Below are 108,880 nucleotides of genomic sequence, written 5' to 3' on the forward strand. Positions count from 1 at the left end.
CCAGCGCCCACACTAGCTCCTCTAAGTCAGCTGAAAGTTTATTCAAAATTTAAAAAAATAATCATCTCTTTTTTTTTTGCCTCAGGTTTAAAACCTGTCTATCAAATAAGCTGATCATGGCGTAAAGGGAGCCAACTGTCTGGAGCACAGATTAGTCCCTCGATTTCCAGGGGCCAACTGGGTGGGTGAAAATGTTCTCTTGACTGTGCTGGTCCTCACATGGGTGTATACATCAAGCCACCCACTAAAAATGGGAGCACTTTATTGTTTGCTAATTAAAACTCAGTTTGATTTTTGAAAAATTCTAAGTATACATACAAATCCACTAATGTTTAAAGAGAATCTAAAAAAATGAAAAACAATTCTGTGTTTGGGGTTTGTTTTCTGTAGTTACCTGAGTTAATTTTTTTCAAGTTCAGTAGAATTCTTTTACCAGGATCTGTTTTTAAGTTACCTATGTACGTCTATAACAGAGGCAGTGGTTTTCATATGTTAGCATTTATCACAGTCAACTGGAGGCTTTGTTAAAACACAGATTGGTAGGCTCACCCCAGAATTTCTGATTCAATAGGTCTGATAGGACCAAGAATTTGCATTTCTAACTTGTTCCCAGGTGATGCTGATGCTCTAGTCCAGACACAGTCTTTAGAATCACTGATTATAGAGATCCTTAAAAGATCCCACTTCCTCCAGACTCCATTCTTTTCTCCTTTTTACCCACCCCAAAGAGTCAATTCTTAATACTGAACATCTAAATTGAATTATCCCCAAAGAAGGATATATCCTAGGAATGCCTGACACGTGAAAATTAAGATTATCTGCCCTGATGATAAGGAATAGAGAAGAGATGGGTTGTAAACTGGTGGCCTGAGATGTTTTATTTAGCCTGTGTGGTTTTTAAGCTAGATACCAACATTTAAAACAGGAGAATTAGCCCAGATGATGTGGCTCAGTGGTTCAGCATAGACCCATACACCAAGAGGTTGCTGGTTGAGTTCCCAGTCAGGACGTAGTTTGGGCTCAATCTCCCATGAGGGGCATGCAGGAGGCAGCCGATGGATGATGTTTCTCTCTCTCCCTCTCCATCTCCCTCTCTCTCCTTAAAAAAAAAAAAAAAAAAAAATCAATAAAAAATATATTTCTTTTAAAAAACAAGATAATTCACTTAAAAATCCAGTTTTTCAGTTTATTTTTAAATATCAAAATACCTTTAAAAAACTTTAAAAAAAAAACTATGTAACAAATACACATGTATAAAATTCAAAAGGTACAAAAAGATGATAGTGAAAACTACGTCTCTTTTCTACCCCTGAGCCCAGCATCTAGAGGCTGCCTGTCTCAGACGGAACAAGTGCTTTCCAGATGCCAGCACTGAATGTGCACCCAAGGCCATCTCACAGCTCCTCTTCTGCATTCCCATAGCACTTGGCATATGACTCGCACTTTCACACTGAATTCTTTATAGGTGTCCCTTCTAGGGGGGAGCATTCCGGATCCATGACGTTAGGGTTTGTCTTTTTTTTGGTGTCTACATCCTATGGCCTAGGGTCCTGTCAGATAGAGAGCAGATGTACAGGTTTGCTGAGTGAATTAATAAATGAACAAACTGTGTATTATTGTCAGGGCCCTGGCCTGAGGTGTGACTCAAATTGCAACTTAATCAGGTGAAATCAAGAATTTAAATCCTATGAGGACCTCATCAGAGCACCCAGTCCACCTTGTAATAGTCCTCCCCAGAACAGAATTAGAAAACATGGAAAGAAAATAATGAATCTTCTGTTCTTTTATTTTTATTTTTATTATTTCAAAGAGAGAGGAAGGGAAAGGGGGTTGGAGAGAGAAACATCAATGATGAGTCATTGATTGGCTGCCTCCTGCATGCCCCCTGCTGGGGATCGAGCCCAAAGCCTGGGCATGTTCCCTGACCAGGAATTGAACTGGGATCTCCTGGATAATAGGTTGATGCTCAACCTCTGAGCCACGCTGGCTGGGCGAATCTTCTATTCTTAAAGAACAGAACACTCCTAGGGCTGCTATCCAGAAGTGTGAAAATCTCCCATGCCCTTTTATTCCTTACTATAGGCCCTGCGGACTCCAACTTCTTGCCTTTTCTCCTAAACTCTGACACCCACTAAAGGCCTGCAATTCTACCACCTCACTTCCCAGGACTGGCTGTGCCCTTTCTTTCTCACCACTTGAAATTATGTCATGTTATGAATTTGTCAATTGTTACAGAAATACAGACAGCTGAACATAGATGGAACATGAGGAAGTTACGAAGTATTGAGAAATCTTAGAAAACATTTATGGTTCTTCTTTCCTACTGCTGTCCTGGGAAGAAGTCCTGCTGTCTGCTCACTGTTTTGAAATATGTTAATGTTTTGATTATGACATTCCTTCAGGTATATAGTGGGTCATGCATGGTCCTTAAGTATAGGGTGTACCAAAAAAATGTATACACACTTTAACAGCTGATTACTCACTTAATTTTGAAAATGAAATTTATGTTGATAAACACTGACTTTATAATCATTCAAAGTGTGTATAACATTTTTGGGGACACCTTGTACAAGACTTACATGTTTTTAATCTAATCACATTTCTTCCGCCTCTTGGAGGACAAGGAGACTGTTCCAAGACGAGATGGCTGCATGACCTACCTATTGGCCCGGGACCAGGAAAGGGAGATTGCTTCCCACTAACCCAACCTGGAGACTGTCTGATCATAACTGACATTCCTTCTGACATAAACCAGTCCTCCTCCCCTGCCTCCCACTACATGCTGGTTCCTGGAACAGGCCATTGTCCTGACCTGGCCAGGCCTGTACAGCATTGCCCCAAACCTAGAACTAGCCACGTACCGGTTCTGGTGACTGTTCTGCCTGGTTGTATGTGATCTTTTGGCACCTTCTAAGCAGCACAGGCCATTTTGTCTTGCAGCTGCTCAAGACACACCTAGTATATGAGTTTCCCTTCATAAACTCTACTAATTACCAGCCTGGGGTGGCCAGTCTCTTTCTTTGGTCTTTCCCTGTCCTCACTTATGATAAGAGGTAGATTTTTCAGTCCAGGGACCTTTCTGAGTCTGTATGTATTAAGCCTTCAAATAGTACCATCACCTTTACTTTGTATATAGTTATTCTCAAGGGCAAGAGTCACAACAATATAGAAACAGTGCACATATTGCCACATATAGGTGGAAAATGCAGTGCTTAAACCATGACCCAAATAAATGAAGAGGAAATTTATCACAGTTCCCATCTAACCTCCAGCTCCACACTTCACTACCTTTCTTGATGAACAGGACAGCTAATGTGTTATTATTCAGGCTCTCAACTAACAGCTAACATTAGCTACATTATTTTCATTTGCTTCACCACAACTTCCTAGGATTCCATAAATATTATTATTTTTGAATAGTTTATTTGTTTATATGGCTCAAAAACTTAAACTATATAAAAATATTATAAAATAGTTCTCACTCTCAACCCTGTGTTCATCCACTCTTCTACACCCCACCCCAGGCAACCACTTTTATTATTCCCTGTGTATTCTCCCAGTGTTTTGTGTGTTTTTTTAAATATATCTTTATTGATTTCAGAGAGAGGAAGGGAGAGGGAGAGAGAGATATAGAAACATCAATGATGAGAGAGTCATTGATTGGCTGCCTCCTGCAAGCCCCCGACTGGGAATCGAGCCTGCAGCCTGGGCATGTGCCCTGACCAGGAATCGAACCTCAATCTCATGGATTCTAGGTTGATGCTCAACCACTGAGCCACGCCCGACCAGTGTTTCATTTTTAAGACAGATTTATTGAGCTATACTTCACATACCATACAATTTACCAATTTAAAGTATAGTTCAGTGTTTTTTAGCATTTCACAAAATTAAAAAACCATTATCACAATCAATTTTATTTTTATTTATTTATTTTTGTTAATCCTCACCTAAGGATATTTTTTCCATTGATTTTTAGAGAGCATGGAAGGGAGGGAGGGGAGAGAGAGAGAAAGAGAAACATCAGTGTGAGGCCACATTGATTGGTTGCCTCCTGCATGTGCAGGATCAAACTGGTAACCTAGGTACGTGCTGTTGACTGGAAATAGAACCCTCCACCCTTCGGTGCACTGGCCCAGGCTCTAAACACTGAACTGCACTGGCCAGGGCTGAACAGTAGTATATTCTGAAGGATGTACTTCAGGTGAAGGAAAACAATCTTAAACAGATCTGAGATGTAAGAAGAGATGAAGAGCCACAAAAGTGGTAAATGATTAAATCTTAATAAACAGTGACTAATTAAAACAAGTACAGTGGTACCTTGGTTTTTTAATGTAATCCGCTCTGGAAGGCCGCTCAAGTTCTGAAACGTTGGAAAACCGAGGGATCCACAGCCGACAGCTGGGCCTCAGGATCTTGCCCTCAGCGGAAGCCATGTGGCATGTTCGACTTCCGAGGCGGGTTCAAAAACCAAAGCATTTACTTCTGGGTTTACAGCGTTCATAACCAGAAATGTTCGTCAATGGAGATGTTTGAAAACTGAGGTAACCCTGTATTAATTTCTTGTGAAACAGAAAAAAAAAGAAATATACAACAATAAAAATATAAAAGTCAGGAGGGAGGTGAATGAGGTTAAACGTATTATCTAGGGCAGGGTAAAGGTACACACTCACTTTGGATTTGATGTTATGTATGAGTATTGGACAAACTCCCAATGCCTCCTCAGAGTCCCTGGGCCATTACTTCTTTCCAAGGTGTTGCCGGCCTCCTACTCCACACTGCTGCTGCCTTGGCCCAGCTTCCTGAGCTGGCTGGCTTCCAAACTGAAGTACACTAAGCCTATCTGATCTGAGTTGCCCCTCGGCCTTCTAGCATTGGCTGCAATTACACACCACTGAGCATGAGACCTGGCTTCCTGAGCAGTTACCTAAGGACTAGATGACACAGCCATGTGTCACCTTAGCCAATGGGAAATGTAAGATGGAAGAAGTTAGGAAACTATGATGCCCCTCCCGCCCTTCAGTGGACTGCTCAGAGGGGCAGTTTCTTCTTATAAACCTTCCGGAGAAGTCCCACACTCTATGTGAACACACTTGCTGGGACATTCCTATGAGTCTTCACCCCCTGTCACCAATCCTGGCAACTGTGGTAACACATTGCATCAGTTTCTTCCTTACCTCATTCCTTTCCCTTCTCTACCCTACCCTCACTTTCAGGCACCTCTCAAATAAAGGAACAATAATTACATCTTTGCCTCAGATTCTACTTTCTAGAGGACCCAAGTTTAGAAATTATGCAGAACAAGACGGCAGCGTAGGTAACAGCTGTACCCACCACCTCCCACAACCACATCAAAATTACAACCACAGTACAGAACCACTATCACTCAGAGCCTCCTGAAATCTGGCTGCACAGAAGCCCCACAACCAGGGAGCTGAAGAAGCATCGAGGTGGTAGGAGGGGCGGAGACGCAGGCGGGGCGGGGCTGAATCCCAGAGATTCACCACCGGCCCACACCTGGTGCTGCATTTTAAACCCAGGAGGGAATCTCAGCGGTGGAGGTTTCCCGGAGGAGCGAGGGGTCCCAGCCCCACAGCAGGCCCCCAGCCCAGGGCTCCGGGGCCAGCAAAAGATGTCCCCACAACTCCGGGCTGTGAAACCAGCTGGAACTATCCCTGAGGGTCGCATCCGGAAAGGACCTGGGACACTTGGGGAGCAACTAACCTGCCTGGAATCCAGGCGAGAGGTGGAGGGGCGGCTTCCTCCCAGGCAGAAGGGCTGGCGGAGGCCATGGCTCCTGTGGCGAGTCCTCCCCGCACACAGCCCGCAGGCAGGCGCCATGTTTGAATCGCCAGCACATGACTCACGCCTTTGGCCCCGCCCCGTGATTCCCGGAGGCCCCGCCCCTCCCCACCTGCAGCTCATCCGGGCCATTTCCAGGGGCTTTTCTATGCAAGTAGCCTCTCAAGCCTTATGCTTAGGACTTTCCTAAAATCTCTCACACAAGCAGCAGCGGGCCCCATATGGCTTGATAAGCGGCCCCAGACGTGGCACTAGTGGCAGCCTGCATTGGCTCATGGCTTGGCCTCTCCTGGACACCTCCAAGCCCAGCACAAGTAGCAGCCAACTGCGGTTTGCTGAGTCGCTCATGCTGGGTGGCCCTGGGCAAGGCACTGACACAGGCTGATCTTGCACCTCCCAGGAGGCCCCAGAGACAGTGCACCTGGTGGTCAGACTCCACCACGCTGGATTACAACCCTTCCACAGCCACGAGTGACACTCAAGGGGCACACTTGGAACACCAAAGCTCCACTGAAGTAAGCCCTGCTCCATAGGGGTGTCTCCAGCACAGCAGCTCTCTGGCTGTAGTTGCAGCTGGTCCTCACAGCCGATTGGCCTGGGGGTCAATTCCTCCCAGGGATGCCAACAGCAACCAAGGCTCAACTACAACAGGACAGAGCACACAGCCCACACAGGGAAGCACCTGGAAGGCCCAGCTTAGTTGACTGGGGAGGCTGAGCCACTGGACCCTACAGGACACCTACTACACAAAGCCACTCTACAAATTCCAGAAGACATAGCAGCTCTACCTAATACATAGAAACAAACACCTGGAAGAAGCCAAAAATGTGGAGGCAAAGAAACATGTCACAAAGGAAAGAATAGAAGAAATCTCCAGAAAAGGAACTAAGTGGAATAGAGCCAAGCAAGCTAATAGATACAGAGTTCAGAATTATGGTTATAAGGATGCTCAAGGACCTTAGTAAGACTATTAAGGAAACTAGTGAGATCATCGATGACATAATAAAGTACCAATCAGAAATGAAGGCTACAAGAACTGAAATGAAGACTAATTTACAGGGAATCAACAGTAGAGGACGCTGAGAGTCAAATCAGCAATTTGGAACATGAGGAAACAAAAAACACCCAACCAGAAGAGCAAAAAGAAAAAAGAATCCAGAAATATGAAAATAGTATAAGGAGCCTCTGGGACAACTTCAAGAGGCCCAACATTTGTATTATTGGGGTGCCAGAAGAGACAGAAAGAGACCAAGAAATTGAAAACCTATTTGAAAAAATAATGACACAAAACTTCCCTACCTGGGGAAAGAAATAGACTTAAAGTCCAGGAAGTACAGAGGGTCCCAAACAAGAGGAATCCAAAGACACATCATGATACAGCATGACACATCATAATTAAAATGCCAAAGGTTAAAGACAAAGAGAGAATCTTAAAAGCAGCAAGAGAAAAGCAGTTAGTTACCTACAAGGGAGCCCCGATACGACTGTCAGCTGATTTCTCAGCAGAAACTTTGCAGGCCAGAAGAGAGTGGCAAGGAATATTCAAAGTGATGAAAAGCAAGAACCTACAATCAAGATGACTCTACCCAGCAAAGCTATCATTTAGAACTGAAGGTCAGATAAAAAGCTTCACAGATAAGAAAAAGCTAAAGGAGTTCATCACCATCCAACCAGTACTACAGGAAATGTTGAAGGGTCTTCTTTAAGAAGAAGCTAATGAACAAAAGAACCTGACAAACAAAATAGATCCAGAGACATTGACACATGCAACAGATGATCATATTTCAGAGGGAAGAGGGAAGGGGGTGGAAGATGGGAAGAGATTAACCAAAGAAATTATATGCATATATGCATAACTCATGGACACAGACAATAATGGGGTGAAAGCCTGGGGAGGGGGTGGGAGCAAGGTGGAGGGGGTCAATGGGGGGGGGGAATGGGACAACTGTAATATTTTCAACAATAAAGATAAATTTAAAAAATAAATAAAACAGAATCTGTATTTTTTTTTTTAAAAAGATTGTAATTTCTAGGGTAACCACTAAAAGAACAAAAATAGAGTATGTAATTTCCAAGTTAGTTGAAGAAAAACCTGGAATAGTCTAAAAGAATAAACCCAAAAGAGGCAAGAAAGAAGAGGGAAAAAAAGATGAAATAGTTAAAATAACAAAATAAGACAACAGATTTAAACCTAAATATATCAGTGGGCATTAATTTCATAACTATGTATTAATTTTTATCCTACACTAAATTAACACAATTTTATTTTTATACTAAAAATGAATAAAACAAAATCACTGAAATTCTATATGTACTTTAATTATAAAACAATGAAATTATCACATCAATTTAAAAATTTTAAGTAGCCCGGCATGGCTCAGTGGTTGAGCGTCAACCTAGGATCCAGGCAATCAGGGTTCGATTCCCAGTCAGGGGCATGGAGGAGGCAGCCAATCAATGACTCTCTCATCATTGATGTTTCTATCTCTCTCTCTCCCTCTCCTTTCCTCTCTATGAAATCAATAAAGATATATTTTAAAAATAATAAAAATAAAAATTTTAAGTAACTTAAATACAATAATGTACAATGACTTGGAAAACATTATAACTCAAAATAATAGAAAAACAAAATTAACTAAACGAAGTGCTGTTTGAATTCCAGGGATTCCTGTGCCAGAACACAAATTTTAAAATTTTATATATTAATTTTCAGGGTTAGCATTAAGGTTAGGGTTAGGGTTTAAGGAAAATTAAAATAATAATAATAAATTACATTTACTTAGCAAAAAATTACTTAAATCATATTAACCTTTTGACCAGCTTGTCATGCCATGTTTTAATTGCAGCTTCTTCTAAAGAATCATTTTACTTACACTTGCAAGTGTTTCTTTAACGTGTACTATTGGAATCAAATTCCTGAAGGAGCTGGAATACTAAGAACACACCCAGGGTTAGGGTTGAGGTTAGGGTGAGGGTTAAGGATGGGGTTAGAGCTACAGTTAGGGTTAGGTCTAAGGTTAGGGTTAGGGATAGGGCTTGCATTAGGATTAGTTTTAGGCCTAGGGTTAGGTTTAGGGTTAGAGTTAGGTTTAGGGGAAAGGTTAGGATTAGGGTTAGTGCTAGGGTTAGGGTTGTTAGGACTACGGTTAGGGTTAGGGCTAGGGTTACAGTTAGAGCTAGGGTTAGGGCTACTGTTATGGTTAACAATAATGCTAGGGTTAGGACTGGGTTTAGGTTTAGGGCTGATGTTAGGGTTAGGACTAGTGTTAGGGTTAGAGTTAGGTTGAGGGTTAGGGCTAGGGTTAGGGTTAGAGCTAGGGTTAGGGCTAAGTTTAGGGTTAGAATTAGGGTTAGGGCTAGAACTAAAGTTAGGTTTAGGAATAGGGTTAAGGTTAGTGTTAGAGCTAAGTTTAGGGTTAGGGTTAGGGCTAGAGCTAGGGTTAAAGGCCAGGGTTGGGTTAGGGTTAGAGCTAAGGTTAGGGTTAGATTTAGGGCTAGAGTATTAGGGTTAGGTCTAAGGTTAGGGCTAGGGTTAGGGCCAGGGCTGGGGTTAGGACTAGGGTGAAGCCTAGGGTTAGGGTTAGAGCTAAGGTTAGAGTTAGGGCTACTGCTAGAGCTAAGGTTAGGGGTAGGGGTAGGTTTAGGGTTAGGATTAGGGCTCGGGTTAGGGTTAGGACTAAGCTTAGGGTTAGAGTTAAGGCTGGGGTTAGAGCTACAGTTAGGGTTAGGCCTAAGGTTAGGGTTAGGGTTAGGGTTAGAATTAGGTTTAGGGCAAAGTTTAGGATTAGGGATAGGGTTAGGGTTATTGTTAGGACTCAAGTTAAGGCTAGGGTTAGGGCAAACGTTAGGGTTAGGTTTGGGCTTGGGTTAGGGTTAGAGTTAGCTGTAGGGTTAGAGCTAAAGTTAGGGCTATGGTTATGGCAAGGGTTAGGACAACATTTAAGGTTAGAGTTAGGTTTAGGTCTAGAGTTAGGGTTGGGGTTGGGGTAAGGTTCATTTTTGTGTTATGGTTAGGGCTAGGTCTACGATTTGGACTAGGGCTAGTGTTAGGGTTAGGGTTATGACTAGTGGTAGGGCAAGGTTAGGTTTAGGGCGAGGGTTAGGTTTTGGATTAGGCATAGGACTTTCGTTAGGGTTAGGGTTAGGAGTAATGGTAGGGCAGGGTTAGGGTTAGGGCTAGGATTTGGGCTAGGGTCATAGTTAAAAAAAAAGAATAAATAAATAAAACATGTTTTCTTAGCAAAATGTTTCTTTAATGATATTTTCCTTTTGAACAGCTTGTCATGTTTTAATTGGAGCTTCCTGTAAAGAATCATTTTATTTCCACTTGCAAGTTTTTTTAACATGTTCTATTGGAATCAAATTCCTGAAGGAGTTGGGATATTATGAATACAGCCAGGACAACAGTGGAGATAGTCATGAACAAAAACGTCACAGTCCACACAGAAAACATTTTGGCACACAGTGCAAACACAGACCTGCAGTGAAGAGAAAAGAAAATTTAAAAAGCAGTTTTCAAACGTTAAACAGATTATACGTAGAAGACACTAAAATTGCTTTGCTCATTTATATTTCTTATCAATTTTTCCCCACCTACATTATTATTTCCAATGTACTATGTGTTCTCTAAGGTGATTATTTTTTCCAAAAAAAATTCCTTAGAAGTGAAGGAATAACTTTGCGTCCTTAAAGTCTCTTCTATCATTGGACACTCTCAATATTTCATTTTAAGTAACTATTTGGGGAAGACACATAAGCTTGTATTTAGGGATAGTTTTGAATGCTTAGAGAGGTCATCTGACTGATTCAATTAAAAAGAGAAGCACTGTGGGGGTGGGAGGGTGGAGGTGGAAGAGGGTACAGGAGCAATAAATTGTGATCAAAAAATAAAATAAAGAATTAATTAAATTTTTTAAAAGGAGAAGCACAACAATTAACAGATTGTTATTCCTAGCAAATAACCTCACAATTGCAAAAGTTATATTACCCTTTTAATTAAGCCCCTAAAGAATATGGCAAAGGTCACATGTAAGACAAATAATTACTAATTATTCTATTAGTAATAATTAGCACAGAGAGACTTGTGCTTGGGGTAAAACTTCCAGAGCAGCATCATACACAGATTCAAAAATTATTAAATCTTAAGCAGCATAGAAGTAAAGATGATATGTTCTTAAAAACTGTCAAATAATTCAAAAAGTGATTCCAGTGAGGATGAAGCTCCTGGCATCAAAGAGGCATGGAAAAATTAATGGAAGTGTTTTATGAAACATGAGAGTAAACAAGAAATCCTTCCCACTAACATGTTATATAGTTTATAATGTAAAGTTTTAAATATTGACATGTAACTAAATTAAGAAAAAATTAAAACTAGACAGTTACCTTACTTGTGTCTATATAAGTTTATACATTCAAATTGAACCCTTTCAAAAAATTTTAAAATATTTTCTCATAGGCAAACCTTTGGTTTGTGGCCACCTTAAGTGGTAACTTCACTTCAGAATGGGTTATGAAAGAACTTAAAGCACAATATGGAGAAACAATGTTTACCACTTCCAAACTAAATGAGGTTTAGCTTGCAAACTAAAGACTGTTTAAAGTACTAAAATATCTTTGTAGCAAAATTAGAATGCAGAATTACAAAACAACTGTTTAAACTACTGTGCTCCCATTTTATCTCTATCTACTGTTATTAAACTGAGAAATAACCTGATAGAAGTCTGGTAATCAATAATCTACTGAAAACTTTTAATATTTCTTGCACAATATTTATTATTTAGAGAGCCATGAACTTACATGTTGGTCTTTCAATTCCCCCTGACATCCATAACAAAATCTGAAAAAGTTTAAGAATCATTTTGTTTAGGATTAACTCATTAAAATAGCTCAGCAAAAGCTCAATAACAAAATCCTTTAATTAATAAGTAATCTTACAATTAATTTACACATGACTTTTAGGCGAAAGAGCTAAGAATACCAGTAATTTAAGAAAATTCCACAGTAAGTCCAAAGTCACCTACCAGCTCCAAATTTTACTTTAAAAAAAAAATTTATTTTCTTCAAGGAGGAAGTTGATCCTAGTGATTTTAGCACATGCATTAAACAGGAAACAATAGTGATGTGTAGAATTCACTGTTTTCTAAATGGAATTTTAAAACTACTGCAACATGTTATCTACAAAACTCGCTTACGTCATGTGAACAGAATCACAAGTTTGGTTTTGGTACTTTTATTCCTCTTTGTCTTCAGTTGTACAGTCCTTCTAAATTCAAAATGAGGAGAAAATCTGTTCTATACCAAATTATCTAAGTAATAAATGTTATATTTTGAAAATGTCGAATAAAATATTAATTTTATTTTCGTCAAGGTTAAACATGAGCATGCTTCTCAGTTGGGATTATACAGGGAATTAAACCCTACAGAAAATAATGAGTAACTATTTTTCACCTCTCCCAGAGATAATGGACAGGTATAATTCTAGAGGAACAGGAGAGAACTTAATTTATTGCATAGAATAAATGCTTACAGGCTTAATTTTCAAGGAATCATTCTCAAAACTTATTACAAAAAAATAACAGTTCCCTGCCTATTCACCCCCACACTTCCAGTTCCCCAGAGCAAACACTTTCAAAACTTTTGTCTGATAGTTAATTATGCTTATAGTGCTCTCGTTTTTTCATAGGCACTGGCTATGAACTGCTAAGATTCTTTTCCAACCCTCTTGAACCAATAACATGTACATGCATAACTAATGGCATTCTCAATTCTATGTCGTTAAATCATTTTAGATAAAAGAATAGTAAAGATTTAGGCAGTGCCCTCGGCGGTCCCAGATCTGTCTCTTGCTTCAACAGTGTTTGGACGGAACAGACCCAGGGACGCACTTTCTTCCAGCCTCTGACCACCCTCCAACATCTTTTCCAGTTACCACCTCCGAGATCAGTCAACACTGTTTTTCAACTTTAACTCCTTATTGCTGGGCAACTATGAGCTCCCAAATTTGTCAGAACTACGTCACTGAGGTGGAGGCTGCTGTCAACCACCTGACCAACTTGCATCTGCGGGCCTCCTCCACCTACCTCTCTCTGGGTTTCTATTTCGACCACGACGATGTGGCTCTGAAGGGCATGGGCCACTTCTTCCGCGAGTTGGCGGAGAAGAAGCGTGAGGGTGCTGAGCATCTCTTAAAGATGCAAAACCAACGCAGTGGCCGCATTATCTTCCAGGACATGATGAAGCCTTCCCAGGATGAGTGGGGCAAAACCCAGATGCCACGGAAGCCACCATGGCCTTGGAGAGGAACCTGAACCAGGCACTTTTGGATCTGCATGTCCTGGGTTCTACCTGTGCAGACACTCATCTGTGGGACTCCAGGAGAACCGCTTCCTGGGGGAGGAGGTGAAACTCATCAAAAAATGGGTGACCACCTGACTCACCTCCGCAGGCTGGCGGCCCCCAGGCTGGGTTGGGCGAGTATCTCTTTGAAAGGCTCACCCTCAAGCACGACTAGGAGCACTGGAGCCCAGAGGCCTTTGAGGGGTCCCCTCTGCATTCTCCTGGTGTCTGGCTTTTACCTGAGCCTCTCCCCAAAACCCTTGGCCATTCTTTTAACCACCCTGGAGCCTCTCCCATGCACTGGACCAAATGGAAACAATACAGTTTTTGCAGCAAAAAAAAATAAATAAATAAATTTTAGTTTATTATGACTTTATAAACATATTCATCTGAGACATGTAATATAACTTTTCCTCTCTTTAAAACATTTTCCTTGCCCTGGCTGGTGAGGCTCAGTTGGCTGACCATCGTCCATGCACCGAGAGGTCACTGGTTTGATTCCAGTCAGGGTACATGCTGGGGCTGTGGGCTTGATCCCCAGTAGGAAGTGAGCACGAGGCAGCCAATCAGTGTTTCTCTCTCACTGATGTTTCTATCTCTCCCTCTCCCTCTAAAATCAATAAAAACATATATTAAAAAATCATTTTAAAACATTTTTTCCTAGAGGTGATTATTGTAGTTATTCATAAGCTTAGTTTTCTATGGAATTACCATTACCTCAGCCCCAACCTTTCCCTAAGAATTCTAGACATCCTCCCATTATGTTAAACTACATCAGGGATTACACAGTTGTCATCGTTTGGGGGATATCTCTCCTGGAGCATTCTCATCTTCTCCAAACTGGACTGATCGTTCTCTGTGCCTGACACACAAACGTCATACTGGGGTATCCCCTTACCGTCACTGTAGGCCTTTGTTTAGCTACTTTTGAATTTAGATAGATACTCCTATTCTCTTTCAGTCACTCTTTCTCAGTTCCTTTGAAGCATCTCTTCCACAACATCCTCTGAAAGTCTCTTTTTGAGATCTTACAAGTCTGAAAATGCCTTTACTCTGTGGCAGGATAGTAAGAACCTAGGAAAATCCTGGGCAAGTGGATGGGGAAACTGAGACCAAAAAATTTAAACAAGGTCAAACAGTTTGGGCAGCTTGCAGCCAGCTTTTGAATTGTAAGACCTTATCTTCCCTGGCCAAGGCCACTTGAGAGCAAATGGTTTATACCCTCCTCCCTAACCAGAGAATACATAGCTTAAATCACCCTGGCCTGGGAAACAGAGAACAAAGACTCAATTAATGCCATTTGTGCAGCTAAACCCAAGGACAGATGAAGTTGGGGAATAAATAACAAAAACCCCATTAAAGACAGACCTAAGATAAAAGTAAAACAGTAAAACAGACCAAAGAATAATCCAAACTCCCCTATACACTCATTTTAATGCATCAGCATATTAAAAATGCTCCTGGAAAGCGGATGAATATTCTACTGAAAGCCTCCCCTAAGTCTCACCTGCAGGGGGAAACAATAAAAGGACCCCAGGACAAAGGCAGGGTGGGCTCCCTCTAGAGCACGCCTGTGCCCCTTCCCGGGCATGAACTCTTTATTTGTAAGGGTCCCCACAAGACTTGCAGCCAGGGGAGTGGTGGGCAGCAGCAGCTCAGCCAGGTTCATGCCCCATCCTGTCTCCAAGATCCCCTTTTCCTCTGACTTCCCAGTGAGCTCACAGCAGCCCCGCCCAGGCTCACTTCTTTCCTCTAACATTTCTAGGGAGCCAAAGCAGAGCACCGCCTAGGCTCTCCTCTGTTGTTTCTTCTACCCTAATTTCTTCCTTTGTTTCAGTGTCCCCGGCATTAACAAACATACTCTCAAACCCATCTGGACTTGACTGTGAAATTTTTCCTATACGAAGTCAAGAACCCACACACTACAGGCTGGCCTGAGACAGACCTGCTCTGTGCCAGACCCTGTCTTGGCTCTAGGTATGTAGCTTAGATTGCTAACAGTTTTTCACTCCAAATTTTGGAAGAAATTGCTCCTTGCCAGCATCCAGTGTTACTGATGAGAAACCAAACAATATTAATTCCAGATTATGTGACCTAATTTTCCCTCTCCAGAAATGTTTATAGTATTTTGCTGCATAGTCAGAAATTTCATAATGGTATCTTTAGTGTGGGTCTGTTTACCTTCAATATGTTAGAGGCCTGACAATCCCTTTTAATCCAGAAAGTTTTGCCCTTTAATAGAAAAATGCCCTTCAATTTTTCTACTTTTCATTTGATCTTTCCTTTATTTTCATATTATTCTGATATTAGACCTTCTGGATAAATCCTCCAGGTTTATATCATGGAAATTAACAAGTGCTAAGAATCAGGGCCTTCTTTTTCTTTTTGGAGAGCTGGTTCACTATACCACCACTCTTACTATATACACAGGTGGGTTGAGGGAAACTAATAGGTTTCTGGAGATCCAGATCTATTTAGTGAGTTCTTTCAGTCATAACCAAGGCATTACACATCTCATTTTCTTTGTTAGAAGTAATTTTGCCCAAGTTAATGCAACTTTTTAAATGTAGTGACAATGTATTCTAACTTTACCACTTTTAACATATAAATGAATCAAAACCCATATACCTTTCTCCATTATGTTCTTCTAGAAGAATTTCTTGAAAAGCATCCAAAGGAAATAAATGATGGTAAGACCGTGCCAAATGGGGAGCAGACACCAAAGTAAGACCTGACACATAAAGCAGAGAGACATATTTAACAGCCCAAACCTCATAAAGACAGTGGCTGAAATGTCAAGTGATATAACTTAGGCTAAATATTTTCAAGTTTTTTGTTTTTTTTAATTGTAGCTATTCATTTCTTCAGTTTACCTGTGGCCATAAAAGGAGGTTCTAGGATAGATGTGACCTCTCTTTGCCTATTTGGTCACTTATAAATAAAATTCTACAATTCTATTAATTTAATTCCCTATTCTTCTTATATATATTTACTTTATGAAGTTAAGAGCTGCAAAGTGTCTACCAGATCTGCTGCATCTCCTTTAAAGAACATGCTTTATTCAGAAAGAGAATCAAGATACTCTTCTGGAATGCCATGTTTATTCTTGGAAACAGAGTACAGGGCACTCAATAAAAAAAGTAGTCTAGCCCAGCTGGGTGGCTCAGTTAGTTGAGTGTCATCTTATACACCAAAATGATTGTGGGCTCAATCCCCCAGTCAGGGCAAATACCTAGGTTGTGGGTTCCCTCCCTGGTTGGGGCATACAAGAGGCAACTGATCAATGTTTCTCTCTCACATCAGTATTTCTTTCTCTCTCTCTCTCTCCCTTCCTCTCTCTCTAAAATCACTTTAAAAAAAAAATCTTTGGGCAAGGATTAAAAAAAAAAAGTAATCTATATTTTTTCTCACATTAAATCCAGAAACACAAGCAGAGCTCAATATTTACATTTATTTTAAGAGCAATATAGGTGAGAAGTTATTCAAGATTAGTTTACTGAATAATAAACAGTTGGTTTCTTACCACAGATTTTACATTCAACAGGAAGCTCACAATACTTTGCCCGACACTGTGGACAGAAATAGCCTCCTAATGTAAGTCCTGGCTCAGTATTGCTATCCAAATGCCTGAGGGGAAAAACATTACTTTAGAAACATGATATACAAAAATGTAAACAGTTAGAGCAAAAGGAAGTATGCTACCTTGATTTTTAAATCTTAAAGTTGTTTCATAGCTCACTTATATTCATTTTGGGGTTTTTTCCTGTCTGTACTTTTGAATAGTTTCCATTAATGTCTTTGAATTCACTAATCTTTTCTTCAGTGACTAATTTGTTGTTAAATTTTTCCTCTCACACGCTGTATTCTTCATCTCTAGAAATCTGATTTGGGTCTTTTTTCTAACTTCCATATCTCTTATCATGTTCATGTTCTCCTATACTTTCCTGAACATATGGGGGGGGGGGGTGGGGTGTGTGTGTGTGTGTGTGTGTGTGTATGTGTGTGTAAAATAGCTGTTTTAACATTGTCTACTAATTCTATTAATTGTGTTATTTCTGGATATGTTTCCATTCTCTGATTTTTGACTCCTTATTATGGGTATTTTCTGACTTCTGTGCATGCCTGGTAATTTTTGATTAGCTGCCAGATATTGTGAATTTTGCTTTGGGGTGGTGGATTTTTTTGTATCCCCTTAAATATGTTGAGGCTTTTTCTGGAATACAGTTAAGTAACTTGGAAATAGTGTGATCCGTTCAAGACTTGCTTTTAAGTTTGTTAGGCTGCCCAGAGCAGCTGTTAGACTGGGGTTAATTTAGTTCCATTATTGTGGACTCTGTTCAATCCTGTTGTGTTAACAGATGTCTCCAAACTGACTGGTGGGGACATAATCTATTCTTTGCCCCTTGTGAGCTCTAGGGATTGTTCTGCCTGCTCCTCTCCACTGGCTCTTTCCCTGGCCCCGGTAGTTCACTCACAGAAATGTGCTGATCAATACTCAGGTAATGACTCATGGGAAAGTCTCTGCAGATCTCAAGAGCTCTTTACTCTCTACTACTCTGACCTACAAAATAATAGCCATTTCAGCCTCCCCTAACTGGGCTTTGTCTCTTCAACTGAGCAAGACCTCCAGGCTCTGTATAGGTTTTCCTTCCCTGTACTGCAGCCTGCAAATTCTCTTTGGACAGTAAACTGCATAGGGCCCACCTCACTTGTTTCCCTTCTTTCAGGGATTATTATCTGTATTGCTTTTTTCCAATGTCTGAAAATGGTTGTTTTATATACTTTGTCTGGTTTTCTAGCAGGAGGCAAGAGTGTAAATCCAGTCCCTATTATACCTTTATAGCTAGAGACAACAGTCTTATTTCCAATTTTTAAGAATTACTTTCTTTAATTTTGTTTTATAATTACATAAAATGTAAAGTTCCAAAGTTAAAACAAGGTATATTCAGAAAAGTCTATGGTCTAATCTCATTGCCTTTCTCCATACATCACCTAGGTAAACTTTTTTTTTTTAGTTTTCACTTTTGATTTCTAATACTATTTTTCTTATTTATATAAGCAAGTATGTATATCTAGTCAAATTTCCACCCTCTTAGATAACTGGTAGCATACTACACATTGTTCTCTATCTTGTTTTACTTAGTAATATATCCTAAAGATTACTGTATAGGAGTTTATAGAAATAGTCCTCATTTTTACAGCCATTGTATTTCTTTTACAAAAGCCATTATATTTCAAGTCCATCTTTTTAATTTATAACTTATAGAAGAGAATTAAAGATATGAGAACATCATCGCTGACGTTTCCAGGTTTTTACTTACGCCATGCTGAAAGAGGGTTTTGCATCTTGATCAGACAGAGAAGCAACAGTATGCTGAGGAAATCCTTCATAGAAGACAATGTATTACTTTCTTTTTCCAAGCAAATAACAAAATTCTAGGGCTAGGAACCTAAAAATGTTCCTACTACAAAGCCCACAAAGTTGTACAAAGGTTCTCTCCCCTGCACTTCAGATATGTCTATTAGCATGGTCAAACTGACTGTAATTCCGGGTTACAAGAAAAGTCAAAAGTGGAGGAAATGGGAGAAAGGTCTGTCCATACATATAGCCTCAGCTTCTCAAGTTCATATCTGTATTTTCTAATTCAATAACAAGTAACATATACTGCTTATTAAAAAGAAAATGTCATTTTTAAATAGTTTCTGACATAATGGAGGAGTCTATTGCATAATCTACTTTCAGTTTATATAAAAAATACATGTCTGTGTTTAAATTTTTGGAATGCACAAACCTAGGTAGTTTGTTTTTCATATATATTTTAATTTGAAGACAAATCCAAGAAATCATAAACAAAAAGAGATTTTATTACATAAAAATGTTAAACATATCTACATATCAAAACAAAAAAAAGTAAAGGACCAACTGAAAAAATATTTACATCAGGTGACAGAAAATGGGTTGATATTCCTAAATGACTCTAACAAATCAATTTGAAGAATAAATTATTATAAGATAAAAGAAGAGCTTTAAAATGGGCTAAGGAAATGTATCAATAAATCAAAAAAGATTAGCCAACATCGTATCTAAAATGTATTGAGTATTTATGTCAAGCATTATTCTGAACGTTTCATCTGCATTAACTCAATCCTGACAACACACAAGATAGATACAAATCTCATTTATAGATGAGGAAACAGGAAAGAGCAGCTGACCAGTACTATAAATGGCCCAAAACAAGACAGAAAAGCATTCCACTTCACTGACAGTTAAAAAATGTATATTAAGCAAGAAGATTCTTATGTTTAAATAGTTATGTCTTTTTCAATTATAAATGTAATGTTCATTATAAAATTTTTAGAAAATAAAGGAAAAAAAATTTTTTAAATGATGCAAAACCCAGCATTCCCCATCTTCCAAAAACAAAATCACATTGAGCAATCTGATGTACCTTCCTGCAACCTTCTGTCTTGCAGTTTGTATTACAGATTTGATCAAACAGTACCAAGGATTTTGCAGCTTATTTGTTAAATTTCCTAATACAAGGACTTTTCTATAAATGCAGTGTCTTTATGCCTTTCACACCTTAACAATAAAAAAAGCCAGTAGTGTCCTCTGAGTAATAATAGGACTACAAATGGTTTTAATTTTCTTTTTACATCTCTGTATTTTCCAAAATTGCTTCAATAGCATAATTTTCTCTAATTATAAAACATTTAAGTTAAAAAAAATCTTAAATGTTAAAATAACTTGTGCAAATGAAAACAGAAAATCTAGTTTGAGCCAACATGTATTTTTTAAATGTCTATGTTAAAATAACACAAAATAAACACTTACCCATACGAATCAGTGAGCATTCAGAACTTGAGCTGGCAGGAGGAGGGCTAACATGATGTGTCAGCAATTCTTTGTAATGACTTTCATCTAAAATAACATGGTATGTGCCTAACAAGATGAGAAGCAAAAGAAAAGAAAATCAGCTTTCTAGACATAATAATGAATTACATCATTTCCATGTATTTCTGTAAATGTTTCACTATCTAAACTATACAATTTCAAAATAAATACTTAAGTTAAATTATCATTTTTCAAAAACCTTATTTAAATAACATCTTTATATTGACTTTTCAAGGAATAACTATAATTACAATTAAAGCCAAATTATAAGATCTTTTTTTTTTTTTTTTTTAATGTATCTTTATTGATTTTAGAGGAAAGGAGAGGGAGAGATAGAAACATCAATGATGAGAGTCATTCATCAGCTGCCTCCTGCACGCCCTGTGCTGGGAATCAAACCCACAACCCGGGCACATGCCCTCACCAGGAATCGAGCCATGACCTCCGGGACCCTAGGTTGATACTCAACTGCTAAGCAACGCCCAGACAGGCAAGTTATGAGATCTTTACAAAGTATTACACTTAATGAAATTTCAAGCTTTTCAAGAGTTATACTGCTTCCTCTGAATACTGACATAACTTCTGAAAATTTCTTGCATTTTGAGATATCAACAAAATCAATAATATATTTAAGATGACTACCCATATTTTGGATTTCAGGACATGAATTGATTTAAGTTTAGTAGCTTAAAAACAGGTTAATGAAAGAGATTCTGTAGAACTTGTCAAATCTTTGAAACTTGGAATATATTGCTTTCATAATATGAAAAAAATCCTGATGTAATTCATTGTTACTTCTTACATAGTAAATATGAATAAATATTAAAGAGTCTAGATATATACCACCAGTTTCACGAGCAAGTACAGTGCAAACCCGAACTTCTGCAGACAATCCAATAACAGACACTCTAATTTTAGTTGCCTTTAGGGTCTTCATAAAATCCAAGTAAATGGACAGTTTTGGGGGAAGAAAAAAAAAGCATTGAACAATTAATGTGTTTGAAAAATAAACAGAATGCTCTGAAAACTAGTAATAAATTCACTACACAATTTTCTTTAGAGTTGTAACTTTGGTTTTGATTATAAAAGTATTGGATCTACCTTGATAAGATCATAGATATTAGACGGATCACACGTTGTGAGGCTGCTAAAGATGATTAGGACTTCTCTACTTGTATGTCCAGGCATGTGTCTAAAGAAAGATAAAATACATTCCAATTAGGTATAACAAATTACACTAATGAAAAATTTACCCAAAGACAGTATACATGTTTTATACATTTAGACTATAGAATTTCTCATTTGTTTCAACACTGCAAAGGAATGAATTGAAAACTCTTTTAAGTTCTGGGGATAGATAAACAAGACTGACAAAGGTTCCTGACATCATGAAGCTTACATTCTAGTAGATTTGCTTCATACAGATCTAAAGGGTACATTGCAAAGTATAACAATACCAATTGCATCAATTTTAAGGTGTATGTATACATGTGGCTTGACAACAGTAATGTACTTCTTTTTTTTAAGTCTATAATTTAACCTCATGGTGATTCAGTCATAATAATCATAAACATTAATTTTTATGTACCATTTAATTAAATGATGGCCTATGGAATTTTAAGATGTGATAAGCAGTTATCCTCTATACTAACTAGAGATTTCTACCCCTTTAGCATCAATTTTATTAGTTTTTTGGAGCCTACTTGCTTATATCTTCATTGTTAGGCTCTCAGCTTTCATTTGTGGATGTAGCTATCGTGCCTACCTTCATTACAGCTACTTCGAAACTAGAAAAATATCTATTATATAAAGGTATAAAAATCTGAGTCAGGACAGACTAGCCAGGGACAAAAATATATAAGCTTTAACTATACTGAATACTTAATCTCGCGTGTTATGGTCTACATAGTTGAACTTGTTGGAAAAGAGTACTATTATTTACAAATCACAAATAAGCTATTAAAAGTCAATAAATGCACAAAACCTCACATTATCATACCACATTAAATTCCATATACAATCAATTTTCAATAAAATATTTTTCATCAACGTATTTCTTTTGTACTACTAAAATTGCTACAATTTTAATTGTTTTTCTAAATCCTCGCCAATTAAAATGTAAAGTAAAAATTACTAACACCACACTAAACATCATAAATGACATTACATATTTCACTTCATAATGATTTCATTATAGCTGGTTTTATAGAGAAACATATTAACATATCATTTCAACTTATTAAAAAAACTTTGAGATCAATTATATGTAATAAATGGAAAACACTAACTTTAGAGTTTGCATAGCCATGTTTAAGGAGTTATAAAGAGATGGCTCTCCATGGCAGGTCATATCTACAGCTTTCTTCAAAGATGTTATGTGTTTTCTAGGGTTTCCTAAAATAGAAATGGAATAATTTAATTTAATTTATTTAATTATTTTTTCTTTTTTAAATTATAGTTTACATTCAATATTATTTTGTATTACTTTCAGGTATACAGCATAGTGGTTAGACAATCATATATTTACAAAGTGTTCCCCCTGTTAATTTACTTTTAATAATACTCTATTTATACTTTACGGAAACTTGTGTCTCTCCAAAAATTTACATATTTATGTTAAAGAACAGAATCCCTTCAATTTATGTTTTTAGCAACATACACTTTTATCAGCGATATTTGTTATATAATGTCTCATTTCATACTAAAAAAAAAGAGTAATCCTCACTTAATGTTGTTGACAGGTTCTGTGACTTTAAGTGAAACAATATAAAATGAGACCAATTTTACCATAGACTAATCGATATAAACAAGAGCTAAGTTCCTATGGCATCTCATCAATATTATAATGAAATGATGCTGAACTTGATGTTATTCAAGAAGGACCTGCTGTACAAATAATATTTTTATCCATTTGCACACATTTTAATTAATATTAACCTAGAGTGCATAACTTTTTACTTTAAATATTTCCCTATTTCATCATTTTTAAGACTAATATATGTTCACATTTTAACATCTCTGAAATCGCAATTTGTCTTACCATCGCTGGCAGCCAGCAGCATTGTTATGACAGCTGTCATTGCCTGCTCATGTGGGAACCTGTGAATGGCTATGGATGTGTTGTTGCTTTAAATGCATTATGAACACTGTGCCTTTCATGTTGAGTTTAACTGTGATTTAAAGTGTTTTTTAGAAAAGTTATTAATACAAAAGGTTAAATCTTTATGTAGACAGGCATGGAACAGAGCAGTGAGGTGTAAATTTATTACTAGTGAACGCCTGCAAGTCTACATTTTTCTTCAGGAGAAAAACCCAAGAGCTTTATTAAACCTAAGAAAAGAGGGTTTCCAAAAATAGACAAAGCTGTGTTATCTTCTGTTATGGGAAAAATAACTAAAAAGGTTAACATCTGAAAAGATTCTATATCTCAACTCAAGTAATGCAAATGAAGGGAGCAAAAACTGCCAAATTCTTTAGAATAATAGTTGACAAACACATTAAATCATCAAGAAGCTGGAATGAATGAGTCACATATCATTTGACCTTGTGTCAAAGTTTAACTGCTAGTGTTTCCTTTTTTAAATCCTCACCCAAAGACATGCTTAGAGAGAGAAAGGAAGGGAAGGGAGGAGGGAGAGGGAGGGAGAGATAGACAGACAGACAGACAGACATCAAGGGGTTGCCTTCTGTACATGCCCTACCCGGAGCTCACACCCACAATCCAGGAATGTGCCTTATCTGGGAATCGAACCGGCAGCCTATCAATGCACAGGACAAAGCTCAACCAACTGAGCCACTCTGACTGGGTGGTGTTTCCTTCTTGATGGCTCATAAACTAAAGGTATCTCACAAATATTAAATCTGAGAGTCAATCTGAGAAATATGGTATTCTTCAGATATTTTATCCTATTTCAACACTGTCTTCATATTAATTAACAATAACCCAAACCTTATTAAATTGATTTTATTGTATAGTGTAATTCATCAAACTACCTACCTACTACTGAACATTTATTTACAATTTGCCACTATTACAATTACTGTTAAAAAAGGTACATTTGTAGTGAGGTTTTTTCTTCTTTCATAACATTTCCTAAGTATAACTCCAAGGAACAATCATTTTTATGACCTCTCCCTCCCAAATAGCAAGCAATATATTCTTGTTGAAACTTCATTTTGCTCATTTAAAATACAAACAATAAAATGTTGCTAAGTGGTTTGTTCTTGATCACTTGTTTGGCTATCCTCGTATGAATTATGTCTTCTTTGTCCATTCATCTACTTAGAGCTTCTTGGTTTTATTTATCTGAATAAATTTTAGTATGTATGCTGCCAAAGTGAGCACAGAGTAAGTTTTTTGTTTAAGATTTAATAGATTTTATTTTTTAAAGAAGTATTAGGGTCATAGCAAAACTGAGCAGAAAGTACAAAGAGTTCTCATACACTCTCTGCTCCTGACACATAACCTCCCCTACTATCAATTATCAAAAATGTTAGTTAGTTACAACTGATGAACCTACATTAACACATCATTGTCACCCATAGTTTACATTAGGGCTTACCTTTGGTGTTGTCCATTCTTTAAACAGAATACATTTTAAAATATTAACCATTTGCCATATTTAATATATACTGCAATTATTTATTCTTAGCATCACAAAATTTTAGAAATGAAAAGTACCTCACTAAGCCCAAATCCCTCATTTCATAAGTGAGAAACAAATCAAATAAGGTGAATGATTTGCCCAAAGACATATGCCTACCCAGTGTCAGGACCAGCACTCACACCTAGACCTCCTGGCTCTCTATCCACTTCTCTTTCTACCACATCATACAAATATTTTTTTCATCTCCCACTGTACTGTGAGTCTGAGAAAAAAGCATACTGCATTACTATCAGTGTGGTTTATAGCAGTGATTCTGATCACAGAGAGAGAGTACCTTCAAGAGGTCTATGAGAATCTCCAGAGAATTTGTGATCTCTATGTATATGACTTCCTTGGCACACACAGTAAACTGTTACTAATTTGGGGGTAGTAGTAGGAGGGTTGGCCCTACCTCCTTTCCCTATTGTATAATAACCTTCCTTAGCTCATGAGATTCTGATGAAGCTGACCCTGATTCCACCCTCATCCAGGGACAAGCATGTAATCCAGGCCTACCAACAAAACACTTCATTCTCCTGTCCACTCTGACTGTTCATGGACAGGCAGACCATAATTAGTAGCGTAAATAAGAGTCCTATCTGGGACTTGTGCTAAAGCTACAGACTACGAAGGTTATGTAGACTTGGAGTATTAATGGACATCTTTTCAGCTCACAAAAAACTATCAGAGAATGAAGCAAGGCAGAGCTAGCACCCCTAGAAACAATTATATATGAAATCAGCCCACCTTTAATACATGGGCATGTAATTTCCCTTTTGTGCCTAATCTAGTTTGAGATTTTTTTGATTACTTGCCACTGAGTTTCCTGGATGACTCCAGGTTGACATACATTTTACTTCTTACTGCCACAGTGAAAAACAGTTAGTGATAAAAGTACGTCACTTTCCTCATGTGTACTGGTGAGGTTCCTCATGTGTACTGATGAGGAAGAGAGGTTGAGAATGACATTTAAGCCCGGCTTGGCATGGCTCAGCTGTTGAGCATCGACCTAGGATCCAGGAGATTGGGGTTCGATTCCCGGTCAGGGCACATGCCCGGGTTGTGGGCTAGGCAGCCGATCAATGACTCTCTCATTATTGATGTTTCTAGATGTTTCTATCTCTCTCTCTCTCTCCCCCTCTTTTCCTCTCTCTGAAATCAATAAAGGTATGTTAAAAAAAAAGAAAAAAAAAGAATGACATTTAAGGGATAGAGTATTTCACAGAAAATAAAATGAAACTAGTGATGTAAATTTATAACACATATACGAAAACAAATAAAACCTGCCATTATCTTTTAAAAGTCTAAAATTCAGTTAAGCATGCCATGAAAACAAAAAAAAAACTGAATCATTAACAATAACTACAATTTACTTTTTATATTCTTTGCTCTTTAGAGGTTTAACTTGTAAAAAATTCATTTTAGCTTGGACAATGTGGCTTAGTGGTTGACTGTTGACCCATGAAGCAGGAGATCACGGTTCGATTCTCAGTCAGGGCACATGCCCAGGTTGCAGGCTCAATCCCCAGTGGGGAGCATGCAGGAGGCAGCTGATCAATGATTCTCTCATCATTGATATTTCTCTCTCTCCCTGAAATAAATTTTTTAAAAAATGAACATACTTTTTTTTTTTTTTAATATATCTTTATTGATTTCAGAGAGAGAAAAGGAGAGGGAGAGAGAGAGATAGAAACATCAACGACGAGAGAGTCATTGATCAAGCCCGCAATCCAGGCATGTGCCCTGACCAGGAATCGAACCCTGATCGCCTGGATCCTAGGTCGACGATCAACCGCTGAGCCACGCCCGGCTGGGCAGAACATACATTTTTTAAAAAATTATTTTTAAAATTAAGTGGATTTTCTGAATGGTTACAACAATTTTAATACTTTGGGGATGAATGTTTCTATCTTACACATACATATTTACTTTCATTGTGATACTATTCACCACTGTACAGAACTCAATTTAAAACAGTTCATCTCAGACACTAAGTTTAATAGAGTTTAATAGAGAACATACAAGAAAGCCTAATTTTACTTACTAGGCAACCTTATAAACAGGGTTACAAGGTTGGGTAAATAAAGTCAAGTCCTTGAGTCCTGTAAAGGTAATTTTATGCATACCTGAGAGTTCTGTCAGTTTTTCAGCTCTTTTACTCTTTGTCACAATAATTCCAATCTAGTAATAAAAATAAAAATAATTATTAATTTAACAAATTATTTCTTGGTAAGAATGTACATTAATATAAATTAGTAATTACAGAAGGAGTAAGAAACATGTGAGACTTTTTCTCATGATAATTTTGACATAAATTTAGCTGAGTTCACTGTACATAATTTAACTTTTAGAGTTATCTTGCTTTTCATTGACAAGTATACCAAAAACTGGTACACAATCTGAATCACTTAACAATTCATAGAATAGATGCCCAATGTTTTAAAAATAAATTCATTTGCAGTAATATCAGGAATCTAATTCTGAATTCTGTCGCTTATTTACATACCTGACTAATAGGATTTTGATCAAAATATTCCTCTACGAAGTATTCCAACAACTGTTCAAATAAAACAAAAAGGAAATACTAGGTAAGCGCAAAATAACAACCACAGGGAAAATATTTTGGGAAACCCATTTATCAAGCATGATTTTTAAGTTTACAGATTTTCAAAAAATGTTCAGTAGGCCCAGCAGGCATGGCTTGGTAGTTGAGCATCAACCCACGAACCAAGAGATCGAGGTTCGATTCTGGGTCAGGGCATATGCACAAGTTACGGGCTCGATCCCCAGTGGGGGGCAAGCGAGAGGCAGCTGATCAATGATTCTTTCTCATCATTGATGATTCTATCTCTCTCCCTCTCCCTTCCTCTCTCTGAAATCAATAAAAACATATTAAAAAAATAATGTTCAATAGTAAAAATGTTAAATAAAATATGATAAAATTTAGCCCTGACCCAGGTCAGTTGTTTGGAGCATTGTCCTGCATTCCAAAAAGGTTGGGGGTTCAATCCCTGGTCGGGGCATGTATGGGAGACAACCTATCGATGTTTCTGTCTCTCCTTTCCTCTCTCTCTAAAATCAATAAAACATATTCTCTGGTGAGGATTTAAAAAAAAGACAAAATTTAAAATATTAAATATTAAAATATTAAACCTGGATTTGAAATGGTAAGTGAGAACATAGGTTTAAACTAGGCCTTAAAAGATGGAACCACTTGTACATGTAAGACAAACAATCTAAATAAGGAAGAGATCCAATGAAGACAAAAAAGGAGAATGAGCCAAATTAAGGATGGGTTTTGATAAATTAGGAATAATCTGAATATATTTATAAACTGAGGAGATTGATTCAAGTAACTCAAAGGAGAAAGAAGATTCAATAAAGAAAAGGAATAACTGACAAAACAAGACACTGACTTAGGGTAGGAGGGTAGAAATGAAGGGCATAAACATAGTAGTCCCCCCTTATCTTTGGGGGATACATTCTGAGATCCTAAAGCCGCAGATAGTTTTCCCTATACATACAAACCTATAATAGAGTTTAATTTACAAATCAGGCACATAAGAAAATAACAAAAATAACTAATAATAAAATAGAACAATAATAATACACTGTAATAAAAGTTATGTGAATGTGGTCTCTCTGTCTCTCTCTAAATATCTTTTATACTGTGAATACAGAATGGATACACTGGACAAAGGGATGATTCATATTCATGTCAATGTGGCAGGACAAAGCAGGACAGCATAAGATTTCATCATGCTACTCAGAATGGCATGCAACTTAAAACTTATGAATTGTTGCCCTGGCCGGGTGGCTCAGTTGGTTGGAGCATCATCCCATACACCAAAAGGTTGTGGGTTCGATTCCTGATCAGGGCATATACCTAGGTTACAGGATCAATCCCTGGTCAAGGTGTGTACGGGAGGCAACCAATCGATGTTTCTCTCTCACACTGATGTTTCTTTCTCTCTCCCTCCTGCCCTTCCTCTCTCTCTAAATCAATAAAAACATCCTTGTGTGAGGATAAAATAAATAAAGCTTGTGAATTGTTTATCTCTGGAATTTTCTATTTGATATTTTCAGACTATGGGTGACACGGGTAACTGAAACTGAGGATAAGGGGAGGGACTACTGTAATTAGCTATTTTGGTGTATCATTTCCCTAAATGATCTGGTAGCACTTCTACTCAGCTATAGTTTGTATTAACTCAAACTCAAAATAAAAAGATTGTATTTTAAAATTTTTCTTTTACCTTTAAAGTACATGTCAGCCTATTTGGCTTTAAATCTTGGTCTTCCATTGTTCTTGATCCATCTACTACCACATAAAGATGGCGCATCTACAAAAAAGAAATACAAAGAAGGAGAATTTTCAAATACATTTTTGACCAAGTAAAAATGGCATTTAGTACTCACATAGTCTATACATATATTTTTAATATGTCCTTTTAAAAGGTCTTTTGTTTCACTATTGTTTATTCTATCAAGCCAGAATGTTTCTCGACCCCAAAAGAGTTCTGTGCCAGTAAAAGAAAAAAATAACATACCATTCCAAGTCGAACTTGTCCATGGTGCTCAAATACTCTGTTAAAATTATACAAACATTTTAATGGACTACCACATGATACCCAAAAAAATCAATACAACTTTTTAACTAACCTACTTTTTTTAGTAAAATAAATTATTAACTTATGGAATCTACATAATTATAGGCATTTTGGATAGTCCCTAAAGACCCATTTCCCTGCTAAGGCACTAAGTTGCTGGTTCCTTCCCCCTATTTAGAAGGTTACAGGTCAGTTTTCTTGAAACACAACTGAAATTAAGTACTGTAAAGTGGGTTTAGATGGACAGAAAGGCTTAAAGAAATATTTTATCTTTTGTAACACACAAAAACGCTTACATACCTTTTTCTCTTTGCTTTGAACAGGATATCTTCTATTGTAGCTTTAAGTGACCCTGATTCATCTTCTTTAAGAATCTCCCTATAAGTAGTAATTACTTGTTTAAAAAGATAAGCTAAAAATTTATTAACCCAACAGAAATGAAAACACATGTCCACATAAAGATTTGTATGTAAATGTTCACTGGTGTATTATTCTTTTTTTTTTTTTAATATATCTTATATTGATTTCAGAGAGAGGAAAGGAGAGGGAGAGAGAGAGACAGAAACATCAATGATGAGAGAGTCATTGATCAGCTGCCTCTCGCACGCCCTGACTGGGGATTGAGCCCGCAACCTGGGCATATGCCCTGACCGGGAATCAAACCCCGATCGCCTGGACCCTAGGTCAAAGCTCAACCACTGAGCCTCGCCCAGCTGGGCTGGTGTATTATTCTTAACAGCCAAAAACTGTAAATAATCTAAATGTCCATCAACTGACGAATGGATGACTAAAATCATGGTATAACCGTATAATATATGTCACCAATTTAAAAAAATGAATTACTAATACATGCTACACGAATGAATCTTGAAAAATAGCATTTTTTAAAAATTGATTTTAGAGAAAGAGGGAAGGGAAGACGGAGAGGGGGGAGAGAGAGGGAAACACTGATTTGCTATTGCACATATTTATGCATTCACTGTTTGCTTCTTGTATGAGCCCTGACGGGACACCAAACCTGCAACCTTGGAGTACTGGGATGATACTCTGACCACCTGAGATACCCACCAGGGCAAAACTAGCATGTTAAGTGAAAGAAGCCAGACACAACTGACCACATGTTATTACATTTCATGTAAATGATTATATTTACATGAAATGTCCAAAAAGGGCAAATCTATAGAAGCAGAAAGTGGATTTGTGGTAGCCTAGGTCTAGTGGTATAAACTGAATTAATTGTAAGTGGGCATGAGGGATTTTACTGGGGTGGTAACAATATTCTAAGCCCTGGCAGGGTAGCTCATTTGGTTGGAGTCTCATCTCAGTAAGCAGAGGTTGCGGTTTGATCCCGGTCAGGGCACATACAAGAAACCAGTGAATTAGCATAAATGAGTGGAGCAACAAATGGATCTCTCGCTCCACCTTCTTTTCTCTCTCTAAAAATCAATTAAAAACTGATTTATGATGATGAATGCAGAACTGAACAGATTTTCTAAAAATCACTGAATTATGCCCTGGAAAGAGGTGAAGTTTAACATTTGTAAAATATACTTTAATAAAGTTGTAAAAGATGTCTAAAGGAGAAGAGAAACACTGTAATAATGCTCTACTCACCATGTTCTTTCATAGCCTCCTTCCCATCGCTTAGTTCTTTCAGGTTCTTCATCCATTTTTTTCTTAAATGTATAATATTATTCAATATCCTATAAAAACCATTGCATTGTGAATTTCATAAAGATATTTGTCACCAAATGCCTACAATTAAATTTGAAAAGTAAAGAGGGGGAAGTAAACATACAAAGTAAAAAAAAAAATCAGAATGCAAGGTCATCTTACATTCTTTCAAATTTATTCAATAATTGTTATTGGGTGAAAATACTTTACAAAATCCTCAAGGAACTTTTTCCCATCCCCAAGGAATACTAATATTTACATACAAATTTGGCACCAATAGAAGTTATCTTTTTGTAATTTTTTTAAAAAACAAAAATGAATTATAGCTGTGTCATAGGACAGGACCATAGATTGTAAGAAGTGGGTACGGGTATAGATAAAACAAGATTAGCTACAACTAATGGCTATTATAGCTGAGTGATGGATACGGTAACTCATTGTACTACCCCTCCATCTTTGTGCATGTGTAAATTGTTTCATAATCAAGTTTTTAAATGAAATTTATTATTATTTATAAGTGATAAATGCTTATGGCACATAATTCAAAAAATGACACAATATTAAACCTACACTGATCTCAACTATTGAAAGAAAAAATAAGGAAATACTTATTAATTCAATAAATATGACAACTTCAATAAATAGGACGATTTCAATGAACAGGTGTTATGTGGATGATAGGATTAGGGGTGACTGGTTTTTGCTTCTTTATCCTGGTCTGTATTTTCAATATGAATGTGTATGTCTTTAATAATGAACAATAAAACAGGTAGTGGGCAGAACCTATTAACTGCAACCAAGTAAAAAACACCCCATCACACCCACACCTTCACCCTCTCCAGTGAACTTCCTCCCCTTACTCCACACTCCTTTTCAGCTTCCTCGTGAATAAATGAAGGCTCAAAGGAATCCCAAGTACCAAGGCATTAAGGACAAAACAAATCCCATTTGTATTATTGTTGCTATACAACATACATTTAAAAATTTAAAGAACTGACCTATAAATGGATTTCTGGAATCAAAATCTATTGATTGACAAGTTGGAGACTGTCACTGTTTTCTGTGGCACCTGCTATAATTAGGCACTATTTACTAAAGTCCTGTGTCTCTCACTGAAATAACAAACCACTCTTGTTGGGAGAGATTCATGTTTCAGGAAACCTGGTGATCCACTCCAATGTCCTCAAGTAAAGAGAAATGACTTAATTCTAACTTCTGCACTATTTCAGTAACTGCGCTGGTGCCTTGCAGGTTTAATGATGTGTGGGAACGCAGCATACAAGGACTAAACTGAACATTTTGGTCCTCCATGCAAATGTTTTCAATGTTTTTAAACTCAAATTCTTTTAAAAGGGGCTACTGCCATCCAATACATCAAAATGTATTTTATTTTTAGTTTGTTACTTTGAATTCTCTGAAAGTTCAGAAACAAAGCAAGAAGCAGAAACTGCAGGAGGGAACACTTCTGGCTCACGCCCTACAAGGACCTTGTCATTAGAGCTGCCTGCACCAGGGAATTACAGGGACAGGGCAGGTATTGGCTAAGCTCCCCATAACTGCAGACGTCCAAAGGGAAGTTGGATGTTTACAATGCATGCTGTTACCAGAGAAGGGGGTTACGCATCCTGGAGAGGGATGCACTTGGTGACCTCTTAGGTCATTACCTCCAACTGACCTCTTAGGTCAGTCATCTCCTAAAACTTCCCAATATTTCATCTTCTTAAAATAGCACTGATCTGTTTCCTGGGAATCCAACCCCAGAAAAGCCACTCTGCCCAACGTAATCCTGTCGGTGTGAATTCTGTCACCTGAGCTCAGAATGCTACCTGCAAACAAATGAGATCTGCGCCAAACATCCCACTGATGAAGTTTCCCCTCAGACCTGGTCCTAGCGAGCGCTGTGAGACAGGCAAGGGCGATTACTGTCCTGTTTTTCAGGTGTGGAACTCGAGGATCAAAGGCTGGTGACTCTCTCTCGAGGACACATGCTGGAGGCAGGTCCCAAACCCGAGCCCAGGATACCATTCCCCAAACTCGCGCTCTGCCTTAGGGCCATTCCCCAGACTGCAGCCCCAGCGGCTCCCACGCAGCTCCCCGCACGGAAACTGCCCTCCTCCTTTTCTCCAGGCTCCCCCACCGCCCCATTCCCTACGACGCTGGTCGGAACCACCGAGCCTCCGCCGGGGAGAGGGAAGGGCCCGCCGGCCGCCACGCTCCCCAGGCTCCGGACCCGCGCCTCGGCTCTGCGCTGGCCTCCACCCGCGGACTCACCGGTCCCGCCCGACGCCGCTTTGCCCGGAAGCCGCTCTGTCCGGAAGCGCCACCCAATCCGCTCTGAGGGCGCCTCCAAAGTCCTTCCGCCGCGCGCGGAGGCGAGGCACAAACGTTCCGACTGCTTCAGGCGGAGGTTGCCGGAGCCTGGGGATCTCCGCCTGCGGCTTCCCGGGAGCTGATCTCGGGCGCGCGGGGGGACCTACTGTCCCCCTGCCCGCTGACCGAGAGGCGGGAAAGGCGTCGTTCCGTCTTGGACGGTCGGAGTCCCGGTAGCTGTCGAACTGAGGAGCATGACTTTGTTTTATTTCTACAGGGTTGGCATGAAGAACTCAGACCGCAGCAGCAGCAGCAGCACCCTGCTGTTCAGGCAGCAGGTGTTTTCTTGAACACCAACTTTGGGCCCGAGGTCGTTCCAAGCACTGAGGACAGAGCAGTGAAAAACTGGCAAAAACCCTTGACCTCATGTACTTTTCCTTCTACTATGGAGATAGTTATCAAGAAAAACATGCTCTATCCAACGGTCATGGTGGCAAAGAGTAAAACAAAGCGTGGAAGGGGAGCGGGTTGCAGTTTTAAATGGCGTGGTCAGAGCAGCTCCGCACCAAGGCGGCTGAGCCAGGATCAGAAGGCGGGAGGGAGTTCACCCCCTGATACTAGGGAAGAGCTCTCCGGGTAAAGGGAGGTGCAAGGGGAAGAGCGTGTGGTGTGTTAGAGGGGCTGCCTGAGGAAGCAGGGGGTGAGTGGTGGCCGCAGAAGTCAGAGGGGCGGGTGGTCTGAGCGTGGTGAGGACCTTCGAGGACTCGGACGGCTGGAACTAGTGTAGCAGGGCAGTGCAGCTAGTGAGAGGCGGCTGCGTTCACAATCTTGGTAAGTCTGGGTGTGTTATGAACAAGGAACCAATGACCCCGAACGTTTTTAGTTGAGCACCCGAAAGGCTGATGTTGCAGTTCCTGAGGGATGTGTGTGCTTAAGACCAGATCCGTTTTGGAAGAGTTGTTTGAGATGCCTACTGATGGGGGCAGAGATGTTGATCGTGCTCTGTTAACCGCGATTGGGAGAGGCGGGAGGGCACCTAATAGGAATAGGACCATAGTTGTTTAATGATCATTCACCTTACTAACTATAGGTATGAGGTTTTTCTTACAGACCCTGGGAAACTGGAGGATGTGCTGCGAGAGGCAAAACAGAGCTGTAAAAAGAGGAGACACTTTGGGGCCTGCACCGGCCCATTGCCCAGAAAAAAGAAAAAATATGCATTTCAAGAACAGACAAGGGCAGAATGCATTTTGATTTGGTTGCTGTGCCTGGAGGCTGAACCCCCATCCGGGAGTTTACTTCAAGAATGCCGACCATCCTCAGGTCCTAGGAACTGGCAGAACTGGGTTTTCACACCATTGAAAATTAACTACCCTGTTATCAGACTTCAAGATCCTGGAAGGAGACACACAGACCACAGACCCTGAGGACATCCTCCCAACTCCGCCCCCCCTGCACGCAGCCTTTCTTCCTTGTGCCCTATTTAATCAGCCAGCCAGTAAGGGGGGGGGGCAGAGCAGATTTTATGTGGACAAACCCCACTTCTCTCCCTTTTTTTGCTGGCTATAATGGAATGTTCAAATGATTCGACCTTGTCTCTGCTTAATTGGCTGAAGTAGCGACAGGCAGCCCAGACCCATTGTGTCCGGTCTCACTCATACGTGTGGAATTAAATACTAGCAATTCCCACAATTGAGAAATGGAGAGGCAAGGCACCCCCAGAATATTTGAAAAAAAGTTAGGCCCAGGAAAGGAAGAGCAGAAAGGAACTACAGGATCTAGAGCAACTTTGTTTCCCTGTTAGCACATGCTTCCCCTCTGTTACCTGTATTGCTTTACTGGCACCAAAATCTTCCCATGTGTTCTACCCCCTCAAAAACAAATAGAAGCCGTCCTGCACAGTAGTAGAGAGAACAGGCCTGGATTTAAAATCAGGCTCTGCCACACTAGCTGGGTGACCTCAAGCAAGTCTATAAAATGGGGAGATCCCGCCACCTGCCCTACAGGGTTTACACATCACATAGCAACTCCATAACTAGCTCCTTTTATTCGTCCCCAGAAGACAAGGTGTTATTGTTCAGTGTTGGGAGCGTTATCTTTAAAAGGGAGAGGAGCGCCCCAGCCTCAGCCGGTGTGGCTCGGTTGGTTGAGCGTTGTCTGGTGCACCAGAAGGTCACTGGTTGGATTCCCCTGGGCTCCATTCCTTCCCCAGTGCCACCGCTCACCTTCCACCTTTGACTCCTCTACAGGACTCACCCCCAAACGCCACTCTTCTTCCTTCCTTGCTTCCATAACCTCCAAGCTTCCTTCTCTTCCTTTCTCTTCCCCCGTTCTGACTGGCCACCCTGCTCCAGTCTGAGGCGGGACGCGTTACTGCAGCACAAACGGCCACCACCCCACGCTCCAAGTTTCTCACTTATGTTTACTGCCCTGAAAACTTTTTTAACGGAAAACCAGGGAAGGACAGAGGACTCCCCAGTAAATTTAAAGTGTACTTGTGGAGAGGAGGCTGACTCATTCAGATTTCAGCAACTGTAAAGTTAACTCTCCTCTGTACAGATTTTAATTATAGACCTGACTCAACTAGGAATGGTACTAAGGCAAAAAGAAATATGCATAAATCCATGGTAATACCTTGCCATAATTATGACACAATATTCTAATCATGTACAAAGTAGTAGAATAAATGACCTCACCTAGCCAAATGTTTCAACTTGTAAAAGTATGGGACAACTATAAAGAATGGAACAATTTGTTCTTTGCCCATGGGTGGCTGGACACAATCCAGAGAGTCAGGAAATTCATGAACAGCTTGGCCAGTGGAATCCAGCTGAAATTCAAAGTGTGCAAATTAAAAGACTAGGAGAAGTGAACCTGCCTATTCTAATACTTAGATGGAACTTAAATCATTCGAGAGACTCATTAAAAACCTTCAGAATTGCTTGTAACAGTATCTAATAATCCTTATCTTGATATGTATTCTTTTAAAGGATTTGTTCATTTATGAACAGTCACAATGCCAAGACTAATGCAGTTATGTCTGGAATTCAGAATTTATACCCTAAAAATGCTGCACCCAACACAGATGAAGCATATAGGGGATTGGGATGATACATAAACTTTTAAGGCAACATTTGCTTTTTAAAAGCTTGTTTAAAGTTCCATCTTTGGGAAACAGATGTAACCGGTCATATTTATTATTTACTTTCTGACAAGGACTGGTCTAAGTCACACATTAATTACCTTCATATAACTAGATTAGGTACAAATATCTCTTTTTCAAATAAGCAAAATGAGATACAGGAAGACTAATTTGCCCAAGGTCACACAGCAAGTAATTTAATTGTGTGTGTGTGGGGGGGGGGGGGTAAAGCAAGAACACAGGCAGGAGAAAGCAAGCAGGTTCTTTGGCAGCAAGTAGAGATTTTTTTTTTTTGGAACACCCTGCCACATTTATTGCAGTCACACACACACAAATACCCCCTAGTGCTGTGTTGTTTTTTCATTCCAAAGTGGCACTATTTTAACACAGTGTTTTCTAAAAACTACCCAAGATATTTGGGCATTTTATTCATGAAAACTATTCCCATTAGAAGAAATGTTAACAACATGAAAGACAGGAGGAGGGATGAGATAATTTTCCACCTAATTTATTTGTGCTTTCAGAAAAGAGAGATTACACGGTGAGTGTAAGCAGAACCATGAGCTGCCAGGAGATTGAGTTTGAATTCTTATTTCTATGGCTGAGCCTTTAAAATGTCCAGTTGAGATACTTGCAATCCTGATGCTGAAAAAGGATGTGTTTATGTTAGGACTACCTCTGAGCCCCCTCAACTGAATCAGATCCCTGGGACCATGATTAAAGATCTCTTCTGCCCTGACCCTTCTTTACACATGCATACCCCCATTCAGGTCATTACAGATACCTCAGATATTTATATGAAAACATTTGATGTTATTATATGTAACATGAAATGTTACATTTCAAAATTAAAATAGGACATTTTATTAACATCAGATAGAGCAACTCCACCATATCCAACCAATCAATTTATTAGGGAAGTCAAGCTAGAATGGGAGTATAGAACCTAGTAATTAAAGATTCCTAGTTTAGTCACTTGCTAGAATGTGATAATGGACCCATTAATCCATCAGATCATTAGTTTTCTTTACTGTAAAATGAGAAATGGTTGCAAGGCAATAGACTATTGTAAGAAATTAAATATTTCATGTATGTATGTGTGTATATACAATGTAACTTTTACTACAAATACTAAGACTTTATTTCAAAAAATACAAGATATGCCCGGCTGGGCGTGGCTCAGCGGATGAGCGTTGACCTAGGATCCAGGAGATCGGGGTTCGATTCCCGGTCAGGGCACAGGCCCGGGTTGTGGGCTCGATCCCCAGTCGGGCGTGTGCAGGAGGCAGCCGATCAATGACTCTCTCATCATTGATGTTTCTCTCTCTCTCCCTCTCCCTTCTTCTCTCTGAAACCAATAAATATTTTTAAAAAAACACACACACAAGATATATGTGATAAAACTAACACGTTATTTTTGTACCTGGGTGGTGGGTACATGCATGTTTATAGTTTTCTGAATTTCTTTAAATTTTTCAAAATTTTAAATTAAAATATTGATCTCTTCCACTTTTAATACAAAACACACATGTAAGGAAATCACTTTAAGCCATGCACCTTTATCAAATGGACCACATGCTTTCACAACAAAATCTTGAACAATATATATAGCAGAAAACAGAACACAGAAGTAAGAATCACAGAAGGTCAGAGAGGGAAGAGACCTCTGAAATCTCCCCTAAACCTCTTCTTTTCTACTAGGAAACTGCTTGAGTGGCTTTTGAAAGTTATATCCAGATAGCTAATGTCAGTCCCAGCAGAAACACACTGATCCTGGCCCCTAGAGTGGTCTTTAGTAAGTACCACATTTGAAAATGACTTTTTTAAATTTTAATGTCCAATTTTACAATGCAAACTTATGCAACTTAATTTTCTACATTCAGCTGAATAGGTTTTGTCAGAACACTAGGAAGCTTGCCTTCATAAACTAATTGCATTGATTTCCAAGAAGAAAGAATTAAAATCTTAGCACAAATAAAAATCAGTTAAGTTGCTCAAGAGCATCCTTACCATTTGGTGTGAATCCAAAAGGTATGAAAAGCATAGATGATTATCTTTAGTCCTAAGTAACAGAAGCACATGGAAAATTAAGAATTTCTTCAATTTGAAGAAATGACTCAGAATTATAATGGAAACATTGTTTAAAAGTTTACTTTGGGCCCTGGCCAGGTAGCTTCATTGGTTAGAGCATCATCCTGATATGCCAAGGTTGTGGGTTTGACACTGGTCAGGGTGCGTACAAGAAGTAACCAATGAATGCATGAATGGATGGAGCAAGTCAGTGTTTTTCTCTCTCTCTCTCAAATCAATAATTAACTGGCTGGGTGGCTCAGTTGGTTGGAGCATCAAATCAATAATTAAGTTTATCTTTGGAAAATGATTCAGACTTGTATATAAAAAGTTATATACTTGTGGATGAAAAAGGGGCACTATAATAAATCTGACAGGTCCAACGCTAATCAAATTCCTAACTGGGCAGATTATGGTGTGTAGTCACACACCTCAGGCATATAACTTCTTTAGTAAAAGGTTTATCTTGCCTTAAGCAAGCCCTGTGCATTGTTCTTGTGCTTCCAGTTTAACCTTTGAAGTGCCAGAATATTCTTCTTTTTCAGACTCCTCTGAGGCATAACCACCCTCAAGGGAGCATGTAATCTTTTTTACAATACAATCCCTACCTTGCTTTCTCCCACCTTCATGTAATCTTCCTTAATTCCAAATATACAAAAGAAACTGTAATTCTTGGAGCATTTGAGATCTTGCTTCTGGACATGTCAAAACATTTGGCTCAAATAAACTCCTATAAAAATCTCATAGATGCACACCTCATGGACACAGATAATTAATTTGGTAAAAGCCAAGGAAGGTGGAGGTGGGGGAGGGTGGAGGTGAGCAAATGGGGGGCAGCGGGAGAGAAGGGGGATTCCATCAGTAACGTCAACATTAAAAAATAGAAAATAAAAATTCTCTGCAGGTATGTTGATATACTTAAATGTCTGAATTGCATACTAATGATTAATTTACAGATTCTTCAAAACATTTCACAACAGAGATCTAAACTGAGGGGATAATCACAGTCACCTTGGCTAGTAATATGCCCAGTGATATCAGCTAATTTTACTTCACTAATAAAAATCTGAACGAAAAAGGGTTGTTGAGATTTAAGGGCATGATGTGAAATATTTGATGTTTTGTGGTACTGCATTCTACTTTCAGACAAATCGACCTTCTCATAGCTAATGGACTGGGAAACAAACAACCAGCACAGCACCCAAAATAGTTTAGAACAATAACAGATATAATTGCTGAGTGTAGTTTTGCAAACCTTAAAATTATCAGCACTAATGACATCAAACAGGTATATTATAGAAAGAAAATACTTGGTTTAATACCTTATAAAATATGTACAGAACTTGAACATTCCTGTAAGATACATTTCAAGTCACATCTGAATTATAAATGTAATCAGATACTCTGATATAATTAAAAAGCCTAGTTGGTTTAAAAAAAAAAGGCATGTAAACCATAAAAGATTAAAAAGTGTTTTAAAATACACAATAAAATTCTAACCAGTGGTTTTAAATTTTGATTTTTAAAAAGTAAATATATATTTACAACCTTTAAATTTCACAATTTGTTACTTTTACATTTGATCTTTATTATCAAGATAACATAAAACAATAAAAAGCTCTTTAAACCATTTACACACAGAAAAATCAATAGGGAGGTTGGTAGAATGTAATATCCATAGTAGGTAAAATATGAATGGTCAGGGACTTTATTAATGGAGTCATAAAACAGACTTAACCAAAACTGCAAGCTAAGGAAACAAGCAGTTTCACTTCATTGCAGGGACCCAGTTTCCTTATCTGAAAAGGAATGATTATAAATAACAGTTATGTGAAGGGAGGATTCTGGGAGGAATATATGAGATCACCTACGGGAACTGAAGTTCCACGACATGGCTGCCTAGGGCTTCAAAGTTCATAGCACGGTCCACTGGCCCACTCAGTGACCTTCCTTAAAGGTTTAAAAATCTCAAACAGTTAGTTCTTAATGCAAGAACCAATGTTTACAGCATAAAATCCTTAATTGGAGTGTTCGGCCCAGTTGATCATCAAAAGCTATTTATAAAATGCTTCAATACCAATGATATTAAAGCTACCAAAAGTTTGTAATGATCACAAAAGGTTTGGCCTCTCTGGTTAGAGCCCAAAGTTATTTCGCATTCTGACAACACTGCAGAGATGTCAGACACTTCTCATCACTCAAACAATCTGGAATCTGCCTTCTGTTTTCCCTCGGTCATAATCTCCAACCATCTTCTTGATGTGCGACAACTTACTCTTCAACTGCTTGCAATAATTCCTCTTATTTTTGTAATCTGCAGACTAAAAGAGAAAAAAAAAAATGAACCAGGTAAGTTTAACAAAATGAAAATGAGTCCTGTGTAGCTGCTGGGAAGGCAGGGGTCAACCAAAAAAAGGGGTCTATTAGTCATCAGAATTGTTGGGAGTGTGAAACAACATAACATACATAAGGCGCCTGGCAGTATCTCAAACCAGATAGGCAGCTGATTCTCTTTGCTGAACATCATATCTTCTAACCTGAGTTTTACAAAAGGATACACTAATTTCTAATGATTTGTAAAGTGACCAAAAAAACTTACTGGCCTTTTTGCTAACACATACATCATCTAAAAATTCAGTAAAACAACAAACTGGTGATATCAGTTGACTTGGGAAAAGGAAACTGGATAAATGGTGAATGAGACAGGAAAATTCACTCTACATGCTTTTAAACTCTTGCATTTAAAACCATAATGTTTTGTAATTTTTGAAAATTTAATATAAAATCTTTTAAAAACAAAAAAATCATTTGAAATCAAGAAAGGCTGATAATGGTAAGTGTTGGTAAGGATATAGAGCAACAGGAATCTACACTGGTCAGTCGGAATATAAATTGACACAAACCAGGAAAGTTCTTTGACAGTACCCACCCAAGGCTAGATATATACTTACCCAATGACCCTGCAATTTCACTCCTAAATATATACCTAACAAATGTGCACACACATGCACAGACATTTACAAAAATGTTTGAAGCTGCATTAGTTGTAAAAGCCCTAACTTGGAAACAGTCCAAATGCACATTAATGAGAATAAATGAACAAGTTGTGTTTTATTCACACAATAAGTAAAAATAAATGAGCCACAACCACATGCCAAAACATGAATGAATCTCACACAGTACTGAGCAAAAGAAATCACACAGCCCTGGCCAGGTATCTCAGCTGGTTGGAGCATCCTCCCAATATGCTAGGGTTATGGATTCTACCCTTGGTCAGGACACATACAAGAAACAACCAATAAATGCATAAATAAATGGAACAACAAATCGATGTTTCTCTCTCTCAAATCAATAAATAATTTCTTTTAAAAAGAGAAAGAAATCACATATATATGGTTCCATTTATATAAAGTTCAAAACAGGCAAAATTAATCTATGATGTTAGAATGGTGGTTACCTCTGGAGAGAATGTAAAAATTGGAAGAGAGTAGTACATGAGGGCACTGTCAGGGGTACTAGGAAATGTATTTCTTTCTTTTTTAAAAAATATATCTTTACTGATTTCAGAGAGAGGAAGGGAAAGGGAGAGAGAGAAGCATCAATGATGAGAGAGTCACTGATCGGCTGCCTCCTGCACACCCCGACCGGGGATCAAGCCCACAACCCGGGCATGTGCCCTGACCGGGAATCGAACTGCGATCTCCTGGATCCTAGGTCGATGATCAACTGCTGAGCCATGCCCGGCCGGACTTGGAAATGTATTTCTTGATCTAGGTGCCAGGTACAAAGGTATGTGGTTGCTTTGTGAAAACGTACCAAGCTGTACATTTATGATCTGTGTACTTTTCTGTATGTATACTTCAAACTTTAAAAAAGTTTTTAAAAATCAGAATTGGTGGTAGCAGCAAACAACTGAAATTAAGTTTCCAACTTCTGTGCAGACGGGCGTGGCTCAGCGGTTGAGCATCGACCCAGGATCCAGGTGATCGGGGTTCGATTCCTGGTCAGGGCACATGCCCGGGTTGCAGGCTCGATCAATGACTCTCTCATCATTGATGTTTCTATCTCTCTCTCTCCCTCTCCTTTCCTCTCTCTGAAATCAATAAAGATATATTTAAAAAAAACAAAACAAAAAAAGTTTCCAACTTCTCAGTTATAGTTTATCTTGCAATTATTGGGCCTTCTGACTATAATCAGCGCATGCATGACGAGGTATTCACAGTCATTCTAAAGGTTAAAGGAAAAACACATGATAGAAAAATTATTCCTCAAAGAATGTTACAATCCAGGATACTTACTCCCTTTACTTGCTTCAGTCTATTGTATTCATCAGCAGCAGCCTATTAATGAGAAACACAAGGGAATATGTTCAATAGGCATCTTTCCTCTTTCAAAAATAACATTACTGATGCTATATTCTGAAACTAAAACTGCCAAAAATACAGGAAATTAAAATAATGAAGCCTTAAAGCTCTTAAAACTACTATGGTCAGCAGGAGACTGAGGAATCCGGTGAAGATAAATGGATGACACAGATCTCATGTTCCGTTCACACAGGCGGGTAACTGTCCCGCTGCCTCTCATCTTTCCCCATGCCAGTCCACGCACCATGCTGACACCAGAGAAGACTCTTGTAAAGCACAGCTCTGATCAGGTTATATTCTATTATAAAACTGGTCAGAGGTCCCCATTAACCTCCCTACTAATCTAGTCTCCTACCCATCCAGTCTTAGTACCCATCATTTGCAATTCCTTTTAAAAATTAAGCATGTTGCCCAGCCAGCATGGCTCAGTGGTTGAGTGTCGACCAGGAAGTCACGGTTCTGTTCCCGGTCAGGGCACACGCTGGGGTTGTGAGCTCAGTCCCCAGTAGGGGGCCCATAGGAGGCAGCCAATCCATGATGTTTCTCTCTCACCATCGCTCTCCCTTCCTCTCTCTCTAAATATCAATAAAAACGTGTGTTTTTTAAAAATTAAGCATGGTAATGCTTCCAGGTTTCTATCATGTTTCCCCTATGGCTGAACTAAGGCACCCCCTCCCACATTTGTCTGGAGAATCTATAATGGTTACCTCTCAATGAAGCCTCTCCTACACTCTTCAGCCTTTAGCAGACCTTATGCTTTCTCTGAGCAATTATTTACAATACTATCTAACATAATGTGAATATGGCATTAGTCACACTGTCTCAGTTGTTTAAATGTCCATTTCTCTCTTAGGATATGAACTCTTTGAGGGGTGACACAGGATTTTATTTATCTTTCTACCTTGGGCACTTCTACATCAAGGGCACAATAATGATCGATAATTGTTCACTGAATTGATAAAGGTTTATGACAACACCATAACACCATACTAAAGCCATAAAAGAAAACAATACTTAAATCAAACTATATAAGCAGATCACCCCAATTAAAAATGGCAAAGGGTATTTAATAAAACGAGTATGAGGTTCCGATAAAAAAATTTAAGTACTAATATCTAAGACACAAGGCAGTAATTTTTCAGGCACTAAGTATTAGTGAAATGTGGGTCAAATGAGCCCTGTAGAACATCAGTAGCGGGAATCTAGTTGATATCTCTCTGGAGGGCAGTTTTGAAACAAAAATTTTAATGTGCATAACTTGTGACTCAGCAATTTCATATTCTGGAATTTGCTCTGGCTAGATAAGCAGACAAGTATGCAAATGTGGAAAAGTTCACCAGCGTATTACTGGTACTTCTGGGGTGTGGTATATGTGTGTGTGTGTAGGGGGGAGTAGGGCAAGGGGTAGACACGAATGTCTACTCACAGAGGATGATTCTTAAGTAAATTATGGTAAAATCATAGAATAGAAAATTGCGTAGCTATTTTTTAACACACAAAAATATTTTTTCAGCCCTAGCCAGGTAGCTCAGTTAGTTATTGTACTGATATGTTAAGGTTGCGGGTTCAATCTCCAGTCACGGCACATATAGGGAGCAACCAATAAATGCATAAATAAGTGGAACAACAAATTAATGTGTCTGTCTCTCTACCCCCTTCTCTCTCTAAAAATCAATATAATAAATAATAAAAAAATAAATCACAATAAAAAAATTTAAAAATATTTAAAAAATATTTTTCAATAAGTAGATCATTATTATTGATAGGAAAGGATAACCATATGCTATTGTAAAGTAAAAAAGCAGGATGTAAGAAGTGCCATGAAGCATTTAAAAAGAACTCCCCCAATAATGGGGGTACATCAAACAGATAAAGGAAGTAACTGAAAGAGTTCCCAATGGTCACAGTATAACAATTCGAGCAACAAAATATAGTATTCAAAGTAAGTATAGTATTGTAAGTCAAAATATAAATAAGATATGCATGAGTCCATACTGATATAAGTGACTGACTAAATAAATTTAAAAATGGAAGAAGTAAAACATTTCCCATGCAGAAGAATTCCAATAATTTGTGTATATACAATGCCTTCAGAGACCTGGAGCATAATTCCCCATTCCTTAAGTGTGATCGATGCATCGTGACTTCCTTCCAAAGAGTATAGCATGGAAAGGGGGATTAAGAAGGAAAGAGGAACTTTATATGGACAAATACTATCTCAGCCAGGTGATCAAGGAGACAAACCATAAACTATTTTTGAGTAAAAACACAGGAAACTTATAGGTAAAACATATGATTCCTTATCAAAGACTGTGTGTGTCTAGGTTCACTTCCACATGGAGGGACTATTTTAACAACTCATATTTTGGTGATAACCAGGAGGTAGAATTTAAGGAATTCATGCAATTCTGTACTGTTTGAATTTTTAACAGAGAGAATGAATTAGGTGTATAAACAGAAAAAGTAATATATTTTCTTTTAAATAGGAAGGGGCATATGTATGTAGACTATTGCTTTGTAATTCTTAACTACATTAGTATTAGTACACTCTTCAATTTGGAAAGGCTTTCATCCAAGACTCAATTTCAATTATTCTTCAATGAAATCACAGTATGATAATTTCTAGCACATTCTGTATCGACATCAGTATAAAGGACACTCTGATCTCCACAGATCAGAGAAAAAGTATATGTAACATACGATTATCAGGTTTGACCTTACCATGTACTCTTCACTTTCTTCTCTATAGTCGTCCAATTCTTTATCCAGACGAGAGAGTTCTCTATTGATCTCATCAAGCTCTGCTTGTAAGCGCTTGTATTCCTGCAGGTCCATGTCAAAACTTCTCTTATAGAGTTGTCTTTGTTGATCTGAAGTGATAGGTGGATATTCCCTAAAAATTGAGTGAGAAAATGACTATGTATCCTTAGCATACATAAAATCCGTCGTTTCCTCCTCAAAGATAGTAAAGCTGCTGGGACGTGGAAAAGGATATTCTTTTCTTTTTGTAGCTTATGGGGGGACGATGGTGGGCTGTAAATAATTCTCTCAGGAAGGATTATACTTTATACATCATTCACAATGGCTTTGTTTGTTTTTCTTCCTTTAACCCTCACCCAAGGGTATTTTTTCCACTGCTTTTCAGAGAGAGAGAGAGATCGATGTGAGAGAGACACATCGATTGGTTGCCTCCCATGTGCATCCCAACGTGGGCTGGGGAGCGAGCCTGCAACCGAGATACGTGCCCTTGGCCGGAACCAAACTCAGGGCCCTTCAGCCCGAGGGCCGACGCTCTAACCACTGAGCCAAACCGTCCAGGGCCCTCATCCTGTTTTTTTAAAAAAAAACAAAAACTATGTCTACACAATTTTTGGAAATAAAGTTTATGATAATGAAACTTATGTTTAGTGTCTTAAAACTGGAATTCTGGACCACAAACTACGTCGCCATCACTGCAGTGGCAGTGCAGCCGACCGGCACCTGGCTGTTTTCTGCTACCACCTATAGTTTTCACACTGTTTGGGTTTTTCTGTTTGTTTTTTATCTTGGTCTTGTTTTTCCTAGTGGAAATAGCTTAAGTCCTTTGATTATAAAAGTAGACTTCTCTCAACATACCAGCTGTTCTTTACATATGAAGGTAAAGCGATTCATCCATAACCCAGTGAGGAAACACTGAGTTGTTCCACAGAACTAAGGAACTTCACAGCAACATGGAACTTCACATTTTAGATCTAAGTCAGTCTAATACCTTCATTTTACAGAGAGGAGAAATGAAAGGATTTGCTCAAAAGGGAAACAAGAATTCAGGACTTCAAAAAGTTGTCATTTAAATCTTCCATGATGTAAGTTGGGCAAATAGTTCACAGATAGACGGCTAAACTAGGCCAAAAACCCTTAAGGAGAGAGGGGAAACGAGGTCTGAGAAGCAGCAGTGCATAGGGATTTCAAACTACACACGCCCCACGCATCCCCACACCTTGAGAGCAATGTTTTCATTAATCATCATTCCCACCACAAATGTTTCTGATGTGTGTCCCTCTCCTCAGAATACTTGGGCATGCCCAGCCGGGCGTGGCTCAGCGGCTGAGCATCAACCTGGGATCCAGGCGATCGGGGTTCGATTCCCGGTCAGGGCACATGCCCGGGTTGTGGGCTCGATCAATGACTCTCTCATTGGTGTTTCTATCTCTCTCTCTCCCTCTCCTGTCCTCTCTCTGAAATCAATAAAGATATATTTAAAAAAAAAAAAGAATACTTGGGCATAAAAAGGCTACACATCAAACACGAATATAGCTGGTGCTGAGGGACTGTAACAAAACCACTCACACACACAAAGGAACTTACCCTCAGCCTTGGCCAGGGCACTAAATTGTTAACAACTGTTTACAGAACTGTTTTCCAAAGTCCTTTGAATAAACTTTTAAAAGAATCTCGTCGTGAAAGCTTAACAGTAAATGCCAAAGCAGAGCCTTGGCACCGGTCTGGGAAATTTATAATCAGTAAAATAAAGTTCCTCTACACTTGAATTTTATTTATTTTGAAAGGCCTTTCTTGGGTGACTCATGGTGAAGTTCACCAACCATTTTGTGGGGGACACTGAAAGTGTTTGTAAGACACGGTTATAGCTAAAAACATCCCCTCCACGCCCATCTTTATTACAAACATGTACTAAGAAAAAAACATAAAAAACCTGCCTCCAGTTCTGGTTGGCAAAGAGTGGAATTATACCATCCACCCCAGTTTAGGGTACAACAGTTCCCAAATGCTAACATCAGAGGTGCAGGCGGTTCTAGCAAAAGAGGAGACTCAGTACCTGATCCAGTCCTCCTCCAGCTCATCGCAGGACTCGCCACCAGTCGTGTAGTCTGTCTCATAGTGGTCTTGCTCTGCTTTCTTTGACTTTCCTCCCCTTCTCTTTGTGGGAGCCCTTTTTGAGGGTGTCTCAAAGTTTCCGTCGTTGCTATAATGAGGCTGCCTGAAGTCATCCACAGGGGAAGTCACTGGAAGCTCCTGCACCACTTCAGGCACCCTGATAAAACAGGAATCATTTTTCAGTGGTCACTGGGTACACTACAAGCCTTTGCCAGTATACCACAAGCACAAAGAGCAGCAACAGCAACTAGGAGATCTACAAGTAGGTGCATTCATCCAAGCCGTTCATACGCTCAACAATGAGCAGACCCCTAGTGTCCTGCGTTCAACGTAGCACCGGCTCAGATTCTCAAACACACGAGTAGCTATAGGGTTCCTATATAAGAGGAGCCCATCTGTAAACCTTCTAAGTCAAATGGATCTAAAATTTCATTTATTTCACACTGACCTGGACAGTGCGTTTACCTGACCCGCACAGGGGACATACTCCACAAAAGGCTGTCAGGAAAATAATGGTCGCGATTCTTTTCTGCAGGTTCTTCGAGTTCCATGGAATGTTGAGTGGAGAAGAGGAATGCACACACATAGCTACCTTTGGAAGCTGACTCCCAGAGACAGGTCTTTGTCATATTAATTTTAGACTCCTATATATCAATTCTCTTTTCAAGATACCTCAGAAAACTAAAAGCACTAAAAATTTAAACTAATAAACTAAAGAGCTTTATATTGTAATAGATGAAAAAGCTCATTAGGATCTTTTTAAAATTGCTATGTTAATCACGAAGCCCCACGGAACGAACAGAAGGGTTACCATTCCATTTATTTTTCTGATGCAATTATTCAATATTGCATCAGATTTTTCATTGCATATAACGTTTCTGCCACAAGCTTAAAACTGAAGCCGAACACGGAATAAAATACCAAGAGCTGTGGCAACTGTACACCACTTCTGAGTAACAGAAATGCAAAGTTTCCCTTTGCCTTGTAGCAGAGCTGGAGAAGGGCAAGAGAAGGGAAAGGAAGGCAAAGAAAGCACCTGAAACTTCCCAGCATCAGCCTTGCTATTTAAATCAACCATTAAAGATATCTGAAGATTTTTGTTTCTTATTTCTTTCAACTTACCACAACTGTAATCTTGAGCTTTATCTATGAGGTTTACTCTCTTTTCTAGGTGATCCAGAACTGCCTGATTTTAACTGTTGTCAAAGTCTAAAGTTGTGTGTGTGTGTGTGTGTGTGTGTGTGTATGTGTGTATGTAGTTGGGGGTGGTGCTAGGTATTTATTTATTTCTAAACTTATTCAGGTTAACATGGCTTTGTGTGCTATGTCAATGTTACTTCTAAAGGAGGGAAAATGTGACTTTCTCCATAAGTTAATAATTCAACAAGTTCCTAGACACACTGCCAAAATTATCAGGTACTATGCATGCTTCTTGCTTTGAGGTCACAAACAAAACCTTTAGCGTGCATTGGGTTTATATGAGGGACTGGGGGCCAGAAGGAAAGGAAGCTAAAGTGCAAGAGAAATTAGAAAAAAGAAAACATTAAATCACCCTTCCTCCCATAATTTTTTATTAGCTATTGATATTATAAATCTTTACCTTGGAACTTTTCTACCTCCCCTCTTCCCACACCCTTTAAAATACTAAACAGTAGCATACTTAATATAGCAAAAAAGCTAAAAACAAGATGTTTAGCAATAAAAGTATATATACAAATGTAAGAGCTAGGGAATATGTGTACTCTCAATAATCTTTGAACCTACTTTTAGATACAAGTCCTATTAGGTCAAAATCCACATAACCCAGAACAGGTAACCAGCTGCGTATCTTCCTCAGTATCCAACTCAGTCTCCCAGGTCTGGAAGTTCCCCCTTTTGTAGCTTTTGGATCGTTTCTTTTTCATTCACTTGTTTTATTCTCTCACACACGCCCTCACAGGCCTTTTTGGCTCTTATCTTGCCCAGGCTCTCAATATAGTTATTGTGTATTTGCTTCTGCACCTGCTAGTCCGCAACCTCCAGGAGAGCATGGGCTTAGTATTCCCGGGGTGGCTCGCCCAGTACTGTGTATATGGCGTGCAAGGTAATTACTGAATTAAAAACACAGTCACAAGAATCCTGTTTTCTGATGACACCCAGTATCAATGAAGGAGAAACAATGCTTGATCAACACTAGTGTCTTCACTGTCAGAATGCTGCCCATTATAAGCACGGTATTTAGAACTGCCATCAGTATTGTGGAGAGAACTAAGCCTTGCTAGTCAGAGAACTGCATCTTCCTGACCCTGGGGATGATGATGACCCAAAAGGGCCAATCAGAACAGACTGATATGCAAGCTTTGGGAAAGGAAATTTCATTTTCTGACCCTGGGCCGGAAGATCAATACAGCGTAGGGAATGTGGATGGCCCATCCTGTTACAGCGGAAGCTGCACTGAAAATAAAAACAATGTAGCAACAAGAGCCCTGATATCTTCTGAGTCCCTGGATCACGCCATGCCTGACACAAGCCATCCCTGGGCTTTCTCCGAGTCAGTGAATTCCTAAGGCTTGCACAAAAGTCCTAACATATTACTCCAGCAACCTATTTGCTACCACCGAACAATGGTCTGTCTCATTTGTCACCCTAGGGCATCATCCTGCCTTGAAAGTTCTCTGTAGTGTCAACACTCAATTCCCTTGATTTATTCAGGTTAACTCACCCTGGGTGTAGACAGTACAGTAGGGAGCATACCTAACAGGGCTCTCCCAAATTCACTTAGAAAGGGGAAGAAGCAACCATTTTCAGCTAAATTCTGCTGCCACCTAATCCAGGATTAATTCTAACTGCCCTGAAATTCTAAGGTACAGGACATTATGATGAAGAGGAGCCAGACATGAGATTATATCTATGATTCCATTTAATAAGAACTCCAATAACAAGCTAAACTAATATATGGTGATAGGCATCAAAATGGGGTGGCAAGGGTGCTGATGACAAAGGGTACAGAGAACCTCTGGGAATGCTGCAAAGGTCTCTCCTGGTGCAGTGTGGTTATTTCAGTGTTCACATATGTGAAAATTCATCAGGCTCTATATTCAAGATCAGTGCTCTTTACTGAAAGTCTGTTATGCTTTTGGGGGGGGAAATCTTAGTATTGAGGTACCTTATCCTTAACATGGACCTCAGGCACAGCGTTCCCATTCTAATTCCTGCTCTGTCTACTACATTAGCAAGGAGGAGAGGTGCTCGTGGGTTACTAGTACCTTCAAGAAAGCCTGAGGAAAACCAGGCTATGGTTAATGTGCATCCCCATGTCCACAGCAGATGCACTCTGAATCCTCCATAGATAGCACTCAGCACTCTGCCACAGTCAATATTCAACAATTTCTATTACTCCCCAGAGATGGCAAGTTCCTTCCATCACTACCACACATCAGGTGCTGTGGGAGACACTGTCACATTCGTATCCCTTAGCACCATTTCCATCCTTCCCTTCCTCTGGGTTCAAAAATTAATCATCACATTTGCATTTTCCAGACCTTCAAAAGAGTTCTCAGATGTAGGTTGGGAGTATAAACTGGTACAACCATTATGGAGTAGTTTGATTACATCTACCAAAATGAAATATACAATTTCCTTTAGCCCAGCAGTTCTGCTTTTAGCATTTCTCCTCCAGATACATTCACATATGTGCAAAGTGACAAATGTGTAAGTTTATTCCCTGTTTGTAATTACAAAACACTGGGGAAAAACTGAGAATAAAATTAATTATTGATGGACTATTATGCAGCTATGAAATAGATCAGTAAACTCTTTGTATACCAATATGAACAATCTCCAAGCTATATTGCTAACAAGGCATTTAATATGCTAGTATTTTTTTTAAAGAAAAAACCCCCAATATTCATATTTGGTCAGCATATTTTATTTAAAAATAACCTCTGGAAGGATATAAAAGAAACTGGCAATACTAGTTGCCTCTAGGGAGAGGAACTAGAGGGCTATTTTGTCCCTTTTAAATGTTACATTATGCGTGTATTGGCTTACTCAAGAATAAGATTTTTAAATTGTTCTAAATGAATTTGAAAGTATTTACATTTTCATGAAAAGGGACAGCATGTGGGACTCTATGTAACCATGCAGGCCTTACAATTAATTTAGAGGCACAGCTGGTCACATGCATTACAGATATTTATTTTGCATGTGTGAAAGTCCTACAAATCATAGCCTAAAACTTTCATAAGGATTACATCCCTACTTTGTACCTTTGCCCATAATGGCCTCAGTGCTTTAGTTTTTATTAAAATCCAAAGAGAAGAACAGAGAAAATGCTCTTCCTCCCGCTCATTCACAACTGGAGTGGACAGCACGGCCGATTCTGCAGACCAAAGCAAAATATATGGAGGGTAAAGCAGACTGCCAGTCTGTTTCTAAATTCCATTCCAGGGCAATAATACATCTACTGTCTTGAAACTGCTTCCATAGTTAACTCAGCTGCTGGTGTCACCTTATGAGGTTCCAGGCACCCAAATTGTACGCTCAGAGTGGATCTCTGCATACCTCAGCCCACTAAATGAGGGTGTGGGGCTGGGGATAAAACTTGAAATCACCAAAAAGTTTCCAGCAGATATACCTTTGACTAAGAACAATCAGACTAGCTAAACGGAAGGTTTCCCTTTGGTCTACAGAGGGATTTGGAGTTCTAGAATTCTATATAGCAGCCCAGCTTATCACGCTTAGCAAAAATTATATACAAGTCCTTAATACCTCCAGCATCCTTCTCTCACTAGTCATTAGATTGAATTAGAATTAGGTATTAGGGTAAACTAAAACCACAGGGGGATACCATTTAAAAAACCATAATGGCACCTACTCTAGCTCAGAAACTTACTTTGAGGTTTTCCACACTATCTGTAAAACAAAACCTACAGGTTTTACCAGCAATATGGAGGCTCTAGCACAGCAAAGGAGAGCCCAGAATTCTAAATTCAGACAAAGCCTTACAGTTAAAAATGTATGTGGGCAGGGTTGATCAATCAGCAATCTCCCCTTTCTACTGAGGAAAGAGTGAAGACAGGGAAAATATAAAATGGAGTCACTTTAACCAAGCTGCTAAATTATTTAACATTATGAAGGTTGAAGCATGAAGAAATTATTCTTTTTCTTATCTTAGCTTGCCTGGGAACTTAAACTTTTGAACTTTCCCGTCCTGAACCAATACCTAGATAATGCCCAGACATACATCAAACTTGCAGGTAACCCCCTGACTACCTCCTAAAGGACTCAGGACATGACCAGCCTCCTGGTGCCCATCCTCCAGACCTCCTGGCATCCATCCAGACTACCTGACATCTCACTGATAATTGTCCTGGCCCAGCGGAGGGCTAAGAACGAAGGACTGATTATTCTCAAGGATGTGACTTTAACGAAAAGAACTTTTTTAATTTTTATTTTTATTTATTGATATTTAGAGAGAATGAAGGAGAGAGAAACACTGATTTGTTGTTCCACTTATTTATGCATCATTGGTTGATACTTGTACCTGCCCTGACCGAGGATCGAACCTGCAACCTTGGCATATCTGGACCATGCTCTAACCAACTGACTTACCTGGCCAGGGCTACTGTAAGAACTCCTAACTCTTCTCTCTTCTTTGGAACACTTCTAGGTTTTTGCCTAGATATACCCAGTTTGCAAACTCTAAGACCCTTGAGTAAATTGTTATTGATTTCTAGCCAAAGCTCCTGATTCTCTGTGCTTATTCAATGCTCTAAATGAGATCTAAATAATTATAGGCAAAGGAGAGACTGAGAAATGCACTTAGTTATGCTATCAATCAGTAATGTCCTTTCACCCACACTTACACTCAAAACCAGAAGCAGGACAGAGAACCACATTCTTAGAGTGAAAGAACCTAACCTTCCCTTTATCTATTAAATCATCACGAGAAAAGCATTTTTAGTTAGAAGAGAACCCCACTTCACAGTCCCACCCTTCTTATCTTCCAAGTAACCCTAGGCATCCATCCACAATGCAAAGATCAGTCTCCAGCCTTTATGCAAACTGTTGGATTTTTTTTAAGGCAAATAGCACAAAACAGAAACTGATTTATAAACATGCAAATATTCATATTTTAGGCTCACTCTATCAGAAGAAGGTGCTACTTACGGTGTTGATTTATAGGATGACTCTGGATACAACCGCTTGTCGTTCACTTTACCATTGGAAGAGTAGGCCACGGGACTGTACACTCTCTCCACATAGTCCGAAGGGGGAGGGGGCATGTCTTGTGTGCCCGCAGAAACATTTTTAACCTAGAGAAACAGGCCCAAGAGACACAGCTATTATTTAGCCTATAATTTAAAGGAGCAAGAAATGGACGAAAAAAAATATATAAAATCATCTAATATTTATTGGGCTCATTAAATACTATTAACTTGTAATGGCTGCCTTGTTATTATTAGTGGTAACAGTCAAATTAGTATTTTTCCAAACACATAAATGGTGCTATTGTTAGTTTAACAATCCAGAAGGAGTTACAAAGGAGAAAGAAAAATCCCAATTACCTGGTTCTCATCCTGGTGTGATTAGGAGGACTTGCTTCTGACCCATATTAGGAAGACTAATCTCATTTTATCTAGGCCAGGTCTGTGTTAGGGTGAGAATTTTCATTTCTAACAAGTTCAAGGTAATGTTTATGCTGCTGTGTGAGGACCATACTAGGAACACCTCTTAGCTAGGACAAAGGACATTGGTTCTTATAACCCATTCACCCTAAACACCCATCATCAAAACCATGGAAGAAATTACAAAGCTCAAACTGATTTCTGCTAGTTCTGTAATGAGATCTGTGTATTCCCCCTTAATGTACATTCTCAATGGCACCGTAATTAATAGCCTGTACTGTACAGTTACAACACTGTTGCCGTCCCTCTCTGCTCTCCTGTAAGTGAATTTGTCATAAAAAGGAATACATACTAGGGATTATGTTTTGTTAACATGAAAGGTTTCCCACAGAACCTTTGGGAGAAAAATTTATTTTTTATTTTTTTAAATATATCTTTATTGATTTTAGAGAGAGGAAAGGAGAGGGAGAAAGTGAGATAGAAACATCAATGATGAGAGAGTCACTGATCGGCTGCCTAGCCCACAACCCGGGCATGTGCCCTAACTGGGAATCGAACCCCGATCGCCTGGATCCTAGGTCGATGCTCAACTGCTGAGCCACGCCTGGCCAGGCTGGGAGAAAAATTTAAATATAATAAGCACAGCCAATTAGATTCCCAACATTGTTAGAGTTCATGCAGTAGAGCTAACACTCTAAATTTCACCTAAAAATCTTTACACATTACTCTGCAATTGACTAAAAGTAACTGCTAAATTTTGAGTTCTTTCAAAGTAAAGGAATAAAATAAAGCATGGGAAAAACATTAAAAATAACTCCATCGGCCCTGGCCACGTAGATCAGTTGGTTAGTGTCGTCCTGATACGCCGTTGCGGGTTTTGATCCCTGGTCACAGCACATACAAGAATCAACCAATGAATGCATAAATATGTGGAACAAATCAATGCATTTCTCTTTCTCTCTCAAATCAATCAACAAATAAAATTTTAAAACTCCATAAATTATTTCTGAGAAAAAGAGCAACTTTTCAAAATTAGGTATAGTGGGACCACTTTAGCATGGAGATGAGAACAAGGGCATCAGATTACCTGGGCTTACTCCAGGTGTGCCAACTACAAGTTCTAGAAAGCCTCAGTCTGCTTATCGCAAGAAATGGGGGAGCTACTTACTTCATAAAGTTGTTTCGACAATTACATGGCATGACAAGGTATCACATTTAGCACAGTGCCTTTATGAACAGAGTAAAAACTCAGAAGATGCTGGGTTTTAGAATTAAAGCCATTAGATCTAAACAAAGAATTTTATAAGTATCTGAATGTGACAGCAGACTTTTCATTATATTCTATTATGCATCCTTGCAATTAGGTTCAGTATCAATACAGTGTATTTCTTTGCAACACACACTCCTGATATCTTGTTTCCCATTAAGCACAGCGTTACAACATGACCTGTTGTTCTTTCCCTATCGCTGCAATATCACATTCTGAAATATTTATTTACCCACCCCTCTTTTTGATTGTTTAATATTCCCGTGAGTCAGGAAAGAATGGAATCGTTTCCTCCTGAAAGTGGAGTTTGGCAGCAACTGGGAAACCAGTGGGTGGGTTGCCAGGGAGTGTGCTTAGATCCCACCACAGGGGGGACGGGTGGGAACCATTCTTGGCTCCCCAGATGAATTCCTTAGGACTTGACGCCATCTCCAAGCTTCACAGGCAAATGCTCTTTCAGCCAAAGTCCTGTTCTTATTCTGGAGACTTCAAAGTTTAAAAAGACTTCCTTTTCTTTCTTTTTTTGTTTTGTTTTATTGTTGACAGTATTACAGATGTCTCCCAAGACTTCCTTTCCTGTAAAACCCATTTAACACTTCTCTGGGTTCTTTCCCCTTCACAGCTGTAGCAGAGGCTCACGGGAGCTTGTAGATTTCCTACTGACTCTGACAAGCCAGAAACCAAAACCTGACAAAAAGGTGCCTGGGTGTCCTTGTAGAGACTTCTTACTGCTTGGAATGGAATGTCCTTCCTCCTTTCTTCGCCAGCTAATCCTTAATTGGGCTTCAAGTCTTGGCTCACTACCAAGGAGTAGTAGTGCCACTGCCTCCTGGAGGCCTTCCACATGTGTTCTGGCTGGGCGAGGCACCTATCTGTCCTCCTATCTCCTCAAGCACCTGGGCACACAAACCTCCCACCCACCACAGCACTTACGCACTGTGGGACAGTTGTTTACACACAATGTAATGGCTGGCTCCCATATCTCTAACTTCAGGAGGCAGCGGACTGTTCTAAAAGCCACCACCACTGTCTGCCTGCTTATGCTGTGCCAAATACTGAACTGATACATCATTTAGTAAGCACAACCTTAGAGGTAAATACTATAATTCCCTTTTCAGAAATGAGGAACCCATGGCTCAGAGAGCTAGACAACTTTCCCAAAGAACTGTACCTAGCAAATGGAAAGTGGGATTTAAATATAGGGCTCACTGGAAAGCCTCTGCTAAAATTCACCACATCTCCCTGGGCAGTCTCCTACTTTCTCTTTGGGTCTCCAAAGCCCAGCACGGTACCTGGCACAAACGAGGAATCCACAGTTTGCTACATAGAGGTTATCTCACTTACTGCTGCTCTACGTTTGGTATATCCAAACATCTTATTAAAAGAGCGGCTCTGAGCTGACCTTTAGCTCTTAGAGTCAGCAGGACTGGACTAACTTGTCCACTGACTTCACCCTCCAGCAGGTCTTTGGTTACTTAAACCTTTTTTATACATATGCACAAAAAATTCCAAGGTACTGTTTGTTTTGGCAGAACATATACTAAAATTGGAACAATACAAAGAAAATTCATTATTAGTATGGTCTCTGCAAAAGGATGCCATGCACATTTGTGACAGGTTCACATTTTTAGAGAGAGAGGAAGAGATAGAGAAAGAAACACTGATTTGTTGTTCCATGTATTTATGCATTCACTGGTTGATTCCTGAATGTGCCCTGACTGGGGACTGAACCCACAACCCTGGCGTATCAGGATGACGCTCTAACCAACTGAGCTACCTGCCCAGGGCTCACCCCAATAAATTTAATTTTTAAAAATCCCCACACAGACTTATAGAAGAATTAGAAGCACACTTTGTCCTTAAAAGGAGCTTAAGAGTCTAGAGGCAAAATATATTTGTAAAATAAGTAGGAAGATCATTTTTTTCCTTTTTATGCTTCACTTTTTCTGAAAAAGCTAAAATATTACTTTTTCTCATAGTACCAACGCAAAGTGAGTATAAACCTGCTTCTTTGAAAGGAACAGAGAAGGAAGGAGGAAGTCCCTGTGGGGAGTGACCAGATACTAGTAATTTATACAGGGAGTCCTCAACCTGTTTCCTATTAGGACAAAAACAATTTCTGAGCTTCACTATTATTATTGACAGGATCCTCAGCCCACCCACAAGACTCGGTGATGTAGTTAAGTTCTTTAAACACACACACAGACACTACCACCACTACCACCACCACTTTAATAACTGAAATAAATGGAATCTGTTTAAAGATTTAGAACCTGAGAAAAACTATGCTTCATTCTAAACAGCCAATGGTGATCAGTTTCCCTCAAGTATCTTGAGCACAAGCTCTGAGAAATTGGGGGCAGAAGTAAAAACACAAGTTAAGGAAGGTATGTCTTCTAGTAAGTACCGAGGGTAAAGAAAAGTTTGAGAGCCAATCATTCCAGAAACCAAATGCTGCAATTGTTGCTCTGAAGCACAGAGGAGCCTGGGAGGCTGATCCAGTGCCCCTCACTCTAGGGCCTTCCAGTGGGGAGGAGACCCAGGCAAGGGGGAGGAAAGCTGAGGGCAGCAGGAATCCACACAGCAGGGCCCCACCAGCTTCCCTTATCTGGGATCTGCTGGACGAGTTCCCGGTCCTAGTGGCACCCACACCCCACACACAGACTGTAAAAGGGGAAGATAAGAGAGCAGAAGGAAAGATAGACATGCTGAGGAAAAATACACCTAAGCAGCCAAAAAATGACTCAGACTCACCCTTGAGACAAAATTCAAAAAGGAGAGGCACTTACACTGACCTCGTTTAAGGGATATGAATAATTAATTTAGGGTGAGACACAGGAGAAGTTTTACTAAGATTCATATTTCAATCCAGAAAAGAATGAAATTCTTTTCACTCCTTGGACAGTTCATGAAAATATCCTAAATCCCCGTGAGGTGCCAAAAGGCGAGCAAAGAGTGGGGCTCTCCTCAGGCCTCCTGCACACCCCGTGAGCACTGTGCCCTTCACCTGGGGCCGGGCGGATGCACGCAACCCTGCTGGGAAGGCTCCTGCCTCGGCGCAGCCTCGCACCTGACCCGAGTCACGGATGGGACACAAAGGTAGGGCCTTTTAGGACCCTTCGAAGAAAACCTTCTCTACCCCCAAACAACTTCGTATGTCACGAAGAATTAGTACAAGCAGAAAGGAGCGACGACAGCCACTCCCCATGTTTCTCCTCCCGTCTTCCCTCCCAAGTCACTCGAGGGAAAAGGAGCCAGGCTCCACCTGCACCCAACTCAGGTAGCGATCTGACAGAAGTCACCTGCCTCTAAGAACAAGAGGAGAGTCCACCTGTTGCGTATTTATGGCCTGTTAATTCCTCACCACTGCCCGGGGAGATCCAGTTATCTCCACTTTCAGATGAGGAAATCGAGCCTCTAAGATTAAATTAATTTGCTCAAGGTCACACAGAAGGCCATGGTAGAGAGGGGAAGTGAACCCTGGTCCACCTGGCTCCAAAGGCCAACTCTTTCTCACACATCCTGCCATCCCAGTCACTTAAATATGGCTTGAGGTGCCCATCTTGTCTGGGTAGTGACCAGTTCCTGTAACAAAAGGACTCATTCTCATTGCCAGGACTCCTCACCACACCCTAATGAGATTGGAGGTGAATCCATTTTGAAGACATTTATTTGCCTTTTAGACTAATGTTGTAAAAGCAGCTTTTAACACAAAATTACTATGAATAGGTGCTTCAGTCACCAGGTGCCTTTGTTCAGGTCCCAGTGTAGAAACACCACCCTCAAAAGGGAAACAGAAGGGCTTTTCCTGCTCGGTAATTATCGTGGAGAAAGAACAGACATCAGAGGGAGGAGTACCTTGATCTCAAAGTACCACCTCCAGTTTTACAACCTACGTCCATTTTCAGACCAGTAAGTCGTCCAACTTGTTCTTCCTGTTTTCTGATATTATACCCACAAGATGCTCCCCCAACGAGCCTCAAAGTTCCCTAAGACTTTTCTTCACCTTTGGCCTCCTGAAGGCAGATGTTCCCAAATGTACTAATCCCACAAATGAAGAGATCATGGACCAGGTTCGGACCAATCTGATTCATTTACTGTTGATCAAATGGCACTGAGGATTTAGCAAACACAATGTCCCCAACCGAAGTGCACGTTGTCCGTAGGGAAATATTAACATATACCAACAAAGATGAATTCTGAAACTCCCTAGGAGTCAATGAATTGTTAAAAGAGCTCTGGGAAACGGTGAGCTGGAGAAACCTTATACTCAGTGAGTGATAACATTCAAGGCCTCCTTGCTCTAGAAACGGAAATCCTGGTGCAGACTGTATTTTAATAGCGCTCCCCAACAGGTGTGCCATAGGCATAGAATGCCTCAGTCCTGAGCCCGTGGTCAGGCCCCATCTGCGGTTTACGCCAGGACTCTGCACAATGCTGTTATTTTCTAAGTATGCCATGATATGGAAAAGGCCTATGTGGACCTTAACTCAGTGCAGCTTGGCTCTGCAGGACAGTGGTTCTCAAAGTGCGGTCCCCAAACCAGCAGCATCCATGTTACTTGGGAAACTCATTAGAAATGCAGTTTCTTCAGGGCCCATTCCAGAACTACTGAATGAGAAACTTGGGGGCAGAGGGCAGGGGTGGTTAGCAAGCTGTTTTAACCAGTCCTCCAGGTGATTCTGATGCTTGTTAAGGTTTGAGAACCACTGACCAAGGTACTTATCAACTATGGTTAACTTAACATTAATTCTATGTAATGCTGGAAATGTAGAAATTCCTGCTTCAGAGAGCCACAAAGACATCACCAGCCTCACCACATATTCCACCTGCTATGACACCTTCCATTACAACTCTCCAAACTGGCTCCCCGGGTGCCCGGACCTGCCCGCCCACCCCTTTTCACTCACAGGGGGTACTCCGTGCCAGTGGGTTCTAAAAGTCAGCAGACGGATAGGGCACTTCTGCTTTTGTTCCATTTTGACCCACCTGAGGTCACAGGTAACAATACCAATATAGTATACCAATAGTCAGCAGCCCACAGGACTGCTTTTACATTAAAGAATGCTTGTCTTGGTTGAAAATTAAAAAGGTATTCAAATTTCTTCAGATGTCTAACACTGATTACTACCACTGCCCTGTCCCAGTCACCTGCCCCATGCCTGTCTGTCTCCCCCATCCTGTGTATAAGGAGATATTATGCAAGGCCTGCCTATACCTTTCAGGAAAAAAAAATTCTTATAGGAACTTGTAGCAAGCTTATAAGCTTACAAGTAAGAGGAAAATTAATATAAACTGCAACCAGTATTAAATTACTTACATTTTGGGTCCTCTTACCTAAGCTCCCTTATTCAAGCTCATCACTGCAAATGCTAACAATTATTACTCTAGCTAAAATTTATTGGGTATTAATAAAAAATATGTGCTGGTCTGTACTGACTTAAGCCACTGAATAGTTAGAGAATCAACAAATCTGTAGATGGAACTTGTATTTTCCCCATTTATACATCAGGAGCTTATTAAATAAACAAAGTGACGATCTTCATCAGAGTCCAAGGAAACCAAAAGCTACCCCAGGCTGACCATAAAGACCAATCAGGGACCCTGTCCCTTCTCTCTACCCAGCCTGCTCACCCTCACTAGGCTCCTACCCTTGTCAGGTAAATACTTGGAGCAATGCTACATAAATGTTGCATCACAATGTCAAAGGCTTAGAAACTTCTAGAAATAAAACTACCTAGATAACAAACTTAACTTTAAGCATTTCCTACTTAAAAACAGGATATTTTTTGAGTTTAGCAAAGCAAACTTGGCAAGTGAGCGAAGAATGAAACTTGGGCAGATGAGCAGAGAATGAAAGGAAAAGCAATATACCTGTGGCCCAAACCACCTCCAAGTAGCTTATTTCAAATACTGGCCTTCCTTAGACATTTCAGTTGGGGAAATGAAGGGAAAGGGAAAAGACATGAGGAATTTGCATAAAACATTAGTATGCAAAAATCATACACCGGCTATTCAACAGGTGTCTTTAAGTTTCATACGATGAAACAGTTATTACTACAGGGAAACTATTACGTACCCATCACACAACCTAGTCTGGCTATCAGTTTTTCTAGGGATTCAGTGAGGGAGCATTATAAAAATAATGCCTTTTAAAAAATTAAGTCCTTCCAGCTTCATCATCATCGTCACCTCCATAGGTTATTATGACTAGCCTTTGCCAAATTATCAAAAGCACCTAGAACTGATTAAACTTCCATGACAGTAAAATCAGAGGACAGCCCAAAGTTCACTGGGACTCTATTATTACTGGCTCTGGTCTCTTAAGTCAGGTTTTTTTTTTTAAGGCTCTCGAAACCTTAAGTAAACAAATCCAACAGCCAGTGAAAACTGACACGCCCAGAAACTCCAGAGAAACATTTACTTCATAGTTCACAATAGACTCCTATTCCATCTGCAGTGGCCTTGCCTGGAGCGAAAGGTCAAAAGAAAACATTCCCTACCACCTTCACACTTCACAGATGGAAAAACTGAGGAGGGAAAGAACAAGCAGGCTTCCAGGGGAGGGCAGGGACGCAGAACTATCCTCTCCACATACGCGACTGCACTTCTGACTTTCCTAAGGTTGCTTTTTTTTTTTAATCTTCACCCAAGGATATTTTTCCCATTGATTTTGAGAGAGAGTGAAAAGGAGAGGGGTGGGGGGAGAGAGGAGAGGAAAAGAGACATCGATGGGAGAGAGACATGTCAATTGGTTGTTTCCCACGAGTGCCCCAGCTGGGGCTAGGGATCAAACCTGCGACCCAGGTATGTGCCCTTGACTGGAAATCAAACCCAAGGCCCTTGGGTGCACAGGCTGAGGCTCTAACCACTGAGCAACACCAGCCAGGGCAAGACTGCTTCATTTTTGCTCTTTAACTAACTATAAAAAAACAACACTTCAGCCCTGGCTGGGTGGCTCACTTGGTTGGAGTGTTATCCCATGCACCAACAGCAAGGTTGCAGGTTCGATCCCGGTTGGGACACATATAGGAAGAACTGATTGATGTTTCTCTCTCTCTCTTCTGCTTTCTCTAAAATTAGTAAAAATATATCCTTGGGTGAGAATTAAAAAAAAACAAAAACCAAACCCTTCATCCATGTTTATAGAATCCTTCAAACACAAGATGTATACGATGCTACAGCTAAAGGAGACTTCAGGATGATCAATATCTTTGCCCCTGACCAGCAGTACCCACCCTTAGCCCTTTCCACTTAACTCCCACTAGCCAAAAATAAAAAATAAATAAAAAACCTACTCTGGAACCAGTGTCCAGGATTCTCAACTAACCTTCATGGAAGAAATCAATCTGCTCAAAGAAACCTATGATGGCAGTTTCTGAAGCTGCTCCCAACAGATCCTAACAGGATTTCTAAGAAACAAAGTCTTACTCCAAGTATCTCTAAAGACAGGTCAGGTTATCAATAACATGCACTGGGGGGATATTTTTGAAGAGAGGGCTTTTGAGGGCTTGCAGCAAATCACATCATATAAGAAGCCACATACCACTAGGATTAACAGTGTATAAAAAAAGGAAATTGCTCTGATTTCTCTCAGCCTCATTAAAGTATTTCATAGGTACTATAAATATTAGCACAGAATTAGACACTTTGATTCACCAGGCTGTTCTCCATGTAAAAAGTTTAAGTCTGCCATCTGCCACCACTCCAAAAACACCTTTTGGCAATCTTGACCCAAGAGAGCACCCTGGGTAATAAATAGTGTTTCCCTCCAAAAGGTAAGCAGGAAAATAAAAGGGGGCTGGGGAAGTTGTCTGAGTTTTGTAAAGGCCAAGTTCCTTCTACATGATTACTTTAGAAGCAATCTATTTTCAGTGCCTAGATCTACTTCTTGAAAATGAAAATCTGATTTTTACCTTGTAGTAAAATTATTTCTACTTATTGCACCTTCTTAAACTTCTGAGTAAAACCTGAGGCCACAACTTTTGCAAAAATATGCAATAATTCTAAGAACAAAGTTTCACAAAGCACTAACGGTCAAGTTTAGAGACAGAAACCCAGGGGTTTAATAAAAGATTGGATGCTTGATGTTTTTTAATACTCACCCACTCTTCAACATTGGGGGCCTGCTCATCATAAATTGGTTCCTTGTCCCACAAAATATTCGACTTGTCATACTGGTCCATCTTTCTTCTTGTTTTCACGGCAAAGAAAATTATTAAAGCAAAAGCCACAATAACCATGAATCCCAGTACAATGGCAATGGCCTAAAGACAGTAAAGATAGGCATAATTAGATTTTAATTGCTTACTTTATCCCAATACACCCTCTACTAGTACTTAATCCATCCTCTAAAAATACCCTACTAAATATCTGTGATTTAACTGATATAAAACTGATACAAATAGTTACATTTTAGAAATAAAATCTAGTCCATACTAGTTAAGCTAATGCTAGCAAAATACACACACACACACACACACACACACACACACACATGCCTTAAGTCAATCCTCAAAATACAGTTTCCTCAAAATATAGTTAATTAACGTTAGGAACTATCATCACCCCCATTTTTTAGAACTTTACAGAAAACTACTCCAAAGCTTGAGCACCAAGGGGCCATATTTTACAAAGGATCTCCCTTACCATAAATTATGCAGATATGACCTAACCAAGCTATAAATTAGAGGAAACTGACTAATGGCTCACTTAGTCTGGCACGTTTTTCTGTTTTAGGAGCCTTTCATGTACTTACTAGAAAGGGCTCTGTGACAAGGAAACCCTACCCGTGACAGTTCTCCCAGTGCCTGGTAGATGTGTTGTGGTGCACTGGCCCAGAGGCACCTGGAGTTGAGGCAGGCACCAGGACTCTGCCTGGACATCTGCTACTGGGTAACAGGAGGCGCTCTCTGCAGCTGTCTATCTAACAGTGATATCCTTTTTCAAAGAATACAGCTTTGGGGTAGTCAGAGGACTAAAAAGGATGGGGGTGTGGTAAGATAGGAGTACCGACCCTCAGCCCTATTTACCACAAATATATCTGAAAGTCAACCACAAACATTCTGAAAACCTACATTTGCAGGGAAAACATTTCAGTCTTCAAAACAGGCTGAGAATTCCTGAGTCAGTTAGTAACCCAGAAACATTTTCTTAATATAATTACGGGGTGACTCATGGTTACTGAAGGCAGGTTTTTTTTCTATCCCATCTGCACATTTCAATTGCCTGGATAGTTTTTAAAACTACTGACTTATACTCTAAAAATAACAAAACACTTTTGAAAGAAATTAAAGGTGACCTAAGTAAATGGAAAGACATCCTATGTTCATATATTAGTAGACTTGATATAAAGATGACAATACTCCCCAAATTGATCTACAGGTTTAAGACAACCCCTCAAAATGCTAGCTGGCATTTTTTTTTTGGCAGAAATTCACAAGCTGATCCCAAAATTCACATGAAAATACAAGGGACCCAGAATCTTGAAAAAGAACAAAGTTGGCAGAATCCCACTTCCCGATTTCTAAACATACTACAAAGCTACAGTAGTCAAGACAGTGAGGTACTAGCATAAGGATAGAAGCATAGATTAATGGAATCAAATTAAGAGTTTAGAAATAAAGCCTGACATTTATTGTTAATTCATTTTTGACTAGGGCATGAACAATTTAATGGTAAAATAGTCCTTTCAAAAAATAATACCAATACAACTGCACAAAGAATGTTAGACTCCTTCCTTATACTACGCCCAAAATAAACTCAAAATGGATCACAGCCTGGCCAGTGTGGCTCAGCGGTTGAGCACTGACCTATGATCCCGGCGACTGTGGTTCAATTCCCAGTCAGGGCACATGCCCAGGATTCAGGCTCGATCCCCAGCAGGGGGCATGCAACAGGCAGCCGATCAATGACTCAACATTGATGTTTCTATCTCTCTCTCCTCCTCTCCCTTCCTCTCTCTGAAATCAATAAAGATATATTTAAAAAAAAAAAAATCACAGACCTAACAGAAAGAGCTAAAGTTGAAAGTCTTAGGCCCTAGCCAGTTTGGCTCTGTGGAGTGTCAGCCCCTGGACTGAAGGGTCCTGGGTTCGATTCCGGCCAAGCGCACATACCTCGATTGCAGGCTCAATCCCTGGCCCTGGTTGGTGTGCGTGCAGGAGGCAACTAATCGATGTTTCTCTCCCCCATTGATGTCTCTCTCTCTCTCTCTCTCTCTCTCTCTCTCTCTCTGTCTCTCGCCCTTCCTCTCTCCCTCTCCCCCTTCCACTCTCTCTGAAAAGCAATGGAAAAAATATCCTCAGGTGAGGATTTAAAAAAAAAGTCTTCAGGAGTAAATCTTTGTGATTCTGAATTAGATAAAGTGTTCTTAGATATGACACCAAAAGCACAAGCAACAAGAGAAAAAATTTTGTGCAACAACAACATGCAGAAAGGTAAATGAGAATGACAAAATGAGAGAAAATACTTGCAAATCATACATCTATAAGGTACCTGTATCTGGATATATAAAGAGTTCTTGCAACTCAACAATAAAAATACAAGTAGCCCAATTAAAAAATAGGCAGATTCTAAACAGCCATTTCTCCAAAGAAGATATATGTACAAGGAAAACAAGCTCAACACCGTTAGCTGTCAAGGAAAATTAAATCAAAACCAAAATGAGCATGGCTAGCCCGGCTGGGCGTGGCTCAGCGGTTGAGTGTCAACCTAGGATCCAGGCGATCAGGGTTCGATTCCCGGTCAGGGCACATGCCCGGGTTGTGGGCTCAATCCCCAGTCGGGGGCGTGCAGGAGGCATCAATGACTCTCTCATCATTGATGTTTCTATCTCTCTCTCTCCCTCTCCCTTCCTCTCTCTGAAATCAATAAAGATATATTTTAAAAAATGTCTACGCTAAAAAAAAAAAACACCCAAAAAACAAAATAAGCATGGCTAGAATCAGAGAGACAAAAACAGTATTGGTAAGGATGTGCAGAAATTGGAATCCTATATATTTCTGGTAAATGTAAAGTAATGTAACCACTTTGGAAAAGTCTGACAGTTCCTCAAAAGGTTGAGCACAAAGTCACCATAAGACCCAGCAATTCCACCCCTAGGTATATACGCAACTCAAAAGAAATTAAAACACAGGTTCACCAGGCATAGCTCAGCTGTTGAGCATCGACCCAGGGTCCAGGAGATGGTGGTTCGATTCCAGGTCAGGGCACAGGTCAGGGCATATGCCCAGGGTGCAGGCTCGAACCCCCAGTTGGGGGAGTGTGCAGGAGGCAGCCGATGAATGACTCTCTCATCACTGATGTTTCTCTCGCTCTCTCTCTCCTTCTCCTCTCCTCTCTCTGAAATCAATAAAGATACATTTAAAAACAAAAACAAAAAAACACAGGCTCACATAAAAACTTATACATAAATGTTCAGAGCATTATTCCTAACAGCCAATGTGGAATTAGCACATATGTCCATCAACTGATGGATAAATAAAATTTGGCATATCCATATAATGAATTATTATTCAGCAATAAAAAGGAATGAAGTACCGGTACCTGCTACATCGTGGATGAACCCTAAAAACATTAGACTAAATGAAAGAAGCCAATCATAAAAGACTGCATATGTATTGTGTCATTCTGTTTATATGAAATCCAGAATAGGCAAATCTCCAGAATAGGTATGAGGAGTGACTGCTAATAGGTATGAGTTAGTAAAATGTTCTGTAGAGAATAGTGAAAATGTTCTAAGATTGAGTGTGGTGATGGTTGTACAACTCTGTAAATATACTAAAAACCAACGAACTGTACTCTAAATGGATGAATCATGTGGTATGTTAATTGTACCTCAATAATAACACCTAGCTTTTCTCTCAGATTCTGATTTAAACAGAAGTGGGGCCTTGGCATCAATATTTTTTAAAAGTTCCAAAGAGATTCTATTAAACATCCCAAGTTGAGAGCCTCTGATGCAAGGTGTGAAAAAAACAAAATTACTCATACCTCCTGGGGATCCACCACACAGTAGTGATACAAATACTGATCCACGTAGATTCCAGTAGTTGCAGGTGAATAAAACTGGTTGCAGAGGGCAATAATTTGTGAACCATACATAGATCCAGAAGCTTGGGCAGTTGGATTGACTCCCATTATATAGACAATTGTGGCAATAAACACCAGGAAGCCCAGGACAGCACTCACTATTATCACGGTCAAGTAGTATCTTCTTGTTCTAGATAGCTCAGATCTTATAACACTGGTAACAAATATCACCAATGCAGCAACGAAACAAAAGACAGCCATAGCCAGTAGGAAGCCCTTTGCCGCTCTTGGATCTGTATAGCCTGTTCCATAGCCATAACCGTAGCCATAACCATAGCCATTTCCGAAGCCTCCAAAGCCACTTCCTCCATAAGGGTAATTTATACCACCTCCTAATATGCTGCTTCCATAGCCTCTGTCCCAGCCAAGTGTGGAGGCGACACAGGCAAATATGGCGATGCACATGACGATAATGAGCATAGACAGAATCCGAATCACTCCTGGAGGAGAGGTCCATTTGTAGAAGTGAAGAATTTCATCTTCTGGGTAGAAGGAGTACGCCGTGTGAGAGAGCATCGGTCGAACGTGCATCTCTCCGCCGTACATGTCATTGCTTGGGGCGTAATGACTGGGTTTGCTGAAATGCACATGAAAATAATTTCAAGTTAGCACTTTCTGGAGGTAAGCAGAAAGAACATATAAAGTACTTGGAACAATTTAAACAAACCACTGGCAAAAACAAACAAACAAACAATTGTTAGTACTGTCGAAACTGCAATGGAGCAATTTGTGTCCCCCTGCCCCAAATTAAAATGTCAACATCCTAAATCCCAATGTGATGGTATCAGGAGGTGGGGCCTTTGGGAGGTAATTAAGTCATGAGGTGGAGCCCTCATGAATGGGAATAGTGCCCTCATGAAAGAGGCCCCAGAGAGCTCTCTCACCTTTTCTGTCATGTGAGGACTCAACTAGAAGTTGGTGGTCTACAACTAGGAAGAGGGCCTTCACCAGGACCTGATAATGTTGACACCCTATTTTGGACTTCCAGCCTCCAGAAATGAGAAATAAATTTCTGTTGTTCATAAGCTACCCAGTCGATAGTCCTTTGTTAAATCAGCCTGAACTGGCTCAGACCCACTGAACAGTAAAGATATCTGTGTATGAGAATCTCCTGGTCTGGAGGGCTTGTTGGCCTCTACCCCCAAAGTTTCTGATGCTGCTGGTCTGGGAACCATACATTGAGTTTCTATGTACAGAACAGAAGTTCTCAAATTTTGCTACATATTAGAATCACCTGGGGAATGTGTAAAATCCCCAGATGGAGCACTTCATACCAGTTAATTCATAATCCCTGGGGATGGAACCCATGAAGTTTAAAACAATGGTGTCAACCCTTTGGCCTGTGTGATTTGAGATCAATGCATTCAGACATGACACCTACAATGACCTGCCACTGAACATGTGCAATTCCTGATAGCCTCGCTCTCCTACCTAAAAAGGTACATTCATTCATTTATTCATTTGACAGCTATTTACCGGAGCTGCCAGGCTGGGGCTGTGCTCGGTACTGGGGATACAACAATGAACAGAACAGTCTCAGTCCAGGATCCTCATAGAGTTGAGTCTCTATCAGGGCAGTAAGACATTAATCCCTACTTGATCTGTAATTAGTTATGGTAAGAATTATACAGTAAATCAAGTATGTAATGAGGGCTCATCAGGGTGATGCCTAATTGGACATTAATTCTTCTTTAAAAAAAATACCTTGCAAACTCCAGTAATTAAATCATAAACACAGCTTGTGAAAGGCACACTGATGTGTGGACACACTGAATTTAAGAACTGCATGTCTTGGGGAGGCAAAATTCAATTCGAAAACTGACCTCAGCCCCTTTTGTTTTTGTCATTACAGTATTTCCAGTCCACTACGGCACAACATCGTAGTACTAGGTGCTTCAAAGAAATTACCTGAGTACATGAGAACAAAAAGGAACTGGAGAAACTGGAGAGAACACTGATAAGCTGGTCCTTGAGAATGTCAAGTGTGAAAGCTCCATAACCCATTCTACCGGAATATCTGGGCTGTCTCCGTTTGGAGCTGTGATGGACCGTGCAGCTCTGAACATCTTGAACACCTTGTATCCTGGCACACACAGCACTTATTCTTCTAAGGTATGTACCCAGGAGTAGAATTTCTGGGTCAAATTTTTTTTTTTTTTTTTTTTTTAGTTTCAGCTCCACTAGACAATGTCAAACTGTTTGCCAAAATGATTCTATCAACTTACACTCCCATTAACAGTGTAATGTTCACAGAAGTATTGCTTATAACCCAAAACAGGAAACAGTCCAAATGGGTGCAATATTGCAATTTGTAAGAAATATATATTTGGTCATTCACTCAGGTGACCAAATATATTTTTCTCATATATATCTGGTCTTCTATAATTCCTGACTCATAGCTCTAGGGACCTCTTAGGTCGGGTGAAAGGGTGTCTTTTGTTATGTTAATGAGGTGGTTTGTAAAAGCACTAAGCGGGAGGGTTGGAACTTTCAGTCACCACCCCTACCCTGCAGGCTCCATCCAACCACACAAGCTACCTTCAGGGAAGGGAGAGGGGTTAGAGTTTCAATCAACTGCCAAAAAGACCAATTATTTAATCAATCATGACTAAGTAACAAAGACTACATAAAAACCCAACAGAACCAGGTTCAGGGAGCTTCGGGGTTGGTGAACACGTGGAAATTAAGGGAGAGTGGTGCACCTGGAGAGGGCATGGAAGCTCTGAGCCCTTCCCACATACCCTGCCCTATGGCTCTTTCATTTGGCTGTTGCTGAGTTATGTCCTTCACAATAAATCAGTGATCTAGTGCGTAACATGTTTCTCTGAGTCCTGTGAACCATTCTAGCAAATTAATTGTACCCAAGGAGAGAGTTGTGGGAACCTCTGATTTACAGCTAGTCAGTCAGAAGTGCAGGTTACAACCCGGCATTCTGAGTTGGAAGGGGAGGTTGGAAACTCCAATCTGTAGACAGCTGGTCAGAAGCACGAAAGTCTAAGCTTGTGGCTAGTATCTGAAGTGTGTATATTTGGGGGTGGGGGCAGTCTTGTAGGACTGAATCATTAACCTGTGGAATCTAATGCTATCTCTGGGTAGACAGTGTCAGAATTGAGTTGAATTCTTGAACACCCTGTTGGTATCTGAAAATTGTTTTAGTGGGGTGGAGAGAAGAGGTCTGTAGGACTGAACCCTTCACTTGTGGAATAGAATTCTATCTCCAGGTAGCTAGTGTCAGAATTGAGGGCACCCTGCTGGTGCCCTGAGAATTGTTTGTTGGTATGTGGAGAACCCCACACACTGGAACTGGGTCCAGGGGTCCAATTTAATGGATAACTGTGATATATCCATATGATGGAGCTACAGAGCTGTGCTAATATGGCAGCCACCAGCTACACGGATTTACTGACCACCTGAAGTGTGGCCAGTCCAAACCGAGTTGTGCTTTTAAGTGTAAAAGACACAGTGATCACAGTATGAAAAAAAAAGAAGACCAGCAAGAGAGACCCCTAATATTAACTGTGTACTCTGGCTGATAATGATGTGTCAATGTAGGTTCATCAGTTATAACAAATATACCACTCTGGTGGGGGATATGAAAATGGGTGAGGCTGTGCATGTGTGGTGGCAGGAGGAATATGGGAAATCTCTGTACCTTCCCCTCAATTTTGCTATGAATGTAAATCTCTAAAATATAAAGGCTTAAAAAAAAAACAAACCAGAATGTAAACTATCCCATAAATCAGTCTTTATATCAATCATGTGTTGAAATGATATTTTAGATATATTGTTAAGTGAAATATATTATTAAAATTAATTTCTTTTATTTTCAGTATAAGAAAACATAAAATTACATATATGACTCACATTATATTTCTATAGCACTGCCCTGAAGCAAAAAAAAAAAAAAGTTTAAAAACAAGTAAAACTAAATTGTACTCTTTAGGATGCATGACCATTTGTCAGAACAGGACTTTAAGGTGCTGTTTCTTGACCTAGGTGATGATTCTGCTTTGTCTTTATTCATCATCTCATACCTGTGCCCTTTTCTATTTGATATTATGTTTCACCATCATTTACAAACGCAACATAAAATAAACATCAGGCTAATGGAACACTACTCAATAACTATATTCTCTAACATTTTAACAACCACATTGTCATAAACAGCTGTGTCCATACCAAATTCAAGAATTGCTCAGGAGGCTATGTAATATGAACACAACCCCAACTACAGTTATCAAAGAGTTAAAGCTACAAACTTCATACTTAAAGGAGGCAATCCCTAGCAATGCTTGGTAACAAATTTAAATGAAAGAATTCACTGTTAAATCCCCAAATAACTAGGGATGCCAAGAACCCTCAACTTTGCTTATTTTATATAATGGCAGGAATCACTCTTAAAATTAACAATGTAGAATACAGGATGCTAAGTGAAAGAAGTCAATCACAAAAGACCACATGTTGTATGATTCCATTTATGAAATGTCCAGAATGGACAAACCTAGAAAAGAAAGTAGACTGGTGGTTGCTGAGTACAGGGGGGAAGTAGGGAGTGACTGCTAATGGGTAGGGGTTTCTTTGGGGAGGGGGTTATAAAAATGTTCTAAAATTGTGGTGATGCTTCCATAATTCTGTGAATATATAAAATCACTGGGCCGGGCCAGTATGGCTCAGTGGTTGGGCATCAACCTATGAACCAGGGGGTCACCAGTTCAATTCCTGGTCAGAGCACATGCCTGGGCTGCGGGCACGATCCCCAGTAAGGGGTATGCAGAAAGCAGCCGATCAATGTTTCTCTCTCATCGATGTTTCTAGCTCTCTATCCCTCTCCCTTCCCCTCTCTCTAAAAATCAATAAAAACTTTTTTTTTTTTTTTATATCAATGAACTGTCCATTCTAAATGAGTGAATTGTATGGCATGTGAATTATATCTCAATAAAAATGTTATTTAAAAATTGGTGCTATGTTGCCAATGGTCATTTAAACAAAGCACTAATATGGAAGCTTCATACCAATTGTGAAAAACCAAAGGAATAAATATACACACAAATATAAGACTAGACTATATTGAAGCAAACAGAAATAGCCTCTGCAGAGATAAACTCATCCTGGAAGTATGGGTAAGAAGGGAACTCATTTTTCACTGAATACACATATTTCATTTTTTAAAAGCAAACAAACAACAGATGACAGTTTCAACAAGAGGCACGTATTTTTTACATATGATACTTTTTAAAAAAGGAAACTAAAGAATTATTTACTTACAATTCATCAGGTCTATATGGAGGTGGACTTTCAAAAGGCCTCGATGACATGGTCAATGGTCACCTGATCTTCAAGATGAGCAATGTCCTGTAGCTCCCAAGATAAGCCAATCTAAGCAACATAAGTAGGGTAATGGCATTACTACTGAGCTCAGAGTTTCCTTGCATCACTAAGAAAACTAATGATACCAATCTCAAGTAACTGCTCACACCATGTTTATTTCTCTTGTCCTTCCCATTGCTATTTTTATACACTGGACCATTAATTCCTTGAGCACAGGAAATCAATGAGCATAAGAATCATTCAACCTGGAAGTCCTCAAAGCACCAAGCACCATGCTCTGTATATCAGTGGCATACAAATATTGTTTAAACTTGAAATCCCACACTGTAGTAATAAACAACTCACAAAGTTTGGTAAAAATGGTATTTATTTTTTAAAACAGTCCCTTCAAAGAACAAGAAAGATGGGTATAAGGAAAAAAATTTTTTTAACACATTGTTTCATATTACTTTGGAAAGTTGATATAAAATGAGGCCCTGGCTTGTGTGGCTCAATTGGTTGGGTGTCATCCCATGCACCAAAAGGTTCCAGGTTTGATTCCCAATCAAGGCACATGCCTAGGTTTCAGGCTCAATCCCCAGTAGGGGGGGTGCAGGAGGCAGCTGATCTATATTTAGCTCTCTCACATAGATCTCTCCCTTTCCCTTCCTCTCTCTAAAAACCAATAAAAAATGTTTTTTAAAAATGAGAATGCACATGAAAATGCCTATCTAGCAGAGTCTAACATACTGGGCCCTCAATGTTAACTACAGCATACTCTGGTTTAAAAGTATGTTTTTCTCATTACAAATGATTACAAGATGCATCTATGAATGGTGGGACTGTGGGCTTTTTCCCTTCTGCCTTTCTAAGTCTTCAAAACTGGATATAATTTATACAAATTATGAGGGGAAATCACTAAACACACATTGTATTAAAGAGTCCTCTTCTCTAAGGGGAAAAGCAGAATGATTTCTAAAATTCCTCCATTTGTTCCAATTTCATTCAATCAACAAGTATTTATTAAGTGCCTCCACTATATCACAGGAGCCTGTGGAAATTAAGTATGAGACACAGTTCTCCGGAAGGTCACATGTGTCAGAAAGAAAACAGCTACTACAATGGGCATTATTTAGAACTGAACTTTGTGATAAATTGCAGGATGGGGATGACCCTTCAGTGTGCAGGCCGACTCTCTAACCACTGAGACACACCGACGGGGCATAACTGTCCATTTTTAAAAGTGCATTTCCTTGGTGAGAATTTCAACGAAAGCTAACATAGTATTCCAAACTCAAGCACTTTTCACAGAGATAGTGCTTGGATCTAGGAATGGCACGATTATTAAAAAGAAGAAAACTTCAGAGACACAGAAGCATGGAAGAGACTGAGGGATCTCAGAGGGAAGGCAGGGGTAAGGGAGTGGGGGGTGGGAGACTAATCAAAGAACTTTTATATGCATAAATGCATAACCCATGGACACAGACAACTGTATGGGGAAGGCCTGGGGGTGGGGCGGGCGCAGGGTGGAAGGAATCGATGAGGGGAAAAGGGGGACATCTATAATACTTTCAACAATAAAGATAAATTTTAAAAAATAAAAAGAAGAAAACCTCTACATAACCTTAAAATTTGTGCATCATCTTCCAACTAAGTGCCTCTCTAGGAGGGTGACTAAGATTATCAAAGAACTAGAAAAATCATGTCTTAACACAAATGATTGGAAAAACAGGAAACGTTTGGCCTGGAGAACTCAACATTAGAAGGGCCACTATGGTAACCTTCAAATATCTGAAGACCTGTCTTTGTAGTCCCAGAAATAGTTCCTCAGAAAAAAAACAACACAGCCGGTTTTGCTCAGTGGTTAGAGCTTGGACTGAAGGGTCCCAGGTTCAATTCCGGTCAAGGGCACGTACCTCAGCTGCAGGCTCAATCCCGGGCCCTGCGTCCGGGGTGCATGCGGGAGGCAACCAATCGATGCGTCTCTTTCACATCTATGTTTCTCGCCCTCTCCCTCCCCCCCACCCTCCACTCTCTTTCTGAAAAGCAATGGAAAAAATATCCTTAGGTGAGAATAAAAAATAAAAAAAAAAAAATACTCCAGGGTCAGATTTCCTCTCAATGTTAGAAGAATCTCCCTCACCCTGACCCCACACACACTCCAAAAAATAACAACTAACAATGTGATCTGATGCCAATTATGAAAAGTAAGTTGTTTCATATTTTGGGGGGACTGGACAGGAGAACTTAAAAGGTCTCTTTCAAGGCCATCTGTGACTGTGCTTTAAGGCCACAGCCAAAGGAGAAAGAGAGCCAAGACACAACAGACTGTTGTCCAATGCCCAGCCCTGCACGTCATAACAGTGAAAGGGACCTAAGTCAAACAGCTGAGTAAGAGTCGGGCAAAAGAGCAGCAGCAAACACTTGAGTATGTTAAGCTGAAAGTCAGCTAATGTTAACATATAACAAAAATTCTCTTGAAAATGTTTACTGGTCAAAAGATGACAATAAAAAAACAAGCTAAGATGAAATAGAAAAGTCTAAAAATACTATGCCCCCAAATTGCTTGTTAAAGTAAACTGTCAAAAAGTAAAAAATAAACTTTATTATATTTAAGGGCAGTCTGTTCCTTTTCAATCACATACAGCAATAGTTAATTTGCCTTTAAGAAGTTTTTTTTAAGTTGTGTCTGATTTTAAATGATTCTATTTAGGGTACAGGCACATCATTAGTAAACTGCCTAATTTTTGAAATTAGGCAGATTTTGATATAGACAAGTTCTGTGTCAGAAACTACATTTTAAATAAGCTCTCCAGATAACTGTTAAGCACATCATATATTTTGAGAATCACTGCCTAGAATAAAAGCGTCAATCCAAGGAGCCTCTTGTGAGTTTCCCGTTTAGAACACTCAGATCTTTAAATGGCAGGGGCCTGTGGCTCAGTTCTCAGCTCAAATGTCACCTCCTCAGAGATGCCCTCCCAGTCACTCACGCCATTCACTAAACCTGTTTTATTTTCATAGCAAATTTTCCTAACTAAATTATTAGTTTTTCTTTTCTTTCTTATTTTTTTCTGCCACTATCTCCACCCCAACTGGAAAACCACCTTCACAAGATGCCTGTTTTGACCATCAGTGTTATTCCTGATCCCCGGTATGAAGTGATGATCTACCAATATCTGATTTATAAAAACCAATAGCCCATATTACAGCTGGAGTTTCAATCCAGCGGTGGCAGTCTTGAAGTTCTTCACTCATAACACCCAGTAAATACAATCCTTTAAGTTCAACAAACATAAATTAAGAGCTTTACAGTCCGAGGGGAAAAAGAGAGAAAAGGGTGAAATACACAACCATGTGGGCATCACCTGGGAGCTCCTTAGAAATGCAGAATTCCAGGCCTCACCTCTGACCTATGAATCAGAATCTGTATTTTAATAAGATCCCCAGGTGAGTCATACCACATTCAAGACTGAGAAGGTAACTAGGTTTAAAGGTGACTACTCACCTTTAAAATGGAGTTCTAACAAGGTCTACCTTTTAGAGTAGTTGATAAAATGATATAACGTACAAAGGCTTTTAGAACAGGGCCTCGAAATCAGGAGGCACTGACCATCATTCACCTAAATAACCTGCAAGTTGTGTCAATCTCACTATCCCCCTCTCCATCACCTAACAAAGGAGACGCCTGATAACTAAACAAATGCAAAACAACAAAAAAAGTTTTGCTTTGTCTGAGGAGAGATCTATTACTGTGGCTCCATCATTTAAAATTTCTATTTAAAAAAACATCTGAAATTTAAAAGAAAGATCCTTATGTACAATGCAAAAGAAACATTGTGACGGCTGGGAATGAGTAGTTTGAGAAATCTACTTCCGTCTAAAAAGAACTAGTTTCAATCACAGCAAGAATCGCCAGCAGCGCCTTAAAGGCAAGGGCGTCTCTTTTCCAGGGATCCCAATAATACACCTGTTGTGTGGGAGGGCCACGCACCAGCCTGGAAGGCGGCCTCCTCCCCGCCCAGGGCCACTTCCCGGCGGGCACTTTGCCCGGCTCGCCCCGGGGCCGGCCTGAGGATGGACGCCGCGGCTTCTGTCCCCGCTCGGCCGCTTCGCCCAGGGCACGAGGGGCTCGGGGCTGCTCCTCCAGCCCCAAGGCGCAGAGGCCATTTTGGCCCCTGCACCCACCCCCTCCCCGCGCACTTCCCCCGACAAAGGCAACATGTCTGCTGGACTTGCAGGTCTCAAGACCCGGCGGCCCGGTCCGCGACCCGCGCGTCCCCGCGCGCCCAGGAGCAGCCCCGGCTAGGCGCGCTGGCCGAGCGCGGACCGCCCGAGGGCTCGGTCACGGCTGAGATCCGAGCGTGAGCACATTCCCTCGAAGTGCTGCCTCCCTCGAAATTCAACCTCCGTCCCCCCGGCTGGAGTCCACGAGGGCTCATCCCACTCCCACCAGGCGGACTCAAAATTCAGAACCGTCGGTCGGCGCCCCCCGTCACTCCGGGAATACAGTATTTCACAGGTCCAACCCGGCCACCCTCTCTCCCCGGGACACCCAAAGGGGTGGGGTGGGCGCGGGAATGAAGAGGTCCCCGGGGATCTAAGCACCCCCCTCGCTCCCGCCCCGGGGCTCAGCACCTCCGAGGAGCCGGGCGCCGCGCCCCTCTCCCTGAGGACCCCCCAGAACTGCAGCCCAGAGAGCAGAGAGCAGGGCGCGGGGTTCTCACTGTTCGCGACCCGCCCGCCTTCCAAAACCGAAAAGTTGCCCGCGCCGCCCGGGCACAAGTGCAGGAAAGCGCTTCCGCCGAGGAGCTGGTCGGCGCCTCCAAGTGGCCCAGGCTCCGGGACGCAGCCTCCAAGTCAGCCTCGGGCGGCTCGCTCCGCGGACCAGCCCAGCGGCGAAACCGCCACCGAAACCAGTCCCCCGCGCCTTCCCCCGCGCCTCCCCTACCACACCCAGGCACCGGGGTCCCCCCATGGGGATTCTGGGGTGCAGTGCGCCCCCGGCGCCGCGCCCACCCCTCACCTGCTCACTGCAGCCCGGCCCGACCCACCGGGGACGGAGGGAGCCGAGGAGCGCGCTCACCTGGCGGGCGCACCTACCGCTGTGCGGACCGCCAGCTCCCGGAGCCGGCCCTGATAAGGGACTCAGCCCTCCTCCTCTCCCCCCTCCCCGCCCCGGTCCCCCCACCGGGGCAGCTGCCCCGGAGCATGCGCGCCAACTCCCGGCCGGGTTGCGGGAGGCCCGCGGCCCCGCCCGGGCGAGCCCCACCTGCTGCTCTCCGCACGGATCCCAGGCGCTCCTGCCAGCTCTACCCGCAGTCTGCGCTACTCCGCCAGAGGCCGAGAAAGGGGAAGGCGGGCGCGGGCCGGAGGTGTGGCGCGGCAGCCTCCTCCCGGGTGACCCATTCACCTGAAACTCGGGTGGGAGGGGGAAGGGGAGGCGGAGGAGGAGGCGGGAGGGCCGGCCGGCTCTGCGCACCCTCGCCGACGCGGCGTTAAAGGAAAAGCTCCGCGTTCCAGGCGGAGGGACGGGGACCGGCGCCGAGGGAGGGCTCGGGCTCCCGGGGACTCGGGGGCGCGGTGTCCGGGGACCGCCCCGGGGCGCGCTCGGAGCTTCGCGGGCGGCCGGTCGAACAGCGGAGCGAGGTCTTCAGGGGGCCGTTTCCCTCCTGCGGAGGGAGGGGCCGAGGCTGCTCCGCGCTGTGGCTGGAAAACCACGTCTTCACAAAGCACTTTCCTGCTCCAAAAATTTGGTTATAGTTTTGTGGGAAGGAAGCATCGAGATGTGGGAGATTTTCAAAAGTATGCGTAAATTTAGGAACTGTTTCTGAATCTCTGGATCCAGAAAAAAGACCATTGCTCAGAATGGTTAAATGAAGGTGATGCGCCGTAGATACTGGTGTCGGTAAATCTGCCGTCAAAGTTAAGCACACACCATGGTATATACATGATGACCACTTCGGGGTCCGTTGCGCCCTCCCCAAATTTAACTATGGTATGATGGAGAATCTCTCTTGTGGGGGAGGGGCGATTAAAACAATTTAATATTCTCTTTGGCTTAAAAACAGCCACCCTAGTTTTGTTTGCTTTGTTCTCGTTCTTGATCTGGAGGCTGTTTCCAAAGGAGTGTTCACTTAGGAAAATTCGTAGTCTACACTTCAGGATATATACACTTTTGTATATGTGTGTTGTATTTAAATACTTTTTTTAAATTAGTACTCAAGAATGTGGCAATTTTAGTTCTTGCTATTGAACTATCAGCATTGAAGGCTAGGATTTAGGTTCCTTAAGTCCCGCTTCATTTTGTGTTCCCATCTGGAATGTCACCATTGCTAATAAATTTCTTTCCAATCCCACCCACTTCTCTGCCTTTAATTAAGTGGTTAGAGATGTGACTCTCCCATAAAATAAATCTTAAGCCATAATTCAATACTTAAGGAAGTAAAAGCATTATATGAATATAAGGTATTTAAAGTGATGACAGCCTTAATGGGTAATTAATCTGATTGGTGTTGTTTTCATGGAAGTCATTGCTACAATTATTTTAATATGACTGTAGTTTTTGAAGGATGCAGTTTAAATTGGTGGTATTAACACTGGGGAAGTCAGGTTAATCCTCTTAATGTTCCCTGTCAGATTACTGAAATCTCCAAACATTCCACTTGGTTTATAATTAAACAAGGGAACATTTCCTAATACTCTCAGATTTATGTCTATTAATAACACATGTCTCTTATAGTGTACTTCTACATGTTCTGAAAAGAACTTAGAGTGTTTTCCCTACTTATTAAAATTGAAGTGTTTCTCATACCATAAAATTCACCCTTAATTTTAAAGTATACATACAATTTAGTGGTTTTTAGTATATTCACAAGGATATACAACTATTACTACTATCTAAGTCCAGAATATTTTCATCACCCTAAAAAGAAACCCTGTGTCCATTAGTGCTCACTCCCCAATTCTCCTTGCCTCTGGACCCTGGCAACCACTTACCTACTTTCTGTCTGGATTGATTTGACCATTCTGGACATTTTATATGAATAAATAATACAATACGTGTGTCTAGCTTCTTTCACTGAACATCATATTTTCAAGATTCACTCATGTTACAGTACCTACCATTCCTGTTTATGGCTGAATACTATTCCATTGAATGGACACACTACATTTTGTTTAAACCTTTATCAGTTGATGGACATTTGGGCTATTTCTCCTTTTGGTTATTATAAACACTACTATGAATATTCATGTACAAGTTTTTGTGTGAACATGTTTTTAGTCCTCTTGGGTAAACTAGGTTTTATAATGAAATGTTTTATCATTTTAAGAGATTAATACATATGTTTTGTTTTTAGTTTTTTTTATTACTTTTTATTATGTTTTTTAATCCTCACCTGAGGATATTTTTTCCATTGATTTTTTTTTTTTCTTAGAGAGAGAGTGGAGGGGAGGGAAGAGGGAGAGAGAGAGAAACATCCATGTGACACAGACACATCGATTGGTTGCCTCGCACCCTTGCCCTGACCAGGGCCAGAGATCAAGCCTGCAACAAAAGTACTTGACCTTGACCAGGAATACGACCTGGGACCCTTCGGTCCATGGGCCCACGCTCTAACCACTGAGCCAAACCTGCCAGGGCTGCTGTTTTTCTATTCCCACACCAAACCTAAACCCAAAGGCATGTGTTAGAATGCAAACTTTGTTACCACATTTCATTTGCCCTCATTCATTCATTCAACAACCATTTTCTGAGTGATTGCCATGTGCACAATAGTGAACAAAACCCCAAAAGTCCTGTCTTAGTGCAGCTTACTTTCCTGCTGAATTCATGCATATGGAATATTAGAATTTATTAAGTTGAATTGTATGAAATTAGAAATAGTTGCTCATTTTTAACGACAAAATGGTAATTTCACATGGTTCAACTTAATACTAAGCTAAATTTCTATTGGAATGTATGCCATTTTTATTCCATCCAGATTAATTTTCCAAATGATGTTCACAAAACTGAAAAATCTAAAAACGGTGTTCTTTTAACTATTGCCTAATAGTGTGCATATTAGGTACTAGTTGAAAATGTTTGGAAAGAAAATCCAGCCTCAAAACCTAAATACATCTTTCTTCAGTTGCAAAACAAAATTTGTTGGATGCTAAGTGATGCCATGCTTAATGCAATCGTGTTACATGATCACATTTTAGCAAAATTTTAATTATTTGTAATCAAATATTCCTTCTTGGAAACTCAGTAGAATTATGGACTATGATCCACTATTGAACATTATTTGATGAAAATCCGCATGACTCAGAGGAAATATTCTCAGAGGTAGTATGATTAGAAATTTATTTTCCCTGCAGTCAAGTGCATGGTAAAATAGAAAACCATTTTTGTTTGTTTGTTTGTTTTATATGTAAAGGAGAAAGTTCAGAGCTCAGAATATGGTGTCAGAAATTTGAATTAAAATATCATGTTGCCACTTATTAGCTGGATGGGATTAATCTTTAAGGGAAGTTGAAGTCCATAGTCTCATTTTTCTCTACTGTCAATTTGGGATGACAATAAATAGTACTCTCTTCATAAGATTGTTGAGAAGCACAGGGACCATTCACTAAGGTAAACCATGTGGTGGGCCACACAAGCCTCAATAAACTTACCAAATCATTGCTATATTCCATCTGCCTGAAACAGTTCCTGTCAGTTATTCCATAAATACTTGTTGAATAGCATATTAGTATAATTCTGATTCTTGCATCCAACATGTCTGTGGAGTCTTGTCCATTTCTCTGATAGTCTACTGCCATTGTGAAAGGAGCACATTCCTAACTAGCATTTTGAGGCTTACATCTCTAGTACTAGGTCTTAGAGGAGGAAAGAAAGGGGATTAGAATATTTTCATTCTGCCTCACCTGCTTAATGACTGAATCCAAGGATTGGTATTTGTTAAGGACAACTCATTATGGGGTTGCTGAGGGCCTGGGGGAAAGGCACTGTATTCTCTCCACCCGATTACAAGGTGGGAAATACCTAGTCCACATAGGGCAGTTTCCTTGGACAGATTTATGAAGGAGTCTATGAGGAAGTCACTAGGAAGGCAATTTCTGAGAGGATGATGATGTATGGTGAGTAAAACTCTATCTCCTTAGTCCCTAAGTATTAAGCAAGATCCTCAAGGAGGTGCCAAGGTTAAACAGAGTCAATTCCTAAACAAGCAGAACAAGAGTTATAGCAATCACCATCATTTACTCAGGGTAACCATATGCCAGGCACTGTACTAGTGCTTTATGGACTTTTGTTTGTTTTTTGTTTGTTTTCTCAACAATTTTATGATGTAATATTATTTTCCCCATTTCTGGAAAACTAAAACTCAGAAAGGTTTGATCATTTGCTCAAGGTAATATATTAAGTTGTAGTGTTCAGATTCAAACACAGGCTATCTAATTCCAGAATTAATGTTCTTAACAGTTTTACTGCTTTTTTGTCTCTTAAAAAAAATACCCAAACACCTTTAAACTACCCATAAAAATATTTCAGAATGCAGCCATAGAAAAAAATAATCCCCCTGGCCGGTGTGGCTTGGTTAAGTGTCATCCCATGCACCAAAAGGTAGCTGGTTTGATTCTGTGTCAGAGCACATGCCTGGGTTGCCGGCTCAGTCCCCAGTAGAGGGTGAGCAGGAGGCAGCCATTTGATGTTTCTCTCTCCCTCTCCCTTCTTCTCTCTCTAAAACTCAATTTTAAAATTTTTAATTGGGGTATATTGGGCTGTTATGGATGAGAATGAACCAATTAGAGCACCTCCCAACAACATGGTGAATCATTCAAACATAATATTGAACAAAATAAACAGGAACCCCCCCAAATACAGTATGATTCCATTTATATAAAGTTCAGAAACAGTAAAAACTAAACTACATCATTTGGGGATTCTTTATGTAAGTGGCAAAACTACAAATAAAAGCAAAGGAATTATTATAAAAGTGAAGATAGTAGTTACCTCCAGAAGGAAAAGTGAGGGTAAAGATGGAAAGAGTGGAGATGCTTTTGGGTGCTGGCAATATTCTGTTTCTTCACCTGGATGCAGGTTACCTGGCTGTTACGAGCCTACAAAGAGAAATTCAGTATAGCTCCTGAAATGGTTAATGGCAAATGGCACAAGATGTTAGACCTCAGTCCTTGAGTTCTGGCTAAGAAAAAATTCAGAGTTAAGACTTAAATATAAACGAAAGTTTATTTAGAAAGTCAAAGAGGTAGAAGAAGTGAGCCAGCTGGGCTGTGTGGGCTCAGGAAACAAATTACAAAGGCAAAAGAAGGGCCCTTGGAGTTTAGGAGAAAGAAAGCAAAGAGACACACCTTGAGGGAAGAAAGGAGAGATAGAGAACCCTCTGGGCCCTTCCTCTTAAGGGCTTTTTTACCTGGAGGATCTCTATAGAATATTCATCAGCTTTCCTGGTGTGTCCTGCCCTTTCAGGGTGGGTCTCTACTGATTGTTTGGTGCCTGGGCAGTTGGTTCTGATGTCAGCCAAGGTGTTGCCCTGCCTAGCCTTGCTGCTTTTCGGGGCCTAGAGCTGAAACACAATGGAGAACTAGCTGTTATCTCTAGGGCTTAATGTGTAAGGAAGCAGCCATGCAAGAGCTTATATGGGAGTCCTATGAGGCTATTCTCTGGCTCCTTTGTTCCTCCTCTAAGCGGGTCTTACAACATGACCAACAACATGCCAGGGGAAACAAGGTCACGCTGGGAGTGAGGTCCCACCTTACTATTGTCCTTTGCTAGTTGCTAGGCACCCAGAGCTTTCCCCCTTGGTGACCTTCCCTCCCAGGCTTATCATTCCTACTCTGCTCATGTCTGTCTGTCTGCCTACTATATCAAAATGTTGATGCTGACCCACATAGAGTGTGGTCAAAGTGGCATATTTGTGAATTATATATGAAAAGAAATATTTATTCAGCCAAAAAAATGTTTACTTCATACCTGATATGCATGGAGTCCTCATGTGTCTAAGCCATGGAGATACAGTGGAGTCAAGACAGATAAGATCCTTCATGAAGGTTTATATTCTAGCTGGGAGAAGACCTGAAACAAAGATGATTAAACTGAAAAAGAACAATATAATTTCAGATAGTGATGAGTGAGTGACTTGAAGAAACAAAAGAGGCTAAAGGGACAGAGAGGGCTGGGAGAGGCGGTGGGGGAGGCGCTGCCTCAGGTAAAGTGGTCACTGGCGGCAGCTTTGAAGAGATAACATTTGAATTGAGACTTCAATAACAAGAAGCCAGCCATGCAAAGATCTGGGCGAAGAACACCCGAGGGCAAACTCTAGGATCATTTTGTAGATTCCAAGTACAATAGGCCAGAAGAAAGGGAGAGTGTGGGACATGAAGTCTGAGGGAGGCAGTGGTCAGATCTTGGAAACTGGCACCTGAGTGTGTTTTCTTCTAACTGCAATGGGAAAGCTTTGGAGAGTTTTAGGTATTTCATAATGATGAGTTTATGTTTTGAATGTTGTGGTATTTTAAGTGTCAACCTAAGAATTTTCCCGTGTTTTAAAATAATTTTTGCTAACAGTTGAGTATTTATCTTTAAAGCTTGTAGCTTCTAAATTAAACCTGAGAAAGAGAGCCAAGGTGATCTGAAACTCAGTTGATAGGATCTCTGAGAAATGTAAGTGACGCCTATTCATCTTCCCCTGGGAATCTTAATTAGATCTATTGCCTGAGAGGCACAAGACGTGGAGGGGCTAGAAGGGGAGATGGTAAGAGAAGCTCTACCATAGCACATGATTATTTTATTTTTCATGCTTTTTGCCTAGATTTTCTAAAAATTCTCAATAAACAAGCATATATTATGTTTGACAATTAGGAAAAAGATATGTTTTCACTTTCTCCTAACTTACTATGTTGGAAAATTCAAACCTAGAGAAAAGCTGATAAAATAGCACTATATGAACTGTATCCTTCACCTAAATTTACCAGTTGTTAACATTGTCCACATTTTCTTGTTTTCTCACACATACTATGCGTACAAAACATAGTATATTCTTTTTGCTCAACCATTTAAAAGCAAAAATTTATACTTTTTTGGTTCAACTATTTAAAAGTAATTTGCAAATATGCCACCTTCACCCCTACATATGTCAGCACGTATCTACCAAGAACCAAGACATTTTCCTACATAGCCACTGTCTTAGTTTGTGCCGCTATAACAGAATGCCATAGGCTGTGGTTTATAAACACCAGAACTTTATTTCTCACAGTTCTAGAGGACAGAAGTCTGAGAGCAGGTTCTGGCGAAAACCCTCTTTGGAGGGTTTCCTCCTTATATGGTGGAGAGGGCAAGAAAGCTCTCTGGGGTCTCTTTTATAGGGGAGATAGTCCCATTCCCGAGGGCTCCACCCTCATGAGCTAATCATCTCCCCAAAGGCCCTTCTTCCTAATATCACAGTGGGGATTAGAATTTCAACATGTGAATTGCGGGGGGGGGGGGGGGGGGTGTTACTATTCAGTCCATAACAACCACCATACCATTAACATACCCTCACAAAATGAAGAGTAATACATAATCTTATCTAATACACAGCAAATATTCACATAGCACCAATTGTCCCAAAATGCCTTTTATGGTTTGTTGTTTTTTAATCCAGGAGTCAGTCACGGGTCGTTCCTTGCATTTCATTGTCATATCTTTTTAGTGTTCTTAATTCTTGTACAGTTCCATTGCCATTTTTTTTAAGAGAATCTGGTCCAGTTGTCCTGTTGAATGTCTCACAGTCTCGATTTATATGCCCCTCCTCTCACAATTAGATTTACAGGAAACACTGTTGGCTAAAATACTATATACATGATGCTGTGGACTTCGTCCTGCATCATGTCAGGAGGCTCACACTACGGATCAAGTTGTCCTGGGATGAGTGATGCTAAGTCCAAATGATATGGTACCCTTCAGATCTCCCCTTTCCTTTTATAGTTAATCAGTATCCTGTGGGGGTAATACTTTGCTTTTATGTAACTGTCTTTATTCCCCAGTCTTGCCTGACTGGAATGTTGCATCTATTGGTACATAATGTTTTTTTCTAATACTATTAAATATTAGTATCAATACTATCTAGTACTATCAAGAAAAAAACAAATAGCCCTGGCTGGGTAGCTCAGTTGATTGGAGTGTCATCCCAATACACCAAGGTAGCAGGTTCGATCCCCAGTCAGGGCATGTACAAGAAGTAATCAATGGATGTGTAAATAAGCGGAGCAGCAGATAAATGTTTCTCTCTGTCTCTCTGCCCCTGCCCCCTTCCTCTCTGTTTCTCTAAAAATCAATAAGTAAAAACAAAAACCAAAGAATTTTGAAGTGTGAGAAAAGGAAGGTGGAAAACATTCTAATTCTTTAAAATATTGACCTTACATGAAAGCATTTTCCTTTGGATGATACAATTTCTTTCTGTTTTGCCTTTAAGGAGTCGACCAATCCACTCACCTGCATAATATTGTTATTTACTAATGAGGGTAGGTGATGTGGGGAGAGAGCAAAGCATACTTTGGTACAGCACTCTTCCCTTACGTAGTCTAGGAGACAAGGTGTACACTCATAAAAATAAAAAGTAATCAAAGGACAGATAAATGCTGAGTGAGTGGTAAAGATAAGAATACTCTCTATTGTGACTAAGTGAAACAGCTCACCTGGTTGCCCATGTGTTCCTCCCATTCCTGTCTCTGTCACTTATCTTTTCCTCAAACTAATTACTCTACCTCAGATGTTCTCCTTCTACTTTTATGTTTGCAGGTTCATATACCAAACTATTGCCAGTGCTTCAAGACTGAGCTACCCATCTCTTCTGTTCAACAACAGTAAGAACAAACCCTCTTTAATCTCTCTTCTCTAAGAAGTGGCTCCTCCCAATTCTGCACATATACCAAAATCAATTTATCTAATTCTTTTGACTGTCCAATGTTAATCACTTTCTAACTTGGATTACTTATGTGTGTGGGACCTCCTCCTAGACTGCTCACTCTGAGGGTGAGCTCTCCTGATTTAACTGGGCTCACTGTGGGCCCCTCCTTCTGGTACTTTGCACTTCTGTTACTTTAAGTGAGTAAGTGAACAATCATCAATGCTTCAATAAACTATCCTTCATATATATTGGAGTTGAATTATGTTGGTAATAATCTTGATGAGAAACTCTACTCTTACCCTCTGTGCTTATTTTTCTCAAACACGTTCCTTACAGTGGCAAGGTAACAAGGAAGTTTCCTTTACTCCCTTCCTCTAGGAAGAGGGAAAAAAATAACAGGAAACAAACCCACAGCAAACAATGAAGATGGATATCAAATATTTGTTCCTTTCTGTACAAGAGGAGTTATACATGATAGTAGGTCATCATAGTAGCACTTGAAAGTATCAAAGTTGCTTTGAGCTCTAAGGATTTCCAGTACAGCAATTTGGCTGTTTTTATCTAAATGAAGTAAAGTTAAAATACAGCCTTTTAACAGAATATTCTAAGTATCCACAATCGTCATCTGGGAGCTATGCTTATTACCAAACTTGTGATCCAGGAACCTGGTCCATGCAGCAGCCAGATAACTTGCTTCCTTCACTGTGCTTCCATGCATGTTGTACATTATAAGAAAAGAGAGGGTACTGTTTATTGAGTAACTTCCGTGTCCCTACATCATAAGTTAAATATTATCTCCATTCTGTAGATAAGAAAATGGAGTTTCACAGATAGTAAAAACTTGCTTCACATTACACAACAAGAAAGGATAAAGGTGAAGTTTTAAAACACACATCTTTCTGATCCAAAATCCATGCCGCCATAAAATTGTGCTTCTACACATGCCTGCCTCCTACACCGAACTATGAGGTCCTTCGGTGCACATTACCTACCCCAGTACTTGGTGCATGAATACTTTAATATTGAATATTTCCCACTTTCCATTACCCCTTCCTTCTTATCGCACACAATCTCAATTTTATTCCTATATTCACCCTCCCCAGGCAGCCAGGGGCTTTCACAGCCCCGCTGCAGTACCTGTGAAGTAGGTGTAGTAGACAGATGTCACCTTATTTTATAGGAGACTGGAGGTTAACCATCTTGCCCGAGATTACAAGTAATGGAGCTGAGATTCACACAACAGTTTGACTCTACATCTTACATTACTTTCAGCATATGTAATACACTACCTTGAAGGAACTGTCTTCATGATAGTGTGCGCATCAAAGTATTGTCAAACACATGGGTAAATATTAGCCTTAGAAACAAAACAATAAATAAAGTTTACTATGGCAGATTCCAGTACTTAATAAATTAATAATCTAAATAGTGATCACATCCATCCATTACCCATACCTATAATTAGATTGAAAGATAGAGGCAGCCTACTAGTCACCTACCACCATCATGGCCTTCCAGGCACAAAACCATATCAAGCCTTCTAAGAAGTAGTGAAAACATGACCAAATATCTCTCCCCTCTTTTCTCCCCCCCCACCTCCGCTTTGTTGTTGTTGTTAAGAAAGGGTTTCCTTTTGTTAGCATGGCTAACATCTCCAGATCACTACACCTTAAAATAATCACTACCCTTTCTCAGCTACTTAGAGCAATAGTTAAAATCCACACAACAGGACAGAAAATTTCGCATTACTATCAATTCAGAACATATGATTCACCAAGCTGTAAGATTATTGTAAAAGAATGATCAGAAATAAAATATCACAAATAAGACTTATTTGTGATATTCATCACTGTTAAATGTCTGAATTTTAAACAGATTCTTGGACTGGGGGCTCATATCCATCAACTCATTCAACTTTACCACCTGTCTCATCCTCAGTCGCTTTTCCAGAACTGTGAGCTTCACCAGGAAGCTCCATGAGTTTTCTCAATTCAAACTTGGGCTTCTGCCCAGCCAGCATAGTTCAGTGGTTGAGCATCGACCTAGGATCCAGGAGATCGCGGTTCGATTCCCAGTCAGGCCACATGCCTGGGTTGCAGGCTGGATCCCTAGTTGGGGCGTACAGGAGGCAGCGGATCTATGACTCTCTTATCACTGATGTTTCTCTCTCTCCCTCTCCCTTCCTCTCTCTGAAATCAATAAAGATATTTAAAAAAACAAAAACAAACAAACTTGGACTTCTTCAGCATTTTGACTTTTCTAACAAAGACATCATGGAGCAGATAAATAGATTGGCAAGCCTTTTGTATGTCTTTTCCAATGCTGTCTGGAATCAATTTATTGACCACTTCTTCCAAGTCATTTGTCTACACCTCTCTGGTCATGATTTCCATCATCTTCTTCTGGATTTAGCCGACCTGTTGATGCTGAGCATAAGAGGTATTTTGAATCTGATTGCTGCATTTTTTAGTAAAACCAACACAGAATAGACGAAGCAAATAGCCATTGGTAGTCTTGACATCAACATGAGCTTCAATCACAGTCTGCCATTTTTTGACCATGGAGCACATTTTTCATGGGTAAGATCCATGCCATTGAAATTAGTCAGGCAGTTTTTGCCTTGAACATCCTCAGTTATTAGCTTGAATTTTCTTTCTTTCTCTCTTTCTTTTTAAAAATATTTTTATTGATTTCAGAGAGAGGAAGGGAGAGGGAGATATAGAAACATCAATGAGTCATTGATTGGCTGCCTTTTGCACGTCCCCCACTGGGGATTGAGCCCGAAACCCGAGCATGTGCCCTGACCAGGAATCGAACCATGATCTCCTGGATCCTAGGTTGATGCTCAACCGCTGAGCCACGGCCAGCCAGGCAGCTTGAATTTTCTAAATGCAACTTCATCATTCTGCAGATCAGCTAGGCTCACTTCAAAAACACAATCCTTGAGACCATCAGATGCAATTTTCGTTCCTTGAGTTCTAGTGACTAGTTTTTTTCTAATATTTCTTATATTGAACATAGCCGGTGCTTTCACATCATACCAATCTTTCTTAGAAAATGGATCAACCACTTTCTTCTTGGCTCCTTTTTTGCTGCCTTTCATAAGGCGCTTGCTCTTGCCCACCACCATGGTGCTGCTCAGGGACCAAAAGGTTTTCTTCCACTTTGACATCAGTCCTGGCAGCAAGAGAGAATAAACGAGGAAGACTTCCTAAGGGAACTGAACTAGATGCCAGGAGACAGTTATGAGCTCAGCTCTGTCAGAAACCAGCTGTGTCACTTTAAGCAAGTCATTTAATCTGTCTTTACTACTTACAAATAAAATAATGTCTGTGAAAATGTTTAAAAGTATAAAGTGCAACAAGTGGTTATTCATTCACTATTTAATACTAAGCTGCTACTATGTGCTTGGTGTTAGGGGGGATACAAGAATAACTAAGGCCCTGGCCGGGTGGCTCAGTTGATTAGGGCATCATCTGGAGGCACCAAAGTTGCTGGGTTTGATCCCAGGTCAGGGCACATACAAGAATCAACCAATGGGTACATGGGTGGGTGGAGTAACAGATCCTTGTTTCTCTCTCTGTCCCTTCCTCTCTCTTTAAAATCAATCAATTAAAAAAAGAATAAGGCATGGTCTATGCTGTGGGCATCTGTTGTTTTTGCAGGTCTAGCTTCTATTAAGAGCACAGAGCTTTTCCTTTGAAGACTTGTCCCTTCCCCAATTAATGAGGCCTGATGGGGTTGTCAGTCACAATGCTCTGTCCCCACAGTAGTGGGCATGAGATCCAGGCTGGCTAATTAGATGTGGTGATTGGTTCAAAGGTGGACATATGACCCAAATCAAGGCCTATCAGAGGCTTCCCAGAGATGTGGCAGAGAGTTGCGGAAGAGAGTCTCTTCTGTTATCCCTAGAGCTGAGCCATCTTCCTCAGTTACACAGAGGAAATATAAATATGAGAACGTGAACTGTGAGAAGCGGAAAAGACAGAGAGGTGGACTGAGCAGGAGCCTTGAAGCCAAGTGAATTCCTGGACCTTTCAGTTTGCTAATCCAATAGATTCCCTTCTATGCATAAACTGGTTTGAATTCAGTCTCTGTCACAACCAAAGGAAATCTGACTAATACAGTCTTAGTCCTTAAATAATTCATATCTTAGAAACTATATAATCATTTACTTAATACCAAAGAATAGAGACTTAAAAATATATATATATATTAGCTAATTCAAAAACATACCAGCTAAGTTTAGTGTTTTGTAATGCCCCCAGCATCCTGGATTCTCAGTTGGAAGGCAGCTTTCCAGTAACTCTGCCTCCCTCTCGTCCCGCAGTGGAGTTGGTGCTGAGCAACAGTTGTGTTACACTCAAACCTGTTACTTCACTTGTACTTTTGTGTGTGTATACATATAAAATATCAATATGATATATTATACAATAGTATATTATATAAATATTATATAAACTGATGAAATATGATGGATCCTTAAAAGAGATGTTTCTATAAAAAGCAAGTTAATTGTTAAAGGAATCAGTGAAGATGTTGTTTAAAAACATTTAGCTGTCAAGTTAGATATGGTAAAGACAATTGTAAAAGATAGGAAGAAAAAAATACAAAATCCCAGAAGGCTTCTATACTCAGATTGTTTCCCACGTACCTTTAATTTCTCACTTTACTTTAAAGAAACTTAAACTGGAAGTCATAGTTTATGAAAATGAGAAAATATTTGAAAATAATGAGAAGTGATGAGAAACTTTATATGCAAAGAAAAGGCCCTGATCCTGCATCAAACCATTGGCAAATGAATACGTGCTATATAATTTAAATTAAAAGAAACTATTTCAAGTTTCTATATGTCACTTTTTGATTCTCAGCTTTAATGTACTCTTCAGTTGACATTCAAATTACTGATCCCAACTGTGTCCGGTAAAATAGCAACAATTTGTTGACTTTAAAATTGTCTTACCTGGCCCAGCCAGCATGGTTCAGTGGTTGAGCATTGACCTAGGATTCAGGAGATCGAGGCTCGAGTCCTGGTCAGGTCAGGGCACATCCTGGGGTTGTGGGTTTGATCCCCAGCAGGGGGCATGCAGGAGGCAGCCGATCAATGACTCTCTCTCATCTTTGATGTTTCTATCCCTCTCCCTTCCTTTCTCTCCCTGATATCAATTATATATATATATATATATATATATATATATATATATATATATATATATATATTTTTTTTTTTTTTTTTTTTTTAATTTGTCTTACCTGAATAAGAAGGACAAACTTAGGGGGTTGGAATATTGATTTTAATCATTATGACTAATGATTTAATCAAATTTAAATTTATTTTGAAGACAACAAAACTACAAGATTGACTAATACAGTAGGAGACAGTACACTTAATATGAAATATGCATTTACCTTCATTTTTAATACCATTTTGCCTGTAAGTTATATAATTTTGACATTGTATACATCTTTGCATTTTCATGGTTGAGCAGAATACCTGGCACATAACAGGTGAATGCATTAGAATATTTTTTAAAAGCTAGCTAGGGTAAAAGGGGCATTCTAGAAATAAGAAAGAGCATATACAAGAGCCTGCTCTAGAAGTGGACAGCCTCTCGCCCCATCCCATCCTTACACACTGAGATGAGGGTGCAAGGTAGACCATGGAGAGTCAAGCATATGCTGGGATTTTCAGTTTTATGGTGTAGACATGGAGAAAGAACTTTTGAAGGAAGTTGCACAAACAAAACTGTTAAGACAAAAGACCCCTGGTGACTGGAGAGAATCAGGCTGAGGAAGACTGAGGATTCAGATGGATGACTGAGATTACTATTGTGTGTTTTTTTTAAAACCTGGTATTTTCCTGACTTCCAAAACCCTCAAGGGTCCTGAGTAACATAAAGCTTAGCTTGCTCTGGCTGAATGGCTCAGTTGGTTGGAGCATCTTCCCATGCACTGGAAGGTCAAGGGTTCGATTTCTGATCAGGACACATACCTAGGTTCCGGGTTTGATCCCTGGTTGGGGTGCATATGGGAGGTAACTGATTGATGTATCTCTGTCACATCAATGTTTCTCTCTCTCTCCCTTCCTGCCTCTCTAAAATCAATTTTAAAAAGCTTAGCTTGGGGAGAAACAAGATGGCGGCAAGGGAACAGCTGCACCCGCCGCTTCCCGCAACCACATCAGAATTACAACTAAAATACAGAACCACCGTCACTCAGAGCCTCCTGCACAGAAGCCCCACAACCAGGGAGCTGAAGGAGCATCGAGACCAGCAGGAGGGGCGGAGACGCGGGCGGGTCGGGGCTGAATCCTGGAATCGTGGCCCCGGGCCCACACCCGGTGCCGCGGGTTAAACTCGGGAGGGATTCTCCTCGAGAGGGGTTTCCTGGAGGAGCGAGAGATCCCAGCCCCACAGCAGCCCCCAGCCCAGGGCTCCAGGGCCAGGAAGAGACGCCCCCACAACTCCGGGCTGTGAAACCAGCGGGGACTGTCCCTGAGGGTCGCGGAGGCTGCGGGAGCCCCAGCAGCTCCTCTAAAGGGCCCGGCACGGACTCACTCGGACGTGCTCCCTCTGAGCCCAGCGCCAGGCAGCAGCCAGAAAGGACCCGGGACACTCGGGGAGGAACTAACCTGCCTGAGATCCGGGCGAGAGGCGGAGGGGCGGCTTCCTCCCAGGCAGAAGGGCCGGCGGAGGCCACGGCTCCTGTGGCGAGTCCTCCCCACACAGCCGGCAGGCGGGCGCCATGTTTGAATCCCCAGCACCTGACTCCCACCTTTGGCCCCGCCCCGTGATTCCCGGAGGCCCCGCCCCCCCCACCTGCAGCTCATCCAGGCCATTTCCAGGGGCTTTTCTGTGCAAGTGGCCTCTCGAGCCCCATGCTTAGGACTTTCCTAAAATCTCTCAAACAAGCAGCAGCAGGCCCCATACAGCTTGATAAGCGGCCCCAGGCCTGGCACTAGCGGCAGCTGCATTGGCTCATAGCTTGGCCTCTCCTGACACCTCCAAGCCCAGCACAAGTAGCAGCCAACTATGGTTTGCTGTGTAGCTCATGCTGGGTGGCCCTGGGCAAGGCACTGGCACAGGCTGATTTTGCACCTCCAGGGAGGCCCCAGAGACAGTGCACCTGGTGGTCAGACTCGACCACGCTGGATTACAACCCTACCACATCCACGAATGACACTCAAGGGGCACAGCTGGTGAACACCAAAGCCCCACTGAAGTAAATCCTGCTCCATAGGGGTGTCTCCAGCACAGCAGCTCTCTGGCTGTAGTTGCAGCTGGTCCTCACAGCTGATTGGCCTGGGGGTCAATTCCTCCCAGTGACACCAATAGCAACCAAGGCTCAACCACAACAGGACAGTGCACACAGCCCACACAGGGGAGCACCCAGAAGGCCCAGCTCAGGTGACTGGGGAGGCTGAGCCACTGGACCCTACAGGACACCTACTACACAAAGCCACTCTACAGATTCCAGGAGACATAGCAGCTCTACCTAATACATAGAACCAAACACCTGGGAGCAGCCAAAATGTGGAGGCAAAGAAACATGTCACAAAGGAAAGAACAGAAGAAATCTCTAGAAGAGGAACTAAGTGAAATAGATCCAAGCAAGCTAACAGATACAGAGTTCAAAATTTTGTTTATAAGGATGTTTAAGCAGACTATTAGGGAAATAACTGAGAAAATCGATAACATAATAAAGTACCAATTTGAAATGAAGGCTACAGGAACTGAAATGAAGAATAATTTACAGGGAATCAACAGTAGAGTAGAGAACACTGAGAATCAAATGAGCAATTTGGAACATGAGGAAACAAAACACACCCAACCAGAAGAGCAAAAAGAAAAAAGGATCCAGAAATATGAAAATAATATAAGGAATATATTTGAAAAAATAATTACAGAAAACTTCCCCTACCTGGGGAAAGAAATAGACTTACAAGTCCAGGAAGCACAGAGGGTCCCAAACAAGAGGAACCCAAAGAGGCCCACAGCAAGACACATCATAATTAAAATGCTAAAGGTTAAAGACAAAGAAAGAATCTTAAAAGCAGCAAGAGAAAAGCAGTTAGTTACCTACAAGGGAGCACCCATACAACTGTCAGCTGATTTCTCAACAGTAACCTTGCAGGTCAGAAGGGAGTGGCAAGAAATATTCAAAGTGATGAAAAACATGGAGCTACAACCAAGATAACTCTACCTAGCAAAGCTATCATTTGGAATTGAAGGTCAGATAAAGAGCTTCACAGATAAGAAAAAGCTAAAGGAGTTCATCACCCCCAAAACAGCACTACAGGAAAAGTTGAAGAGTCTTCTCTAAGAAGAAGCTAATGAACAAAAGAATCTGACAAACTAAATAGATCCAGAGACATTGATGCATGCAACAGACAATCATATTTCAGAGGAAAGAGGGAAGGGGGGTGGAGGGTGGGAAGAGATTAACCAAAGAAGTTATATGCATATATTCATAACCCATGGACACAGTCAATAACGGGGTGAAGGCCTGGGGAGGGTGTGGGAGCGAAGTGGAGGGGGTCAACTGGGGGGGGGGATGGGACATCTGTAATACTCTCAACAATAAAGATAAAGAAAGGAAAAAAAAGCTTAGCTTGCCATGCCATGCCCTCTTCCATCTGGGTATGGGTCTTCACTGGGACTCATCTCCAATTCAGTCAAGCTCACCATCTCAGAGCCTCTTAATAACCCAGTTTTGTAAACCTAGCTCAAGCTTCGACTCCAGTCTTACCTCTTTATCAAACCATTTTCTGGCCTTTCCAACCTATTGTAGCCTCTCCAGAACTACTTCCTCCCCAGAATTCCTGACTACTAGGATCTGTCAATCAGAGATAAGCTATGTAAAAGTGATTAAGAAAGGATAAGAACTTTATAAATGTTCAAGTATAGTGTATCTTAAATTGTTACTTCAACATGTATCTTAAATTGTTACTTCAACATGAACATGTTCTCCCATCCTCAGCTCAGTGGAAAATTCCTAAAGGGCAAAAAATTCTTTTCAGACTTCTTTGAATTCTGAAGGGACCTATACTTAACCAATACCAGTGCCTTTCGTAATTTTCATACCCTGCTTAGCTCTCACACTGTTTCAAGCTTGGCTCAAGAAAGTTATTTTTCTACTGAGAAAATCTTGGCCACTTTCATTTTTCTCAAAGGATATCTGGAGTCAGACCTCTTCTGTCATCCTTCATTCCCTCCCCTCTCCCCAAATCACACCCACACTCAGGGTTAGCTTGTTCTGCAAGTGTGCCTCTAAGGGTTGTCCGATAATCCAAAATTAGAAGTCCTTCCCTTAGTTCATACGTCCAAAAATGCAGGAGTTCTTTTTTTCTTTTTAAGGAGTAAATTTTTGTATAATACTAAGGACCATAATAACCTTCTGCAGAAGTTATTAAGGGTAACTCATCTTTGCTCTTCATAAACCAGAGTATTGGCCCTTAACTCAAGTTTACACACGAATTGATTCAGCATTATACTGAGAAGTTGAGTTGCCAGCAAATTTGCAAAGTTTCCACTGTGCAAATACCCAGATAGTTGGAATTCCTCAGTTGTCCAGCTCAAAATGCACCCTTGTTAAGCATGCATTATCAATGTTGACTCAGGTTGGTCTCTAGGTAACAGGTTGCCTTCCTCTTTCTTTTAAATCTCAGCAGTTGTTAGTTTAGCTTCCTTATTATCAATTTGATTTGCTTTGCTAGCCATGTAGTTTTATGATGCTTATTTGCATCAGTAGGATTTTTCAGCCATAATTTTCAGGGAACCAAACTTGAAGATGTGCATGTTTTGATATTCTAATAAGACTGGAGATTGGTTTACTGCTGTACGTCCAGTAGCCAGCATAGTCTGACACACAGTAGGTGGTTAATAAATCTGCTGAATAAATGAATGGAAGACCTTTGGACACAAGGGTTTTGAGAGCTATTTAGGATGTAAAACTTGGTAATAAATTGGAGGTTGGGGAGAGTAAAGGATGTACACAGGTTTCCTAGAGGAAAACAGGAGGCTGTTTTCTACACGACTGTTTTATTCACGTGGGTGGGGCTCCCTTGACTTGTCCTTCATTATTCAAAACCTTCTTACTGTGAGGAAAAATACAAAGTCTAGAAGCAAGCTTTAGAAAGAAAACTAGATCTGACCCTACCCCATTTTTTTTTAATCTACGGAAGCAATGAGCTTCTTTGAGGCCTTTCCTCTTTTAGTATTCCCATGGGATTAAGACAGAGTCATTTCCTGGTAAAGAGCATCTCAGAGTGGGTTTGTAGGTCATGTCCTTAGAAATTGAGTCACAAAGCAGAGCCACAGACTCTTTGCTCTTCCCCCCACTCCTGGATTAAAAGTAATAATGAACTGAATCTAGGACTTCAATTGATCTGGTCCTGCTCTCCAAGTTACTAAGAGTTATGACGCCACATCCTCTCCTTATCCTTGGGGACTGGTCTTAGCTGTCCACAGATTTTAAAGCTTATGAAGAATAGCACCCCTTCGAGTCTTTTGAACTCGTAGACCACACCCTCCAATTGCCTCCACCCTAACCCCTCAGAAAAGAAAAGACAGACTTTCAAAGCTGGCAAAATAACAAAGTTTGCATTTTTCAATGGAAACAAAAGCAAACATTTACAAACCCTTTTCCACTTCTCAGCTTAAGTCCAGGCAATGATTTAATAAGAAAATATTTACCCTCTGCCCTCTTTCATTTCCTTGATAAGAAAACACCCCATAACACTTTTCTCTCAAATTATATATTTTATACAATATAATATAGTAAATTAAATCTATATATTACATATATAATCTTTAAATATATAATATGATTTAGGTCCTTTTAAAATTTTATAGATTTAATAAAATCCAGAAATTCAAAAATTATTTATTTATTCATATTTTTAAAGGACTTATTAACGGGGTTTGGTAGAATTTTTAAATAGCCGTCCCTCCTCTTTTTTGGAATGTATGTTGAATAATTATAATGAAATACTAGCTAAAAATAGATTTCTATTTATTTTATTTTCTACTTATCTGTAAAATTAGATACAACCAATTTTTGTGTTGCTGTTTTGAAAAGGTAAGTTCTTGTCAGAGTGGGGATTCCATGAATATTACATGTGATATTCGTGTAACTATCTGAAAACTTAAATGCTCGGATGTTGTCTTCAGTTTAAAGGCTTAAACTCAACTAAAAAGAAGGCAAAGGTTACATCGTGAAAGTAAATATTTAGATTGCCTCTTAAAATAACTTCACCAGCTGAAATATTCCCCGTAAGATAGTGTTTCTAAAACCAGCTCTGGGGGTGGGAAGCATAAATGGGTGGTTTGCTTTCATTTAAAAACCCTGGCCTCACATATTTACTTCTGAATAACTACTTTCATATTCTCTAACTCAGTGTTTACATCCAAACCTCATTCTCTCAATGTCTCTGAAAGTGCTGTCCCATAATATACTCCTAATTTCATTCCTGTGTCTCATACTATGCCCACCAAGTATAGACTCCATTTTCCTCAGCCTTTTTACCTAGAAGATCCCTGAATGATTCACTGGAGCACTCCTTCCCCCACTACAAGCCAAAACCACCTCTGAAACTTATCTCTTCAATTTTTCATGTTTTTTTGGATATCATGGCTTGGAGTAGAGAGGCCAGAAGCAGGCTGGGGCACAAAGGTACACAGAAAACACAGGTCTGAAATGAGTCTTGTCTTTTGTGGCTTGACCTTTTTTTGTTCACTAATTTGGCCGGCTCAGCCAGAGGTCCAGCAGAAACATCTGTTGACCTAAGTACACTCCACTATCATTAAGTCCCCACCAGATAACATTATTTCATATTATTTTTGCTTCTGAAGAAAATTTAGGTCAACTTATTCTGGAGTCTATAAGTCTTCTGATGAATAAAGAGATGGATTTAGTCAAGTTCAAAACTAAATCGGCCCGGCTGGTGTGGCTCAGGGGTTGAGCATTGACCTATGATCCAGGAGATCCCAGTTCAATTCCCAGTCAGGGCACATGGCAAGGTTGGGGGCTCAATCCTCAGTAGGGGGCTTGCAGGAGGCAGCCGATCAATGACTCTCTCATCATTGATGTTTTTATCTCTCTCTCCCTCTCCCTTCCTCTCTCAGAAATCAATATATATTTTTTAAAAAACAAATAAACAAAAAAACTAAATCAAATACAGAATATGTAAAGAACTCTGATGGCCTGGCCGGTGTGGCTCAGTTGGCTGGAGCGTCGTCCTGTACACCAAAAGGTTGGCGGTTCCATTCCTGGTCACAGCGCATTCGAGAGGCAACTGATACATGTTTCTCTCTCACAAAGGACTTGAACAGACATTTTTCCACAGACCACGTACACATGACCTATAAGCACAAGAAAAGATGCTCAACATCACTAATCATTAGGGAAACACAAATCAAAACCAGAATGAGATATCACTTCACTCTTATTAGGATGACTCTTTAAAAAAAAAAAAAAAAAGACAGAAAATAGCAAGTATTGGTGAGAATGTGGAGAAACTGAAACCCTCACGCATTGCTGGTGGGAATGTAAAATGGCGCAGCCACTGTTGAAAACAGTTTGGTGGTTCCTCAAGAAGTTAGACATAGAATTACCATATGATCCAGAAATTTTACTCCTCAGTATAAACCCCAAACAATCCAAAGCGGGGACTGAAACAGATATCAATATTTATAGTGTTATCGGCATTGAGGTTCTTGGTTCCCCAAGATAAAAATCAAGAGGAAACCCCAGAGAAAACCTCAGACAGATTTTATTAAGCTTATGCTCAAGCACAATGGAGGCAGGAAAAAGGAAAGGAAGGTCCTCCAAACTCACTCAGGGGCTGGCTCTGCTTGGATGCTTTTATTATTTTTTTTTAAATTTATTTATTGATTTGAGAGAGAGAGGGAGGGAGAGAGATTGATTTGTTGTTCCACTTAATTATGCATTCATCAGTTTTTTGTATGTGCCCTGACCAAGAATTGAACCCACAACCTTGGCATATGGGGACAATGCTCTTAAGCAACTGAGCTACTCGACCAGGACAGCTTGGCTGCTTTTATAAGCTAGAGACAAGACAGGCACTTTGGAAAAGGTGGACTTTTGGAATTTCCCATGTCCAGAGTTGAGCTACTTTCTAATTCTGTCAGGTTGCTTAGGAGCTATTGGTTTTGAGATCTGCAAAAAAGGTAATCAGTTAGAAGGGAGATAAGAAAGGCTGCTTCTGCACTCTTGTGCAAGGAGTGGAGGGGTGGTGACATTCTTGTGGTTAGCTTATCTGGTGTTTCTCCTGATCATTTGGCATCCTTGGGTTTCCCGGGGCAAGGTCCCTAAGTGGTATCGACAGCAGCATTATTCACAGTGGCCAAAAGAGAAACAGCCCAAGTGTCATCAACAGATTAATGGCTAAGCAAAATGTAATATATACATATAATGTAATATTATTCAGCCATAAAAAGGAAAAAAGTACTGACACATGCTGCAACATGGGTGAATCTTGAAAACATCATGCCAAGTGAAATAAGCCCAACACAAAAGGACAAATATTGTATGATTCCACTTATACCAGGCATATAGAATTCATATATATGAGACAGAAAGTAGAACAGAAGTTACGAGGGACTGTGGGGGAGGCGAGAATGAGGAGTTATAGTGTAATGGGTACAGAGCTTCTGTTTTCGATGATGAAAAAATTCTGAAAATGGACAGCTGTGATTCCTGCTCAACATTGGGAACATATATATGTCAATGAATTGTACACTTAAGATGGTTAAAATGGTAAATTTTATGTATATTTTACATAAACAAACAAACAAACAAATACAGACAAGATCTGGGAATCTTCTCTCAGATATCTTAATACATTTCAAATGTGATAAACCCATTCTCAAGTTGATTCTTGACACCAGAGCATGGCCACAGGTGGTCAGCTCAACATCAGGTCTTTTAGTCTACCCAGGTGAGAAGATGAAATGCCTTGACGGACTTGAGGGTAGGAGAAAATGGGAAACCCAGCTTGGAACCTGTTTTTTTAAGAGATGTAAAGGCTCTATAACTGGGGAACCAACTAAGGAAGGGATAGGAAAGAAGCCAGTTATCTAGTTTGTAATCACCAATTCTACATAAGCATGTTAAAACTAAGGGTACTTTGTTTAACTTCAAGTTTTTCTTATTACAAGACAAATACATATTCAATGTGGAAAACTTGGAATTTGTTGAAGAGTATAAAAAAGAAAATGAAAATAACACACAGTGTCACCAACCCAGAGAAAACAACTGTTAACATTTTGGTGGATTTCCTTAAATTATTTTTTCTGTGGTGTGTACAAAAAATGTGTGTGTATATAGCTAATACATATATATATATAAAATTGTATATTGTAATTGTATATTGATCATACTGTATCTGTAACTATGCTTCCTTCTTTTTTCATCCAATATTATTTCATGAGATTTTACTAACTGAATTTACTTTCTTCAAATAACTTGATTTTTAACCACTCTATATAACATTTCATCATATAGATATGCCACCCATTATTTAAATTTTCTGTTGTCAACCTTTTTGGTTGTCTCCAGTTGTGGAAATAAATGAAGACCACCCAAATGTGATCAAGCAAAAGCTATTTATACAGAGCTTGCTATTATAGGCAGGAAGCATGCATTTGGCAGAGACTCAAAGGCACGCAGAGTTGAAAGGCTTCAGAGTGGAAGGAAAAGGAAGGCTGCAGGCATGCCCTGAACGGAGGCTGTTGGCTGGGGAAGCTGGAGGACGGCTCATTAGAAGAAGGTATTATGTGACTGCTTCCAGGAGCATATTTCACTTTCTCTGATTGGTCCTAAGTTGGAAGGCATGGGAGGGGATTAAAAATTAGGGAGACTGGCAGTTAGTGATCAAGTCCTCACTGTTTGGGACTTGTCTTCCTGAACCCTTTGTCTGACGATTGTATATTGGTTTCTCACAATGTATGCATACTTGTATGTGTACTATTATAAACACTGAGATGAACATGTATCCATAGACATCATTCCACATATCTATGAATTTGTCGTTGGGATGAACTCCTACAAGTGAGATTGCCAAGTCAGAAGGTTTTGCTTTTCTAGGAGCATTTTTTTTTTTAAATATGTCTTTATTGTTTTCAGAGAGAGGAGAAGGGAGACAGAGAGAGAGACAGAGATATCAATGATGAGAGAGTCATTCATGGGCTCCCTCCCGCACGCCCCCGACTGGGGATCGAGCCCGCAACGTGGGCATGTGCCCTGACAGGGAATCGAACCCCGATCACCTGGATCCTAGGTCCACTCTCAACCGCTGAGCCACGCCTGGGTCTGAATGACTCTCTCATCATTGATGTCTCTATTTCTCTCTCTGTCTCCCTTCTCCTCTCTCTGAAATCAATAAAGACATATTTAAAAAAGGAATTGTATTAAATTTTGACAATGGACATTTTCATGGTTTACGAACTTCTACTCTCAACAGCTGTGAATGAGGATGTTTATTTATCTCTCATATTGAGCAAGATGATTTCAATGCTAAAATAATAGTTGGTGTGTTATTCAAATAATAATAATTAACCAAACCAACCAACCAACACGAGTTTGTTGAGTATTAGAAATGCGTTCCACTCGGCTGAAGGATGTGGAAGATACAGATGATGTAAAGACTTGACTTCTGCCCTCCTGCAGCTTACAGTCTAGCCAGCGAATGGAAAATAGATTTGGCCTTAAGCCCTGGCCAGGTAGCTCATTTGGTTAGAGCACTGTCCTGATATGCCAAGGTTTCGGGGTTTGATCCCCGGTTGGGGCATATACAAGAAGCAACCAGTGAATGCATAAATATGTGGAACAACAAATTGATGTTTCTCTCTCTCTCTCTTTCTCATCAATAAATAAAAATTAAAAAAAGAAATAGACTTGGGCTGCCAATTGTTCTGTAACGTGAGAGAGTTGGATGACATCTTTAACTCTCTGACTCCAGCATTCTATACATATCTATGCAGCCAGGAGAGTAATGAATTTCGGCCTCTGCAGCTCTGACTATAAATGGTGCAGTAGAAGAAGGGCGAAGATGTGGAGGGTGAGGAGTTAAATAAACTGGGCATTCAGTGGGGAGGCATCCAGGCCAGAAGAGCTTCCATGCAAATCCTCTTAAGACGAATGCCTCATAGGTAGAAGTGAGCACTGCTTGTGTAGGAAACCTGAGGACCTACCTCTGAGCCCGTTGCCTCAGTTGTAAAATGGGGAGAGAACAGCATTCAAGTCACAGGGTTGACGTTGGCCGGGCTTCCTCTCTGGCTGCTCACCCGCTTCTCACGCTGACCCAGGAGGCCGACCTGGGTGGGCTATGTCCTCAGGCTCCTTGCCTTTGCCTTCTGGTTGGGCTCAGCCAACGGGAGGCACCAGCAGGACATGGAAAGAGGAGGAGGAGGGGGCTGGAACGTTTTTCCCTGGGTCTCTTTCTTGGGTATCCCATGGGCTAGACATAAACACAAATTCCTGGCCCCCGCTCCAGATTGGTGAGAAAATACCAGGGAGGGAATTAAGAATTTAAATTGATAACAGCGTCAAACTCATGGACATGGACAACAATGTGGTGACTGCTGGGGGGAGGGGAGGCGGGGGTTATGGAAGAGGGCATGGGGGGAAATGGTGATGGATGGAGACTTCACTTGGGATGGTGAACACACAATACAGTGGACAGATGATGCTGTGGAACTGTGCACCTGAAACCTGTATAATTTTGTTGACCAGTGTCACCCCAATAAATTCAATAAAAAGGAAAAAACATAAGAGCATCCCAGGTGATTCGGATAACCAGGCCAACCACTTCAAAGGCCCGAGCTGAGAGAGAGAACTGATGGAGTCATGGCTTCTACTCTGGGACTTTAGAATTAAAGGCAGTGGGCTTCAGGGAAAGGGCAAGAAAAATAATCCTTTTCTGACTTATATGACCATTGCTTTGTTTTGCCTGTTTGGAGGCTTTATAGAAGTGGTATTGTCTAGTATCTACCCTTGTCTGGCTTTTTTCCAATATTATGTCACATTTCGTAGGTAGAAGTGATTCATTCTTTCTTATTGCTCTGTAGCATTGTATGACTACACCACAAAGTAGGAAAGGGCTGGTGTCTTTCCCACATTACTAATAAACAGCATTTCCCTCACCTGTCACATATCTGTCAGCCTCCCATCCTAGCACAAGCAAAAATAATCCACTGGCATAAATACATTAGACTAAAAGCATATTTTATAAATAAATTGTGAATGTTTGCTGTGATACTGTGTGGTAAGATACAGTTCTAAGTGTTTTACATGTCTTAGCTCACTTAACCTTCACAAAAACCTTAGGAGGGAGAGATATTATTATTCCCACTGTACAATAAGGAACCTAAGGCACAAGGAGGTGAAGTAACTTGCTTAAGGTTACACAGCTAGTAAGTGGCATTGTCGGGATGTGGACCCAGGCAGTCTGGTTCTAAAACCAGTACTCTCAACCACTCTACTACCCAGCTTCTCACAAAGTTCACGGGCATATGGCACACCAATGACTTCTATGAAAGAAAAAAACATGGCTAAGTCTCGTGAGTAGTGTAAGCAAAGCATCTGCTTTGCATGTGAAGAGGAATGACTATAGTCCAATCATCAGTACCCATTTCTCATCATGAATAGAAGAAAATTCAAGGAGTAACCTGTAGGGAAAGAGTGATGCTATAAAAGTGACTCATGAAGAATTATTGACATATGGCATGTTGACATCAGACACCCACAATAACATTCTTGCCGTATGTAATCTCTCCACATTAATCTCCCCTTAGAAATCCCAAGGGTTTCTAAGAAAACCCTGGATATCACCACTGATTATATGAAAAGCAGCAGACCATTTCCACCACCCTGCTGCATCTGGGTGGCTGAATCACGTGGCAGGCGCCTTCCAAATACTTGTTAGGGTGGTTCTGCATAGCTTTGTCCCACGGTTTCACTCCGGTTTGCCCTTCGGCAATAACAATCCCCAGAGTACCCTGGACTATTAACAATGTTGGCAGGCTTCTGGATCACAAACAAGATTTAAACAGGGCAGGGCTGCTGCTTTTCACACATTACCACCAGTATTTTTCTCCCGGTCACACACCCTCCAGTCTCCTGCCCTATACCCAAAGAGACTTCACAGGCATGAATACAATGTTAGAATAAAAGTATTTGAACAGGTATAAACAATCTTCAAGTTCATTCTTTTGTAGACTTTCTGTTTTGGGACTGTTCTTAGAGGGAAAAGGGAAGAAAATGGTTATAATCTGCCATCTTAGATGGGGGGGTTTGGTTCAAAGTCATAAAACACACACAATCTTGGGTTTCAAATGAGTCATTAAACCAACAGTTGTAAGACTGTGGAGTTGTCCTAGTCATAACTTTGTAAATATTTTCCAAAGACCACTAGCAGAGTAGGCAGTTCTTAATTTATGAAAGAATTGTGTTTCTAAATTTACATTGTTTTAAACTGGGAACATACTTTCCTTAACACATACCTATGATTGTTAAAAAATTGAGGTATTACAGGAGCGTCGTCCATTTCTCCATCAGGAAGAACGTTGGTGTTGAGGGGAATATAACTACTGTGTCTTGCGGTGCTTTGACAAAATCTCAGATGCAGGGCCTTCTGGCCAAGCATCCAGGATTTCATGCTGTTGGAGCCATCATTGTATCCCTGGGGGTTGCAGCTTTCTATAAGTTTCCTCTGGCTGAACCAAGAAAGTGGTATCTACAGATTTCTACAGAAATGATGATTCCATGAAAGATTTCCAGGAGATGAGGAAGGCTGGCATCTTTCAGAGTGTAAAGTGATCTTGGAATGTAATGAATTTCTTTGGGTTGAATTTCATGGAAGGTTGTCGCTGACCTGTGCTCCGGAACTATGAAACATGAATATCTGAGCTAAGGAATAGTTTCTCTTGATAAATAAACGATTAAGAAACACTGTGAAAAATTTTGAAGCGTTACCTATGTACAGTAAAAGGCACTAATTCTAAGTGTTCGGCTTGATGAATATACCCAGGTAATCCACCAGATCAAGATAAAGCACACAGAGGATCCCTCATGCCCCTTCCTAGCCAATAAGCATCTCTCAAAGATAACCTCTGTTCAGAATTCTACCACCAGAGATTAGATTTTTTTTTAAAAAAAGAATAGTTCATTGCTTTTTAGAGAGAGAGTAAAGGAGAAGAGAGAAACATTGATGTGAGAGCAAAACATCAATTGACTGCCTCCTGCACGCCCCCTACTGGGGATCAAGCCCATAACCCGGGCATGTGCCCTGACTGGGAATCCAACCAGCAACCTTTTGGCGCATGGGATGACACCCAACCAACTGAGCCACAACAGCCAGAGCCAGAGATTAGATTTTTTTAAAAATTTATCTTTGTTGTTTAAAGTATTACAGATGTACCCCCCTCATTGACCCCCTCCTCCCCTTCCCACCTCCTCCCACCCTCTCTCTAGGCCTTCACCACACTATTGTCTGTATCCATGGAGATTAGAGTTTTAAAATAACTTTTTTATTGATACAGAACAGACATATTTAAGTGCATAAAATGAACTAATCTCAAGGGTAGAGTGAAATACAACATTTTCAGTGCATAGTTCGGCACAGTGCATAGAACATTTTCATACCCCAGAAGGCTACCTCATACCTCTTCCCTGTTAATAACTGGCTCTCCCGAAATAACTGCTATTCTTAGACCACCACCGCCACTTAATTTCATTTGTTTTGGGGCTTTATATAAATGAAACTATGCAGTATATACTTCTGTTTGGCTTTTGTTCAACACTGTGTTAAGTTTTGTAACAGCAGTTCATCTTTTTTTCTTTCATTGCTCTGTAGTATTTATGACTTAACCACAATTTATTTTTCATTTCTACTATTCTACTGTTGATCAATATCTGGGTTATCGCTAATTTGGGGCTGTTATAAGTAAAGCTGCTAGGAACAATCTTGTACATGCCTTTTGGTAAACATTTGTACTCATTTCAGTGAGAGGTACAGGTGCATACAAGCACATAATAGGAAGATTTGACCTGATCTGGAAAGAACAGGAAATTATTGTATTGCATTGCTCTTGGGTAGTAATGTTTTCTGAATCTCAAACCTAGAAACCAGGAACACATTTTCTATGTCTAGGACGTTAGTGGGGACCCTTCCTGTCTTTTTTCTTAGCTCTGGAAGCATTAAGGTTAAGGATATTCTGGCTTTGGCTGTCATTTGTATATCTGGCCTATTTATGACAGAACATGATAAATCCAATTTACAGGATACACTCACAATTAGGACTACTACTATTCTGTAGGTGGTATTTGTCTTCTTTTTGGCTGTCAGCATACAAATCCCTTCATACTTTTGGGGAACTCCCCGAGTGATGAATCTGGCAAGTGACCTGGGTTCCATCAGCACACTTCTCACTGAGTCAATGGGATCTGAGTCATGAGGGCACCAGCATCATGGGGGGGAGGGCTGGTGGTGCAGAGGCCAGCAGGACAGCTGTTCCCACCAGATGGGACTGTAGGTGCAATTTTGGACACTGTCCCTGCTGCAAAGCCTCCAGCTCAGTGCTCCAGCCCGCCCAGCAATTCTGTAAGCTAGACAGTAGATGGTAACAAATTATTCTCCTTAAATCACACAGCTTAGGTTTCTGTGACTTATAAGAATCCTGACTGCTAAGTCCTCCTGGCAAAATTTTCTACAAAATGATTATAAATATTTATTGTTCTAATTGGTAACAAAAAAGTTTTTGTTTTGTGTAAAAAGAGCAACCCTGTACGCTACTTACAATTCTTACTGTCTTGGTAAATGCCTATTATGGGTCTAACATCTTGCAATAACTTCAGTTCCTCCAAAGCAAGTAAATGGTAGGGTTATCCATTAAACAAATTACAGGGCAAACAGAATTAAGTCTTTAACTACATACCTGGAGGTAGAATGCACGATAAGCTCCTTACATCTGGGGACCTTTTCCCCCTCTTTATAAAGAAGAAAGTAAGGTGCCAAATCCATGTCCTGTTAACTGGAAAATGCTGCCCTGTTCCCAAGCCTTCTCCTCTCCTTCCTCCTTTCACATTGGCGTAGGCCTTGTGGCTTCCGTCATCAATCAGTTGAAATGGGCATGGAACGGAATGGAATTTGAATGTGTCAGTGCCATTGTGGCCAGTAGGCTGTGCCAGAATATACAGACCCTCAAAGAAGCCCTGGTTATATAATAAATACTCATCAACAGCTCAAGTTATTAATAATGAACTGTACTTCAACTAATGAAATGTTCTTACTGATAACATGAGAACAAAGAATGTAGAACTAAACGTAAGGATTTTAACAGAGCTTTATGGTTTACAATAGGATTTCAGATGCTTTGATCCCATCTGCTCCTGGTTGCTCAGGGGGGTTAAGTGAGGTCACACGACTTGAACCTAGACCTAACTCCCATTCCTTGCTTTTTCCACCATATGATGTGAGCATCGACAGCTTTAAAATAACTAAGCTGCATTAAAATGAAATAGAAAACATAAACTCTAAATTCAGAAAAATCACGATTTTTATTATTTCTTAATTAAAACACAACATAGTATATAACTTAAAAATATTTTGTTAATACTAAAACTCTTCTTTATATAACAAGCTTGTATAAATACAGGGTGGGGTAAAAGTAGGTTGGTTTACAGTTGTGAGTACTCGAAACTGTTTATTTTTTGTTAATCCTCAGCTGAGGATTTTTTTCCATTGATTTCTTTAGAGAGTAGAAAGGATAGAGAAACATCGATGTGAGAGAGACATATCTATCATTTGGCTCCGGCACGTGCCCCTACCGGGGCTGGAGCCGGGGATCTAGGCTGCGACGGAGTTATGTGCTCTAACCACTGAGCCAAACCGGCTGGGCCATAGTTTATTCCTGCATTATTTTCCAGATGAACTGTAAATCTACTTTTGCCCCACCCTGTACATACCTAAGATGAGAA

The 108,880-nt window shown here is 40.3% G+C and overlaps 2 protein-coding genes and 2 pseudogenes across 12 annotated transcripts; 1 reads left to right on the forward strand and 3 right to left on the reverse strand.

Moving 5' to 3' along the window:
• Positions 1–10,036: 10,036 nt before the first annotated feature.
• On the reverse strand, positions 10,037–36,375 carry LOC308554224 (general transcription factor IIH subunit 2). 6 transcript variants are annotated; one of them, XM_081131182.1, is made up of 17 exons: positions 35,526–36,375; positions 33,231–33,652; positions 30,900–30,988; positions 29,586–29,663; positions 29,226–29,262; positions 28,932–29,018; positions 27,182–27,232; positions 26,802–26,856; positions 22,318–22,423; positions 21,131–21,221; positions 20,873–20,960; positions 19,970–20,077; positions 18,456–18,519; positions 16,658–16,761; positions 15,763–15,865; positions 11,596–11,635; positions 10,037–10,277 (listed from the first exon to the last, which is right to left on the reverse strand). In XM_081131182.1, exons 3-17 carry the CDS (start codon positions 30,953–30,955, stop codon positions 10,158–10,160), a joined length of 1,188 nt encoding a protein of 395 aa, XP_080987308.1. In that variant the 5' UTR covers positions 30,956–30,988; positions 33,231–33,652; positions 35,526–36,375; the 3' UTR covers positions 10,037–10,157. The 6 variants fall into 6 exon arrangements, with proteins under 6 accessions (XP_080987308.1, XP_080987312.1, XP_080987311.1 ...); XM_081131186.1 differs by lacking the exon at positions 35,526–36,375 and having other exon boundaries at positions 30,900–31,040; positions 33,231–33,268; XM_081131185.1 differs by lacking the exon at positions 35,526–36,375 and having other exon boundaries at positions 32,842–33,241.
• LOC308554226 (ferritin light chain pseudogene) lies at positions 11,650–13,342 on the forward strand (annotated as a pseudogene). The gene has a single exon. The product of its transcript is annotated as a ferritin light chain pseudogene (transcript).
• Positions 36,376–37,951: 1,576 nt separating the features above from the next.
• Positions 37,952–78,414, reverse strand: OCLN (occludin). 4 transcript variants are annotated; one of them, XM_081131188.1, is made up of 9 exons: positions 78,265–78,414; positions 72,951–73,061; positions 67,587–68,262; positions 63,698–63,859; positions 53,868–54,013; positions 47,659–47,874; positions 45,567–45,738; positions 42,780–42,821; positions 37,952–40,802 (listed from the first exon to the last, which is right to left on the reverse strand). In XM_081131188.1, the coding sequence occupies exons 2-9, from the start codon at positions 72,998–73,000 to the stop codon at positions 40,680–40,682; spliced, it is 1,587 nt and encodes a 528-aa protein (XP_080987314.1). In that variant the 5' UTR covers positions 73,001–73,061; positions 78,265–78,414; the 3' UTR covers positions 37,952–40,679. The 4 variants fall into 4 exon arrangements, with proteins under 4 accessions (XP_080987314.1, XP_080987315.1, XP_080987316.1 ...); XM_081131189.1 differs by lacking the exon at positions 78,265–78,414 and adding an exon at positions 78,019–78,164; XM_081131190.1 differs by lacking the exon at positions 78,265–78,414 and adding an exon at positions 78,079–78,158.
• Positions 78,415–89,726: 11,312 nt separating this feature from the next.
• LOC308554929 (small ribosomal subunit protein eS1 pseudogene) lies at positions 89,727–90,017 on the reverse strand (annotated as a pseudogene). The gene has a single exon. The product of its transcript is annotated as a small ribosomal subunit protein eS1 pseudogene (transcript).
• Between the last annotated feature and the right edge of the window lie 18,863 nt (positions 90,018–108,880).

The sequence above is a fragment of the Miniopterus schreibersii genome, assembly GCF_964146895.1.
Source record: "Miniopterus schreibersii genome assembly, chromosome: 3".
NCBI classification, from domain to species: Eukaryota; Metazoa; Chordata; class Mammalia; order Chiroptera; family Miniopteridae; genus Miniopterus; species Miniopterus schreibersii.

Excerpts from the sequence above, each read along its gene's own strand:
- LOC308554224 (XM_081131182.1), bottom strand. The coding sequence starts at position 30,955 with ATGGATGAAGAACCTGAAAGAACTAAGCGATGGGAAGGAGGCTATGAA. Across the intron at positions 29,019-29,225 it reads GACAAGTTCGACTTGGAATG|ATGCGCCATCTTTATGTGGT; the intron begins GTATGTTATTTT and ends TCTTTTTTGTAG. Across the intron at positions 20,961-21,130 it reads ATATCTATGATCTTATCAAG|ACCCTAAAGGCAACTAAAAT; the intron begins GTAGATCCAATA and ends GATTTTATGAAG.
- OCLN (XM_081131188.1), bottom strand. The coding sequence starts at position 73,000 with ATGTCATCGAGGCCTTTTGAAAGTCCACCTCCATATAGACCTGATGAA. Across the intron at positions 47,875-53,867 it reads TCATCCTATAAATCAACACC|GGTGCCTGAAGTGGTGCAGG; the intron begins GTAAGTAGCACC and ends CTGTTTTATCAG. Across the intron at positions 45,739-47,658 it reads CTGGAGGAGGACTGGATCAG|GGAATATCCACCTATCACTT; the intron begins GTACTGAGTCTC and ends CTCAATTTTTAG.